Below are 143,007 nucleotides of genomic sequence, written 5' to 3' on the forward strand. Positions count from 1 at the left end.
TGATCACTTCCAACCACTAAAGTATCATCAACACTGTCAACATCCCTACTGTACCATGATTTGTGTTTTGTGATCTTTACATTCTTTCCTGGAACAGTCATTATAAAAAAAATAGCTTGTAAGTTATTAGCTGAGCCAGACATATCCTTATCCACAGTTATTTATTTTGCAGATGTTTCTACTATTTTGCTGATATGCTTTGACCATGAGTAATCAAAAATGTATAAACCTCTCAGGTAAACTTCTCTTTACATTGCATGCACCATATCTTCGACTTCTTAACAGGCCTAAACTCACATCAAACACTGACCCTCTTGTAAGTTACACTGCAAAGAAACATAATTGATGGATGTCTGAATATCAGTAATTCATTAGCACACTCTCCTGCAGCCACTACACAACTAATTTCAACTTCAAACTGATTTCAATCTGTTTATAATCTAACTTTGTTGGTTCCAGGGCTAGCCTTTAGCCTTTTCTGGGCCACATCTTTACCTTTACTGTGTGTGATGCCATCTAGATGACTTTTAAGCATCATCCAGATAGCATCACTTTATCAAATGGCATATGTTTATTAAATAGTAATAACATAAATGATTTTAAACTGAACATACATACTGTGCTGCCCTCATCTCCTGTTAATCTCTTAAAACGAGGTTTGCTATTAAGACAATGTTGCCTAATATTTTAACAGATTCAGATATCTTGCCTTAACTAGTAAACTTTGGCATATGACTCTTGCCTTCCAAAAGTCCCTATGTGGAGAATATTTGACATTTGAAATTATTTGTCCATGTAACTTGTAGTGTTGACATTGCCTTGTAATTTTGATTTGAATTGCTACAAGAGTGTAGTTTCTATTTGTATTTCTACTCCTATTCTATATATTTCTAATTATTTGTCTTTTACGTTTTCAGATTTATGTAGGCTAGTTATATTTGTCCTTGTGGTGCTGCTGCTGCTGCAACAACAACATACATCTTATCTTATTTTAATTAAATAATTCAGTAATGGTAGCACTGAAGGAAGAAAAAACAATACTATATTTACAAATCAAAATATCCAGTTATGTATATAAACACACATATATAAGACATGATATGTACAATAAAGCCCAAATAATATATACTATACAATATGTACAAAACCATGAATATTTTACACTTTTACAATTTGTACTTTTTAATATGAGGAATTATATATATATATATATATATATATATATATATATATATATATATATATATATATATACATATATATATATATATATTATGCCATTTAGGAAATTATTATATATGTAAAGTTTGAATATATTGAATGAAGGTCTGAATATATTGAATTGACCTTGAATATATTGAATGAAAGTCTGAATATTTTTAATGAACCTCTGAATATATTGAATGAAAGTCTGAATATATTGAATGAAAGTCTGAATATATTGAATGAAAGTCTGAATATATTGAATGAAAGTCTGAATATATTGAATGAAAGTCTGAATATATTGAATGAAAGTCTGAATATATTGAATGAAAGTCTGAATATATTGAATGAAAGTCCAAGTATATTGAATGAAAGTCTGAATATATTGAATGAAAGTCTGAATATATTGACTGAAAGTTGAAATGGAATCTGACATCATTGTCTGCCTAATAATAATTCTAACCGAAGTGAGCGAATCAGCAAGAAATCTAGTGTCTAGTGTCAGCTATTTTGAGCAATGAAGAGATTATTAACACACTGGCGAATGCATGTACGGGCCAAAACACGGTAACGGTAACCGTATCCAGTACCGTTCTCCCACTGAAGAAGTTTATTCACTTTTTCATCGTGGAAGACTGAATGAAAGGAACCTTTTTGTTCAGACAGCCAGGTCGCTTTCATCAGGCTAACGTCAACACGCCTTTCATTCAATATATTCTGACGTTCATTCAATATATCGCATATTCTACGAAAACATGCCATTTTATGTCCCTCAAACAATGTGTGTGTCTTGTAAAGCTGAATTAACAATATTTATTTCATAATTATTTTATAATTTAGTTGTCTAATGTGAAAAATAAATTATTTACTTTTTAAAAATTCATCCTTTGTTGTTTTTAAAGGATTTTAAGCAGTTTTCGTATTAGTTATATTGCAGAAGCGGGGAAGGGCTTGTCCCTCGGTATGATTTGTCTAGTATCACTGGCTTTTTATGATAAAAAAAGTCAAACTACCATAAAAATAAATACACTTCTAAAAAGCCTCAAGTGTTTGCTCATGAGTCTATAGACCGGACATCAACGTCTGGTGGTGACGTCACCGACAGGGCGGGGCCAACATTCCAACTGCTGTCTACTTTTGTCTCTACGTGGAAGAGGCAGGACTGCAAATTGGACGCTGTCTGGAATTTCAGGCGCACCGATAGTGAGTACCAATTTCCTGGCAACTTCTACACCAACAACTACTTACAGATATAATTTGTCTCAGTAGCGTTTACTAAAATAACAACCTTGTCTTAATCTTTCTTCTCTGTGTTAGCCGTTCCCTTCTGTGTAGAGGTGTGGATTTATAAGAGGAAACAGGGATAGTTGTCCTGCCCATATAACTTGCTGTCGCTAGCTTTAGCTACACCTTCACTGTAGCCTATTAATTCTCACGGCGCTGGATAGGTCTTTGATATGCTAAAATAAAGTAGCCTATGACTCCTTTAATTCGTAAACAGTAACTACTACTCAAACTTTACGTAACATAACTAAGATATAACTGTAACTAGTAAAGTTTATACACAGCGTTTATGTTTTCTTCGAGATTTTGGAACTATCAGTTCACATTTGTGAATGTGACAAATGTCAAACCAAGGAGCAAGTAAGTAAGACAACCAGGTTCGATTCATTAAGTACATCGCCGCTCACCGAAGGAAGCCACATAGGTGGTTGTGTATCGGCAATAAATATTGCCGATACAGAAGCGGACGTATAAATGGCCTTTACATAGCCTTTACACACTCGCACATACATTCTTTACAAAAGGTGAAACCAAGTGTAATATTTGCTATGCTAGGTGTGTGTAACCTCACTGCTCTTCTGATGACAAATCACTTTTTGTCTTATTGACATTTTATATGACACCAGCACAATGTATATGATATGCTATAGTATGTTGTGAAAGGTTGGTGGATGTTTTAACACTAAAATGAGACAGCCCAGTCAGTTACTCTGTGCTATTTGCTCTCATGTAAAACAGTGGTCTATGTAAACTATATTGCTCCGAGTGATTTACCAGATTTTTCCTGTCGAGTCGTCTGGGGCTGCAGCACGTGTACATCTGGGATTTCAATTGTGGATTACTGTAGGGACAACCTTGAACAACAAGACAAGACCCACATTTTAATGTGATAAATATTGTGACTTGAAATAAGAAGTGTGTTGTGAATACAGACACTATCAGTGGTCTTATTCCTTGCATCTAACATCAGTATTTCTTGTTGTCTATCCTCTATTAATGTCTTGTTTTACAAGGTGTGCAGCGGCATGCTTTGATAGAGATGTTGTAAAAGATGTTTAATTGTTAAAGACAAAAGCATTAAATCAATTATTGATATCAGGAGGACTCCGGAGACGACAAAAAAAAAAAAGTGTAAAAGTGCTGTTTGCACGCCTTTTGTGTGACGCCTTTTGTGTGACGTACAAATCATTTTAACTGCGCCTGTCATTAACCTGATTGACGTAGTTATGTACTGTGATTTTATATGAGTTGAAGTAAAATGTGAGTTCCCCTTATTCATGCTACAGAACCACGTGAGAGTTTGTAAAGACAAACCAGAAAGTTAAGGAGGAGGAGGGAGTGTGCTTATATTTTGTTGCCGCCTTACACACGCACGCTTGCACTTGTGCGAATGAACAGGTTGCCCCACTTTCTGCACTGTCAGGGGGATTTTAAACAGGTGCCTTCATTTGTTTTTTCTGTACAGTGAAAGTTATTGAGTTTTTTTTTTTATTGGCTGTACTTCTTTTTACTTTTTGTTGTTGTTTTTGTAAGTTTTATAGTTATTTTAACTTAAAAAAACAACAACATGTTGGCTGCATCTGTTTTTTTAAGCTATGCTAATTTTAATTTGAAAGCACTCTTCACCAAGGCTATACAATCCCCTAAATACCTTACTTTGTGAATAGAAAATGTTTAAAGGATATTCATCTTAATCTGCATACAAATACACATATATAAATCCTGTGAATATTGGGGCTCTCTGTACAAGGATAAATTGTCCGAAAGAAACATGAACTCCTTTACAAAAGTACTGCATAGAGGACTTGAGTGGGGAAGTGCCATGGATTACATTGACTGCTCCTTTTTTAAACTTCAATTACTACAACACAAAGGTGTAATGACCTCCACAGAGAAATTCTCTCCATGTATAGAGCATGTCCTCTGTTTGGGAGGTCAGGGGTCAGCTACATAACAACAGCCTTGGAGCAGGGAGGTGTACAGTGTCATGTGTCATGCTTGCGTGAGGAAAGGGTGGTATTTTACGGAGCTGTGCCTTGTAACATCTGATTATGCAGCAGAGGAAAATGCTTTACAGTGCTTTTGTTGAGTAATGGCAAACCCTTGTAGGTGTGGCTGATTACCTGTAGCAGTAACCGCCTAACTGAACTGATTCAGCAGTACCTCAGTAACCTGTCTAATGACATTCTTAAGTGATGGTTAGTAGGGATTCTTGTGTTTACACCTTTGCTAGCACAGGGCTCTTTTACCTGCTGCATCCTTTTACTACAGCTACATTCTTTCATTTGGGGAAAAGTAGTGTGTTATTAGAGCAAGTTGTAAAGATGAACTGCTCATGGTTAGGGAAGCGGTCAGGGGACCATTTCATTTGAATATTTCCATGATGATTTACCACTCCCAAGCTTTGTAAGCTTTTATAATAACCCTAAACCCAACCCAGAGTGATATACTTGCAGCTGCTTATGATGTCAGAGTTATGTAAACTCCACATACAATATTTGTTGTCGTCACCTCCTCCCTACCTGTCAGTATGGCTGTGCTTATCTTATGCACGCAGCCTGAATAGGAAATGAAAGGCTGGTGTCACAGACTGTTTGGTGTTTATGAGTCAGTTTGACTCGCTGCTTCGGGCCATTGTGACTAAGTAAAAATGTCCATGTTATTGCAGACTATGTTGGGTGTGTGCATATGCATTTGACCACACTTGGGAAGGGTGCCCAATCTATTTGTGTGCCTCACATTTCTCATGTTGCTGCGTGGATGAAACACTGACAGGATGGGGTGTGTCAGCTCTACACACATTTAACTCAGCCATCTGGGAACAGCCCTCCGCTTTAAATTGACTGTAACATCTATCAACGGCGATCGTAAACAGCGTCAATGTGCTGTTTTTGTCTCGACAATTAAATCTGGTGCTTGGAAAGAAATACTTGTTTGTGTGATATCTAGTTGTTAAACAAGAGCAAGAGAACTGAGTGAGCTTCTTGAATGAGTGGTGAAATGTCTTAGAGACCACAAAGCAAGTCCAGTTGCCCTTGTTTTGGTTCTGTTAGATATCGCGTGAGCTGGATGACTAAACCTACACAGAAGTGTGTCAAGGACTTGCATTTGTTGTCCCGATGGACCTTTTTCGGAGGTCATTTTGAATCTCTCATAATTTCAGTTTGCAATTTGGGAACTCTATTCTCAATATGTCTTGTCTTTGTATTAGCCAAACATATTCTGATGTACTTATTCTTGCACTACAGCTAAGCGCTGACATTTCAATAATGTCTTTTGAACTCTATCAGGAGTATTGATATGCTTTTAGACAAACATGAGCCACTCCATTTAGGAGCTTGCTCCTGCGCTGAAGGGCGCAGGAATTTTCTCTTCTCTCGAAGCACACAGTCCAGCTGTCAAAGACAGCAACTGTGTTTGGAGCCTGACGCTCAGAACTCACTTTCTTGTGTTTGTGACCGTGGTTACAAACCCTCTATTCTTCTGTACCACCAGTGATACGTCTCACATTTGTCCACTGCCATCTGTGCCCTTGCTCCATGTACTTAACCTCTCTACTGTTTTCACTCTCCCTCTGTCGAGGGTGTGACGAGGGCTGGCAAAGGAGGGAATGCTTGTCGGCCCTTATTGTAGCTGGGCTGACTTCAGCAGCCACATTTCACATCCTTTTAGAGAAAAGTTAAATATAGCAACACTGGCATCGTCATTTTCCTAATCGTTTAGTCAGGAGTTTGTGCTTGCCCTGAAAAACACCCTATTCTCTGTGATTCATGGAGTGGCATTTCAACCTAAAATCTCTGTCACTGTAAAGTGACAAATCTGGCCTTGTTATTGTTGCTACCTAGAAGCAATTTTATACTGTATTGGACTTTTTTTAATTTTTTAAATGAATTAAACATGATTTCATCCGAATGACTATTTCGGGTAACTCTTTTTTTTGATTTTGCAGGGAAAGGTGTTATTTCTCCACTTTGTTTTGTCTGTAAGAATAGCATTATGGGAACTGAGTCACATTTCAGAGACCACATGTCTACTGTTGAATCATCTTTCATGAATACTATTAATAGTTTCATTCATGAAAGAGGATGCATGGATACTGGACCTTTGTTCATTGTTTGTCTGCTTGAATGTGTGCCTGTGAGGCTGCTGTGGCCACAGAAAGACTAGATGGGCTGAAACCACTCAAAAAAATTGACCAATTTAGGCTTAAATTACCGTTATAATTATTGCTAATGATCAATTGGATTATAATCCATTTGACTAACTTGACATTCAGCTGTTCCCTAATATGGTTTTACACATGTAGCACTGTGGAAACCAGAAAAGGCTTTGCCCAGGAGTTCTGACTAATATGCTGTGAAAATCAACAATCTGTACTTTAAATCAGGAAATGGGAACACATTTCTGTCTGGAAAAATCGGTGAATCTTACTCTACCGCAGTATAAACCTCACTCTCTTGTGTTCGAGAGGAATGCCATCATACTAGTTTAGCCCATGCGAGCGAGGCAGCACAGCCTGCTCACCTCTGTAAGTGAAGCTTGATCTGCCCAGGCCTCGTGCATTCCTCTGCCGCAACAGAACGGGAAGGAGGTACTCAGAGGAATTCTTTATTTTCAGCGATTTTCAGATGGCTGCTTTGTCTCTGAGGAGTTCAGGAACACTGTGTTTTTAGTTAAGGAAAATAACTGAGATTGCAACTCGCTGGCTATAGTCTTGTTTTGTGACTTGAGTGTGTGAGGACACTTTTCTCTGCTAAAACATAAAAATATAACCCAAACAGTTCCATAAACCAGTATCAAGGTCTTAACATAATCCGGATGTTATGTTGTTACATATAAGTGGACGCAGTCTCCATCTGTTTTAACACTAAAATAAAAAAAACATATTTTGATTTGTAGAGCCTAATGAAAGGGCAAAAAAAGCACCAGTTATAGTAAAATTGTTGGTTTCAGGGGATTTGAAGGACAAGCTGTTGCAGTAAACGGCTTTGTCAAATAAGGGTTGTGTAAAATCAGTAGTCTTGCCTTCTCTGGCTATGGGCTCATTGCTATACAATGGAATAGTAAATCACTTTGATAATGGGAGAGAGCCATGCTTGGAAAAGGAAAAGAGCTAAAGAGAACAGTAGATATGATCAGCGGGGGTGGGGATCAGCAGGGCTCAGTGAGGAGACGGATATATGAAGTAGTAGCCTAATTTATAATTTTTTTTAGACCTGACAGAAGATGGCGAGCGACTATTGTTCTGCCCAGAGAGCTAAGGTCACTTCTCCGGTTGCATGGAGGCAAAACATCTCAACCGGTCTGTGATCTGAGTAGTAGAACAGCGAGCAGTCTGGATTAGTTTCAGGGGCTTTAAGGAGGTTTGTGGGAGGCTGGTGAAGCTGGGGTTCCTCTCAAGACCTTTTGTGCTGTCGTTGCAAGACCATGTTGGTGACTCTGTGCTCTTTTCTTCTCCACAGTCCCACCTTTCTCTGACTGACCACCTCAGGTCAATCACAGAAACATGACTGGAAAGATAACAAAAGAGGAAATGGAGGAGATGAGAGAGATCTTTGGAAAATGTGGTGAGTTAAAGCCATGTGTTACCATGAAAGTATATTATAGATATTATGAATATGTTTATGTTACAGTAGCTCCAGCCCTAGTTGTATTATACGTGCTGGGTCTAATGGTTCTTTTTGTGTTTCTGTAGATCTGAATGGCGATGGATTTATCTGTGATTATGAACTCCATGAGCTCCTTAAAGATGCCGGCCATGCCCTACCTGGATACATGGTCCGTGAGATCATCCAGAAACTGGATCGCAACAAGGATAATAAGATCAGCTTCGAAGAGTTTCTAGCGGTACGTTAAGCGGAGCTCAGAACTGTTCGTTCTGTCGAGCTTGACAAGTTTTCACCTTCCGTTCAGAGCTTTTCTTACTCTGAGCTGGTCTTTGTTTTCTGTTCTGCCTAAAAAGCACCTCGCCCTCCTGGGTGGGGCAGCAACTTTTAGCAGCTCCATGCACGACGGAGTTGAAAGGCCTCTACAAACCACATGCACACACACACACATACACACACACACACACACACACACACACACACACACAGACAGGGAATGTGGAAGTGAGGTCAGCAAAGTGGTGTGAGTTCCAGTGTTTTGTTTCAGCAGTGATGATGGAGCAGTCGTTAAGAGAGAGCAGTCATTCACAGAGGCAGCGTCTGGTACAGAAGCGCAGCATGATTCAAGATCTCAAGATCATGTGGATCAATCAAAATGTTCTGCAGCTGTGTTTTGTTTTTTCTATGGTAGTTCAAGTATCCTGTTTAAGGGTATGTGGCTGTTTAGTTGTCCATTAGTCAGTTTAACCCTGACTGTGATAATAACCGAGTAAATCAAATTGAATTGGATGACTTTAAAACTGTGTTGTGTCCGAATATCTGTGACTCCACCTAGAACGTCTTGAACTTAAACAATTTTTGGGCTCATTCATAATTACTTACTTACAATTTGAGGTACTCTTTATGGTTTCGTGATGACAACTGTTTTCCACAGTTCATCTGTGTACTTTTGTAAGTGTAGACAAAGTTATGTGTGAAATAATATTTATAATAAAATAAAATTATAGCTATTATCAGCGATTTTCAGTGACTTGAGTGTGTGAGGACACTTTTCTCTGCTAAAACATAAAACGGTTGTGCCATAAACCAGTATCGAGGTCTTAACATTTCAGAGAAGCAACCCTCACAAATAATCCGGATGTTATGTTGTTACATGTAATGGGACACAGTCTCCATATGTTTTAACACTAAAATAAAAAAATATTATATTTTGATTTGTAGAGCCTGATGAAAGGGCAAAAAAGCAAGAGTTATAGTAAAATTGTCAGTTTCAGGGGATTTAAAGGACAAGCTGTTGATGTAAACGGCTTTGTCAAAAAAAGGTTTGAAGTTTGAACCTTTCGAACTAAGAAACAAGGTCCTTTACATGGGAAAATAAGGATTAAAACACTTAAGGACAACCATTAAATAAAATCAGCCAATTAAAAGTACATAACAAATTAAACAGAATCAAATCCACCTAAATAAGATCTCATTTAAAAAGAAAAGAGTGAAATAAACAACACAAGACATTTCAGAACGGGAGGGTAAAAAGGATTGCTAGCATTTATAAAAGGCTCATTTTTAAAGATGTGAAGTGATTAAAATGATGTAACTGATTCTACAAGCCTTCATTTTTTTTTAAATAAGGGATTTTCTGAAATCAAGTGGCTTAATTGTGTCAACTAAGTTGGAGGGGGTTTTGTTTTCAATGTTGTCTGTCCTTTGGCAAAATATGTAAAAAGGTAACGACATTTTGAGATAATCACTATAGGTCCCAGGATCAGCAGATTGATCAGCTGATTTTGTGATTATGCAAAACTGGGATATGACTGTTGCAGTGTGTTATGCTGTGTTCATGTGCCTGCAGGAAGGGAGGACATCTGGGACTTTACAGTTAGCTGCCAAACAGCATTGGGCCTTTGTGTTAGAAAGGTGTGTGCTCCTCCACTAGGCTTTGATACATTCCATTACAAATATTTTCTTATGGATAATAACCACTCAGATTAAATGCATTTGGAATGAGTGTGAATATCCTCTTTACTGCCTATAGATGTGAACGTTAAAGGCAATTGGAACTACAGCTCCCGCGGCTGTAATTCCAATGAGACAACCTGTAGGGGGACTGAAGAGGGAAAAGTTACATAGTATGCCTTTTAAGCTAAGAAAAAATTGCTTTTTGCTAAGTTGCAGAAATAAATGGCGATCCTTATCATCTTTACAAGGCCATGATTGTTTTGCTGTGCTTACCTCTTTTACCTAGTGGCCAAAAAAATGCAAGCTGGCACCCTGTGACCTCCCGCACATTTGTGATGAAGTGTGCTGTGCTCACAGAGTCGGCCTGAATAGCTCATTGTGGTCACAGCAACGCTTGCGGGGCTGAGGTTCAGCAAGTATCGCTATTATTACCATAGATGACGTATTGTGTGAGTAGCTTTGTGATATGCTACATACAGTATGAACTCACACCACAGAGCAAAATATGGTCCCATTAGTTGTTGTTGAGACTGATTTAATGAGATAATTATTTAATGTTGGGACAAGCCTCAGGGTGGTGTTGGGAGTGTAGAGGATGATAACCGCTGTAGCGCTGGCGGTTTACTGTTACTACTGATAATGACATACTGGCACTCACACACTCAACACTGTAATACTTAGATTAGATGTGTAGTGAATGCACACGCTCACTTTGAATCCCTACAGTGTACTTAAATGCACAACACAACATCAGTTGCTTCTATGAACCCATTAACCAGATGGCTTCCTGGACCTTTCTTATTTATAAACACTGTTTTTCAGCCCATTTGTATTGTTCAAAAAGTCACTTACTAGGCTAGATGTTTCCCTCATCTTCTCAGCCCTTTAGCTGGCAGGTTAGCTTTATTCCATGCCAGCTGGCTGCCATGGAGGCTAACAGGAGCTCTACACCACAACAAGGGATGCAAACGACATTAAAAGGAGAGAAGATGATTGAGGCTTTTGCACATAAGTATGGCGAGAGTTTTTTCACCATTGATGAATCTATTGATCAAGTCAGAAGTTCCATGAAGTCTACTTTTATGATGTCTATAATGTCTTTTAATGTTGTGTTTTTTGTTGATCCTGTCATTGAGGTGTTATTTAAATTATATGTTTTAGCATTGAGGTCATAGTTAATGGTGGTGTTGGTCTGGACTGCTTTATATTGAGAGGTTTTTCTAATCTGTAGAAACACCTACATAACATTTTATTATAACATAACATTTCCGACATTGTACGCCAAACACTGAACATTATGTGCCTTGTAATGGTAAAATGTATGGCAAAACTTGTTTATTGAATTGCATTAGATTGGGCAGGTTTTCCCTAATAAAGTGTCCACTGAGTGTTTATGTCAGAAAATGATTCAGTTAGTGCTTTAAAATATTTGGTGGTAACTTCCTTTTTAAAACTGATGTGATGCTGACACTACAAACATGCTATAAGCATATGAACAGCAGAAGGCAGTTCTGTTAATTATTATTGGCCAAAGCAATGAATTGGTTAACCTCTACAACACAATCTCAAATCTACAAATCAAAATGTTCATAAATACATATTAAATATTTCACAAATTTCAGCTTAAAACAATAATGCAGTGTTTTCGAGGCATCGAATGTAGTTGGTCTCTGAGTATTCTTTGGTCTCGTTTTAGATCATCCAGGAGCTGAGGGGCAGTGAAATAGCAAAAACGTTCCGCAAGGTCATCAACAGAAAAGAAGGCATCCTGGCTATTGGAGGAACATCAGTGCTGTCAAGCGAAGGCACACAACACTCGTTCTCTGGTAGGACACGTGGACATCGTCCCCAACTTCTCTCCAGTCGCTTCTTATGTTTGTCATTAACTGTTGACTTTGTGCCCTCTGCACGTCAGCAACGGGTGCTCCATTAACCAATGAAGAAAAGAAACCCGTAATGGACAATGTGACCACCTGAAATGACTCATTACGAGCGATACTGTAACATTACTTTGTATCCTTACAGAGGAGGAGCGATATGCCTTTGTGAACTGGATCAACACTGCTCTGGAAAGAGACCCCGACTGCCAACACGTCCTGCCCATGGATCCCAACACAGACTCTCTCTTCACCTCTGTCGGAGACGGTATCGTACTCTGGTGAGGGTTCCTGTTTTCATCTCAAGCCATCAACACAACCCCCCTTCCCCCTCTTTCACCTAGCTACCGTTCTGACATTAAAATACATGTCAGGTACCTGCATCTCATTGCACTGACACTGTTGTGATCACATTCAGGCTGAAGAAAAGACAAATATGAGCCTGTATTGGGATATCAGTCAACCATAACAACATTCCACCTCACACTGCAGAGGAGATATTGATAGTAATACAATACTACTTACATTCATTACAAATATTTAGAAATGATTACATATTGTTTCAAAACTGAGTTGCTTTTTGTTAAATCACCAGTTCAAGGTACACAAATGTATATCGTTTGAGACAGAAAATAACTTTAACGCAAAAGTAACTAAATCAAAATTGCAAACACTGCTGTTATGGTAGGTCATAGTGGTCAGTTAGCATTTGACCGCTAAAAACTGGCACTTTGTCAGGTTAGTTTTTTGAGTAACATACTGGCATGTAAAACCATAAGTTGCTTAAAGCCACAAACATTCCTCTTTTCAAACAATGAACATTTTGGTTGCTATCTCTGCCTTGTTTTGCAACAAGGATATTGCATCAAATGTCTGATCAAATTTCATCTTTTGATTTTTCTACGTTTCCACAGCAAAATGATTAACCTGTCAGTGCCAGACACTATCGATGAGAGGACCATAAATAAGAAGAAGCTGACACCATTTACGATACAGGTCAGTTGAATTTACTGTATGTCAGGGCTGCTGTTTCTCTTACGACTTATTTGAATTTTCCAACATCTGATGCTTTGTACCTTGCAGGAGAATCTGAACCTGGCCCTGAACTCAGCTTCTGCTATTGGCTGCCATGTGGTGAACATTGGTGCTTTAGACCTGAAAGAGGGGAAGCCCCATCTGGTGCTGGGCCTGCTGTGGCAGATCATCAAGATCGGTCTGTTTGCTGACATCGAGCTAAGCAGAAATGAAGGTACAGAGCATAGTTGATACCGTTACATAACATCTATTTCAGCCTGTGTTTCCTGGTCTGTTGTCAAGTATCTTAACTAAATCTTTAACACCCCTCGACAGCGCTGGCAGCATTGCTGAGAGACGGGGAAACCCTGGAGGACCTGATGAAGCTGTCTCCAGAAGAACTGCTGTTGCGCTGGGCAAACTTTCACCTGGAAAATGCTGGCTGGCAGAAGATCAACAACTTCAGCTCTGACATCAAGGTGGGCGTACTCACTTACATTGAATCCAGTTGGTGTATCTAAACACTAGATGCAGGTAGAGAAACCACTCAAAAGATTTTAAGAGATAATACTTAAAGGATCATGTTTGGTTTTAAGGGTCTTTGGGAGAGTCTATAGGGTGTTTACCCATTTTTACTTAGATTACTTTAGTTTATTTCCACGCACTTCTCTAGTTACTAGATCCACCGACACAGGTGTCTATCAGCATACTGAAAAGGGCAGTGCATGTTTGTGTTTGCACAGACTAACTCAAATATCCGCCTCCACTGCTCTAAATATAGGACTGAATGGGTAGTGTCTCTTTATGGGAACCATTGGAAAACTGTCAAATGCATACGTAAGCATTGAATATATTATATGAACAATTTCTGGTTAACAGGGTACAAAGTGCTTTTGTTTCTTTGGCAATATGCCCATTACTAAGGAAGTTCAGATTAATTATAGCAATTACTATGTTGTTACAGATGTACAATACAGTGGTGTGAAAAAGTGTTTGCCCCCTTCCTCATTTCCTGTTCCTTTGCATGTTTGTCACACTTAAGTGTTTCGGAACATCAAACCAATTTAAACAAAAGTCAAGGACAACACAAGTAAACACAAAATGCAATTTGTAAATGAAGGTGTTTATTATTAAAGGAGAAAAAAAATCCAAACCATCATGGCCCTGTGTGAAAAAGTGATTGCCCCCCTTGTTAAAACATACTATAACTGTGGTTGTCCACACCTGAGTTCAATTTCTCTAGCCACACCCAGGCCTGATTATTGCCACACCTGTTCACAATCAAGGCATCACTTAAATAGGAGCTGCTTGACACAGTAAGGTCCACCAGAAGATCCTTAAAAGCTACACATCATGCCGAGACCCAAAGAAATTCAGGAACAATTGAGAAAGAAAGTAATTGAGATCTATCAGTCTGGAAAGGGTTATAAAGCCATTTCCAAAGCTTTGGGAATCCAGCGAACCACAGTGAGAGCCATTATCCACAAATGGCGAAGACATGGAACAGTGGTGAACCTTCCCAGGAGTGGCCGGCCGCCCAAAATTACCCCAAGAGCGCAGCGACGACTCATCAGAGGTCACAAAAGACCCCACAACAACGTCCAAGAACTGCAGGCCTCACTTGCCTCAGTTAAGGTCAGCGTTCATGCCTCCACCATCAGGAAAAGACTGGGCAAAAAATGGCCTGCATGGCAGAGTTCAAGGAGAAAACCACTGCTGAGCAAAAGAACATCAAAGCTTGTCTCAATTTCTCCAGAACACATCTTGATGATCCCCAAGACTTTTGGGACAACATTCTGTGGACCGATGAGACAAAAGATGGAACTCTTTGGAAGGTGTGTGTCCAAGTATATCTGGCGTAGAAGGAACACTGCATTTCATAAAAAGAACATTATACCAACTGTAAAATATGGTGGTGGTAGTGTGATGGTCTGGGGCTGTTTTGCTGCTTCAGGACCTGGAAGACTTGCCGTGATAAAAGGAACTATGAATTCTGCTGTCTACCAAGAGATCCTGAAGGAGAATGTCCGACCATCTGTTTGTGTACTCAAGCTGAAACGAACTTGGGTTCTGCAGCAGGACAATGATCCTAAACACACCAGCAAGTCCACCACCGAATGGCTGAAGAAAAAACTAAATGAAGACTTTGGAGTGGCCTAGCCAAAGTCCTGACCTGAATCCTATTGAGATGTTGTGGTATGACCTTAAAAAGGCCGTTCATGCTCGAAAACCCTCTAATGTAACTGAATTAGGACAATTCTGCAAAGATGAGTGGGCCAAAATTCCTCCAGGACGCTGTAAAAGCCTCATTGCACGTTATCGCAAACGCTTGGTTGCAGTTGTTGCTGCTAAGGGTGGCCCAACCAGTTATTAGGTTTAGGGGGCAATCACTTTTTCACACAGGGCCATGATGGTTTGGATTTTTTTTCACCTTTTAATAATTAACACCTTCATTTACAAATTGCATTTTGTGTTTGTGTTGTCCTTGACTATTGTTTAAATTGGTTTGATGTTCCGAAACACTTAAGTGTGACAAACATGCAAAGGAACAGGAAATGAGGAAGGGGGCAAACACTTTTTCACACCACTGTATTTGTTGGTTGGAAAATGTCATTACACTGTTGTGTGTTGCCAGGCCACTCCATAAATCAACCAGGCAGGTATACGAGAGGCTACTCCACATGTCTGATTACCTTTGTATTTTTTATGTCATCCTATCTCTTGCTCGACTATTTTGTAGACAGAAATCAGAAGTTTGTTGAGATACCTTTTGTTCGTTCTGTTCAAACTTTCTTAGTGTTCCTCAAAGCATTTTAACCCTCTAATTCTCTGGAATGTACTTTTAAAATGCAGTATTTACTGAATATATGCCAAATGAAGTGTTTATAAAGGAAAAACAATTGTAGAACAAATCTAAATATTTGAATAAAGCATGTGATAGAAAAAATACAAAACCTAGTGTGCACAGTTGCTCACAAGCAGCATCAGGTTTATCAATACTTTACCTAGAGTAGCCTTCAGATATCTTAATGAGACAAAATTTGCGATAATTTGTAATGGTGGAATTTCTTGTTTGTGAATTAGTACAAATCTAATTGTTTTGTTTGTATTATTTTCCAGGACTCGAGGGCCTATTTCCACCTCCTGAATCAAATCTCTCCAAAAGGCACCGAGGAAGATCAGCCACACATAGAAATTAACATGACAGGCTTCACCGTAAGCACTTTGACAGCAGTCAGCACCCCCAGTTGAGTATCTTCACCACATGGTAACAGCTGTACGGTGTTTCTGATCAGGAGCATGTGCTCTGTGTGTTGTTCAGGAGAAAGACGACGTGAAGAGGGCAGAGGCCATGCTGCAGCAGGCCGACAGGCTCGGCTGTCGACAGTTTGTCACCCCAACTGACGTCGTCAGCGGAAACCCCAAACTCAACCTTGCCTTTGTGGCCAATCTGTTCAACAAATATCCAGCGCTGACCAAACCTGAGAATGAGGACATTAACTGGGGACTGTTGGAAGGTGAGCGCACACATCTCCCAGTATTCATGTCTGCTGTCATCATAGAGGTCCACTGGAGAATTGGCTGTGAACAAATAAGATCTAAATACACAAATAGAGAGATTACTGCTGCAGCCTGAGAAGAACCAGCTTTGAACAAACAGCTGTTTTTTGTTGGCTAACTAGCTGTCCTGCAGGCTTATGTTAGCATAGAAACTCCTAACTTTGGCTCCTGCTGGAGCCAAAGCTGCAGTAGTTAGTGTGCAGAACAAGTCAGTGATAGTTGGCTAGTAGTCACCAGATCTTTTGTTTATGTAGCTAACAGTGGCACCAGGACTATTCAGTTCTGATTACACAAACAAGCTGCATGTTTAGAACTACACTGACTATTACTGAGACCTCCAGTATGGCTGCCAGCTATATAACCTAAAATCCAGCTAAATTCCATTATCCTTTGCTGTGTAGGTGAGACACGAGAAGAGAGGACATTCAGAAACTGGATGAACTCTCTGGGAGTGAACCCACATGTCAATCATCTGTATGGGTATGTACCACAAACAAGATACTAGGACACAGTTTAACTCACTCCTCCTGTTGACGCTGGCATCTGAAGAGAATCTCATCTCAAACTTATTTAATGGTAATGATTATCAAACACAATCTTGTCTCCTAGAGACCTACAGGATGCCATGGTCATCCTCCAACTCTATGAGAAGATTAAAGTGCCTGTTGACTGGAACAACAAGGTCAACAAGCCACCTTACCCCAAACTGGGAACAAACATGAAAAAGGTAAATCAGATTGCTTTTAATCCTTCCTAGCCAAAAGAACACACACTTTTTGGCTGTCTTTTGCAAAAAAAAAGATTTTTGTGCCCCTAGTTGGAGAATTGTAACTACGCAGTGGAACTGGGCAAAACAGCCAAGTTCTCCCTTGTTGGCATTGGTGGGCAGGACCTGAACGATGGCAACGCTACCCTGACTCTGGCACTGGTGTGGCAGCTGATGAGAAGGTGAGACACAACTGCATCAGGATCACTTGTGAAAATAGAAATACATCTCCGAAATGTAAAAACCGCATCCCATTGTGGGTCTACAAGAAAACGCATAAAACAGCCAAGCATGTGTGGGGGATTTTCATACCTGGATTCTCTGCTGTATCTCAGTGTGTCTCAGAGAGGTATTTCTATGTATTAAAATATATAAATAACTAAAGACAAATGAGGGCCCTAACAAGTATTTGGTCTGGGACCAGGACAGTAAAACGTAGGTTATTATCAAGGAATTGCAGAATCGGTATGTCTGTGTGGCATTTTGAAACACTACAATCACCATTGTCTTCACTGTCAGATTTGTTGTGTTAACTCTGTATATTTACTGTAAACAATTTATCGGAAGGGGGTAGTTGGTGACCTCCATTTCATGCCAGTGGTGGTGTTAATATGTGCGTGTTCCTCCAAATTGAGACCACATGTCTATAAACTCAGTTGCCAGGTTGCGTGTTGACATATTTAGCAGTTCCACATACTTTAAATCACAACCATACAGAAGAATCAGATGTTTTCTAAAACAACAACAACAACAAAAACAGTCCAGAAATAAAGTTTCCTCCCTGAGGTTTTATTTTTTTTCTAATGTTCCTAACTCTTTGGGCACCATTGAAATATAGTTAAACTGTTCAGTTCAAAACAAACATTCTGCTTCTCCACTCTTTCAGATATACGTTGAATGTACTGGAGGGACTGGGTGATGGACAGAAAGTAAATGATGACATCATCGTAAACTGGGTAAACAAAACGTTGGCGGAAGCTGGAAAGTCGACCAAGATTTCAAGCTTTAAGGTAAACATGTTTTTTCCTCTTTCTGATTACATGTTCTGTGAAAATAACTTTGTGTGGATTAGATTAAAATATTTCATTATGGAACTTTGAAATAAAAGATGTTCCTAAATCATCTAAGGCATTTATTTATTTATTTATTTTTTTTAAAGCTTGTTCTGAATTTTTAAAACATCTCACTGAATCAAAATGAGAAAAATAACCAGTTTTGACATATTCACTCAATATCAAAATGCTGTTATTTATAAACTAAGTCTGGTAGTAGGGCTGGGCGATAGAGAGAAAATGAAATATCACAATATTTTTGACTAAATACCGCAACGATATTGTAGTGTTGACTATTGTTGCTTTCACAAAATATTTACACAATGAGATTTTTGATAAATAATCATCAGTAATGTGGATATAATGATTAAGTGGGTAAAGGCAAATAATAGAACCGTTACAACAGTCTGGTAAGTTCAAAAAATGACACCACTTTACTGTAATGCAGCCTTTAAAACCAGGAAAAGACAACACTTATGCCATATTACGATATCCAAAATCTAAGACAATATCTAGACTCATATCACGATACCGATATAATATCCCATATGCCCAGCTCTATCTGGTAGTTTAATGTAATTTGGTCAGGGAAGCCTCTGTGTTAGATTATTAACCTGTGTGGTGATCAGGACAAGGAGATCAGCAGCAGTATGGCAGTAGTGGAACTGATAGACGCCATCCAGCCCGGCAGCATCAACTACGAGCTGATAAAAACCGGCAGCCTCTCTGAAGACGACAAGCTGGAGAACGCCAAGTAAGATTTACAATGCCGAAAAGAATGAGATGCAACCTGTCGCCGTTATTTTGGTAACTATGTGTGAACCGTTTCTACACGAATTAACCTCTGTGTCATCCCTAGATATGCCGTCTCCATGGCGAGGAAGATCGGAGCCCGTGTCTACGCTCTCCCAGAAGACCTTGTAGAGGTCAAGCCCAAAATGGTGATGACAGTCTTTGCCTGCTTGATGGGTCGGGGGATGAAGCGAGCCTAAGAGACTGGCTGGGATCATTGTGACACTTATTCATACCCACAAGCCATTAACGTTTTGAAGGGCTCAGCCAACTGAAGGAATGAAGAATTTTTTTTTTTTTTTTTTTAATGAGAATAACAAGCTGTCAAAATCATAAATTCGCATGCATCCCTGCCTCTTGAGTGGTTTACTGAAGAAAAATGTCCCTTTTTATTTAAAGTGAATCCGAAATACTAAAAATCCTAAACAGATGGGTTTCATGTTACAGAGGACAACTTGTTACTTTCAATATAACTCTTGATTAATGTATAAGAATGCTGTTTCTTAAAAGCTAGTATTCATATTTCCAGCTGCAAGGTTGTTTACATATTTTTACTCGGACCGATAAGGAAAAAATATCTTTTGAATAAGCAACACACATTCCTGAATACCATAATTATGAATAAATGCTTGACAAGGCAAAATGTTTAGGTGAAGCACAAGTGGGAAAACACCCAAACATTGCCTCTCACTTAATGAAGTACAAGCATGTCTTAATAAACAGCACCATGAACTTCTACATATCTGTATAGAAAAGCCATACGGTCAAGTAGTCGTTATGATTAGCCTGGCGTGCTGTATGTATTCTTTTACTCGTCATTTGTTTAAGATTATTACTTCAGAAAAAAAATGCAGTTTTTTGGGGATGTCTCGTCTGTGTTGTATTGGACTTGTGGTTTTTTTTTGGTCTGTTACGTTGGATGAGGAGCAGGCGGACTGGACTCTCCTGGCTTCTCCTTCTAGTCTCAAAGACGACTTGTACTCACGCTTTCAGGTTTCCCCCTTTTTTCTTTTGTATTCAACATTACCAAATATAAACAATAACTTCATTCCAGGTAGTTTCATGATATGACAATGGCCAAATTGTATTTGGTCTCATGTTCACGTCTACTCTTAAGTGCTTTAAATGGAACAATAAATATGAATTTGGAAACTGCTTGTGTTTTATCTTTATAGTTTCTGAAAAAGGCATCTACCATAGAAAGCTGTAGAGCAGTAATGGTGGTCTAAATAGGTTTGTTTTTAATCCACATAGTAGTAGATGTGATAATAATTGAGGGCTAATCTTTATTTTTTACAGTGGCCTATAAGTTCTCATCCCCTCCGGAAACTTTCGTGTTTTACAAAAATGAATCGGAGTGGATTTGATGTGGCTTTTTCACGCTGATCAACAGAAAAAGACCCTGTAGTGTCAAAGTAAAAAGGGACAACATGTAACACATCTAAATTAATCACAAACACAAAATACTTCTTGGCCCATCAATTACGTCAATATGTACTCATTAGTTCCCACAATTAGTTACAATATTTACAACACAAACTCAAAATCCCTGAAAGAAAGATTATCTGAATATAAGGGATGTAGCCAGTAAATCTAATGAATATAGTAGGCTACATCTTACTCAAAATTGTTAATAAGTTAACAATGAAACATTGAACAAGCGGTGGTAAACATGAGTAAGCCAACATATTAGATGAGTATTAATCAGAAGCTCAACTAAAAGAGAATAGCAAATTACAAAAACAGTCTAAAACAAAATCAGTCCAGGATGAATTTTTTTTTTTTTTTTTAAGATTTTTTGGGGGCTTTTCCCTTTATTACATAGAGACAGTGGATAGGCATGAAAGGGGGGGGAGAGAGAGAGATGGGGGATGACATGCAGCCAAGGGCAGCAGGTCAGATTCAAACTCGCAAAGCTGCAGAACTCAGCCAACGTGGGGTGAACGTTCTTACTGGGTGAGGTAGAGGCCACCCCAGCCCAGGATGAATTTTAAATCAAACATGGTCAAAATGAAATATTGTCAGAGCAACATCTGCTGAAATTTAACACACATTTGCCCCACACTGTTATCCCAAATTAGTTGACTTTACTAGACATTTGCGTGGAAATCCGTTGCCTTAAACCATCTAAGTTTTAACACAAGGTGAAACTTAACAGGTCAAGTTGTGTTAACACAGAGCGGTAAATTGATGCAGTAGACGAAGCAAGTTTACATTACTAATCATTACTACAAATCATTAGTAGACATAAATATTTTTTTTTTCTGGAGTCACATTGTCTAAAACAAGCATGTTAAATCAACACATTAGGCTACTTCCCACTACTAAGAAAGTAATTTGTTATCATGAACGTTCTTTTCTTTATGACAACCCAATTTTATAAACGAGGTTTACACACGTTTGCTCCAAAATAGACATGAAGGAAGACTAGAAACATCCAAAATGGATATTTTCCAATTCGCTGATACTTCCTCACTGCCCTGAAGCCATCAGTCCCCGCCCGGGTCTCAGTCATGGTGCAACAATAAATACAGCTAAACATGAACACTAAATCAACCATACACAACTAAAACCCATGCAGAAATGCACACCCTAAACATTAATAGAACATTATTAAAACACACTTTAACTAGGACAGAAACCGTTCAGAACATATTCTTTTCCCCATGAGCCTTTGCACCGCTTCAGCACAGAGCAGTAGGTTCAAACGACCCCGCCCCTCCCATACAGAAACTTAACATCCTTAGTTATCTCTGCTTAATATGATCGGTGCACAGCATACATAAGCTGATTATTACAAACAACTAATGTGATTTAGTAATGAATATGTTTTTTAACAAAACATGAAAGAATAAGTAGTGGCCACTAAAAAGTTTAATTACAATTAAATCTGGGTTTACAATGCAGACGCTGTTCTTAAATGATAAAGAATGTGTAGATTTATAGAGACTTCTTTTCTTGGATGTCAGTGTATATCTGAACATACATTTGTAGACACTGTTGAAACAAATGCCCTTTGGAAATAATTCCTCATACATCTCATGGGATAAAGTGCCCTTTCATATTTGCTCCACAACAGCAAGTTGGATAAAAGTAAATAACATAAAAACTGTGCAGTATGTATGTAGTGTCATTAGAGATGCTAGTAAAGTCATGTTAAACCCATAAACAACATATTTTGCACTATTGGTTTTAAGTAAAATTGTACTGAATTTGTTCCCTAAACAATCTTACTGAGGTTAGCTGTTCTGGAGCAACTGCTGTTTCTAATGCCAAGCATTACTTTTAATCTCAATGTTTAAGCCAACATGGCTGAGAAGTCCTTAAAGGGACGTTGGAAAGATGAATATATCTTTCTGTTACTACCCTCATGCTTTTATATTCTTTACTCTTTTTCATCGTAAAACACAGTACCTGTTTTAAATAGCACCTCATAAAAAATGTTTACATTTATCGTTTGTTTCCTCTCACCGCCTTTTTTTTTTTTTTGGGGGGGGGCATTTTAGAACAGCTAAAGACATGAAAGGGGGAATGACATGCAGCAAAGGGCCTGAGGGCGGAGTCAAACCTGCGGCCGCTGCGTCAAGGAGTAAACCTCTATATACGTGTGCCTGCTCTACCAGGTGAGCTACCCAGGAGCCCTCACTGCTGCTTTTTGATGCATGACTGAGGAAATGCACTATGATGCATAAGAGATTTCTGCTGACACATGTGATCTGTTTAATATTAGTTGGCTCTTGTTGGCAGGATTTTCTTTACAGTCCATCAACGATCTATCTTGCAGTACAACAGGGGATACTGGTGGCAGATTGTAGTTTACTGTTCACTGGCCTGAATCTCAGTTCGATGTAAAGTCCTCCGGGCTCCGCTCCCTGATGGGTTTCTCAGTAGGCTACGTCTCCAGTTTTCTAAGGATCTGATTAGAGCTGAGACGGTCAGGATCTGTCAGACAGCTGGGTGATGAGGAGGCTGTCTCCTGTGGCCTTCATCATCTGGATTTTCAAGCTCCATTTGCATCAGGGAGTGTGTCTGTGTGGTGTGGGAAAGAGAGTTTGGATTTTTTTAAATAGCTTAAAAACGTACAAACACCTGAGACCATTATAACGTCAAAAATGCATTTAAAAACCCAAACAATTTGTATCTATTATGTGTCTCTGTTTTTATTTCATCAACATGATTAGTTTGAATAAAGGAGAGAGGGAGAGGCAATGGTGGGAGAAGTAATCACATCCTTTACTTGTGTAAAAGTACCCACTCCACACTGTAAATCACACCAAGTATTATCAGCAAAATGTACTAAAAGTATCAAAAGAAAAAGTACTCATTCTGCTGAAAAAGTGTCCCTGTGACAGTTATGGACATGGACATTATTAGATCATTAATACAGAGATGAGCAGAGGAAAGGCACTGCCAAGAGGTTTTCCCAGAAGACTCCTCAGTCTATAGAGGACATTTGGGCTCTCAACCATTCTGCATCCCCCATCCTGCCAGTCTTCTGCATTTCCATCACATGTTTGTGATACTGAGGGGAAAGAGGGGAGGCACACAAAAAGTGTTGCAAGAACAGGACTTGGGATTGTCTTTTAAGAAGTGTTGGATGCAGTTTCACTTTTCCTCTCGTAACATCCACTGACTGAGGATGGATTGGCTGGGAGAGAGCTGCTCTGGGTGTGTCTGTGTGAAGTCACCATAAGAATGTTATTGGAGTAACTAAAGGAAACTAAAGGTAAGAATGAAGATGTGTGTGTGTGAACTGATTTATTTTCATGATTTTTGTTTTTGCAGTTACTTTGATGCTAATTATCCACGTGCTAACTTGTTAAGAATACAATTTAATGACAAATAATTACCCTACAAATATTAGTTTGAGTAAAAAAATCTATGTTTCACTGTGTTGCCAGTAAAACAAATAATCTATCTATCTATCTCATAATGTATTACATAAAAATATAAAATAAACAATATTCATATTCAATGGTATGGTTATTTATTTTATTAACACATTCCTTTTTTAAGTTTAATAATTTAAAACTTCTAGTCAATAACTATGTAATTTGCCACTACTTAAATGGAGAAAGCTCCATTTAAACCCAAGTAATTATTTATTCATAAATAATAATAATAATAATAATAATAATAATAATAATAATAATTGTTGGCAAATACTGTATATTCTCCATATATATTAAATTGTTTGCTAGTTGTTACATAAGCAATTAGTTGGAATTAATCCTATAATTAGTACCAATTTACAATGTTTTTTTCTGAGACACTTTCTATGAAATAATTGGAAAATTATTAAGAAACCATACAAAAATGCACTACCAAGAAAAATACAATAATACATGCAGTTTGCCTCTTTGCAGTTGAATTGCTACCTTTTGAACCCTGCAACCCTGTACACACTTTGCTTTCAGTTAGCACCCTGGTTTCCTAAGTGATGCTGCTCCTGAGGGAGAACAGCTGATTGGCTCGCTGAGCCTCAGAGCTTCATGCAGACTGTGTGTGTGTTTTTATTAATGATCCACCAATTAGTCACACAATGGTAACAGTCGCCTAATCACCTCGTCAGAGGTTGATAATTACTGGAATTGTTGGGTCTTTGTAAACTATAGAGGGTGGTCTAGACCTACTCTATCTGTACAGTATCTTGAGATAACTCCTGTTATGATTTGATACTATAAATACAATTTAATTGAATTGAATTGATAAGCTCTCACTGCCCTCATATTTTGGGATGGGGAGGAGGAGGGGGCACTACTGTTGTGGTTGGAAATGTATTTTAGGTGAACCTCCACCCTGACAAAACTGTATTTTAAACAATGCAGAATCAGTATCATACAGTTTCTCTTGTAGCTGCTTTTGTCACCACAGCAACCAGCTGCTGTGTTGCGGGCCAGGTGAGGGAGTGTGGCACACCAGTCCCAGTCGTCCCCCTGTCCCCTGACTATACACACGCACCATAAACACTCCCACAGACTCCTTGTAAACCATAAAAACTCTCTTCTGCTGCCACAGTGACAGAAAAAGTCAACTGAAACCATGCTCAACACTGCCTCACATTGAGTAGATAACTGCAAAGGAGGCTATAACATGAGTGTTTGTCCACACCTGCAGGTCTGAAGATGACGGGCCACACGGCTGAGAGAAATCGGTCGCCACACAACCTGTCAGTGAAGACCACCTTGGATGAGGAGATCGAGAGAGCCGAGAGTATTCTCAGCCGGTGAGGACAACTATAAAATCATCTATTATGTATTTGTCTTAGAGGTTTGTTTCAGAGAAGCAAAGCATGTAATGTGCAATATGTAAACGCTGACGTGTGTTTTTTGATGCGTTTTCACTCCCAGGGTGCCATCTGTGTGTGATGACACATCCTCAGAGCTACAAAAAATTGCTTCTCTTGACCCTAATGGACACAATTCTTTTCAAAGGGACGGAGCCATCTCAAGGTAAAGCTCCAACATCGTGGCACGTCACCCTTCTTCACAAAGCTTTTAGAAACTAATGAAACATTATTGTGCAGCTCTATTTATGTTATTTTATCTTATTTTGTCGCAAATGTTTAGATGTTTTTTTTTTTTTTTAAAACAGCCCACAAAAGTTTATAGAAAGAGATTTTAAAGTGTTTTTAAAGGTCCCATATTGTAAAAAGTGAGATTTCCATGGCTTTTGTGATTATGAAGCAGTTCAAGATACTACATAAATGCTGTAAAGGTATAAAAAAAAAAAACTCAATCCACAGAGAACTGCTCACAGCTGTATTCAGAAAAAGTGCCTTTAAACAAGCTGTCAGGACTTCCGTACGGTTGTGATGTCATAACTACACTAAGGAGAAAGTGCCGTTACAGTGCCGTAACTGTCATTCCCCGGCTGCAATGACGGTGCAGAAAGAGGACAGATGCGTAAGACCCGGTACTGCTTACAAGTCAGAGCACACTTTGAGGGCTGTTTTGTGGGAGGGGGGCCTTAAAGAGACAGGTGCTGAAATGGAGCTTTTCAGACAGAGGGTGAATACAGGTATATTCAGACAGACAGTATGAGAAATGAGTTTTTTTTTACATTAAAGCATGTAAACATGTTCTAGTAGAAACCCAAAATACAAATATGAACCTGAAAATGAGCATAATATGGGACCTTTAAGGTGACACGCTATTTAAATAACACTTAATGTATACTGGATTCTAGCACCCAAAGACCATGATGACCAAAATGTTGGTGAAGCATTTTGTGTACTAGGAGCATATAACCAGAGAAATGGTTTCACATCTTATTCTGTCATTGTGATAAACTAATTATTGATGTAGTTTTAGCTGTTCCTATCCCAGAGTCTAAAGAAAAAAATGCAGACATTTGTTAAAAGAAGATCAGACCCTGTTGGATTTTTTCAGTTGCTTACAGAAACACTTTAAGAACAACAACTTGTTAAAAAATGGATTTTTTTTACAGTAAAAGAAGTAAATGTATCCAAAAATATATGCTGGATAAGCCAATACAAACACAATCTACTTTGAGGAAGTTTTTCCAAAACAATTTAATATGTTTAAAGGTTACTTTTTACATTTTATTGTAAGTCGCTTTGGAAGAAAGCATCTAAATAAATGTAATTTTGTACATATATGTTTCAAATAAATTGTGATTCCTAGTAGAATCATCTGACCTATTGGTTCCCAAACTGGAGTTACACCAAGTAACGTAGGGAGGTACGTGACAGAAAAAAATCATATAAGAGTGCCAAAATGAGACCAAATGAGATTGTAGTCAAGCTAAACTGTATTGGTTTCTTAATATGTTTAAGTTGTTATGCAGCTCCTCGAGATGTGTACCTCGTGTCATAGTCATGCTGTTACTTTCATATATGCTGAGAAAGTTCTTCAAAACGTTATGAGAGCTTGTATATTTATTGTGTGTGTGTGTGTGTGTGTGTGTGTGTGTGTGTGTGTGTGTGTGTATGTATATCAGACTGGTGAGCCTGGTGGTGAGACTGAGGGAATGGGCACACAGAAGCCTGGTGGAGGAAGAGGAGCGGCCCGATTCCTTCCTGGAGCGTTTTCGTGGCCCTGAGCTGAGAACGGCCCCCAGCCGCATCAGCAACACGCAACCAGATGCCAATGGCAACAATGCCAAAGGGATCTTTAGGTATGCCTGCCATCTGTCACCCTGAACCATTACTATGCACTTTGATATACACTATAGGCACTGGGTGACCTGAAGAATAGAAACACGCAATCCAGTTCTAGTAAAACAAAATACCTTTGTAAAACATAATACTGATACTGTAATACTGACAAATCCTGTTGATACCAGAAACACAGACTTTTTAAAAGTCACCTCTTCTGCACACAGCATTACTGTTTAGGTTCAAATTTGCCCAGAGGTCACAACACAGTGACACTTGAGCAAATCAGAAGGCAAACATAAAGCCTCAATGTGTCCATTAGGTCATAGATATGTCCTGGTTTTAGCCAAAAGGACAGGTCAGCACTCAGAGGTGTTGATTCAACTCTGTGATAGTTTATGTTGCTGTATATGCGATTGCAATATACTGTACAGTGTTTTTAATATTTGCTTCACTAAATAAGGACACTTAATGTATAATGCACACACAACACGAATTCTCAGTTGCTAGAAATAATATTATGTATTTCAGAGCTATTGTGTTGCATTGCTCTTGCAGCTGTTTCTATTTTTCTCCATGTCTTTGCAGTAATATGTACTAACTACTCTAAAGAAATATAACTGTATTATTAAGACTGTATTATTTGCAATCTCTCCATGCTTTCAGGAAAAAGTGGGATTTGTTTGTGGTGTCCCCATCCGATAACGCCTACTACCACTGGTTATTTGTCATCGCCGTAGCGGTGCTCTACAATTGGTTCTTCGTTGTAGTGAGGTAATAACACCACAGTTGTTAACTGTTGGAGCCCTGCAGCCTCCAGAGATGGGTGATGGATGTAGTGAATGGGTGCACTACTTGTTAGGCTGGAGCAGTGAATCATTTTTCATTTTATATTCTCAGGGCATGCTTTGAACAGTTACAGGTGGACAATTACATCTGCTGGCTGGTGTTGGACTACCTCTCTGACTTTGTGTACATAATGGACACTTGCGTTCGTCTTCGCACAGGTAACCTATTTCAAAATACAGCTTGTGGCGTCACGACACAATGTATTACACCACAGAAGTGCAAAGCTTTAAATTGCCAATGTGTATATTTGTATGTTCATAGGTACACGTTTTTGTTTGTGGAAAAATATGACAATCCTGGTTGAAATTGGCATAGTTTTGGTCACTTTCAGTCCATTAACCAATGATTTGATGACCCAATTTAAATTAGCACTTCTAGAAACTTCTGGGGGGGGGAGCAAATCAAGTTGTAAACACAATACTGACATATTATCATCTTGGGTAAATGAGAACGTCAAACAGTAAAGTTGCAGGACAGAAAACCAAAACAATGAGCTGAAAACTACAGTGAACTGAGATCACTGCTCAGCTAAATGTGTGCTCTATTCTTCTTGTCTCAGGATTCCTGGAACAAGGTTTGCTGGTGAAGGACCATGCCAAGCTTAGAGACAGCTACGTCAGAACATTACAGTTCAAGCTGGATGTACTGTCAATCCTGCCCACTGATCTGGCATACATCGCCACCGGCATCCACACGCCACAGCTCAGGTTCAACCGTCTGCTGCGCTTCCCGCGCATGTTTGAATTCTTTGACCGCACTGAGACACGCACCAACTACCCCAACATCTTCCGTATCGGCAACTTAGTGCTTTACATCCTGATCATCATTCACTGGAACGCCTGCATCTTCTACGCTATATCCAATTCTTTGGGATTTGGCTCGGACACTTGGGTGTACCCAGACGACTCCAAACCTGAGTTTTCCTCCCTGACTCGGAGTTACGTCTACTGTCTGTACTGGTCAACTCTTACTCTTACCACTATTGGAGAGATGCCTCCACCTGTGCGGGATGAGGAGTACTTATTTGTGGTCTTTGACTTTCTTGTTGGGGTGCTGATCTTTGCTACAATTGTGGGAAACGTTGGCTCCATGATTTCCAACATGAATGCCACCCGTGCCGAGTTTCAAGCCCGGATCGATGCCATCAAACACTACATGCACTTCCGCAAAGTCAGCAAAGAACTGGAGACACGTGTCATTAAGTGGTTCGACTACCTCTGGACCAACAAGAAAGCAGTAGATGAGAAGGAGGTGCTTAAGAATTTGCCAAACAAACTGCGGGCTGAGATTGCTATTAATGTACACCTGGAGACCCTGAAGAAAGTACGCATTTTTCAAGACTGTGAGGCAGGCCTGCTTGTGGAGCTCGTGCTCAAACTACGCCCCCAGGTCTTCAGTCCAGGGGACTACATATGCAGAAAAGGGGACATAGGGAAGGAGATGTATATCATTAAAGAGGGGAAGCTGGGTGTGGTGGCCGATGACGGGGTGACACAATACGCTCTCCTCACCGCTGGCAGCTGCTTCGGGGAAATCAGCATCCTGAACATAAAAGGTAGTAAAATGGGAAATCGTCGGACAGCCAACATTCGCAGCTTGGGATACTCGGATCTCTTCTGCCTCTCTAAGGATGACTTGATGGAGGCGGTGGCCGAGTATCCAAATGCTAAGACTGTACTAGAGGAGAGGGGCCGGGAGATCTTGATGAAGGAGGGTCTGCTGGATGAGAACACAGAGAACGGCGGGCTGCAGAAAGAGGACACAGAGGAGAAGGTGGAGAGGCTGGAGTCCTCTCTGGACACCCTTCAGACTCGCTTTGCCCGTCTGCTCAGCGAATACAACAACACTCAGCAACGGCTGAAGCAGCGCATCACTCTGCTGGAGCGACAGCTGAACCAAACGGACTGTGGCGTAGATGCAAGTGATGGCATGGATGCAGATGCAGAGACGGTCAATGAAACAGACCCTGGGCCTGTTGCCCATACAGATGGGTCTCCACATCGGAGTAATGTCCAAATGGAGGACAAAAAGAGCCCAACAAAACACTAACTCGATTTAATTCCATTTTAATTATAGTGTCAAATCATAACAGACGTGATCTCAGGACACTAGATAGAGTAGGTCTAGACCACACTCTATAATTCACATAGACCCAACAATTCTTTCAAGAGCAATTGCACTTATTGCAGTGGCAGCGAGGAAAAAGTACTTTCAACAGGCAGAAACCTCAGACAGAACCTGGCTCTTGGTGGGCGGCAATCTGCCACAACCGGTTGGTCACACTAAGGAGATTTTATCTCCTGAAATACTTTACAGATTCATTAACAGTATAAAAAAAACCATGACCCTTTGTTACTTTCATTGTGAGAATGTTTTAGCTAAGTGTAAAGAGATGTCTGCATGTCAATAAACATGAAAAGAAAGTGGACAACACTGCTATGCCCATGCAGTCTTTTGAGTTCTCATCTATGCCAAAACTAGTGAGTTGAATGTATGTTTAATTGGTGGCTTTAAAGTGACTTCCCAGATCAAGCTAATTCAAGTTAGGGAGAAAACATTACTGATGAGAAAACATTCTAAACTAGAGTACATTAAAAACCTGCAAATGAAGTTTAAAATTCACTTTTTAGATTCCAGACTTAAAAGCACCGGAAATTACTTCTAGTTTTTGCGTCACTTGTAAACATCTTATGTTCGGTTGCATCAGCTGAGGGATTCAGTTCTCTCGACATCTACGTATTATGCTCTGGCCCTGTACACCTAATCTCTTGCTGCTCCTCCTGGGGGGAAAAAAGTCCAAGGAGAGACGGTAGAAGGTGATTTGCTGAGTTAATATACACAAACACAATTCTTTTCCAGTGTCTTTATGTTCCACATTAGATCTGAATCAGACATATGATGATTATCATAAACACCTTTTGACATTTTTTTTTATCTACTTTGTGGGACACTTTAGTGGAGTTCTTTGCATTGCAAATGATTTTAGCTCTGGTGAAGGGACTCACATGCAATGTGCAGCTTCTGTTTTTTTCAGTTGTTCAAAGGTTTATTTGCTATAAGATTAGTCTTAATCAGTCTTATATTAAAACGAGTAAGCCATTGTGTCTTTGCATTTAGTTGCTCCCATTTCTATTATGCAGACTCACTCTCTGCAGCAAGGGACTGGGGATTTTCCAGCCCTCTGCATTCCAGGATACAACTCAAGCACATGAGCAGTGTCGATACACGCAGCTGGAACAATGCCTCTGCAAGCAGAGCTGGCCACAATAAAGGACAGGAGGTAATGAGGGCATAGGTGTGGGATCAAGTACCATGGACAAATCTCCAGTTACCTGCCGTAGGCTGGGCAAACAGCATGAATGTATATGAAGTCTCTCTATTGTATCACATTAGAAAGACAGCTCTTGATAGGCAGTATATGAAGAGCTCAGTCTTGGCCTAAATATAACCCTAATATGAGATTAAATATTAGATGTGAAATTCACAGTAAATGTGTGATTAGCAAATCAAAAGATATCTATGCATGAGCTAAATTTCATTAAATATTTAATAATAAATAATTGTCATCAGTATTCCATGGCAATATTTCAATGCATGGGTTGAATAAACTGGACTATATCATTGAAATGTAGTCAAAATTATGCTTTTATGTAATCTAGCACCTCCAACTTTCACTTTACAACCCAATTTGTCCCAGTTTAAACCAATATGCCTAGATGTCTTTTAGCCTGCAAATCACCCAAACCATGCTAACCAAAATTTTGTCTGGCTCAAATAATGTAAAGCTGTGTGTGAAGCCCATGCATGCCATTAAAGCCGTATTAATTAGTATTAATCTCTCTCAACTTTAAAAACAAAAACAAAATACTTTTCACCAATCACAGCCGTTTATACCTTGATAATTTCTCATGTAGTCATGAATGTTTGTTCTAGAGAAAAATTATATTTTTGAAGCCACATTTTCAGAGGCTTTAAAGTGCTCATATTGTGCTTTTTGGCTTTTCCCCTTTCCTTTATTGCGTTATATATCTTTTTGTGCATGTTATAGGTTTACAAAGCGAAAAAGCCCAAAGTCCACCCCAAAGGGACTTACCATCTTCCAGAGAAAACACTGTTCACAAACTGCTCCAAACTGCTCTATTGTAGTCCAGCCTTTACTTCCGTGATGAACGTGCGTCACTTTGTAACACACGTTATAATGCTCACCTAGCTGCTAGCATGGCACTCCCTCATACTCTGCAACTGACAAGCCGGCAGTACTCACTGTGCATGTGTTACTCCCAACAAAGATGGTACAGAAGTGCGATGCCTCAGTCTGTAGCTAAAACAGAGAGCTCAACACACAGGGTGAAAAGAGGAGCTGCAGCAATGTGCAGTACAACAAATATATGGTGTTTTCTGAAAATTAAACCACATAAACCTATTCTGGTACAACCTCTAAATACAATTATGAACCTGAAAATGAGCATAATATGAGCACTTTAAGTGCTTATTAAGATACTAAGGATACCAAAAGTCATTCTGAGTTACAAGCACTTAGCTGTTTGTTACATTGTTAAATTCACTGATTGTGTTGTGCTTGTAACATTCTGCTCCATCTGAACACACACTGCTGTCGACTTAATAAAAATTGCTTAACAGGTGCACTGAACTGTCCTGTACACCCCCCTGTACACACACACACACACACACACACACACACACACACACACACACACACTTTGCCACCATATGTCGCGTACAGACAACTGGTGCGGAGTGTCAAAAGGACACTGACACTGCTGTGAATTAAAGAAACATGAACCCTCTCTGAGCAGGATGTTTTTTTACAGGAAGTTAATATGTACTGATTTGTATATGTTCATAACATATGTACCATAAATATGGCATTTTTTCCCCCAAATGTTGATCAAGTGGTGAGCAGTGTCAAAATGTTGAAGCAGAAAAAACACGTCACATTTATTTTTCTGAATATAACTATATTGTTCGTACTTTAAAAGTGTAACAGCTTACAAACTGCAAATCTGCTGCTTATCATTTGGAGACAACATCCCCAGACCACTGGGATTCACTGCATGTAGTGAACAAATCTACTGTATACGACAAAGTGTGACAGCAAAGGTGGCCCCCTTCATAGTAAACACAACTATTCATTTTACTTTATTACGTTGAGTTAGGGCAAATATTCCAACAGAATGTATCGCTGTTCAAGATACCTATGATCACTGTAGAAATTAGACTAAAAGAAAATATGATTTCTATAATAACTGTAAGAACTGTGATTGAATGTGAAAATATAGATGAAACAGTGCTGCTCATACGTTTCAGAGCTGGAAGACCGCAACATGCCAGCTGCGGTCTGTGGACTGATTGGCTGAGAGTATCCACTGGAACAAACAAACCGGCTAGCGCATTCGCATGTGCAGGCTGTGCTTGGGTCCATCCACCCGCTCCAACTTCTCAAAGTGTTTCCTAGCATTACGGATATTGATGAGAGTGGCTGCAGATGCTAGAAAAAAAGAGACACCGATTTTTATTATGCCGATTTGGTTTCCTAACTGCCCATTCTTTGCGGATAAATGTTCATCCTCACTACTTACGAATGGAGGGGTCCGACATGATGACCATGACATATGTGTTGGAGGTGAAGACGTCAATGAAGGCCGCAAAGTTGGAGTTCCTCACTTCCATGCTTTGGAAAGAGGCTGCAAGTTTACTAGAATAAAAATGTGATTTAAAAAAAAAAAAAAAAAATCAGAAACATCACAAACATTTAGTAGGTGATGTGTGGAGTGAAGTTGATGTTTTTGCAGACTGAACTTACCTACAGCTGAGTTTGAACTGTTTGATAATGTTACTGATCTTTTCAAACCGGTGAGCATCGCGCTGCTCTTTGCACTGATAGTGGGAGATCACCTGCATTTACAAAACACCATAAAAAAACAAGAAAAAAAACATTCATTACCAGATTCAGAGTTTCTGCCCAGACACAGTTGAGACAGAGGAAGCAATTGCTCTCACCAGGAAGGTGGCTCTCTCAAACAGAAGAACTTCATCTGCCTCTATGATCTGCGCAAAATTTCTCAGGTTCGTCTCCAGCTGCTGGACGTTTGGGATGAGCTGGTACACTATGCTAGACCAGGCCTGCGAAGACATTAAAACATGTTTCTTACAGTGTCAACTTCATTACCCGACATCTGAACATACAACCAGTTAAACGTCACAACCTTATACAGGGTTTCGTCCCAGATTGATGTCCTGAAGCACGTGCAAGCCAAAGGTCTGGACAGTCTCTTCAGATCTTCTTCACGCTCCTTAAAGATCTGTAAAAACACTGAAGATAGTCAGTCACATGGAATGTAGTGAAGCAGTTACAGTTTTAGTAAATTAACAACCATTATTATATTTAATAGGTATTCTTATTGAGCATGATTATTAATACTTTCAAAAGAAACAGTTTAAACATTTAATGTTATACCATCATTTCATTTATCTCCTCTTTTTTGTTAGAGGTACTTTTTCGTCCCTGGTATCACGAAAGAAATTCTTTAATAAAGTTCTACCACTAAGAGCACCAATTGTGCCAACAAAAAAAAAGACAGCAGCACCGGTGTTTCTGGTGACACTGTTAACATGGCTGTCAAACTGTCTGCATGTTATTGTGCACAACACATGTGCATATACTAATAATAAAATTAAAAAAGTTAAGCTTACCAAATCTCTCTGATCTTCCTGCACCAGATCCATTTTGTGAACGAGGCAGAACACTTTAGCGTCGGGGGAGTTCTGCAGGATGGCCTCCAGACAAGACTGGTAGTAGTGCATGTCTTTCTCCAGCTCACGGCTCTCAACATCAAATACATAAATAAGCACCTCTACATTTCTGAAAATGTTGTCCCTCTGGCTGGTGAAGTAGTTCTCCATAAACGTGTCCTGTCTGTTGGGTGAAGGGAGCACAGAGCACCGTTTCACAGAGGGTTTCAGATTAGTGGAAAGACTTTAGAATTGTCAAAGCTGGTCAAAAGATGGCAAATAATGAACAAGTGTGCTTTACCCTCCACAGTCCCACAGATTTAGAACCAGATTGCCAAGAAACCGTACATGGGAGTGCTCTACGTCAACTACATTAAACAAAGGATGAAACGATTGTTTTATAGATGAAATTAGAGAAACACCAAGCATCAAACATTTATCATTTAGCATCTTTCTTTTAAAGTACTCTTACTTGTAGCTCCAAGGCGGCGTGTGTCTCGAGCTATGTAATTGGCAAAGATGATTGATCTCATACTGGTCTTCCCAGACCCACTTTTCCCCATCAGTAACACCTGAGAGCAAGAATACAACAGATTAGACCATCAGTGAAGTTAAATCCTTGCATTCACTCAAAGTATCAAAAGCAAAAGTACTCATTATGCAGCAGAATGACCCCTGCTAGTGTTATTATATATTATGTGATTATTAGCGCATATAACTTTTTATTTTAATATTGTAGGTAGTCGAGAGAGTTGATTTTAATTGCTTTATATTCTGTTGGGTAGTTAAATCCGTAACAATGCAGCATATTCTATATATGTTTGTACATAACATCTTAGAAGTCTAAGAATTGTTTGACACCAAAAAGCCTGTAAATTAAATGATTTTTTTTAAAATACATTGTTTATTAATTTCATGTATATTTTCTGTAAATCTTATCTGCCTACATAATGGTCTGAAATGGTGCTTCATAGAATCTTCCAAACAGAAATACTAAAATCCCTTCATTTTTATCTTAATTCAATGTGGTTGATTTGCCAAAAAATATCTGTCACATGAAGCTACTGACATTAGAGAATTTAAGAATCGGCCTTCAAAAGACCACCATGTCTATAAGTCAGTGATTGTTAAACTTAAACTCCTCCTCGGGTTGTTGAAATCACCAAAGTCATTTAGAGAATGAAGGAAAGGATCATTTGTGCTGGACTTGCCGAATAGAAGAGGGAAGTCCTGGGTTTTCATTATCATGGCAGGTAGGACTAACATTACATCTTCCATGAGAATTTTAAGAAATTGGAAAACAGCTAAAGTTCCAAATTAAACAGACTGGGTAGATGCATGAAATGTAATTAGTACTCAAGTAAAGTACAACCACCTGAATATAAAGTAAGTTACCACTACTTGTGATGCGACAAAGTCAATGCTTCACCTTTTTCTTCATTGCTGTGCTTGACATCCCCCTCAGCAGACACGATGTAGAGTATTTCTCTGAGCTGCAAGTCAGGTGACTTTATTCAGTGTATGCAGCTGCAGAACAAACACAAATATGTTTCACCTAGCTGTCACTAGGCTCTCCTGAAGCAGAACAAACGTATCAAATGTACTACAAAAGACACGTTTAAACGCTTAAATGACAAGGCAAACATGTGTCACCAGGCATGAGCTTCCTAGACACAGAACATAATAATAGATAAACAGTTGACTAACTTTATTAAAACTCTGTTCGCTGTTCCGAATAAACACCTAAGCTAATGCTATGTTAGCTAGCACGACAAACAGTCAAGTAGCTTAGACGAGCTAAACGGCTAACGTTAGCTAGCCAAGTTAAACCTCAGTACTGTATAGTCTACTTACAGCGACAAGGTAGAACGGTTACTCAGATTCAAGCAATTTTCGCCTATAATTTGTATTTGTTTTTAAGAATACAGTTCTATAACGTTACATTACTGGTAGAAGCAGCAGTGAAGTCAAGATCAGCTGCTTCCTGTTTACGCCAAAGTCACATGAGAAGACGAAGGGGGTTTTCTCGCCAACAGAGTTTGCTTCGTTCTTAGGTCGTGTTCAGGACACGCGCAGATTCATGTCGAAAATAGTTTTAGTATTTACTACTAGTACATTTAAATTAAAAACTAAATGTAAAGTATACTGCATTTATTACTACTAACAGTATGGCATTTATTTACAAGAACCTATTGAAGGTATTTGAAAAGGTTGCGTTCACCATCCTTGTAAAACTGAAAAATATTAGCTTTACCCACTTGATTCTTTGTGTCATTTTCCGTTCACAGGCACATTAAAGTTATTTTCAGAAATAAAAAGAACAAATTAATGAGTATATGAATAATTAAATAGTTAAGTTAAATTCCTCTTCCTGTAGATTCTAATTTAGTGGTTTACAGGATACTTTAGGATAAAGTAGCCTACAAATAATTAATAACACATTTTGTGTCTCTAATAAAGTAATTATAGTAAGTCTTATGATGTGAAATTTAATTAATATCCTTTGGTAAAGCAGCGTGTATGAATGGGTAAATCTGACTGAGAAAAATCTGACTTTTCCTGCATGCATCATAATTAAAATCATAGATCATGTGAGAGACGAAATGATGGTGCCCTTTCTTGGGGATGCTTAATGCTGGGGCCTAAAGTTTTCTTTTTCACCTTATGTTTAATGACTTTCTAGCAAAGCTGCTTTCTTCAGTTCAATGAACCATCGTGTGCAATAATCCATAGTGTGCAATAAATACGTTTCTTCGTTCAAAGTTCAAGATAATGTTGTGTTTCTCGCACTGGGCACTACAGGGAAGTTAACGTCATGATTATGGAGGGGTTGGGTTTAAGCCATGGCTGTATAATAATAATGTTAAAGCACCCCCACTATGAATGTCGTTATTGGACTCAAAGATAGCCCCTACTCACTTGAATGGAATTTGCATAAGCCATGGCTGTATAAGGTATAAAAAATAAAAAAAAGTTTGCTTCCGAATTGTGCGGCCTCATGCACATTAGTAACATTGACCCCGTCCATACCCAGCTTTCTCAGTAAATCCATGAGTTACAGCTTTTGTAACTCAAACACAATCTTTTATTCAGCATTTCTTTGACTTTGCATTTATTTTAACAGACAGTGTAAACACACTGTTATGCATGTGTCTGGTAGTTAGGCACAGTGTGGCAGTGGCTTTATCTAAGGAGCAAAGTGTGCTGTGTGACTTTTAGTCTGTCAAAGGTAAGAAAGACCAGTGAAATAAATATTGCTAATATGTTTTCACTTACTTTATCTGTACAGTTTACTTGGGCTATCCTTAACTAAATAACTTCTTCACATGCATTAAATACGATGACCACGGTAAATTTGATATCTCTCTTACTGAACATGGCTCAGCTGAAGACAGTATAATGTTTTTCTTACACAGAACTGTTTTAGAGAAGTCAAAACTAATCCATCACTGTGGATTAGTTCTGACTTCATCTGCATGCAGTGGAGCACACAATTTAAAAAATGGTTTGTAAGGACTTCCTCTTGAAGGGAACTATGATTACCAAGTGGGACATAGTGACAACAAACAGAGGGCAAAGACAGAGAGCAGCTAATTTGGACCACTCGTCTCCTTTGGGTTGATGGGCAAATGAGAGAATTCGCTGGCGATGACATTGCCAGAAATAATACACTAAAGCAAGGAGAGCTCCTTAAGGCACACCTGAAAGACTAATTGTCATCTTTTATATGATTATATTACATTATATTAGGATCCTTTGTATTTCTGATAAAACGTCTTATGAATGCTTAGTACTCAATGCACTTTTAGTCTAAGACGTTTTTTCTTTTGGTTCTCTGAGGATATGCATTAGCTAAATTGCATATATTTTCTACAAATATCAGCACCTACACTTTGTTGATAAATGAGACCCTTTGTCTCTTGTTCACCCCGACAGCTGGAAGCACCAATAATAAAAACACACTGCCATTTCTACCAAGGACATAAAGTATGTGACTTTGTTTTGCAGTTCATTTTCAAAATGGACATTTTACTATAGATGAAATAGAAATTGATATGGAATGACTAAAAATGATTAAAACGTTTTTTTTTAAAGCAAAGAGATAAAAGTATTATAAAACTTTATTGTGTACTGTAAACAAAGTACTAAACAAAGTCATTTCAAAAGTAAGCGTGACTGTCTTTCACACTACGAAATGAAGAAGAGAGAAAACATATATGTTAACCCGTCCAAAACATCCTTGGCCTATAAATACAGGGTGATAACTGCCACGCTCAATATATATAATAAAGAAAAAAAATAAAAAAAATAAAAAATAAATGAATAAAGTTCTTAAGTATGCATATTAAATGATAAGGTTACATTAGATCTTCCTCATGGGTAAATATGTATATTCAAGAAATATATACATTTTTCATAACTAGCATCTCTGTAAGTTTACAGAATCCAAAGGTTATTATTAACACACAACCAACATTATCCCCAAGAAGATGATACAGTAGCTCCTCGACAGAGAACCAGGAGATGTAAAGAGAAGAAAAAGACATGTAAATGAAAAAGGTGTTTGGGAGTAATATTCAGGTAGTGTTCTGGGGCTCTGCATGACGGGACCAGTCCACTGCAGTTGTCCCTCACATTTGATCTCGAAGTTTGGCGAGCCTATTAGACAGTTCATCCTTTGGACAAAAGAGAGCAAACACAGGCATTAGTGAGGGAAGATGAGAGAAGAATCAGGGTTATTTGGACTATCAACTCTTGGTTTGACAAATACACAGTATCATTAGCAGATATGTGGGCACTAATGTGACGCCGTCTTAAATGTTTAAATTCAACAACAAACACTTCCTGTGTCTTTGTCACTCAATCTATGTGATAAACCCTTCATTTACATTGCTACAAGCAATCAGGTTTATTTGAACTTTTAAATGTACATTTCAGTTTATCTGTGCCAGATAAACGATTTAAACACCAAGTGTGCATATGTACCGTACCTGTTCTGCAGAGGCCACGCTGGTACCCACTGATCCTGTGGTTCCCTGAGGGAGCTCCATGTTCAGGTCCAACCTAAACATGATGCACACACCGACATTCAAACCTTATTTTTAGATTACAAACACAACGTCTTTGCTCACATTATACTAAATAATACTGTCTAAAATATTAATCATAATCAAAATGTTGATAACATTAATACCTATCAAATACTTTGAAATAACCGCAATGTACGCTTCAGCCTAGGCCTGTATTCTACGAATGCACACCATACAGCTGTATATATGATTTAACACAATTTCACAAAAAAATGTTGAGACAAGCAATGAAAGGTTACCCTGCTTCATCAGCAAGTTGATGCATCAATGATTCCACTTGATTCTGAAAAAACACATTACATTTACAGTGAATGCGTTTGTCTTTATAAAACACAACAAGAAAGAATATAAGTGTCCAGCAAAGAAATGTACCTGCGGTGTTGTGAGTGTTGTTGTGCTGCTCATGGTGTCCTCCATATGGGCTGTCTGAACATCCAGAGTTTCAAACTGGTGCTCAAATTTGTCCATGAGACCTGAAATCTAAAAAAACAAAAAAAAACAACAACAAAAAAAACATGTGTGTGAGACATTGTTTTATAACTCAGATGAGTTTGCTATCAACTTCTGTTATGGCAGTTACATTGTTTTTGCTAAAAAGAAAATTGGAAGACAATTTTATTTCATGTTTAAATGACACTCTACCTTTTCCAGATTCATACTCTTCAGAGTGGCATCCATGCCTTTCACCACTCCAGCCATAGATTTTGTGACCTGTGAAATAAAAACACCATCACTAAAATGACAACAAACAAGCTTTCTTAAGCCTGAATTGGCAATCTTCTGTAACTGATTTCCAAGGCCTATAACAGTATACAGTAGTCTCGCATTGCCAGACCCTCCTCCACACAGCATTCCAGGATGGGAGAAAATATAAGAGAAAAATAAGGGACATCAGGTGGAATTTCCGGTGGCACCTGAAAAATCCCGGAAGTGGGACGTAGTTGATATATAGACTAATATGCAGTGACCCAGTATTCAATGTACCTGGTTCATTGTAACTGCAGTTTGGACCCTCGCTGCCACTGCATCTATCCGAGCACTCATCCTCAGGAAATTCACAGACTGGTTCTTCTGTCTTATGGCATTCTCTGCATGGATCCTCGCCACTTCCATATTCCCCTTCTGGATGGCCTAGAGACGACACAAAATAAGGTGGTTCAGTAAAATCTTCTGCAGCCAACACCAGCCGGTGGGTTATCATAATGTGCCATCTTGATGACCAGCTTCAGAAGGGCAACTTACTTTCTTAACTTTAGTCTTCTCTGCTTTTTCCTCTTTGTCACATTTCTTGGAATTTCTTTGGAGTTCTTTGGCAGCAAACTTTAAATTGAAGAGCTGTTCTGTAATACAAGGTTAAAGAAGAACACAAAAACAACAAGCAACCTTTGATAACTGTTTAGTGTCAGTGTTGCAAGAGGAAATAGCAGTGGGAGGTCTTGACATATATGTATAATGTCTCTAAATCCCTGTTCCCATTTGTTATGTAATTAATTCAACTCAGATCCTGTTAATAATTGTTGGAATTGCATTTAATCAAGACCATACTAGGTTTTGTCCCTTTCTGGAAAAATGGTTTGCTCGATTAGTAATCCAACTGTGGCTCTATGTTCCTATTTTATTCCCATAGGTTTAACGTTTCTGACATTTAATCTAGTATTTAAAATTAACACATTTATCACAGCTGTATATTTGACGTAAACGTAACGTTATGTCCGTTCGGAGCTAACGTTATATACTCTAGTAACGTTACATTTTAAATGCAGGTTTCATTAGCAAGAAGCTTCCAAGGCCTTCTGTCCCATTTTACGACGGCTGGAATTGACTATGACATGTTCAGGTAATATAATAAGGCAGCACTTGTGCCTTAGTTGAATATCTGACCTACTTAATAATTGTTGAGCTGTCTGTCACACATATAACGTTAACTCTCGCCATGTTGTTATTTTCGGTCTTAACGTTACACCACAGTGTTACGTCCTTTTCTCGTCGCTGTTTTAAAAGGATACTTTCCATGTTCGGCATCTTGAGGCGACTCTTAGCGAATCCAACAATAACAATATCAAATCCTTACGGACAGTCCCAAAAGAGTAGTTCAATAAAGCAAAACTTGTCAGTGAAACTTCAGCCTTTCGGGTTTCGGTCGCCTTCTTCTGCACTTCCTGATGTCTTACCAAAATATGAATGACGTCAGCATCACGTGGTGGCGGTCACGAGGGAAGTGTCCCCCCCCCCACACACACACACACACACAAAAAACGAATGAAAAAGAAAAAAAACTAGCCGTTATTGACATTAAAGCAATAGCTAGCTATACTTTTAATGTTTGAATCCGGGTTTCCGCGCCTGTGTTGTTAAGTGTGTGAATACGGTCAGATAAAAGTGGATGTGGTGTTGTACCGATGGAGTAGTGGGCGGTGAAAACGGTTGATTGATGATTAGATTCACGGTGTGGATCACGGCGGGGAGAGAGGATGACTCACCCCGTCTGATGTGATGTTCACCCCGCAACAGCTCGGCCAGTGCGGTGGCACGCCGGTAGTTAAACCTGACACAACGGTGTGCTCCTCCAATAAAAGTCAAACTTTATCGAACTGTTCAGATTCGTTTGGGTGGCCCTAAGATATCTTGTTTGTTTCAAACTTGAGTGGTTGTCACTTGCTAGTTAGATAGAGAGACCGAGCGTCGTGATTTTCCGTAATATCGTGACGCCTGATTGCCATGGAAACAGTGCTCCTGCGCTGAGAGGAAACTGTCCGTGTTAACTTCAGCATCAACATCTCCAACGGGGTCGGGTGTTTGTTTGTTTTTTGTTGCTTTTTTTGTGTTGCTACTCTGGCTTTACTTTCCATTTTAAATTGGCCACACTACAGGTGAGTTTTTGAAATGCGGCTGTTGTCCTTTTATTGTGTCTCATTGGTAAAACGCAGTTAACGTTACTGGTATATATTCCTCCAGTAGCCTACATTGCCCCTAAATATATTAGCCTGTTCATTTGCAGACTGGCTGTCAACTTGTGACCTGCATCTATGTTTTGTAACGAGTATTTAAATGCCCCATAACATACTATAGGCTGCTCATAAAGATGCTGAGATCATTTTGAACTAGCTAGCTAAGTGGTGATTTATTGATACATGTGCAACATTATGAGTTTAAACATCAAAGAACAAAAGTGGCCTGTGCAAGATGTTGTTGGTCATTGGAGTATTTAAAAAAAAAAGTCCACCAATAGGCTACGTATGCCTCCAGATCACGACAATCTATAGGCTGAATAATATAGTCTCTTATATGCTATAATCCATTTACTAGGTTTATTAGGCTTACTGATTAAATATTTTATGAATTTCACAACCCAAAACACCACCTTAAATGTTGCATTTTGTGTCGTACAGGAGAATAATCTATGGGGAGCCACTGAGTGATGTTTCATTCAAGGGGCTGTATGACTCATATAGCCTAGTCTTATCTATAAAGAAGCCAAGTGGCAGAGGAGCAGTCCTGCTGCAGGACCTAGCTGATGTAACCCCTGAGAGTCACTAGAGGCTGCTGTGGGCCATGCTTCCCTGTGCCCCGAGTTACTGCCACTGACTGCATTTACACTGACGACCGCCAAATACTAACCAAGGCTGAGGATGCAGTGGGCTTTTCGCACACTGTGCAACAGATGATGAAGTGCTGTTTACAGCCCATCAAATGACCAAGACAGCTTGAAAACTAAATAAAATCAACATGTTTACCATTTTTTTCACTGATATAAAACACATTTTGAAAGTATTTACATTAAGCTCTGGCTATGAATTTAATTTATTAAGCACAACAGTTATGCTTTTCTCTGTCTTTATCCAAAGTATATCTAAAAAATGCAAAAAAACAATATCAGAATAATTACTAAAAACAACAACATAAGAACAACCTGGTATCAATTTCTGATTAAGTAATGACATTTAAACAGCATTTTTTAAGTGTAATATGTGTAAGTGTAATAACAATGTTAATAGAAACCATCTGAGATATCTTACACAGAGTAAGTATAATAATACTAATAATAATAATAATAATAATAATAATAATAATAATAATAATAATAATAATAATTTTAGGTGAAATTTAAAGCACCATAATCTGATGACCTGAAATTTGGTGCATCTTCAAATTTTCTGTCAGGCTTTAGGAAATTGTACTAATTCACCTAATTCAAACAATACATTTCATATACAACTGGCTTGATTTTGACTAGTCTCGATTTGCCAGATTTTGACTTAATTTGGAGAGAAAATGTATCTGCTAGAATTATTTTTGGTAAAGCAGCGGAAAAATAAATAAAAAATAGCAAAACCAGTGGCAAAAATGTAATAAGGTAAATTTCCTATCAGAAAAAAATCTAATAAGAAATGTTGAACTTTAACCTCCTTCTCCTTTTTAGAAATTTAAAAAGAAAACCTGAAAGTGGAAAATTAAAAGTTATTTATAACAAGTTCAGTATCTTTTATTGTATGTATTATAATGGATGGAAAACACCCTGGTGATCCTTAACTGATCCCTTAACCCTAATGTTGTCATAAAGGTTTATATGTATGAAAGTCCTTCACTAGCAATAGGCAAAAACTTTGCCTCAGTAATGGATTCAGTGTTCATTACTGATGACATGATTTTTTCCCTCCTACAAATATAATGTTGTCACACTATTCAAATGGCAGACAGGGGAGTCACCTGTAACCAGCGGACAGGCACATGATCATGGAGGCATTTCAACATGTCAACAATGTTGATCTAGTGAGACCAACAAGTAAAATCGCGTGAGAAACAGCTGATGACGCTGATAACAGGAATGTATTTGATCACTGTCAGAAAAAAAATCCCTTTCAAAACTCTCAACCAGTCACATCTTACAAATGTTTTCTCTGGATTAGATTGGTTGAAGCTGAATATCTGTTATCATGACAACATGTTGTAGATTTTTATTTGTCTGTAAGATCTGTTAGAGAAATAAATGTGAGAGCACATATTTTATTTGCATGTCACAGATAAACCTGTTGCTTGTTGAATTACCTTGTGCAAGTGCACAGAGAAGTTCAACATGGGAAAGTTCATTTAGTTACAGTGCAGCACTCAGCATTCAGTTGACTTTGCCACGTTACGATGCGGTTGTTGCTGCCGTTTATGCTAAACGTTGTAGAAAATCATAGCAGTGACTGTATTTAAAAATGTAACTACACGTGGCAGCAACGCACGTCGCTCAGCTGTGACTTGGTAGCGTTGCATTTCCCCTGACTCATTTCCTGGTTCTCCTTCTCCATAAACATGAAATCAAGGAGAGGGTTAACTTTTCCTGCTACAGATTTCCCATCGTGGTCAGAAAGCACAGGGGAGACACTTTGTTACTCTCACTATGACTCTAGAGTCGGTACTCGCTCCGAAGCTAAGCGCCGTCACTCTCTCACTTCTCCCTCGCTCTATCACTCCCCCCACACACACACACACACACACATGCCGGCTCGACACACACACCATCGCACAAGTATAAACATCAGGCCACTTACATAGGCTACGGCGAAAGCTCTGCGTGGAGCCTCCGCAGAACCATAAAATGGCCTTGAGAAAAAACTTCTTTTAGATAAAAAAACACGTTTTTTACTCTGTTGTACTGCTTCAGTCTTTCATTGGCCATTATTTCTCACATGAGCCACAATGTTATACATTTGTCAGACCTCTATTTCACAGGTCAGGATGATGGAGCTTCAAACAGAGAAGAGATTCCACAACTTGACCCTCGAGCAAATCCAGGCTCTGGACACGGTCTTGACTGAGGTGATCCCCATCCACGGGCGAGGAAATTTCCCCACACTGCAGGTGAGAGCTAAAGACATCATTCGTGTGGTGAAGGATCGGCTGGTCGAAAGAGACATCCAGGTGAAAGATATACGGCTGAATGGCGCAACTGCCAGCCACGTTCTGGTGAGGGATAACTGCCTGGGCTACAGAGACTTGGACATCATTTTTGGAGTGGAGCTGCCCAGGCAGGAGGACCTCCAGGTGATAAAGGAGGTGGTGCTGGGCAGCCTACGAGACCTCCTTCCTTGTGGAGTTAACAGACGGAAGATCACCTGCCTGACAATGAAGGAGGCCTACGTGCAAAAGATGGTGAAAGTTTTCAATGAGCACGACAGATGGAGCCTTATCTCGCTTTCTAACAACAGAGCTAAAACCGTGGGGCTCAGATTTGTCAGCTCCCTTCGAAGGCAGTTTGAGTTCAGTGTGGACTCCTTCCAGATAATATTAGACCGTATGCTGGAGTATTATTGGGAGACTGAAAGGAAACAAGGAGGAAAGCTGGCATTGAATGCTGGGAATTTGTCTAAAAGAGACAATGAGGATGAAAACAAAGAGCAAAATAAATCAAGCATTCCTCGGGATGTTGAAGCGGATATTGAAAAGGACTCCAGCGGAGAAAGTCCATGCCAGGATGAAGCTGTTTCTGTGCTTGATACAGAGCTTCCACTTGCAAAGGTTGAGCATGCGGATGGAAAGCACAAAGCACAGGAGGTGTTAAAACCTGAGAGCATTAACTTACAGCAGGTGGGAGTGGATGGCATAGGGGATGTTCATTCAGGGGAGGACATTGTGTTTGAGATGTGTGAAAAAAATGGAGAAGAAAAAGGACAGTTCCACAGTGATTATCCTCTAGTTTCATCCCCTAAAGCTTTATTAACAGATGTCAGGGATCCACTGATGACACATGCATGTTTAAAGCCACAGAGTAATGAAGAGCTGTCTGACTCACAAGCCTTCCAACCAGCAGCCAAGTCAGCTCAACAGGAAAAAGTCCATTGTGCCGAAATTCCTCAGTTCAAAGTTGACTCTGTAATCCGCAGGACTGAGAATACCTCAAGCCCACAAGATTCACATCTTGAATTTTCCTTTCCTCCTCCAGCTAAGAAAACGTGCAGCACATCACAGGACATTGTACCTGATTATTGCCCTTCACCAAAATTGCAAAGGAAAATGTCAAGAAAGATGATCAGTATGCCGGAGAAATGGTCTTTACTGACTGATTTGTCAGATCTTACAACACAGCTGTTCCCACCCATAGAAATACCCAAACCACTTCAGCCAAAGCCTCCTTTACTGGACAGCGATCAAGTTCATGGCTCAAATGTTCCAGCCTCCAAGCCAGAGACCTTAGACGCCCTTACAGCTCCCATGTGCATTCCAGACAGTACACTTCAGGATGGGACTGGCTCGAATGAAACTGTGGAACAAACTGTTAAGCCAAAACACTCGAAGAAGCCTCCTGATTCAGAGACTCAAAGCCACACACGTGCAGCACATGTTCAGCCTCAGATCAATGAGCAAACACCCGAGCTGGCCGACACTGTCCCAAACAGGTGCGGGGCAAGCTCATGGGCCGGGGCATCAGGGGAGCCCACAATCACTGTTGAAGCAGAGTGCATGTACGGAGACTTTGAACTGGCGATGGACCAACTCCGCCACCGCCTCATCGCCACCCACAACCCAGAGGAGATCCGAGGAGGGGGCCTGCTAAAATACAGCGACCTGCTGGTGAGGAACTTCCGACCAGCCAGTGAGACAGAGATCAAGTCCTTGGAGCGCTACATGTGCTCCCGCTTCTTCATCGACTTTCCTGACGTGAGCGAGCAGCAGCGTAAGATCGAGGCCTACTTGCAGTGCCATTTCATTGGCAATGAGGAGACGAGCAAGTACGACTACCTGATGACCCTGCGGCGTGTGATAGATGAGAGCACGGTGTGTTTGATGGGACACGAGAGGAGACAGACGCTCAACATGATCACAGTCCTGGCTCTGAGGGTGCTGGGCGAGCAGAACGCCATCCCCAACACGGCCAACGTCACCTGTTTCTATCAGCCGGCTCCATACATGACAGAGCCAATTTACAGCAGCTACTTCATCACCCAGGCCCAGCCCCCGCTTGTCTACCACCCCTACCCGCTGCATGTCCACATGCAGACTGGCCTGGTGTAGCTACAGTGACATGCCCACAGGGAGGCATGTAGGCTGCTTTCAGCATGGTGCTCTGCAAGCAGAGGCACAAATGGAAGTTTTGACAACAACAGGCAACCATGGGCGCAGTGTTGTTTGATGCTTTGAAACCCCTCCTGCTTATGACACGAACGATCATGAAAGGTCAGAACTGAAAGGGGTCTGGAGGCAAAGCATGTCACCCTTTCAAGATGAACACTTTTGCAAAGGAAAGAAACGCTAAGAGCTCGTAGAGAGGATTTAATTGACGTAGAGGGACTGTGTTTACGGCTGTTTCAGCTCAGCTTTGGCAGGGCTCTATACCGGTCACCATCCCATGTCGAGGAGAATTTAGTAAAGTGACAATTCTCCAACATATAAAAAACATACTACCTGTTGGCAGCATAAATCTTGATTTGGTTAACGTTTGAATAATTTAAATAATAACGTTTCTGAGGGGTTAAAAAACCCCATAAATCTGTTTTGTGAATCATCAGTCTCTGTGGAGTACATTTCAGTATGTGACTAATAGGCTACCTGCATTCCCTGTATAGACATAGGACACCGTTTAGTGAGGGCATACATTAGACTAAATTTGCTGTGGTATTTCCATGATATCGTAAGTTTTATATTTGTGAATGTGAACACCCCCCCCAATGTCAAAGATGGAAACAAGAGATCGTGGTTCGGTTCCATTAGGTCAGGTACGAAAATGATTGGGGTAGTGAGGGGGGCTGATCCTCATCTTGCCATCCTGAGGGTTGTTAAGAAATTTGTGATTCAATAAATTCTGACCAGAAATACAGAAATCACTGAAAAACTGCTTAAACTTGGGCAGAAAAATATGTTTTCTTGTTGGAATCCCTCTCTCATAATTAAGTAAAATGTTTTGGGAGCCTTACATGTTTTCTTTGAATATTAAAAGCTTATTTATGCAACTACACTGCAAAGAAAAGCTAAAAGATATACATTTTGGATGAGACAAAAGACCCTCCCCTGCTCTCCCTAAAACATCAGACCCCCCCCCCAACATCAGTCAAAATTAAAAAATCCTCTCCCCCTTTTATAATTTTCCCACAGCCCCTTGGAATATTAAACCAAACTGGTGTTAGTAAGTGTTCAGTTGTGCTTTTGCATTGTAATATTTTTTGCTTTTTAGTGCTAGAAGTATTAAACCAGTAGTTGTGGCCATATCTCTGAATCTGTATTCAAACTGCATTTTATCAAACCAATTCTCCTATTCCATGTCAGAGAAACATGACAAGGCTTTACCTCATGGTGATATTATGAAGAAAGCCTTGGCTGTCCTGTTCTTTCTGCTGAAAATGGAAAGAGCATGTTTAATTCTGTTTCCCCCACATTTCCAACGGGTTGAATAGACTTCCAGTGTGTAATACATGGTGACACTTGTTTGTTGTAATGGACATAGTGAATGTTCTGTCAGGGTTTTGCCTGCTATTGTGAACAAAAATGTTCCTGCACATTTCAATTATTCAAGCAGTCTACGATGCAGCCAGCAGTTATTGCACTCTGTCTCTGTGTGTTTGTTCATTGTGTATGCAGCTACAGTACATGTTCTCAGTATTAAAAAAAACAAAACAACTTAAGCACAGGCGAGGATATGTGGGCCGTTCACACTAAGTCTGAGACTGAAGCACAATGTAATGTGAGTAATGAGTAATGAAAGTGTCTCTGACATGCTCGTGAATCTCCAACTAAATATTGAAGACGTCTGAAATACTGTGTGCCGTAGTGCCCTATGTAGCTTGTGATGTATCTATCTCAAGACTTTTGGTAGTATATTGTGTATTGTTATGGAACTGTTTCACCAGTAGTGAAATTAAAATATTCCTGTTATGATATCTAGTTGCTTAGATTGTTGTGTTATTGTGCTAATAAATATAACACAACCACTCTTGGTTTGGAGTCTTCCATTCGTGGTCTGAGTTACACTGTCACAGTTTTATTTTCAATAAGATGTATGTATGTTTCTTGGTGCCAAGGGAACATTATTGGCATGCAGAGTACACAAAATGATTACAGGCACCTTTGCAATGGTCAAAGATGAATACTTTGGAAACTGGAAATTGATATGTACCTCGTTATGCACATGCGTGATAGGATGATACAGAAAGCACTGTTTAGATCATTTATTTGTTCATTTGAGTGGTTACATTTTAAGTCACTTGTTCCATTCGATTTTCTGTGAATGCATCACAAGTTAACTTTCAGTCAGGCCAGTTTGGTTTTGCTGTTGCTGTTTTCAGCCAATCCTGCACAGTTAAAACCTATGAACATTTTAATTATACTTTAAAGGGAATTGCATTCATTTACGAAACAAAGCAAGTTAGTAAGAATGACAGCCTGTTGTTTAAAGCACTATAATTTTAGTTGGGAGAAAAAAATAATGTTTGTACTTTAACAGTTTATTCATTGCACAGCCCGCATGCTTTTTCAGCTTTTATACAACCCCCTCTCCTGCTGGTCCTCGTGAACACTGACATACTATAAGACAACTCTGTTCTTAGAAATGCCAAGTACACGTGAAATAATGTATTAACTATAAAAATAAAAGTCCTGACGGCTTAACGCAGTATTTTAGCCTACGTCATAAGCCTGAGCTTCACCTCTTTGCTTGGGACTTTTGCACAAAAATGCTAAATTATTTCGAGAGCTTTCTATTTGGTGTCTCGTGAAGGTTGATGGGTATAGTTTAAAGTTCTTAAATGCTTTATATGAACTATACACACTATTATCTGATGAAAAAGACCAGCAGCACTTTACTACTTTACTATACTGGCTATATACTGTATATACAAACTGAGCATATGCACACTGCTATTCCCACCTTTGTGAACACTTTTTAATATGACATTTTAATCACTTAATATTATATGCACTGGAGAATTCCGATAAAGTAGGTTTGATTTATAGTAATCATTTAATACGTTTTATTTGTGTGATAGCACAACTCATTTACATACCTGATCTTTTCTTCTACATTTGTTCTCAATACCAGTATGTACACACATTACACACTTAGCCCCCTTTAGTGTATGACCTTTACCTCTATATGCATTGATCCATTTGAATTCCCATGATCCTCCAGCGTCTCTGCAGTTTCTAGGTGTGGCAGAGCACGGTGCGTCACAGCTCAACCTTGTTTGTTCCTCATCTGACTCATCCCAGCTTTCTGTGCATTAATGCAGTTGCAAATGGTACAGTCAGGTTTACGACGGTCTATCACAGTCACAAAACAGTCACAGTATTCTGTACCTTTTGAATCTTCGCCTTCAGGGCACGTTTATGACCCAACGACCATAAAGACTACAGATGACTCAGTTAAAGTGCTGGTGAACAGCTCTTAAAAGGTACTGCTGGATTAACACCGATAGAAATCATCAAAGAACAAGACCACAAACATGTAGACAACAGACCAAAACAACTTCATTTTAAATTCATTTTTTTTATTAAAAAAAAGAAGAAAAAAAACACATACAATCAAAACATTGTGTATAAAAAAGTCACGTAATCTTAATCCACCTACAGTAAAACGTTTTGTTATCAACTAATCTGATGCGTCGAGGCGAGACTAAAGCCATCTACTATATGAAAATAAGATTCCAAAATATCAATCGTAGTCTTCTCACACTCAACCAGAATAGTTTCAAGACGCCAGTTAATGCTGCCGCTAGGAGCACCCTAGATGCCCCCCCCCAAAAAAAGAGAGAAACAAAACAACCTCTCAGGCATGTCTCTTATGTCAGCGACCACACAGAGGCAGTGATGAGGAGGTGTGTTCGGATTAGAGCACCCAGTGTCAAAACGACAACTTGTGAGTTAGCTTGCCTGGTTTCTCCTGACTGGATGCTGTCTCAAATGATCTACCAACCAAAGATCACACAAGCTTTAAAGTAAACATTATTGGTGCAACAACAAGGGATGCATCAATTATATGAACCAATCGACAACTAGGGAATCACTCATAAAACTAGGCAGAAAAACTACACACAGTGATTCTGACACCACCAACACCTGATTGTAGTATATCCCGGAAAAAAAAAGCAGTAATATGTGCAGACGATCTACCCCAATCTAGAACACTCAGTCCATAGATGGTTAGAAACAAGGGGGGAATAAATGGCACAACATACTAACAAAGTATGCAAGTATCCATGGTTGCTACCTTTGCTTTGGGCCAAAAGAATGCATGATCAAGCTTGCCAATCAGATGAGAGCTTCAGCTTCATCATACACAGGTAGAAATAGGTTTAGTTATATCATGTTTTACTTGTCAAACTAAACTACAAACTACTGCTGGCACAGTTTAAACATTCTTACACAAAAATCATTCCTCTCTCTCGAATATCTTTATTACTCAGCTGCCACGTGGAGTAGATAAATGTGCAAATATTTCCTCTTCCTCATCACTATTAACGTACGAAATAGTTTAAGTAACCTTGGTATAATACAATGGAAAAATAAATATCTCTGTGGAAGAGAGTATGCCAGGGACCCCTTGCCTTTGCACATACTGGATAGAGAAGGTGTGATGGAAGCAACCATGAATGGATCCACCAGGGAGTACAACAGTACAAATACAAACAGGATGCAGTGGCTTTTTTACCCCAGAAATTTCCTTCTACCCTTGACAAAAAAAGAAAAGAAAAAAAAAGCACCCGATTCTAACAAACTAACAAAATCAAAGAGCCGAAAAACACCACTGAAAAGGAAGCAGGGAAAACATGAAACATTCACAGGCCAAGGACAGCAAGCTGTCTGACTAGGGTTGAAGGAGCTGGGATATTACTATGGTACTGTGTTCTGACCCAAGTCACTCTGTTCCCTAAGTATTGCTAGTGCCCAAACTACACTTGTCTTGACTCGAGTCACAGATAGAACTAAATCTGAATGATGCGAGGTCTATAAAAAACTAAGGCTTGTGGTTGTGAGGAAAGACCAAGTACCAAAAGAGCTGACATCAGTGACCTCCAGTGATACTGCACATGGTTCACGGTGGTCGTGACTGAACTAGTGACCACGAGCATGACGAGTTTTGTTAAATTACTTGCTGAGAAAAAAAAACTAATCAAAAACGGAGAAATAAAACATGAGCACCATTTTTTGGCATCTCCGCATCCTTCTTTGGTGAGCACAAGTTAGAAAAGTCATGGGAGGGACGAGAGGAGACCGAGGGGTATAGTGTTTAGTACTGGACGTGAAACGCACAGGAGGAGGAGGGGAGCAGTGCTGCGTCTTAAAGGCTCCTCCAGCGAGCAGTAAGGCCGAGGTGAGTCAGTCCAGTTGGAGAGGGCCCATGTTGAACAGTGGCTCTGTCAACCAGGGAAGGCAATTCCCTGGCAAAACATCATGAGCACCAGCTATTAGTTTGAGAGCCATAAGCAGTCTCAGATAAAAAGAAAAATCATATATATATATATATATATATATTATATATACACTTGTACAAAAAGAAAGAAAAAAAAAATCCCTGAAGTATTACTCATGTTAAACAGTTTTCTTTATTTGAGGTTTGAAAATGGCCGACGTGTCAGTGACCCCAGCCCATGAGGTGGCTGACGCGGGCTTTCTCAGTCATGCGGCGTACCCGTCCTGAGCGGGACATGCCCAGGTTGAGGGGGTCTTCCTTCGACCCATGGCCATCATCCTCTGACTCGTCCCCGTACAGAACTGTCCTGCGGCCCTGGTTGCGTGTGTTGACCCGTCGAGACTTGCACTGGCTGCCTCTCAGACTGCTAGCTGCTGCTGCTGCTGTCGCCGCTGCAGCCCCTGTCTCAGAGTTGTCTTCATCGTCCTCCTCCTCAGGTTCCTCCTCCTCCTCCTCCTCCTCCTCGGGCTCCTCCTCTTCATCCTCCTCCTCCTCCTGCTCCTGCTGCTCTCCCTCATCCTCTTCATGTCTTGCATCCATTGGTTGCTGCTCCTCCTCCTCCTCCTCCTCCTCCTCTTCTTCTTCTTCTTCATCCTCATCATCTTCCTCCTCCTCTACCGGCAGCTGCACTCGTGCTCTTTTAGCTGTCTGGGCCGCGTCCTCTCCTCCTTTGTGTCTCCTTTTCCCTGAGGCCGCCAACTTACCCTTAGCCGAGAGGCGTACGGACAGGCAGGGAGCTTTGCTGTAGTCGTGATCTCCCCCTTCCACGTACTTCTCCATCTCAGACTCGGAGCTGTTCTCGCTGTCCGACGATGACGAGGAAGAAGACGATGATGAGGTGGAGGATGACTCCGACGAGGACCTGTTGGACCCGGACTCCGCCTTCTCATCATCTTCAGACTGCGGCGATTCTCGCTCGTGGCGCTGTCTGGAGCCGTTACTTAGATGCAGGTTGCGCTGGTGCCCTGATGCAACACAAGAGGACGGTGGTTCATTTCTGCACCGTAACTTTAAAGTCACATTAAAATGAAAGACGTCGATACAATTCGGTTAGAATGTACTGCTTGTCATACCTGACTTCTTCACCGGAGTTGCTTGGCTGCGGGTCACACGATGTGGCCCCTGGTTTCTGCTCTCGCTGCTGCTCGACCCTGAACTTGGGGAAGAAGGCTGGATGTCCTCCTCCTCCTCTGCTACACTGCTGCTTTGCTGAGCTAAAGCAACAACACACGGCTAATTACTAATCAGGACTGTATTCATATTACTTTTCACAGTACATCGGTAGTATAATGCATTACATCCGATCTTCAGTAATAACAGAATTAGAGGCCTTACTCATTTACATACTGTTTTCTACAACATTATCTGTAGACAAATCAGCTGCCCCTATAAGGTAATGACTGAATTAATGCCGTAACAATTTTGGAAGAGTAATGATTGTTTTACTTCCCCAACACTGCTACCAACAACATACAATACTGCAGTCATACCCTGATGTGGTCTCTGAGAACGATTCTTCGTTGAGGTCTGGGATTTTTTTGGCTTTGACACCTTTCCTGACTTGTGCTTCCCTTTAGGGCTGGACATATGGAAACAGAGAAAAGAAGCAACATTTCAGAATAATTAACTACATTATATAATAGCAGGGTGCCTGCAACTTTCATCAGCTTTAATGCAAGGCTTTGAAATAGCTTTTTAGACCAGGAGGACTAGGACTTTCTATGTTAAGTGTAAAACAGGCCTCTGAGTTTAAAGCAGCACATTTAAGATAATTTCAGGAGCTGCAGGCACCCTGTGTACACTGGAATGAAAAAGATCATTTGATAATGAGCAGTGTTGAGTGGCAAGTTTGTGACTGAGGATCAGCACCTGGGGGATGGACTGATAGGCGGGGAGCTGCCTCCGTTGTGCATTCTGTTCCTGTAACTGAGTCTCTGACGAGCCCGCCGTTCATTCTGAATGGCAGACTTGTGGTCCGAGATGATGGAGATGATGTTTTTTTCAAAGAAGGCCGACAGGCTGAGGGTCATGGTGTAGATCTGGACATAAAACAAGTAAGTCAGAGTGAATCTATTACACTTGAGAGAGAGTGAGACGGAGTAGGGACCCCCTAATACTGTAAATATATTGTATAAAATTAAGTTGCATGTTAAACTGGGCCGGATGGATAAAAATGAATGGATATATATTATTTATATCATGTTTTAATGTTAAACATACATGTGGAAGGCACAGTGAATCCTTAAGCTTAACAGTATGGCTACCATATGGCTACCTTACCTATAGTAAGCTTATCTTCAATGTGTAAATTAAAAGGGGAACTATGCAGGTTTTTTTAGCTTAATTTACCTTAACTGAACAGCTTCGGAGTCATTGGAATGGTTATATGACTTTTTGCGGTTTAAATGGTGGTCGTCTCGCTCCCCCCTAGCGCCTGTGAGTAGAAAAACCACCCTTGCAACTTTCGGCCGGCGGCCTCAGCGTCAGGAAGTATCGCGTGATATCAGGTCTCACAATGCAACGAATTGCTTTAGGCGCTGCACACATACAGGAACTGGCTAGCTATAAGAACAAGGTAGCAATGGAGTTTTTCACACTATCATTATGGCTGAGCCAGCAAAAAAGAAGCAGAAAGCTAGGAAAGCATTGTCGGAGGAACAAAGAAAGAGGAAACAGCAGACTGACCGAGCAAGTTTTTACACCGTGTTGCCAAATATCTATTCTGAAGCTGTAGGGGAGCTCTATAGAGACACCTGCGAGCAAATGCGAGAAAACAGCGAAGAAATGGCCAAAACTGGGCACCCCGATAGCTCAGTTGGTAGAGCCGGTGCCCACATATAGAGGGTTTACTCCTTGACGCAGCGGCCCTGGGTTCGACTCCGACCTGCGGCCCTTTGCTGCATGTCATTCCCCCCCTCTCTCCTCTTTCATTTCTTCAGCTGTCCTGTTCATAAAGGCCTAGAAATGCCCCAAAAAAAATTTTCTTAAAAAAAGAAATGGCCAAAACTGCATAGCGCTTTAGTTTAAATAGTTTTTTTTTTTCACAAATATGCCAATTTATTTTTGCTATTAATAGGTTGTATTCATAATATTGTATATTTTCAGACATATTTAAATTTTTGAAAAAAGAAACATTTTTAAACATAATTTGGCGGTCCCCCCTGCACTTACTCTGAGGACCTCTTAGGGGTCACAGACCCCCTGTTGAATATCTCTGTATTAGACTACCGCTTTGTCAGACGTTGTGCAGAAATAGTTGCAGTACTTGTTCAATCCCAGTGATTGTACTTCACCTGTGATTTCTTGTTGGGCGTGTATGCTTTGGAGTTGCTGAAAATGAGGCGCACGTCTTTGGCAAACTCCATCGGGCTTTCATAATTCCCTGCAACCAGCGTCTCTGACACTGTAGCCAGATCCATTGGCATGTCAATGATGTTGCGATAGTCCTGAAGAAAACAAGGTAGAGAGTAGAAATGGTAATGTACACAGAGGTTCATTTTAAGTTCTGCTTTTACTCATACACCCTTGGCATGCATTTCTAATGGGATTTCAAATTGTGTGAAGCGTTTTCTGGTGTCAGTGGCTTTATAACTGCAAATCGTTTCAGATTGTTTTACCGGATACTCAAAGAGGTCCACTGGCCGCCTGAACGGCTCTGAATCTGGCGAGACGATCATACGACGCAGCAGCTCTTTGCATTGACCTCGCCAGAATTTCACATCCAAAACCACACCTCGCTTTTTGGAATTCAGGTCGGCTCCCTGGCGGAGAGAAGATAAAATGAACTAAGACTGGAGCTACTGCAGATGATTTTACATTTGTGAGGGTCTAAGATGGATTACTGTGGGACACTGGACTCTGGTCCCTCTTACCCGATGTCCTGTAGATGTGCCTGGAGTGTCAGAGTCCACATCCAACTCAGCCTGCAGAGAACACATAGAAACCCGAATGACTATTTACAGCAAAAACAGTAATCTTAAGAAAAAGCTGTTGCCATAATGTAAAAACAAAAACAAACACACTTAACACAAACCAACTCTCTCACCTCAGCTTCTTCTCCACTGCTGATCTCAGACTTCAGTTTGTGATACAGATCCAAGATGTCCGTGCAGCTCTGGTCCCTGAGGGAGACAGAGGGCTAAGGCATCAGACACGTGTGTAGAAATATTCCTCACCGTTTCCCCCGGTATCAATGAGGTTGCTATAACATGAACTGTGTGAAGTTTTACCCGATGTAGTGAAGGAGAACGTCAGTCACCACCTTGGCAGTTGCTACGATGGGGCTCTGGGGTTCGTTGAAAGTGCGGGCATTGTGCTCAATGTAGCGCACCTCCCACATTAACGCAGAGATCCGCCTGCAGCAGAGAAGAACATCCACACTTCAAGCTAAAATGTCAACCCTTTGTCATCATGTCTTTGGACTCATGGCGAGGATAAAAATGGTTAGAGGTTAAGTGTGTTGCTTCACCTGTAGAAGTGGTTCTCCACTCGTTTGCGGATAGTGCTGAGGTCAGTAGGGTAAGCCACCGCGGTGCAGTACAGAGGGTAGTCCCGCAGATTTACTGGTGACGCGAATGCCTTAGCTACATCTGTGGATAACCAGGAGTGAGATCAAACATGGCAGACGTGAACGAGCTCAGACTTTTTCCCCCCTGCCAAACAAACTGTCATTGGTGGCCTACCCAGTGTTAGAAGCTGATCGATGCCATGGAGGACTCTCTCACAGTCTTCATCTCGTGTGTGAGCCCCCCATTCTCCTTCCTGAGGCGTGTAAAGCAGAGCCTTTAGCTCCTCCTCGGCCACCTCCACGCCATCACCCACTTGTTCAGGCAACGCAGCTGATGGAGCCACAAAATGTGTCAGAAAATGAAAAAAGGTATTTAGGTTAATTGATCAGAACTACTATGAATTACAGATAATTACCAGCCACACAATTATGATACAATACTTCTAACATATTCTAGTTAGCAAGGGTATATTTTATTTTTCATAATAAAAACATCTTAGATTGATATCAAGCCTAGAATGTAACAAAAAAAGCATGACCATGTTTTAGAAACAAAATGGGTGTTCATTTCCACCATTCTGGTACTGAAATAAAATGGCAGATTAAATCTGCACTGATTTTATGGAATTGGCAGCCTGGTACATTTAAAATATAAATGGAAAACTTGTTTGTGTAATTATGTCAAAATCAAGTCTTTTGGGATAGTTTAGTTCCCAAATGTTAACTGTTCAAGACTATCCTAGTGGCCACCATAAAGAATAGGTTGAAGTCTCTAAAAGCAAAAATAATATGCCTTTTTGTCTGGAAAACAAATCATTATTCCATCTTTTTGGAAAGGAAAGGACACATCGTTTAGTTTTATATTTGCTTATATTTGTTTTGTTGGGAGTACAAAATTCGTACTGTATTTTGTGTCATGGATATTTAATTTGGTCTGTACGGATACAGTTTGCTTTTATATTTAGCAACATTTTAAAGATGTATGATCTATTCTTACATTATTTACTTAAAATTTCAACTTACTCTCTCAGCACAATGTCTTTTTTGAACACGTTCTCTGCTTTACCTCATGGTGATTTCTAATAAGGCCAAGGAAAGACTCTTTTCTTTGTTTGTTTTGGTACATTGCCCTGACTTCCTGACACTGTTGTTGGCCATAATGCTCCATTATTGAAAGATAAAGCTTTAAAACAGACCTCAACTTAATTCAGAATAAATGAGTGAGAGGAAATGTATCACAATGAAATCCATTTTTGGAGTAAAATCCCATGACATTAATATATTGTCCAATTTGAATGGAAATGGTATATTATGTAGTACGTATTCATCTGCAATTTTTTAAGTTTTTTTTTTTTGGGGCATTTCTGCCTTTAATGGACAGGACAGCTGAGACATGAAAAGGGAGAGACATGCAGGAAACCGTCACAGGTCGGACTCGAACCCTGGACCTTCTGCATCGAGGAACAACCCTCTACATATGTGCGCCCGCTCTACCAACTGAGCTAACCCGGCCACTTCATCTTTTTTATGGTGTACAATTGTGTTTTAAACTTTGTAAAATCTTTTGACATTTTGTCATTACATTAAAAAATGAACAGGTTTATAACCAGGTGGAATACTCATTAATAATATCACTGACCTTCCTCAGGTATAGGCTCCATGTCCCAGGGACTCATTTTCTCCCGCTCACCATTATCCCACCTGATGAAACAGTAATTAGTTAGTAACCCACACTGTGTGCGAGATTACAATCACTTATTTGATTGAACTTTAATGAAATGTGACATAGGGTCAGCGAAGAAGAACATGACATTAACAGAGAGCACTGTTGATACATTATGTTGGAGTAGACTACTCCTCCATCAGCTACAAACACTGCTACAGACGCACTTTACTGCATAGCACTGGAACAGGCTGTCTGGATACTCCGGCTGCAGAGGCTGCTGGTCCTCCACAGAGCCGAACCACCAGGCGTCATCAATGATGCTGCGGAACCTCATACCTGAAGAGAGCAAAGTGAAGACAGAATCAAACATAAGTGAAGGACAGCACACTCTCCACAACCATGAGCATGAATACTAAACGCATCACTTCAAAATACTCACCTGGCTGCCAGTTGTGCTCTTTAGCCTCGTTGTAAAACTGCTGCAGTACCAGAAAATCTATGACATCAGGCATGTCATGGTACCTGTAGAGTGTGGAAATAAAAGATGAAATGAAATGCTTCAACATTTTGTTATTTTGTACTGTATATGAATGCTTACTTCAAGGAGAAAGAGTCATTGGTCATCTTCCCTGAGACTGGGTCCAAGAAAGCAAGTTTTAGGCAGCAGAGGGTGGGAGGTCCCACTTCATATTTAATTCCAACCACCTTCACAGATTCCTGGTCCTGAAGGGGCAGAAGACAATCGACAAAAGGTAAGACTGATGAAGAGGATGACAAATAGAACTTCTCAAAAAAGAAAAAAAGGTTATGGCTACACTAAGAGGTACACCCTTGACACGCCTAATAGATTTTCTTTTTATACCTCACTGCAATGATTGTGCAAGGACATGCATTAACATGCCATGTTAAAACTAACTTAAATCAGCCCATTCCAATGGAAATTTTTTAACATGGCCAACTGCCATCAGATTGGCAGTTGGCCATCAGATTGCCAGAATCTGAAAGTTACAACAATTGGCTGCTGTGTTCAGACTCTCTGAGCATGTTAGGGCCTGCCCTGTACACAACACTGGCTTTTAAATAAAACTATGCCTCACCCTGAGGTCGAGTCTGTTCCACGGCTGTTTCTGAGGGTTGATGCTGTAGGCCTTGGCCCTGCGGACAGCCCGGACGTAGGCCTGATGGCCCTGTTTGAAGTAGATGAGCTGGAGGAGGACATGAGAACCATGGTCAAAATGCATGTAATATAATGGATTTTCTTTCTGTTTGATATGAGAGTGGCACTCCCTACCTCATCTCCCATCTGTGGAACAAAAGGAGAGCGGTGCGGGATGGTCTCCATTATCCATGATGGTGGCAGCCACTCCTCCGCATCAAGTCCAGCCAGAGAGGACGTGGGTTTCTAGGTATATATAATTAGAACAAAAAATTATCAAGTACAGAATTTCTCCTGTACTGTGTGGTAAAGAGACATGTTTTCACTGCGAGTACAGGAGCAGCGGATCATGTTAGCGTACCTGTTTGGTCTCCTTGGGCTTCTTCCTCTTCTCGTTGTCCCTCTTCTTGGCCTCCTTTGCCTTGCCATCGCCTTCTTCCTCCTCAGAGCTGCTGTAACCTTGGGGCTGGACGGGCCTTCTGGTTGGTCGCTTCGGCGGCTGGAGGTTGATCCCAGCGTCGGCTGTCCAATCAGAATATTCACTAGAGGAGTCACTGAGAATGAAATAGGGGTGATGTTAGTTGGGCGATTATAACTACATCCTGATAAACACTGCTGAGTCACAGATATTCACCTGGAGCTGCTCTCGCTCTGCCACTGAGCTTCACCATCGGAGGAGGCTTCGCTTTGCTCCGCCTCTGCTGCTGCCTGTCAACAAAAACACAATAAGCACCTTTACTATGATGAATGGTAGTTAACAGGCGGTGCTCCACAGCACCATGCCATGTTTGGATACGTAGAGTAGAAGGACGGAACGTACATTTCCATCACTGTCAGAGTCTATCTGGCTGTCAGAGTTACGTCGGTTAGTGGAATTTCGACTCCTGGTCCCAGGACGGCGGACTTGAGCTGAGCGGGTCTGATAGGCGTGGTGCTGCTGCTTTTTCTTGGTCGGCCGGGAGCGCAGGCGTGAAGTCAACAGATCGTTCTACAAAGTGTGGAAGGAGGGTGGAAAATAAGTAGAGCAGGAATGAATTGGCATGGATAGTATTTTCTTTTTTTTTTTTTACTCGTGACAACAACTGTGAAGTGAAGAGTAGCGTACCTTGGGTGTGCATGTTACTGGTTTTTTCCTCCTCTCTGCATTGTACAGAGAACATTCCATGTCACCTTTGGCTTTTCTGCACTCCTCCGAAACTCTAATAAAAAAATAGAATAATTTTCATCATGAAATGTACACAAAAAAAACATTCATATAAAAAGAAACGGAATCTGCTCTCTGTAGTGTCCTTACATCTTACGCAATTCTCTCTATTTGCCTCACCTGGATATCCCTTGTGGCACTTCATTGACCATCACTCTGCGGCTCCAGGCCAGCAGGTCCCTCTCGGTGGCCACCTGACTACGCAGGGCATTATGCTGCATCTGCCACACCCCGTCCACCTGCCTACTTCTGCGTGCCTCAGCAGCCGAGGAGGAGGCCTCCACCTCTCCTTCACCTCCCGCTATAAATAAGAAGAGATTTGTTCGTTAATACTATACGTTACCTTGGAAAATATGGCATTTTTGGCAAAAGAAGTTAACTATTAAAAGTCTAAATGTCCACACAATGCTCACAGCTTTACAATAGATCTCAGACTTTAACACAGAAACCAAGAACACAACATAAAACCCAAAATCAAATCAAATTTGCTGACAAATTGTAAAGTAAAACATACCCTCTGCCTCTTCAGCCGGCTCTTCTTCGTTCTGACGCTGGTCCTGCTCATTCTGCAACTGTCTGATGAGATTGTCCAATAGGCTTTCTGGCGTTTGCTGGCCAAGCACCTGCTCAACCAACTCCCCATCACCTAAGCAGCAAAATGGCAGCTCTTGAGTCAAACTGTCAGTTACACTTCCTGAGTTAAAATTTTGCAAGCATTCTGAATGGTATGAGTAATGAGGGAGCAGGTTTTACTGTTAGCCATGTATCCTAGCTGGGGTATTAGCTGATCCTCCTTGCAGCTCTCTCTTCCTGGCACCAGGCGCTGGTAGTGAGGAGGGTGAGGATTTCCATCAACATCCACCAGGAAGGGTGGAGGCATGAGGTGTGGGGCTTGCTGTGTCTGCTCGTCCAGCACGTAGTTATTAGAGTCACGAATGAGAGGTCGGTAGTCCGTGTGGAAGAACATCTGGTCAGGAATCTGGAGGGAATCAAGAGTATATTTGTGTTGATAATGAAAAAAAGAGTTACATTTGTTCCCCCCCTTTCCAAGGTACCAGAACTTACAGAGTAAGAGAGCTTCTGCATGATTATTAGCTGCCTTTCCTACAATATTTCAGAATTTCAAATCCTTGGTGATACTTTGGCTTAAGTTCCGGTGTTATGATTAAAGAACTGTATGTGTAACCACAAATCCAACATGCTGTCCAACTTTATTGATTCCTAATGTTGTTCCTTTAAAATATATAAAAATAGGAAATGATAGAGCGATAGTAAGGGGAAAGATGTTTTAACAACTATTCATGTGCCGTTACCTTCTCATATGGTCTACTGCAGCCGAAGCCAAAGATGAGCAAATGGCCGTGTGAGTCGGTGCAGGCAAAATGCTGTCCGTCAGCTGAGAACTTGCAGTCAAAAATAGCACCGTGGCCTTGCCCTTCAATCTGGAAGCAAATATTTTAATATGAACTCATTGATAGAAAAACACTACTGGTGGGTGATTGTCATTGTCGATCAATTACCATGTTGAAGTAGTTGCGGATCTTGGCTCCTTTGGCCAGGTCCCACATGTAAATGTTGCCATCATGGCCGGCAGAAAGCATGATGCGGGAGTCAAATGGGTGAGCCTCCAGCACAAACACCTCATCATCATGACCCTTGAACAGAGAGATCACAAACATTCAGGACAGTCAGTCGGTCAAAAGCAGCTGTTTTATTCATTGTTGCACAGTAGAAATGCCTGCTTCAGCCACTCACAGATAAAATATGCAGCAGCTGTCCAGTGGTTGTGCTCCACACTTTGAGCAGGTAGTTTGACACTGCTGTGATGACGGTGCTATCTGCACGGTCCCAAGCCACCATGGTAACCACCAGCTTGGTTTTATCATCCCCGTTGGCGACAGTATTCCTGGAGGAAAAAAAAATCAAAAGTGTAAAGGAAACAAAAAGGGTATCATGAAACCCTGTAAAACTGTTGTCTTTCTTACCCAGGCAGCCTGGCAGCAATGTCTAAAGTGACGCTCTTCCACTCTTGTTGCTGGTAATGCCAGATCCTGGCTGTGCCGTCGCGACTGCCACTCACAAACCTTAGGCTGGACACATATACACAGAGTCAGAGGCTCGACAACCACAAAAAAACAAAAACAAAAAAAAAACAGTTTGAAGTCCATGATCTCAACAACACACTCACCTGTCACTGTTGTTGCTAAACTGCACAACTACAACTTTATCCTGAAACAGGAAAAGAAGACATGTATTAAAGTTACAGAGACCTTGTTTAAATAAAGTTAAACAGAGTGGAACAGATATGATGCAGCTTCTGCGTTTTGTTTCTTACCGTGTGTGCATCCATCTCAGAGACCTTCACAGGAGTTTCAGCACCAAGGTAGTAGACTCTGATCAAATGATCAGTGCCACCGGTGGCCATGAACATACCACCTATTAACAGTAAACACAGAATGAAATTCAGTTTACAACAATATCCTTATATCCATATTTATATGTTTGACTTTTAAAACAAACAAAACATTTTCCACCCTGCAAACAGAGAATCTTGAGGGGGGGTTTTTTGTGTTTTTTTATTGCTCCCAATACAATAATTAATTTATAATATACTGTATACTGCCAAATGATAGCTTTTTTGTCAGCAGTTATTCTGTAACTCAAATTGCATTGTCACACAAAGAGTCTCTGCTCATTTGCTGCGATAAGCTAATGTTGATGCACAAAACGAACGTTGACATTACTTTATCACTGTCTGTGCTACAAAATAAATGGTTTAAAAGAAAAAAATCTGATTAAGTAAATTTTTTGCAACAACAAAAAAAAGTTGTCTGGGTTTGGTTTGCTGCTCACAGCAGCTTAGGACAATACATATAGAAAATGGAAATGTTAGCAGGCAGGGAAACACACTTACCACTGCTGAAAGAGGAAGTGGAGACCTGTACTCCTGGACGTGACCGCTCAACAAACTTGACTGGTTGATCACTGAGAAAAGAGGAGAATCACAATTATTTTCATGAAAAAGAGCAACTTTACTCAAGCTAATATTGTAGAGCCAAAACAGCTGATGTTTCAAACACTTACTGGAATTTCATGCTGTGCGAGTGCCACTTCCAGAAACACACCATGCCGTCTGCACCGGTGGAGGCCAGGTACCGCGTTGTCCCCTTGACAGCAGGACAAAACTGAGGGGATAGAAAGTCAGTGTTGGTTAGTCAACATTTACCACGATACTACAGCAGCAAAAGAGTTGACATGGTGCAGAAAATCTAGGCGATAAGGTTAGTCTTTGGGACCTAAAGTGAAAACTTGCATTAAATTTGGATATTCTCACATTTGTTTGAGTTATATTCCAAAATGCATCAGTCTCACCTGTATGGATGTGATGGAGGCACCGTGGGCCTGCAGGACAGTGATGGGTGCACAGGTTCGCAGGCACCACACTCTGATGGTTTTGTCGCAGCTTGCTGAGGCAATGAGGGTGTTCTCGTGGTTGACAGCCATGTCACAGATCTCCGCTGAGTGGCCGCGAAGTGTTGATAGGAGCCGGCCGTCATCCGTGGCCCAGATTTTTACCAGGCAGTCATCAGAACCCTAAAACAATATTGTAAGTTATTGTGAGCATCATTTGTGTCAACTTAACAATCAAAAGTGAAACTAGTTTATAACTGATAAAACATACACTGTATATTAAACCAATGGTATTTCTTTATTCTCTCCATAGTAGCTTGCTTCTCTAAATCACCTGTGGCGGACCTTATAAGGTAGCTTCATCATACATCCGATGCAATTCAGATGAACCTGTGCCTATTTTGACCGAGTTATCAGGTCCAAATTTCTACGCAAATATTACGCAGCCCCAGCAGGTTCTGGTTTAGCGGAACCTGTTCTTAACCGCAGTTAAGCCACTCAGATGCGTAATACATGCTGATGTGGTGACACAGCAACAGTCCCCAGGTGTCTTGCTTTAAAAGGTAAATCAGTAAAACAAGAAAAGATTTTGTGGTTGCAAACATCCCTCAGTTGGCTAATTTTGTCACCTGTCTAGCTATGCACAAATCTGGAATGTATTTCTAAAATAGATTCTAAAAATGAATATATCATATGAGATCAAATGTATTTTCCGATACAACCTATTACCTGGAATTTTTCTTATCGCATTTTATCTTTGCAACTTTTGCAAATACTTTGCTAGTGAGACACTACAGATGAAGCTGTGTTGCAATAATCATCTGAACCAGAAATCCTCACTCACCGTGAATATCCGACGGCCGGTGCGGTCAAATGCTACACAGTAGACTGAAGAAAGGTGGCCAAGGATACGTTTGTGTATCTTCATGTGTTGGTAGGAGGAAGACGGCAAGGTCTGGCTGAAACGAGCAGTGCCTGTGGCCTGGCGAGCACCCATGATGGACACTTGATATAAAGAAACACGACAACAATTATTGGAAGCAACGGACTGCTAAAGCAGACTTAACTTAATTGGTCTCGGGGCTTTGGGTCCTCTTAATGGGTATAAATAAATAAAACAGTTTCACACACCGACATTGGGCGGATGTCCATTGCTGACCGGAGGTTCTGGTGGACGCCCTCGGTGGAGTGCAGCGACAGCCGAGCCACTGCATACTTTGTGGCTACAACCTAAATTATACAGGTAGTGAATAAAAAAACAAATGTGAGAAATTATGAACATGATTATTGATTTGGAAACAGATCTATTGCCAACAAACCACGCAAAAAAATTACAAAAGTATTAATGTGTAAACTCTTCTTAAATACTGAAGAAATAAGCTCCTTGGCGAAGGTAAAAACATGGATGGGAGAGAAATGCTCACTTTTGGTGGACCGAAGCAATGACTGTCTTCCCAGCCCCAGAAGTGTTTGGACTCCAGGAACACTAGGTGGGATCTCCTTCTCTATAAGTGGGCCTATCCGCTGACAAACATGGAGCAGATAGTCTGCAGGAATGTGCTGATTCAAAATCACCTGCAGGAGTCACAGACAGCTATTACAAAGTAATACAACAAATATATAAGTAGCCTATATTAACAAAAAATTACCATCTCTGGTACATTCTCAAACAGTGCTAAAACAAAAAAAGTTTGAATTAATTAAATAAAATTCCAGCTTTGGTGAACAGATTAAAACAAGACAGCCCCACGATTATTTAAACTGACCGATATGAATATTTGAGACCATGATGTGTACCGATTGGACCATTTTAAATACAAACATGTTGTCACATTTTCACATACTATTAAGCCTCTGGTTGCTTCACATCTATATGTAGCCTCTTTTGGTGTAAATGTTACACAACATCCTAGTAGTCACGATTAAAAACTGGACACTACAATGAAAAAAAAACAAACACCAATCAATCTTTCTGTAATTAAAGTTAATCATTATACATTTTTATATTCACACAAACATACATTTTTGATAAAATGCAAACAGCTGTATAGTAACACATACACATCTAACTATCCAAAAAAAAATTCACTTCCTGTTTATACTTGTCATAATTTTCAGCATGGTTTTGTAATGCAGCTAGTTGAAAAACAATCAAGAGGGAGAGAGAAGGAAAGAAAGAGGAGGGGCAAAGAAGCTCACAGCCAATCAAAAGAGTCTATTACGATTATTCCGGTTCGCTAGAAAATACATTTGGGATTTCATTGGCTCCAACAGACGACTGACAGCACGGTGGATCTGGCTCAGCCTATCACTACCTGTCCTTGTCTCTATTCTCCTCCTACTAGCCCACACAATAGCAAAGCCTATATATAGTTATTTACCAACGGGCCTATATTAATACAAATGTTTAAATGTGTTCTAATAAACATAAACACATTACCACTGCATCTATTTTGGGTGGTTAATTTAATTAAAAATAAACACATCCGCTAACAGGCGATTGACGATTAAAATAGAAGATATACGCTTCATTTGATTAAAAAGTTAATGACAATTCCCACTCACCCAGTCTTGGAAGGTACGTTTGTATTTCTTCCCGTCCCAACTCCATCGTTGAGGGATCAACTAACGTTAAAAGACAAGCGGTTATAGATGGCACAAAACTGCCAGGATCGTCCCGGCTCGGCAACACGCTACTTTATCTAACACTAGCCCAAATTACTGAACATTTGCCCAAAAGCGGCCAGATAGGCAACAGTACGGAAGCCACACACGAGAATAAAAACAGAAAGGTCCAGCTGAACCTACCTCATACTCCTCCAGCTCCTCAACCAGAATCTAACAACAGACAGACACAGTTAGCGTTAGCTGCTAGCACCACATACTTTTAGACGTTTAACAACCGGTATGAGTTAATATCTTTTTTACCTGTGATGCTTTTTTACAAGGTCCAGACTGCAGAAATCTGGCAATGAGGTAATACAGTTCTGAAAAGAAAGACAGGTGAATTAGCTTGGTACTAACTAATGTTGCTATTGAGCCGAGCTAGCGTTAGCTATATAGCTTTGGGTTGCAGTCGGTTACTTAGCGCGCTAGCAGACACACAACTCTAAACTGTGTGCATGCAAAATATTTGTCGCGGATCAAACGGACGCTCAGCACTCACCAGCTTCGGTTTGTGAACACTGTTCTCTTGCCATCACTTGATAAGACAGGCGACATTAAAACAAACTGGTGTTTTAGCTTGCTCGTTAGCCGCCGGCTAGCTAACAGTAGCTAGGCGTGTGTAGCTAAAACAGGCTAGTGAATGGCCTCCTCCTTTCTCAAGTTGTTCCCCTGACCACCTGGTGCTTTGTGTTAGCGCCCTCCAGTGAAACGTTGCGATATTGGTTTGTTGAAAAGGAATACATTTTTTAAATGTACAACTTTCAGTCCAACAATTTCAGACAGAAATTAGTTAATATATTTCTGTATAACGGTCAGATAAATATTTTCATGTCACATCAAATTCAAAAGATGTAAAATATTTATATTTATAAGAAGCTTTTCATAGGTGCCCAGTGTCATCTTTACAACATGTTGCTGTCAAATACATAAATACACAGTACATTTATCAAGTTGAAATTATTGAAAGCTTAATCATCTTTACATATTTGGACACACACTGTGTTGTGGCCATTTTCTATTATACAAAGTCTGCATTCCTTTTTGATAATAGGGCAGAATTTGGATCCTGTAGCATCTGGGTTACATTTTGGAAGAGGCCTCCTTGACCTTACCAATTGGTGCATGTTATATTGTAAAGGGGAAAATAATAAATTTCCAAGCTTAACAACAGGAACCAAATCCCCCTTCAATAACTGCCTTTACTGTTGTAAATTATGAGGAATTGAACATTGTGGACCTTCTACATTTTAGATTAATTGTACATCAGGTATTGAACTCTGATGCTAAGCCATGCAATGTTTGTTTAGGCTGATGTAATTTAAACAAAGGTGAGGAGCAGACACGTCTTAACTTGAAACATTTATGCACAATTGGACTCATCATACAATAAAAATCAGAAGCCCTACAGCTAATTTGAAGCATTGACACACAACAAAACATTTCAAAACACATGCAGTTTACCACTAAAACCTGTCTACTAAATTATAGCATGTCAGAGTTGCTGTTTAGTCGCAACATTTGATCTTTCATTGACATTACATTACATGTCATTTAGCTGACGCTTTTATCCAAAGCGACTTACAGTTGCTACATATGTCAGAGGATGCATGCCTCTGGAGCAACTAGGGGTTAAGTGTCTTGCTCAGGGACACATTGGTTGATGTATCGCAGTGGGAATTGAACCCAGATCCAAAGGCATTTGTCATATCCACTGCGCCATCACCACCCACCCATTGAGTATGTGTAGTATGTCAACAATCAGAGCCCAACGTCGTTCACCCAGACTATTGTGGAAGACTTAAAGGCCATCTTGGCAGCAGCAATGAAGAAATCAAAGAAACAAGTCGGACATCACTCTTCCAGCTTAAGCCATGCTATAAAGGTGTATATTGAGGGTGGGTGGAACAATTGATTTGGACTGGTAACTGGTTGCTTGTTCTTTTCTAAATTATTTGCATGAAGTGGTCATCCTGAGAGATGTGGGCTTTTTCATTTGGTGGTTAAATAATTTGGCATTTGAGTGTGTTCTACTCTTTCAGGTCCGGCTCAAGATATGACTAAAGTTAATGGAATTAGGCAGCTCATTGCTGAATGCTGACTTTTTTTTTTTTTTTTTAAATCGCTCAAGTGATGGAAAGTAACCAAGTACGCCTACTTAATCATGCACTGCACTTTAGTACAGTTTTGAGGTACTTAGCTTGAATATTACTGTTATATGCTACTTTATAAGTTCTACCTTACATTTCAGACTATATGTTTGCCAAATTGTAAAATTTGTATCAACAAAACACATGAATTTATAACATATAAGGCAATATTATAGATTAAACTACCCAATATAAAAACTACCTCCACCTCGACCAGTTACAACACTACAATAGTTACATATAATATGTGATGTAATATGATAATATAACTTTCACGGGGGCATTTTTCTGCATGAGTAGGCATACTTTAAGTACATTGTGCTAATACAAGTTTTACTTAAGTAATGCAGGACGTTTTACGTGTAATGGAGCATGGTATAACAAGTTGAGTAAGGATCTGAAAACCTCAATCACTGAATTGCACTGATTGACAAAAGGGGGGCGCTACAGCATCTGTTGATTTGTCTTTACATTTTCAGAATTGATCTGATCAGCCCAAGCCCATGTAGACCAACATGTGATGATTAGCTAGGCCTATATAATAGCTTTTGAAAGTATGACTCAGAGAGCAAAAGGCATGACTCACACCAATCACAGCACATCAGTGTAGCCTACTGTAGCTACATATATGGAACACAGGTAGCCTATATTCAGTGTTTTTTAAAATCCATGCTTTGTTTTTTTAAACAGATCTTTGGAGTGCATTCAATCATCGTCATTTACTATCTATTCATTTAAAGGGTATCTTTAAAGCGCAACCACCACCGCTACACACATTAAACACACGCCTGTGAGCGCTCACTTGTTAGTCCAGGGGGCGGGACTCTTAAGTGTGGACTTCTTCTGGCTACAGAAAAACTCTTCATTCAGCCTTCATCTGTACCGACAGGACATGTTTTGATCAGCGCTCTGTTGAATGAGAATATTTGAAGTGTAAGGTGTGTGGGCTGGCTCAGGAGGCTCTCCCCCTGAACAGCAGGCTGTGTCCTCAATACACCGCCGCCTGGGCAACTTTTTGGAACGTCGGGGCTTTTGGTCTGTTAAAGCCCCTTTTCCCACATGCTTCCGTTTGGATTCGTCTGACCCTTGTTATCGCACAGAATAAGGTACATGACCAGCTTTGTGTTTGTAACGTTACGTTCTGACGGTTCTGTCCACATTGTCCGTTTCGTTACTTGTAACATTAACGGTTGGAAAATGAGAAAATCGGTGTATGAAAGGAAAGCAGGCTCATAGGTTTCTCTTTCCTCAAGTCTTTACTTAGCTTATTTGGCTTTACAATAAGTAAAACCTTCCGTCAGTGGATGACAATCTAAAAAGCTACACTAGCTAAAGTATGGAGGCAGTGAGGGCTTTTTCATGTTTTAGCCATTTACATGACTGTGGTACTAACATTGTGTGAAGGGATCCTATTAATGAAGTACTGTCCAACTAATTACGTTTTGTATGTGTTGACATAGCTAATGTTACCTGGACACCAGATGTTGGTTTTGGGCAAACAGACATTATTACATCTGAAGAATTATAACACCTTTGTATGAATTGAGGAGAATGAAATGTTACCCTAAATGACAATGACTTACATTTAAAAGGGTAGAGGTTGTATTTGTGTATTAAGAGACACATAGGCTACTTAGACTAGAATTAATGCTAGATTATGTGATTGGGAAATACGCCAAATTCACAGGAATTTGATAAGGCAAGGCTCATGTCTCGCTCGGCTGAATGATGCCAAGTCGATCAGTCACTTTTGAGGGACCTGATACAAAAAATGTCCTGGCTATGTTGTAAATGAAAGTAGCCATTGTGCAAATTATGTCAGGGTCCAAATGATTGTTCTGTGTCTTCATCCACGGATACTCCCATTGAGGCTTCCTGCGTCAGTGCTGAGCTTGGCCCAGCAGACATGAATAGTGATGAGTATGTGTGCTGACAGCTGAGTGGGACAGGACAGGGCTGTTCCAGGACTGAATGAACTAGGGTGTTCACTACACCATATGCTCCTTTTTTACATCATGCTGCTAAACATTTGGGCCAGCCTCATGACTCATGCTATCTTCCTTTCCCTTCAGCTAAGTTTTAGTTCCGTCACTGAATCCAACAACCTGAATTTACATTGTGGACTGGATAAATTGGTGTATTACATTTAGGCAAATCACCTTAAGGAAAACAGGAGGTCAGGAGTCAAGTCAGTACCTATCTTTTTGTACTATGGCTGCCTTCTGCTGACAGCTGTCTCACTCACTCACTCACTCACTCACTCACTCACTCACTCACTCACTTTGTGAAACTAATACACTTCTCATAATTATGGGGTACAAATTAAGGAACTGGAGACGTTATCAATCTTTTACCAATCCACATTTACTCATATTGCATTTTCAGATACATTGTCTTTATCCCATATAGGCCTAAACAAACGGAGACGATGCAACAACCAGTTTATTATAACCACAAATTCAGTCCAGTCCAGAATCTCTTAAGTGGTCATACTTTATCACCAGTGTCATCTGTTGTCACATCATAATTATTATATTTGTTAAGCAGAGTGATCACACATCAGCTGTGTCAGTGGCTCACTATCAGTATGTTAGCATGTGCAGTCACTGTGGGTGTTTGAGTTTTATGTTAACCTAGATACTCAGAAAAATAGTTTGAGGGTATCAGGTTGTAGGGTTATACAGTTTATAGTGCTGTTAACCTGACACATGGACTGTAATGTGATGGGATGTACACAGAGGAAGGGGGAACCCAAAGCACTGTCCTGGTGCCGCTCAGCAATCCTGACAGGTAGATATAAAGAGGTAATGTTTCATTGGCAAGATCTAAACATTGTTTGAATAAAATAGTTTGATGTTTTTGCAGCAGGCAATACTATTAATTATTATAATTACTGTGACTTAACATTTTCATCCTTTTCATAATTAGTTTGCCCCATACTCACTGTATAACAAACTCTGACAATTTTTATTGTCACAGTTTATGCTGTGGTGAAGGTTATTTAACTGATGACAAACAGCCTTGTCTCTGATCTTACAGAGCGTGTTGTGGGGAAAGTAGGTTACTGGGCCATGTACTGCAAGCTTAAACTAAACGCTAGTCGTAATATTGTTAGAGCCGCTTAGTGTGACTGGGCATGCACAAATGGTGTAGGTCCGTGCAACTGCAAAGAGATAATTCCTACCCTCTGTCTCTTTAAGAAAACAGAGCGGCGCGGGAATGTTGAATGTTAAACCCATGTTGATTCATCTAAAAACAGTGCAATCTGACAACAGACTGACTAATGTCACATGTTGCAAATTACAAAGCCCTGTTAACCTTAAACATCAGTGGTTTTATCCCTTTGTGTGTGAGCATTCTATTTTTAGTATTTGCACTGTATTTATGTATACATTTTACTGACTCATGCTGACACCATTGTTTTTCTCTTTTTAGAAATAAAAATGAAATGCTATTGCTGAAACTAAAGAGACATATGGATAAGTGCTAAATTGTCTGTAAGGAAGTCCGATAAATTAATCTTAGATTTTCTTCCTCTAAATATATTTCAAATCTTTTGGAATCATGGTGAAAAAGTTAGTTCAGTATTAAATGGAAACTCTCATGTTACTTGAAGGTGGATGCCTTTGTACTTGCTTCCTGTTTGGTACCTATAGCATATGTATATATAATATATATAGGTGTTATATATATATATATATATATATATATATATAGGTGTGTTGTTTTTTACACTTGGCTGTAACAATAGTTTCCCTTGGGGAAAAAACAAACTTGATTTCATCACAGTGTTTTGCTTTGTATTTTAAAATGTTCTTCCTTTTTTCTTCCATAAAGCTCAATGCGAAACCAATGTTAAGCTTTTATTTATCCAGGTCAGTTCCAAAGTCATTTCATATACATGAAATACCTGACCTAAACACCAGAGGCATCAGAGCAGCAGTGAAATAATTTCATCTATAAATCGAGATATCTCTGGGCGTGTGTCCCCACACAGGCGCAGTACAGCAGCGGGGGCGGGGACTTGCTGAATCCCTACAAGGCATTGATTGCAGATCACTGGCTACAGGTGTCTTGCCATAAACTGATCATCCGTCATCAAAAACTCATTGCTGTCTATCCTACACGCAAATGATGAAATAGGGAACATGCAGCCGAGCCGCAACTGATTGAGCCGCTGCAAAATGTGTAAACACGTGTTTACATGTTGGGGCTCTCCAGCACGTTTTTTTTGTTGCTCACATTTCTCTGGCTGCGAGGCCGGGTTCCCTACTTCTACCCAAGGGGGGTAAGTGTCTCCTCACAACCCGAACCTCATATGGCACAATTTTGATGCTAATAAGCACTCACCCCCCGTTAGCATTCCATTGACTGCCATTCATTTTGACGTCACTTTGACAGCGAATAACTTTACATCTGAAGCGTTTAAAGACTCTATTTGTCCATTGTTTATTTCTTAAGAAACACGACAATGTATAAAAGGCGCCATTACCTTGTATCTCATGTTATGGCTCCGTAGCAGACGTTTTTGTAAAAATAGGCTAACGATTGTGTCATAACCACGGGACTTACTGTCGCATAGTAGAGGAATTACCGTATAGTACAAGAGAAGCTTGCAGACAGTTTCGACTTACATTAGCTGTTTAAGTTTAATTACTAATGTTAACTAGCATTTTAGTTAACAATAATTAGCCTGTGTCTATGTTATCTCCTTACATATACCTACGCTCTCCGTCTCTGCAAGATTGGGAATGATTGAGATTTCTCTTGGCACAGCTACCAGAAGACTTACAACTTTCAGACAGGTTGTTCACGTCACATTTACGTCGTCTCTCTCAGTTGGAGGCTGCGCAGTAACGCTCAGCGCTCACCGGAAAAGTGCATCTAATATCCTTCACTGGTCTACGTCCAGAGCAACGGGATCTGTTGGTCCATTCTTATATACTGTCTATGCTTCTACCGCCCGGGCTGCAAATCTACGAATCCCACTATGGCCACGCCAAGACCCGCCCTACGAAGCGGCTCGATTGGTTGGGGTTAGGCATTTGACCTCGAGTTGTTAAGGTTAGGATAGCCGATTGGTCAGGGGATAGGACCTGTACAAATGGGGTTACGTTATCTTGCGTAAGCACGGACACCTGGCCAATATGATCTTTTATTATTGTTATTGTTGCTAAACTATGCAACTATTGAAAAATCCACAATTGATAAATAATCAAATATTTTTTTAATTTAAAAAATGTAACTGCTGGACACAAGATGTCTTCTACATTACTGAAAAGTACATTGTATGTGCACTCACTGAGGCTTCAAGTTTGAAGTTGAATACTGGACCATGATTGGCTTCCAATCCGTAAATGTCTTAAACTCAGAAAGTGATGAATATGAAAACAGCCTTCTAGTGTCAAACTGTGCACACATCATTCTGCACAGTGAAGATCAAACATCCAAATGAAGTAACAATAAGGTGGAGGGGGACTTTAAATAGTTTTTAGTACTAATCAGTTTGATTTTTGTAGATGATCTGGTTTACAAACAAAACCAAAAAATGTAAGGAAAAAAGGTTTCTGATGAAGTTTCTGTTAATATTTAGTTTTATATCCATCTGTATAGTTAAAACTCTGAAGCCAGCATTGCCTCCTGTTGTACATTTTTAGAAAAGTGAATGGGTTGGTGAATTCTCAATAAGGAGATTTTTTTAGGGAGCCTTGAACTAGAAGCTCTGAGAGAAGTGATGTGCCTAAAGAGACAGACATGCTGATTATTAACATCAAATATGGACATTCCTTTTGAACTCAGCCAGTAAAACTATGTTGCACATGACTCTTGAGACTATGACTGGTATTCATGCCACCCTCTTTAACCGTGTTACTATGACAGACAAAATGTTCAGCTCCAGTTATATAACTGCCACAGACGTCATCGTCCTTGCTGCTGTCGCTGATCTCTTGTTCCAAAGCACACAGTCATTGTCCTCAGTAGCTTCAGGCTCCAATCCACCGGGGCATGATTAAGACATTTAGCTGCTTTAAAAAATAAAAAAAAAGTTCCCTTCTTCGGGCTCTAAAACTTATCACATTATGTGAATTTGCTTCTCCTCTTTATATTCGTGGCATGAACCGAATGGGCAAGATAAACATCTGAACATTATGTGTGAAACCTTTTCAAAGACGCTGCAGTTGTACACTAAGATCTTTAGGCAAAATGTACACCGGTGACCTAAAATGAACTTCAAATGAGGTTTATTAATTTGAGTGCTACACTGTCTGCTGCACAGTCCTTTTTTTTTTGGAGACCCATGTCTATTTTATATAGCTGATTCACATGAGCTTTTATCTTTCTATTACAACAAAAGGTCACTTTTAAGAATTGGGTGTGGCTACACTTTGTATTTCAGATGAAGAAAAAAAGAAAAGAGAAGGGTTTCACAACATGGGGCCCGGCCCCTGCGTGTGTGACCTACATGTGATTCAGATCTTTAGCTCAGGGTGTTGGCTGCATGGGCATTACGGTAAAATGCAGTTTGTTTTTGTAGAGTAAAATACACAATACAGCAGAAGACGATAAACGAGCACTTGAGCTCTGATGCTGAATTGAAAAGAGCCCTCCCAGACTGGGTTGCTCCTTCCTTTGATGGTGGTCATCTCAATGTGATGGCAAGAGGCAAAACCTAATCATGGCTTGTGATACTGAACTGGAACGTGTCAGAGGTCACACAACCATTGTGATGCTTTTATTTTCAGGTTGGGTCCAGAAAACATCAATAGAATGAGTTACTTTTAGCTAAAACGCACTATACTACAACCTGGATGCTCTTGTCTCATCTACTGCAGTGCTATTATTTTGTTGATATAATCTGTATCTCATAAGAACACAAGAAAGTGTGATGCGCTTGGAAATCTGTAGGGAGATTCTGTTCATCCACAGAGGACAGGGTCTCTAACAGAGCTGGAAGTGATTTAAGGGTTTATTCAAGGACCCCCTAAGCAGGGAGAATGAATCCTGAGTCATTATCACAGTGAAAAAGGATTTCTACACTCAGTACACCAATCTGCTTCCCTGTTATGAGCAGTTATCCTGAATAATGTGTGCTCTCACAGAGATTGTCTTTTTAAGCATCCAAATAAGCTGTATTTCACCGTATTTTAATCAGGCATGAAGCATAAACCCAGTGTGTCAACACTCAGCCGATGTGTAAATTAGTTAATGTGATTTTTTTTTTTTTTTATCCAGACAACTAATGATCTGGCGTTTCATGATTAGAAATGTAGATATTATTAACCCACTTTCTTAGTCAGGCATCTATTCTGATTATACAGTATGTCAACTCATTTTTTCAGTTGACAGGCCCTCAGGTGAAAAAAGAGGCCATCTACAGCTGATATTGTATCTTGTAGTTCAACTAAAATGTTAATCACCTTATGGGAAATTAACGTGTAGCTGTCAATAATGTCTGTCGTTTCAACTTTGGGATTGAAACATATCTACAGTCCTGTACTTTTGGTTTCTGTGGATGAATTAAAAATTAGACAAAATGGATATTTGGTCAAAGTGCAATTCAATATTCTGTCATTTGTTTTTTTTTGCAAGCTGCTTTCCTCTTTAAAAAGAAACCTGAATGAGAGAGATTTGTGTGCTTTCAGGAGGAAGCTTTGGAAATTCGGACGGCAGCATTTCATAACAAGTAAAGGAAATAGCGATAGAAATGGAGACATAAGGTCATTTTTTCCATTGACTGCTTGAGAAAGGCTACTTGAGTTCACAGAAAAAGAGTCTGCATAAGAGAGTGGCTGGTTGTGGTTCTACAAACACTCACTTGTGAATTAATTACAATGATAATATTCTTGTTATCAGCTCAAAAAGGTTATTTGAGGGCATTGTAAAAGAATCTGCCCACTTCCACAGCCAGGAATTTAATCAAAGATGTAACCTATGATCTCAACTTCAGACAGCGTTACAAAGAAAGAGCTGCATTGCCCTTTCCACCCGTGTCCTAGAATTGTGACCCACATATTAGCTCACATACTGCCTCTGGTAATTGCATCTTTTTTCCTGAGCAGCAGCATACAATATCAGGCCTGGAATAATTAGGTGATTCTTTTCGAATTCTTGAAAGAATATAATTATAAGGACATTTTTGAGAGTAGATACCTGGTGAAAGGATGTTTGTTTTAAAGGTCCACTTTCTCATTGAAAGGATGCGGCCACCCACAGTGAGGCTGTGCTGTGTGAGGATGTGTAATTACAAGGCACTTTGGGTAAAGTATCACCAAAATCATTGACAAATGTTGAAAAGAAAACGCAGAATAAGTGAAAGAAACCTACATAAAATGTACAGTTAGACTGAACAGGATCACTGCACACTAAAAATGATTGGAATAACTAATGTGTTATTAGTTATTATTTACCAACGCAGTATACTAATTTAGTCTTAATGTTTAATGTAGACTAAATTATTAGTAAATTATTAATGCCATCACATTTTAATCAGAGCCCAGAAATGATGTCTTCAGATTACCAAAGTGAAATTGAAAAATACTGTATAGGCTAGTTATATCTAGCAAATGTTATGTCAGTTGTTTTTTTGCTTGCAAATGTACTTACATGATTAACAGAATATTCAAAAAGTCATTTTTGATAAACTAATTGATTACTTGACTTATAATTTCAGCACAAAAATAAATAAAAATACAAGCACATCATGATCGTTTACTTATGTGCAGTTTCAGCACGGGGAAAGGGCATGTGTTTTTTCCTTAGTGCACAGCAGGTGAGGAGGTGTACTGCACTGTGACAGGATTGTCCAGTGGGTAAAGCTCAGTGAGTGCTGAGGGTTCAGCTGCTGCCCAGGGGAGGATTAGTGTGAAGCTGCTGTGTGGTTGAGACATACAGCACTCATGGGAAAGCACTGCTGAGGAGGGGCAAGATGATTTGTATCTTTACCGGCTGGTGCCTTTTTCCATGTGATACTCAATGGAAGAAAATGCTGGTTTGGTCGAGAATGTTGCAAATAGGCCCTTTTGTGATCCCAATTTCCCTGCTCTGCTGTTGGATGACATCTGAAGTTGTCAGTGCTGCTCCATCGCCACTGAATGTCAAAAATGTCCTTGACCTGAACATTGCGTACCGTCAAACCAGCCAACATGGACATTGTGAGAATGGACTGAAGAATGGTTATTTAAAAATGAGACACCATTTCCAGTATAGGGGGATTTTCTTCAGTTGCTGCAAGAAAACATCATCTGCTGATGTGATGCTCTTATCTTTCTGACAAAGCTCATGAGTGTGAAGCATTCATTAGAAATGTCTTTCACAGTTTAAGTTTGTATCGTGTACGTATTGCCAGTTATGTAAAATAAGGCTTTAGTTATATCTTACCTCATCTAACCATGACATTTTATACTGTGAATTACAGTACTTATTCTTCTTTTAACGCTTCAGATTTTATTATTATTATTATATCTCTGTAGCCCATTTTTAGTCCAGTAATAAATCATGTATCACTGCAGTGCACAATGTCTTATAATGAGAAACAAAAGCTTACAGTGAGAAAGGTTGCCTGCCACTTTATTTATATTAATTAGATTAATAAATGGGCTTCTGAGGTGTGCATGAAAAATCTCCTGGACCTGAAGAAAACGGAAACCAGTGGCTTGATGGACATAACACATTGTTACCATGGGAACACAGAGCGAACAGCAGTGCCACAGTCTAATTAATGACAGTCAGTGCTTCAGCAGAGGGCCACGATGACATCATCAATACCAGTATTACAGATGCAGCTCGAGGCAATGTGGTTTAACGTCTAAGTAATTATTTAAATCACTGATGTAAAGGCAAGCAGTCTGGACAAAGGTGTAGGATGTAAAGCACCCAACGCTGAACATGTATTATGTAGTGAGGTCTGCTTATGAGCACTAAATGTCATCTCATCATCCAATAGCATGACCTACATAAAAGAGCAGAACTAATCTCTATGTAGGCAGATGGTGAATAATGCAGTAAGATGTGGGAGATCTTTATGAATCTTAGATGTCTCACACTTGTTGGTCACTGGCTAGTTTGAATGATTTTATATCATCACTCTAGCATTGTTTACTTATCTTATAGTTTTGTGCATACAGTGTGTAAGCTACCATATGACCGAGTAGATGACACAGATTTTTATATGTTTTTTTGAACATCATTTAATTAAAACAGCCTTGATTAGTTGTACAGGTAAAGTGGCAGCTGTTCCTGCATTAGTATGCCATTACACCTTTGGTACCACATATTCATTAGGTGAGATATTTATGTAACTAGACGAAGAGTCTACAGCCATGCATATGAGGCTGCACTTTGCTTTGAGCTAAATGTGACACGCTAACATGCTCACAATGACAATGCTAACATGCATGTGTTTAACAGGTGTAATGTTCACAATGGTTACTATCTTAGCTTAGTGTGTTAGTGTGCTAATTTTTGCTAAATAGCACTAAACACAAAGTACATCTGAGGCTGACAGGAATGTCATTTAATTTATATATCATGTAGTTCGTCATGATGAAACTATTTGACAAAATAGCTTAACAACTGAAAAGCTGATGATGGCACTAGACAAAGTCATTGTGGCACATTTCACAAAATATTTTTCCTTAAAGGGACATGAATGTCTGTACTCAATTTCATGGCAATCCATCCAGTATAGGCTAGTTTTTGTGACATTTCACTTTAAATTTGCCCAAATGAAATTGCCCAAAGGAAATTGTTTGTCAGGTGTAGACACTTCTTTATGGAGTCACTGTAGGAAGTCTTTGTACTGTAAAATGTCCATGTTAGGGCTTGAGATATAATTGAATAACACTTTTTTTCTTTATGGCAGGCCAAGTGTCATTGTTGGAGCTTGCAGGAAATTTTTTTTATTAAGAGACATTATGCACATGTGTTACAATTACTACTACTGTTGGGAAGGAAGCCTAAAATGAAGCATGTTGAGCATGTTTTGCCTTTTAGTATGGTTTGGTGTAAAGCAATCACAGACTAGCCAGGTTGGTAAATACAAGTGTGCTGTGTCCAGTTTATTGACATCATGTTGCATGATTTCTGGGTGTTGAAGGTCAGACTTTTTAGACAGTTAACCTCAAGCCACCATGTCTCTCTGTGGTCTAAAAGCTATCTGTTTTTTACATCACTTAGTCATCATCTGTCTTTTGTTTTTGATTATCATTTCTGTGAACAACATTGGATTGCGTCCATCTGTATCAAATTTTACTTTAATTAAGTGTACTATTACATTTCTAGCTTTTGTAAATGTCAGTACTTTCATGTCAGCTTTTGGTTTTCAAGATCTGACAGCAATATAAACCAAGTCAGATCTGTCTATCTGGCTTCTTACTTCATGCATCCTTACATTTGATGTTATGTATGTTATTATGGTAATATTATTTTAAGTTTACATGCTTTTGGAGTTTCAAGATATTTAAGTTTGTATTTATTAGATGAAACTATACACACTTTAAATCAGCATTTTATGTCAGAATAGAGTTAAAGGAGACATTAATGAGAGGGACTTCTTACTGATTTTGTTCTTGTTCTGCGCCTGTAAAACTTTGCTAAGTCACTGTACAATGAATTTTGCAGTGAGTTCTGGATTGCTCTGGTTATTTCTGTGTTTAGATAGGGGTTTATTGTTATCAAAAATGTACTGCAGTATAGTAGAATTTTCTTATAATAACTGAAGCCTTAAGAAACCATAAGGGTGCATTAAAATTCAAACATCATGTATTTAGATGTAATTAATTATTAATGAAACAATTAACTCTGCAACGATGGGTTTATGTTATGAAACAAAAACAAATTTGCTTGTAAGTTTCAGTGTATGTAAAGAAAAATCTTTATTACTTATAATCAGCATTTAACTCTGCAAGCATGGCATTCAAATTAGGCCACAACCAAGGACACAACTAAGTGTTGTTTTGCTGCAGCCCCTGGGTTGCTGCTGAGAGTAGAAAAAGTGTTAATAGTAACACATTTGATACTAGTTGCAGGCACCGTCACATGCATGGGGAGTAATTTCATACCTGTTGTGTATTCACTAGGACAGCAACACCACTGCCGATGATTGAATGAAAGGAAAAGAAAAGGAAATTGAAAAGAAAGGGCCTGTGTTGGGAATTGAATGTGGCCAATGTAGTGGGGGGGCCTCAGTGTTGCCTGGTGGCCTCGCTGCTGGCTAAACTGTAATATGCTAGGAAGTTTCAACACATACATCACAGTGGAATAATGATGTATCTATCCTATGGGATTTACTGTTATTTTGTTCATAAACTCCAATATAAATAATAGTCTACTTTCACTTCAATATGAGAAGCATATATTGGATGCTTGGTTAGAAGTTAAGCAGACACCCTACTTGACTTCCATATATACTAAGTGCATTACTAAGTGCACTTCACAAGTTTCATAGACATTGCAAGAAAGGCCTCAAACTCTGTAGACTGATTGTGACTGACCATCATGTGATGCTGATGCTAGACTGTGATTCTGTGGCTCAGTGTCTCACAAGCTGGTTAAAATGGCATCATACTGGTACCACATCAAGAGCCAGATCAGCTGCAGTCTGAATCAGCTGTGGGAAAGGGACCCACAGGGACCCAAAAATTTAGAACACAAATTAGAGCTTGCTGTGTCCCCTGTGCATCTCACATTAAACTGTGCACACAGTATTTAATATTACATCGTATGATTATTATTGATATTTGAGTGCGTGTGCTTGAAGGGGATACAGAATAATTCAATCTTTAAAATGATTTGATGAACATGTTCAAAGAGCCAGCTCGTACTCACAGGACCAACACTGAAGCTCCATTATCTGTACTCTTCACTCACGTTACGATTAGCCTTTATCACACTTTATCATTTTTTTACTGATGCTTCTTGCTATTGCACTATCCCCTTTGCTGCTGTAACACTGCGAATGTCTAATAAATGACCAATAAAGGATTATCTTATTATCTTATCTTAAGACCATCTACTATTAGGGAAACTTTTCTATGCAACCTAAACATCCAGATTCAAAAGTTATGGAAGATGTGAGATTATATCACAGATGGCCGCATCAAAGTAGAAGTTCAAAAATGTCTTGTAACATACAGCATTAAGGTTTTATCTAAATATCAAAGATCCTGACAGAAGTACACCTTTTCTTATCAGAAGATTGTCAGACATAACTAAGTCAATACAGGCCAGAGGGAAAAATCCTTTAGTGTGATTATCAAGATGTACAAACAGCTTAGCAGGTGGGGTCCTGGTGGAGTTATAGCATGAACAGTGATGTTCTCGGTTTGAATCAGACTCTGGACCCTTGTTGCATGTCACCCCCCACACTCAGAGTGCTTTTAGAGATGCTAGGGGTGTGGTTGAATGACAAAGCTGCTAGTACGGCTATAGACTCTTAGTATTGTTCTAATGTAAACCATTTTACTAAAAAAAGAAAATGGCGAAAGTAAGTAGGCCTACACAGCTTTAAAATGACCTACCAGTGTCAGCTAGTGAGAAAATGCTCTTCTGTTTTGCAAAGAAGCCCACTAGACCATTAGATAATTCAGACTGTGAAAAGACTTGGACTGTCCAAGATTGCAATTGCTTCTGTTCAGATTTTGTTCTTTTATCAGCAAAAACACCGGATCACATTCTGGTCTGTCATTAAAACAAAAATAACAAAATAGTCTAGTAATTAACGTCTTACATTTACCTATTGAAAATCAGTTATCGCAGCTAACTGAAGCATTACTCAAATGACAACTGGTGTTAATCCAATTCAGAATTTTTCTACAACCTACTCTGTAGACTCTGTGGAGACTGAACAATTAACTGCGGAATGACTAATTTATTGATTGATTATGACATTCAAATACGGATAGGGTTGTTTAGAGTCTAAAGTTGCACCACCTTCTTATTATATCAAAATAGTGTCTTGAAAAGTAAACAGGCTGTCTTAAATGCTCACCTAGTTTTTTTTCTTTTCCCAGATTGAAATAAATGGTTTATAAATGTACCCAGCCAGGCTAATCTGCTCTGTTTTGCAGGAAGGTAGGATACACCGTTCCACCTCTACATGTGATTGGCCTTCAAACTGTAGACTGACAGTATCTGACAGGTCAACTCATGTACATTCTCATCATGTCAGTCCCTTACTTTTACGAGTTTAGTTTACATCGGGCTGTTCGTGCTGAATACATGTGGGCCTAGCCTAATACATGTATGTAAAGGCTACTTGCTTCCATGGCTAAGGTATTAGGCTAGACACACACACACACACACACACACACACACACACACACACACACACACACACACACACACACACATTAGGCTACACATATGGATCATTCTCCCTTAGAGTACTCAAAATGACATTTAGTGGGATGCTGTTATGCATTTAGCACGTGTTAAAGATTACAAACAGCCCCCTCCTCCTGGCCAGTAGGTTTCTTTCAGTTGTGTTGCTTATGCCGCCGTCGTTAGCCGAGTATTGAGCTACCAGCTGACCTACTTTCTCTGGTCCTGTTTACAAGCCACTGCCAGCGGAGGATGTGGAGTACAGTGCCTGGAAAAGAGACGAGCACAGCCCGCAACTAGCAAACACCAGACATGGGAAATTTGCTCGTGTGTTGATATATTAGGACTGCCAAAGCAACAGACGGCGATTAATAACAGCACGTTATTAACTTAGGCGCTGTTATGCAATTTAACGCTTTCAGTGCTGTCTCCTGGTCAGTCAGGCGCTGGTCGTTGCGCTCAAGCTCGCTATGGTTTAGTTAAAAAAAAATGACGACATGGATTAAAGTTATGTGTGGATTTTTATATAGGCTGGAGACCCGTTTTCAAGGTACGTGAGATTTAATTAAAGCTTACAGTTTCGCGTCACGAGCGCAAAAATGTTTTCATATTGCTGCCAGCCAAGTACAATGTTTATAACATCAAAGTTCACGAGTGACCTCTTTCCAAATGAAAGGAGAGGTGGTCGGCAGCACGATTAGCCCCTTCAGCTGGTCAAGATGTTCAAGATGTTCTACGAGACCCAGACTGCTAAGGCCGAAGATATATTTGATCACATATTACATTAGTCTATATTAGCAACGTTATATACCCAGCGCACTTGAATGCTGCTTTCATGTTTACAGATCACAGCCATCTGCCCTGGTTACAAGGTTGGAATAACCTATTTTTTCCCCGTTGTTGTACTACTACTGCTGATGACATTCATGGTCAACACTAAAGGGATTTTAGTCATTGTCTGCTCTAAGACGTCAAATAGCAAAATGTTAAATGTCACAGGAAAATAAATCCTTAAATAATTTCTCAGCAGGCTTAGGTCAGGCTGATGTTACCCAACCTGGCAGCTTTAAGTCTACTGGAGTTCACATTTCTCTGACTAACCCAGTTTTCTTATTACTGTGGCATTTTGGGCTTTTCATTTGCAGTTGAAATGTTTGTTTGTTTTTAATAGAAAGAGATTTCTTCTGTTTGACCCTGGGATGAAGTGTGGCAGAATTACTTAGAGTTACTTATTTACCATGTACATACTGGAAGTATAGGGGTCATTGAGTCGACTCATTGGCCTTCACACTGTTTTTCATGTGTAGGTGTGTAACCAATAGAAGAATTTCCTGATTCCTTATAACATAACACCAGATATCCCAACAGAAAACATAGAAACTGATCAATATGTCCTTAAATGTTATTAGAACAAAAATAGATTTTAAACCTTTTTTATCTTCACACCACTGTATATGAAGATATTTATATAAGCTAATATGCTGACAAGCAAATGACCAGCCGATACATTTGTGATCACATAGATGTTTGACATTGGTGAGGTTATCAAGTTTGTACCTGTATTTTAATATTTAACCATAATAACCATATCATGGGGAAATTAAGCAAATTAGTTAAGGGTAATTTGTTATGAATATGATTTCAGATTATATGCAATGTGAGATAGTAACGCAGACCTAGATACATGTCAAACCTAACATTTTGAGTTTGACTGAAACTACACTTCCACGTCCAGGCCCAGTTAACGTTTACCTGACAGCTCAAAACCAGATGCTGGTTGAGGTGGTCAGGCAATGTAAACTTTGCTTGATGGTGTTCTTTCTGCCTTCAAGGCACCTAACCCTAACCTTAACCTTAACCCTAACCATAACCAGTGCCTAATCCTAGTGCCTCTCTGCCTGGAAGGCGCCGTTGGGGGCAAAAAACACAGATAAATATACTCGTAATACGTAAACTTTTACACAAGCAGACAGTAGCAGTCACTACCCCAGAGTCTGCGGGTGGATTAGCAATAGCTTAAAGTAATCTTTCAGCACAAGAGCAGCACAACTCTGTGAGGTCTCCAGCTGGAATACCACAGTATTTTTGAGCAATGTTGTTGGCTCTCAGAAAGCTGGCAGATAGCCTTTTCTCACGAGCAGTCTATTACCTGATTAATTTTCTTGTGTGTGTGTGTGTGTGTGTGTGTGTGTGTGTGTGTGTGTGTGTGTGTGTGAGCAGGTTAAACATTAGCATGATTTTTACCTTAGCCATCAGGACTCTAAACTCCTCCCTCTAGCCCCCTCCTCACATACCACTGGCATGCATTGCTCTCATTGTCTGATGTGTCCATTTATATATTTGTGCCGCAGAGAATAACATACTGTACCGCAAACACATTCCACCGGCATTGGCCGTGTGGCTAATGAACTATCTATCTATCTATCTATCTATCTATCTATCTATCTATCTATCTATCTATCTATCTAGATCATTTTTGCTATCACTTGATAATCAAAAGGGCCTGTGGCATTTCAAGTTTCACATGATCAAGAAATTGGAAATTGCTGCCAATGGATGAGATTGATATGGATTCTGTATTGATTGATATATATTATGATTTATTGTGATAAGGTTTCTGTTCTCAGCAGATTCAGCTGATTAAACACCAAACAAATCAAGTTGATTCATCTAATTGATTAAGAAATCCAGTCCTGCTCCTGGATTTGCTACATTGCCTATGATGTATATAATATAATTATGCAAGTCTTAATTCTAATTAGTGAGTTGTAGCATAACAGCATTACACCGTGCTTGTCCAGTATACAAATGGACAAAGTAGTTTTTTTTGGTCTTACATTAGATTAAAGATAAACTGCACTGTTGTATGAATTACCCAGTAAACATCATCTATCTCAGCTAGCATTATTAGGTAAAAAGTCTGGGTTTTGCTCTTATCTGCTTCAGTGCAATGGGCTAAGCTGTCTGTGTGATACAGTGTGTCAGATCTGAATATAATGCTCAGTATGGAGAGGCTGTGCATCAAATGAAAGTATGTGCATGCCATCACTATGGGAAAATCTATACTAAATCACATGTGGCAGAAAATCGTTTGCAGCTGCAATCCATACATGCTGAAGCTGACAGGCTTGCCAGCCACACCCCAATCACTCATGTCAAACAGGAATTTTATCTTTGACAGCTCTAGGGAAAAATCTGCTGGCAAGATCTTTCAGTGCTACGAGCCATTATTATTATTACCGATTAAAGTTGCAGATGGTATCAAAAAACAACCCATGTGCTCGAGGGGGGAATATTCTAACATTAATTAAGAGCCACACACAGGTGATGACAATCTTTACATGAGGATCTGAAAGATAACGTGACAGGATTTCATTTTCATGTTCAAAGACCAGCACCAGTATATGCATGAAATTAAAAGTAAAAGTGAAAAGATGTTCTTTTTCGCAGTAGAGGATTTAATCTTCAGCAGCGAGCTGAAGCTGTCTGGTGTCTGGAGGTGGCAACATTGAAAATAATAGAAGTAACATTGAAAATCTGCAGTATGCTAGTGCTGTTTGTCTCAGGAAACCTAGTGTGTACAGTTAAATTAAATAAACAAAGGGAGGACATTATATCCCACAACAAGCTTTAGGGTGAGGTGTGAGGTTCAGCTGTGTCAGCAGGGGCTTTTCCTGCATTCAACTTTAAAATGAAACCAATGAAACCTACACTCTCAAGACAAACACTGTTATTCTTACATTGTGTTTCCTCTTTGGTAGGTTATGTGCAATAATAAAGTATTTCTTGTCAGAGTAATAGTCTCCATCCCTTTTATAGCCTGTTTACTTACAGAGTTTATTCATGGTCTTGACTTTCAGTGTACAGACTTCTGTCATGAGTTCAGGTTGCTGGTTAAAGTCTTTAAATACCCCGGGGCACACGTGTAACAAGACTCTGTTGTTTTGTAGCTGTTTGTAACTTTGCAAGGTGTGGTTTAACCTCAATACATTAAGAGAATGCAGGTTGGTATGTCAGGTTTCGTTTTACACAGCTTTGCAGAGTGAAGACATAAACATTGAAGCTGTATACGGTGATTCTTGATGCACCCAAAATGGCATTTTTTTTTTTAAAGTTTATTTTCCAAATAGACCTTTTCACAGTAGTTTAAATTGAATTATCAGTATTGATTAATTTGTTTTATATTGCTTATATAGAATATTTGGCTTTTCTTGTTTAGTAAACATGCACCTCAGGCAACAGTTTTACATTTTGTTACTGTATCAACATTTGAGAAACTACTGGAGGTTTCAGTCTCGAGCTGTAACACTGTAATAATCTGTCTAAACAGTAATTTGGCAATAGATGAGGACAGCACTGCAGTAAATGCAGAAGTTATGTCTCTGATTAAGCATTAGTGTTTCCCCCAGCAATAGCAAAAGTTTTTTTCTTGCATCTTAAAAAGAATGTCATGATCAATTTGGGAAACATTAAAATCTTAATGGCCCAATTAAATAATAGCTTGAATTGTCTGTAACCATTTAGAATTTCAGTCACCGGTAGTCTAACATCCACGAGTGCAAAGTTTCTCCCTGCTGCTTTTCCTGCTTTCTTTTCTAATGGGTTTGTGTGCGTTTGTGTGTGTTTGTGTGAACATGGGAGGAAAGGAGGCGATGTTGGTTTGTTTACATTAATTAAGACTATATTGGAAAGGTGTGTTTCAATTGAATTGGTTGTTGCAATTGTGCAAGTCTGAATAGCTGTGAAAGACTGAAGGTGCGTGGACAGCAGGGATATGACAACTACAGAACATTTAAAGTATGGTTAAGGTTAGACAATATGAAACACTTGAACATGTTTAGGTAAAGACTGTGTCCATGGTTCAAGATTGCTGACTTGAAGTAGGAGACGGGATGGGAAACTGGGCCTCCTGTGTTTAAGTCAGACACTTTGTATGCCCAGCCACGTCACTTCCTGCATTGGAACTAAATGCTGTCAGTCAAAAGTAAATCCCATTTTGCTATTAGCTGTATATGAAGAGAATCTATTGAATCTATTTGTATGTGTTAAAAAACATACTTGGCAATAAAACCTATTCTGATTCTGAAATCCATGCTTGCTGCTTGCATGCTTAAAACCTCAGCAACGTCTACTTTTGATTTCTTTAGATTCGTAGCTGACCCATTTGATTCTGGTGTGTTCAGAGAAATGAAGCAACCAAAAAGAAATTGTAGCAAAAATAATTAAATGTGCCTGCTGAACAGGATCTTGGAAGGATTTTTATTGTGAAGCACTTACAGTACATTTAGTGTAGGAAGTAGAGGATTTGTGATGTGAAAAAGGGAAGCAACTCCGAATACAGTGATGCTACTATCTGTTGAATCAAAAGTACTACTGTCATACTGTATGAGCATAACAAAACTGTGAACAGCAGGACCAGGGTTTAAAAGTCCCATATTGTAAAACGCGAGATTTCCATGTCTTTTTTGATCAGCAGTTACAAAGGGAAAGAAATCCCTGTGCTGATTTAAATCACTTTACCAGTAGTAAACCGACCAATGAGGTTCTAAAATCAGCTGGCTGTTTGAGTCCTGCTTTTTCACATGAAATGTATCTTTTTCTTCAATACGTCTGCACATCCTTTCATCCATTAGCTATGTCTGCTTATCCATTTGAGGGTTGCGGAGACACAGACAGCCATTCCCGCTCACATTCACATATATACATGCTATGGGAGTAGAGAAGAATATTTAAATCTCAGATAATACCTCCATTTTAGTACTCTTTTTCCATTACAAAAGGGCGTAAGACTCTGCACTCTAAAGTGCACAGTTCATTTTTTCTTTGCACAAAGACGTGTTTTGTTTTGAGTAGTTAATTATTCATGGTTGCACCACATCAATCTTAACTAAGTGTTCCTTCTCTGACAATGGGTCTCATTTTGATTTGAAAGTATGGAAAATGCAATAATGGTAGTTTCCCCTGAGGCTTCTTGTGTACATCACTGAATTCCCATTACCCACCAACTGTAATAATAACCTGGCTATAATTGATATATAATGTTAAATATTTCGAGATACTTATGTCGTTTCATTGCAGCTGACCTAGGCTCTAGTGTGTGAGTTCTTAGTTTGGTTTATAATAGAGGTGTCTGCTCCATGTTATACAGAGGATGTGAAGGAGGTGGCTGTTACACTCTCTCTCTTTTTTTATGCTGGGTTATCAAAAAAGGTTTCTGCCTCAGACATTTTTCTAGGTCAAGGGAACTCCTACTGTGCAAAAACACTTTTTTTAGTGTACCCATGTAGTACTTGAAGATTGCTCATGCACTTTACATTGTATTATGAATGGTTATTCAGCAAAACACATTAAGTCCTCATAGTAAAAAAGGACAGATTTTTTTTTAAGGATGAATGGAAGATCTTTCTGTATTTTCCTTAATGCAGATCCCAAAGAAAATACTTTATTACATTACACACATTTCATTATCAACAAAATGGCCACTTACAGGATGCTGTAATCAGTTTTGTCTGTTTCCACAGGTGTTTCTTTGGTGGACTCGATGACGTGGTGGGTAACTGGTCCGCAGTAGTTTTCTTTCCAAAAGAGTTTTCAGACGAGGTCAGCACTGATGGGACTTCAGGAAAGGCCTGGTTGGGAAAAGGAGTGAGTATGGACAACCTTTCCGATTTTGGGGGCACCTGTCCATCCACCTGCAGGGAATGGGAGTGAGTATCAAAACTAGTCAACTCACTTTGTGATCTTCATTGTATTTTTGCTGCATATACAGCACATTATATACACATTCTATATTGTGCAAATAGTTCTCCAGTTCTCACAGTACAAATCCTTTATGAGCTTAGCATTGCCTGCCTGTTTCATGCTCTGCCCCCACCAACAGCCCACATCACTCATCAAATGAAATAAAGGATCATACCTCATTAAGGACGCATATTTTTTTCAATTCAATTGTATTCATATAGCCCAAAATCATAAATCATAAATTTGCCTCAGGAGGTTTAACAATCTGTACAGCATTCAATGCCCTCTCAATGCCCAACACCCGCCCAAACACCCGCCTAAAGAACCCTTTAATGGGGAAAAAAATGAACCAAACCTCAGTATAATTATAATTTATATTTTTTATTATTATTATTTTTTTATTATATTTTTTTATTTATGTTAGAACACACTACACACAGGCCTGAAATATACACACATGCACAAATGGAGAGATGTCAGAGTGAGGGGGCTGCGACTGCTGGACAGTAACTTAGCACCTAGTATCTCTAGCCACTACTATGTTAGTATTGTCTAATTGCAATTAATAAATAAAAACCTGCATCGTTGCAATCTGTAAATGCAGTATGTACAGAGTTCTATGGAGGAAACTGAAGCTAAAACCTGAACAAGAAGCTATACTTTGGCTCTCTTTTTTTTTTAAACCATTACTGATCGTTAGCAGGCCAGGCTAATGCTACACTCTTTCTATTGCATTCTTCTTGTTTACTTGCAACACATGGCATGCATTAATGCAGACAACTGGCACAATTAAGAGAGAAAAAGAGCGATTTCTTAATAGATAAAATTAGAAAATTACCAAACCCAACCCCAGCCTGAAGCTTTACATAACAAAACACACTCAAACCCAACGGAACAAAGTGTCAGGTTCAGGAAGCAGAAGTCTGATGGCACTCCTTGAAATTGCTTATCTGTGGCTGTAGTAACATGCACAGAGTAACTTGCTACTGTCAGTCAGGTTGAAGTCTTATTTGGATAAGGCTGTTTTTATATACCTCTATGATTATGTCTAATGCCCTTGATGAACTTGTTAAAGTATATTAAAGTCCACACATGCCAATCTGGCCTCAGATAGTAAATATCTGCTATGATAACACTGGCTGCTGGCTTAGCCCTGTCTCTGCTCTTTGACAGAGCAGAAGGCATCATACATAAAATGTGATTCCACATGTTAAACTTGGCACCATGTTTCTTGTTATTATTGAACTGTGTGAGCCTGAGTGTGCGCAGACAGCATGAACCAAAAATAGAGGAGGACGTTTACGTGCCACGGTGACCTGTTAAATGCAGGGGGAAAACAAGGCACTTCAGCTGGGTTACTGGGTTATCCGAACAGAATCATGGCGTTAACAGTAAAGTGAACATAGATGTAGCCACAGTGGATGTTAACCTCCTGAATTGGTCTGACTCGCAGAAGACATTTTGACACATTTCCGTTTCAGGGTCCTGGTATTATGCATGCTGACTCCCTGTTACACTGTCATGGCTTACTGGGACACTTGAACAGAACAAAGTCATCGCTAATGTTATTAGTAACATGTAGTTTTCCTACTATGACCAGTCAAAACGTCTGCTATTGTAAAAGGGTCAACAACGTATCATGACAAAATGTAACTATGCCATGGTAATGCCTGATGACTCTGTTAAATCATCACAGAAACTACATTTACCTTGTACCCCTGTTTTCCAGCACCAACAGCTGCGTGGACGATTTAATGGACGAAGATGAGAAAGACAGGGCAAAAAGGTACTCAGTCTTTTCGTATATGTTTATATGTCTTTCAGTTTGGACTTGTATCTGAACATATAGTATGTTATATGTATTACACCTGGAGCTTTTCCTTTGAGTAAGAATTTAACTCTTAAAATGTGTGAAACATTGGCAGTTAAAAAACAACTATATTTATAGGATGACAGCTGAAAAACATAAAAAAAATGTACAACTTATTTCTCAGTTTTCATATTTGCTGAAAGGAAGCAGGAGCAAGAGCAAGAGACAAAAAAGTAATCATCACTTGTGGATGCATTTTTTTCCTGATTATGTCTATCTTTTAATCTAAAGTTATGGCCAGATAGACTTTCATTTTCATGGAACAATAATGTGACACTGAAGCTTTAAGGTTCTTTGAAAATGAACTACCACCAAGGATGCATGTTTTGTTTCCCATCCCTATCACTGAGAGGGCAGAGAAAGAAAGTACAATATAATTTAGTATAGTTGTAACTTCCATGCTCTATACATACAGTTTACTTGTCATTGGTGTCTGACTATGGAAACGTTTTTTTTTTCATACATAAAAAATAAAAAATGCCATCTTTTGTATGATTGCTGACCTTAATGTTGGGTCAAATCTCTACATATTTCCTTGAATCCACTGAAAGCCTCGATATTAAAAGAGCCATCTCAAATCACAAATTTAATCCTTTCTTTTATTATGCTGCATTAATCTCTTTTGGGCACAGAGGAAATCCAAAGCAAGCTGACTGACACACAGCTTTAAGTTGTTAAGGCTAACGTGATAGCAAAGAGTTGCTTACCTACACATTTAACAGCTAAAGCTCGCTTACATTGTCTGTCTGCTGTTTGGTGTGCAGCAGGTAGTGCACAGTGGCTTTATCAGCATGTTTGCTGAAAACGGTATCAATGAGTGCCATCAGTAAATGTGTGGGTCGTGTATCCAAAGCAGTGAGCTTAAAGAAGCTAAACTGCTCTGTCAAACTGCAGAGTTGGTTAATAAATTCTCTGTGGGTTCATCACTACGAGCGATAGCTTTAACTACACTTGTTGTCCTGTGTTGACTGATGTAGGGCATCTCGTAACAAATCAGAAAAGAAAAGAAGAGACCAATTCAATGTGCTCATCAAGGAGCTGTGCACCATGCTGCAGAGTCAAGGCCATCCGCGCAAGATGGACAAGTCCACCATACTGCAGAGAACTATTGACTTCCTGCAGAAACAGAAAGGTAGGGAAATTGAACGTATTCTATATACAAGCATGTATTCTTCATATTGTTCATGATTCAGACTTGTATACATTCCCCATATATATATATATATATATATATATATATATATATATATATATATATATATATATATATATATATATATATAATGTCTTACTTAATACACTTCTTCTGAGAAGTTTATTACACTTAATCCTTGTCTTTTTCAGACATCACTGCACAGAACGAAACTTGTGATGTGAGGCAGGACTGGAAGCCTTCGTTCCTCAGTAATGAGGAGTTTACTCAGCTAATGCTGGAGGTAAAGCTCAGGAGGATGTGTTTGTGGAACGGCCCAAGTTGATTAAGCTCCGACATAAAAAAAAAAAAAAAAGAGAAGGAAACACTCCTTAAAATGCCCATGGAGAGCTCGACATGATGACATGATGAAAATTGAATTTCCAGCTGAATTATATTTTCACCGCTGTTAAAGTTTACACTTTCTCATAGTGGTTATCTAAAAGCAGTGATGGAAATGTAAGAAATCCCTAAGTGTAGGAGGAATAGAGGAGGCACTTAGAGGCAAATAGGGCACAACAAATGTTGTAATGCATGTAACTACCACGGATGATGACATGACAATGTACGGGTGCAATTTTGTCATTTACACCTTCACACCTTATAACCTCATTGTCAAAAGTGCCCAATTTCTCCCTTTTCTCACAGGCCCTAGATGGTTTCTTGGTTGCATTAACTACAGATGGCAACATCATATACGTATCTGACAGTGTGTCTTCACTCATTGGCCATTTACCGGTAAGTGAGGAAGCTGAAAATGTTTCTCTCGCTAACACTGCATTTTGTTGTTGTCTTTTTATAAAGTATAAATGGCTGCTGCTTGATTAGAAACAGACCAATTACATATTTACAGATATTAATTGGCCAATATTTGACTTGCATTGAGAAATTGATATCTGCAATTCACCTGATCTGGTTCGGACATTTAGACATTTATGTTTGCTTTGATATTTATTTCATTTTTGTTCCCAAAACACATTTTCAAGTGATAGTTTGAATACATAGCGATTTCCGTTTATGCCTCTTACTTCTTTTATGGTTATGAATGAAAACAAAAAAATGCTTAAAGGTCAGAAATCGAGATATCCTCCAGTGTGTCATGATTATGTCACCTGTAATGCTACATTGTTGCATATGACTGACCAGCACACATCTATCCTTTTGCACCAGTCAGATATGGTGGACCAAAATATCTTGAATTTCCTCCCGGAGCGGGAACATGGGGAGGTGTATAAGCTGCTATCATCTCACATGCTGATGACTGACCCCATTGCTGCTGACTTCCTTGACAGTGAGTATCCTACTTGGCAGCGTCTCTGCATGCGTCTGAGCTCCTGTCGCTTTCCAACACTGTTGCATCTGCTTGTCTCTCATGTCAGGAGGTCAAAGGTTTGGTAAGTGGGAGAAATACTGTGGACATTATAGTCAGTGCTGTCATTTTTCTGTATGTCATACAAAAAAATACCTCGACATCAGTCTTGCCGAGTTCTTTTTAAAACTCTTTAAATATAGAGCGAGTTGCTGAATTGGGGTCTAAAGTTTATTGGATTGCTGATTAGTGGATCTATGATTAGCCTTTTTCGCTAATAATAGGAGCTAGCTTAGTATCATAGTTAAGACTTTAAATCACTGTTATGTTAGCACAGTAATCCAAAGCAATGTAGTATCTGAGCCTCAAGACACTGACCTTAATCCTGTGTTACTATTGGGCTTTACTCAGAAAGGGAGATGGTGAGGAGCTAGTGTCTCGCTCTGTACTTAGAAGCCTAAATAGCCAACTGTCACAGAGCCATGTCTGGAGCCAGATAGATAAGCTAGACATTGTGGCTGGGTTAGCTCAGTTGGTAGCGCAGGCGCACATATATAGAGGTTTACTCCTTGACGCAGCGGATGCGGGTTCGGCTCCGACTCGTGGCCCTTTGCTGCATGTCATTCCCCCTCTCTCTCCCCTTTTATGTCTTCATCTGTCCTGTGGAAATAAAGGCCTGAAGCCCCAAAAATAATCTAAAAAAAACAAACAAGATACACCTTTATTGATCACCAGCGGGGAAATTTGGTTGTTGCAGCAGTACAACAGAAACAACATGAATAAATACAGTTAAGTATAGAAAGTAACAGAAATAAATAATGAGAGGTATATGAACTAAACTACAACAGAATAAACAAATAGAAACTATTTGGCATGTGAATCTTCACTGGTCTCACAATTTAATTACGATTATCCTGTCAACGATTCCAATCGATTTGATATCACGATGCATCACAATGCATCACCTCCCTAATATTATTATATATTACTACACATGGTTCATCAACAAATTCAAGCAGTCAGATATGTATGAACTCCCCTTTTTATTGTACCTGCTCTTAAAAAAAGAATCTTCCTAAATGGAGCGGAGTCTGAACACATTAGACAACAGACAAAAGTAGCGACCAGAATATCAACAAGCAACATCAGTAGGCTATAATCGATTATGGTTTGTCTCTGCATTGATGCAGAATCGTCCAGGTCTGCATTGTGATGCAATGATTAATTTCAACCCCCCTAGAAAATATACACAAGTATTTGGAGACAAAGTACATACTAATGTGACAGTGGTGCTGGTGGGATTAATAGCAGGAGTCAACAGGTCTATGCAAACAGTGTACACCAGACTAATATATGATATGGTTAAGTAATGGTACTATATAATAATCAGTCCAGCAGTCCAGCTGAGAGACAATAGAGAGGGAGAGTGGTTCGGATGGACCAGACACTGTTGAGAAATGGCTATGTGCCTTGTTATAGTCTGTGGTTCCCGCTGCTATTGTACAGTCAATCATCTCTTTGGCACATTTCAAAGGGTTAGACATCCATCTTTTGTCTTTCTTGCATGAGAAGGATTGTCTAGGCTTTCAAGCTAAATCATTGCTGATTCGCTGTGAAACGTATGCTGAATCATGGTACACAAGATGTGGATTTTTAAATGATTTTTTTTATCCATTGACTGAATTTACATTAAAGACATCTTCAAATGGTGCCCAAAACTACCTTGGCCTGTTTACTTAAAACTAGGGCTGTCAAACGATACATTTTTTCTTAATCGCGATTAATCGCTGAATTTCTATAGTTAATCACATGATTAAAATTCTGTTATTTTGCATTTCAGAACTGTTTCTAAGTACATATTAACAATGGAAAGCAATTCCTACCCATGTGTCTTGATTGGGAATCAAATTAATGCAAAGAAAGTTACTTTATGAACTTGACTTAAAGATTTGTATTTGTTTATTATTTCACCCATTTCGCAAGAGCTGTTGTCATTTTTTGGGATTTGGTTTCATCCACAAGTCGGCAACTAGCACTCTCCAAATAGTGCTTTGCCTGAGCCTGCTAGCATCAACCTGAGTCACGTTAACTGTGCTATTATGCTTAGCTTGTAGGTGGTAGCTCCAGCTTGACGTGCTTCGGTGATATTTTAATTCAGCTTTACACAACGTGCATATGGCTTTCGACTTGTCTACTGAGCCGTCCGGGAATTTTGGAAAATAAAAAGCGCCATTCAGATTGTGTTGCTGCTGTCTTTCTCCATCATGCCTGCAGCCTGCAGCAGCAGGATGTGTTACGAGGAAGTATGGCAGCTTGATGATAAGTAAAGGTGCGGCAAAGGGTCAAAATAGTAGCCAAGAGGCCGTAGATTCTAGTGATTTCAGAACAGCTAAGGGCCGTTGTTAGGCACGATGCGAAGCCGAGTGAAGTGTAAAATAAGTTAATAAATGGCGGCATGCGATTAATGCGATTAAAAAAGACACACACAGAATGTCGAGGATGTGTTGTTGTTGCCAGAGCCAGAAGACACATTTAGTTTCAAATGAAGCTGAAGGCAGCAAAAATAAACACAGCTGGCTGAACTATTTAAAAATGGCGGGTTTGTTCAGGACACCCCCCTCTGTCGCTTTCACGTCACCTTTTGGTATCGGCTCAGCTCGCTTGGAACCTCAACTGAGGTGGTACTAAAAAAAGTACCTGTTAGCAGGTACCAGGTACTTTTTTTCGTAATGGAAAACCAAAAAAGGTGAGTAGAGTCGAGGCGAGTCGAGCAGGTACCATGTGATGGAAAAACACCATTAGAAGCCTAAATAGCAAACTGTCACAGAGCCATGTCTGGAGCCATCGGAAGATATGATAAGATACACCTTTATTGATCCCCAGCGGGGAAATTCAGTTGTTGCAGCAGTACAACAGAAACAACATGAATAAATACAGTTAAGTAATAAATAATGAGAGGTATATGAATCGTACATTCGCAGGAAATTCAAATCCTTGTCGAGGTCAAAGTGTTCCATTAGTAAGTTTCTCCATTAGAGAGCGACCAAAGCTTAAAGTGCATTTGTTATGTATGCTGTCAAAGCATAAATCTGCTTTGTTGACTCTCCCAGTAGATGTACAAAATGTATTAATGACTAAAATATTACATAAGCATTATGCCATAGCCCTTTAGTTGATGTGAACCCTCTTTTAATAGCGAACATCATCTATTGTCAGATCTATTGAAGTATGATGAATACATTTTACTTTGTACTCTTTTCAGTAGCATAGAAATTACACGTTAGATCTTTCTTTCCACAATGCAGATCTTTAACTACTGTGCTATTCGTGTCATACAAAAAAACACAGACATGATCAAGAAGCACCTCATTAACAGACAATTTGTTATGAAGATGCTGTATTATGAATAGGTTGTTAACCTTGAAAATACTGTTTTTCAGGTGATGCACATATTGAATTTTTCTGTCATCTAGCCAGAGGTAACATTGACCCAAAGGAGCCGCCTGTATACGAGTACGTCAAGTTTGTCGGAGATTTCAAGTTTCATAACAGTGGTAAGGATTTTTATTTTCTCTTTGTTTTAAAGCTTTAGTGCGTAACAGTTTGATATTAATGAACGTCCGTTACATTCAAGCCATTGCCAAATGAGTTGCTACAAAGCTAATTAATTAAGACTATCAGCTCCACACAACTCTCTCTGTATTTCTCAGTATGGCTATGTCGTTCAGCGAAGATAATGACCTCTTCTGAAGATTCCATCATGTTTTTTTAATCCTCCGTGTCCTCCTTGGCTACTAGCAACTGCGTGGAGGAGGGGTGGGGGACAGTTTTGTTGTCATCAATTAGAATTCCTCATGGAGGAGACAGAAACTACGCACTATAGCTTTAAAGACTTAAGAATTAGTAATGTGTGTGTAACTTAAATGCAGTTAAGGTCCATAAATCCTCTTTATTTCGCATAAAGTTAACGAACTGAATGGGGAAAAATGTAATTGTCATGGAATAAAATTAAGATAGATGTCACTACCCACTGTATGCCCACCCCCAGGCATAGTGCCTACATCTTGTAACGGGCTGGATCTGACGTTACCAAGAAGCCTGCAGTCATCGCTGGAGGAGCAGGTCTGCCTCATTGCTACTGTACGATTAGTCACTCCACAGTTTCTAAAGGTAAGACCAGCCCGGATCTTAAATCTTTTGCCTTTCTTTCTCAGTTCGTGTTGCATGTGTGTGGCGTCATTACTCTCAAAAGTAATAAAACAGATGCTGCTGAAGCCAATCATAATCATAATGAGCTATGGTGTATGGCACCAGAGGGGGTGTTTGTTTGAGGGATCTCACATTTTAATCCAAACTCCCATCGTGTCACGGACTCTCTGGAGTTGTCTTTTTGCACAGTGTACCTTCCAACTGATTACATCATGCATCGGATCCCAAAGGTGCTCTCTGAGTTCAAATCTGGACACTTGGCAAGTTGTTGAAGTAAAGTCCTGTAACCTCTTTAGGATCTTGTAATGTTGAGATCAACTCAGATCACAGTAATAGTTTTATACTTACCTTTACCATTTCCAAACATAAAAGGAAAGTGAGATGAAGCTAAGGGTCCAAGAAATGGTCTTCTTTATTATTCCTTTTTTCTGCCTTTAAATGTGCTGGAGCTCAGAGAGCAAAAGTGCCAGAAGAACCAGATATATTGGACAGACATCAACTCTCCCCCCTCTCTCTCTCCCCCGTCTGATTTGCCAGATGGAATGACTGTAACACTAAAGTCTGGACCGTATGACACATGGAATATTTTTTCCCCTCAGATTCTCAGACAAGACAAATCCACTGAAAATAGTGGTTTTAATCAGTTTTTTTGGAACCCTGCACTTGACGTATGTCTCTTCAACTTCTCCCACAGACTTCTTTCAGTTTACAATATACTTGAATGTTTAATGACCCAGTTCAGTTCAGAACATGCAAACTGTTTAACCGTGATGCAAACAAATATGATTACATGTCAACTATATTGTCAGGCACTATTGGCAAATGCTTGACGTTAGAGTAGCAAAACATACTGTACATTTCTGAGATATCAGTTTGGCTGTTGTGTACGGACAAAGTTGGTGATTTTAAAAACAAAACCAAACGTGAGGCACAAGTTAACATTAGAGTAGCTGAATTTTGTGGATTACCTAGGCAAAAATAAAATATAAGAATTGTAATTCCCTACGTTGCTGTGAAATCCTAATAGTGACTTTCTCACTCTATTATTTTTGCTTAGGATCTGTGTAATGTGGAAGATCCTTGTGATGAATTCACATCCAGACACAGCCTTGAGTGGAAGTTCCTGTTTTTAGATCAAAGGTAAAAGTTTGAATGCTTCCTTCTCGTATCAATCAGCAGTGTAGCTTTTTTTTTTTTAATCAAGAATATGTCTTTCTTAGGTTTTAATAATCTTCTTTTTTGATTCCAGGGCTTCACCAATCATAGGATATTTACCCTTTGAGGTTCTTGGAACCTCTGGCTATGATTACTATCATGTGGATGACTTGGAGCTTATAGCTCAGTGTCATAAGCAGCGTAAGTAACTCTGTTGCTTCTCTCTTATCAGCCACCTTCCCCACCATCAGATCCAGGAAAAATAGGTTTACATTCTTTTTTCTCTCCTCAGTAATGCAGTTTGGAAAGGGTAAATCCTGCTACTATCGCTTCCTGACCAAAGGTCAGCAGTGGATTTGGTTGCAGACTCACTACTACATCACATACCACCAGTGGAACTCCAAACCGGAGTTCATTGTCTGTACTCACACTGTTGTCAGGTAAGCCTGATTGTTGCACCTTGGGGTACTCCTTGGGGATGTAAAATTAAATTAAAAAAAACATTGTGTTCAGATTAAGGTTAAATTAGATATACACTTGTCAAACATACTGTTTCTGTGTTGTTTTTCAGTTATGCTGAAGTGCGAGCTGAAAGGAGGAGAGCGTTTAGCTTTGAAGAACTGTCTCCACCTGAGATAGCTCCCTCCTCAGTGAAGGTAAGTGCCCTTTTACATACGGTATGTGGCGATTACAAGGGCAGTCTTTATTTCAGCCTGGATCTGATTCTCGGTGTTGAACATCACTCTGTGTTCCAGGCTCAGGAGCTGTACTTGGACATCTGCTCCACACTGGACCCTCCGCGGGACAGAGACAGCGGTGCACGTTCGGTATCCTCCCACAGCTCGCGCAAGTCCTCCCACACAGCGATGTCAGACTCTGCATGTGAGTCATCCTCTGCTCCCTGAAGTGCTAACTCACTCAACAGCAGTTTAAAGGAACACGCCGACTTATTGGGACTTTTTTAGCTTATTCACCGTATCCCCCAGAGTTAGATAAGTCCATGCATACCCTTCTAATCTCCGTGAGTGTTGTAACTCTGTCTGACGCACCCACCGCTAGCCAAGCTTTGCACAGATCCTGGAGGTAACCCGGCTCCAACTAGCCTACTGCTCCCAATAAGTGACAAAATAACGCCAACATGTTACAATTGACATGTTGTGATTTGTATAGTCACAGCGTGTAGGGTCACATGAGACACAGCCATCTTCTAACCGTATATAAACTGGGAACTATAGTCTCAGAAGACGAAGCACTGCTACTTCTGCTACTTGGGCGGAGTGATTTGCTCGCAGCACCTGAGAAGCCCCTTGGAGCAGAGAGTTTGCTCAGAGTTGGAGTAATAATCACTCCACCCAAGTAGCAGTGCGTCCTTTTAAAATGTTTTTTTGAATAAAATCATTAGAACAGATTCAAACCTGACAAATCCTACAGCTGATCTGTTAAGACTATGTGATCGGAGGTAAAAACTGCTGTAACTACGCAGACCAGAAGTCAATAAAACACCTACCTTAATATATGTGGGTGACAATGCATTTGTGATGAAATGTTTCCGAGGCTTACTTTAGCTTAGTTTGTTTGAGCCTCCGGTCTCTCTGACTTTAGCTGCTCTTCCACCCACCGTCTAAACTACTACAACACTTCACTTCCATCTGCATGTTTATGAACAATACACAGTGGCAGTGGCAGACTCAATTACAGTTGCTGCTCATAAACATAGCTGCTGCTGCTGCTGCTGCTGCTGTCTTCCCACATAAATTATACACTTTCACTATTTCCAACGACACATTCATAAAACTGTATCTGTCAGAAAAATAGCCAGTAGATGGTTTTTCTTTTCTTCTACGTCAAAAAGGCTTCTCCTGAATGCATCACTGTTTGTGGGTTTAAGTCAGAGGCTGAATGAGGTGGCAATCAATGGCTAGTGAATCAGCAGTTTTGTTATAAAACCAGAAAGGAAATGCATGACATAAGTTGTTGTTGGAAGAATTTACAATCCCCCTTTTAAAGAGGACATGTAATATGTGAAACAAAAACGCTCTTTTCATTGAGGTATTATTAATACACTAATGGCAATTATTGTAAAATCTCATTTGATTATTTGTTTTTTCGTCAATAGAGACCTCATCCGTTTTGATAAATAATGTATGTGTATCATCACGACAACGAGCACAAGGACAGTACAGTACTGTCCTTTATTACGTTATCTTTGAGATAATTGAATACAAACAAAATGTAGATCGAATGACAGCACAGCACTGATGGGGGAATGATTGACAGATTAAAGTATATTTAAAGAAATTGTATTCCACTCATAAAATGAGCAGAACATCAAGATTTTGAATGTATCACAACTTTGTTGCGGTTATCAGCTGTCATTTGACAGAAAAACCGTGATAATGACCTCACTGAACAATCTACTATTTATTGAAGTGTGTGTTTAGAAGTGACCTGTCTCTCTTGCAGCAGCTAACTCTTACACAGAGGCCTGCACACCATCATGGCAGTCTGCTTCCATTGGGACAGAGAAGACATCTGCCAGACTCCAACCTAGAAGTTCAAAGGTCAGTTTCCAACCTTACATGTAACATGGTCAGTGGGAAACAACTGCACAAAGTTGACACAATATCATGCCACAGATTGTGCCTAGTTGTAAAACTTTGTCATTTTCCCTGTAGAATTTGGCACAAAGACAAAATTCGCTTGACCTCGTTCCCCAACTGAGCCTCCCCCTTTCTCCTACCTGCAGCAAGCACTCCGCAGTGGTTAGTGTATAGACTTCTCCTCCTGCCTGTTGCCTTCCTCTCCTCTGTTTGTGTACAATATCTTATTGTTTTGACTGTTGCTGCTGTACAGTTTGTGTTTATATCATCTTGCGTTGTGTGTGCCTCCAGTGCTTCCAGGCCCAGTTATAAGATTGTGTTATAAAAAACCAATACAAGTGAGAAAGACAGTTACAAAAAGAAAGAAATAAGAATCAAGATTATATCTAAAATGTGTTTTTTTTATTGTAGCTTTCCACATATTGTTTTTTTTCTCAAAGAAATCACTCATCCATATCAATTTTCTGACATGTAAAATTTCACGGGGGGTGCCTGGGTAGCTCACCTGGTTAAGCGTGCGCCCCGTTGTACGACGGCTCAGTCCTTACTGCAGCGTATGTCTTTGCAGCAACAGCAAACACAGCAGCAGCAGCAGCCGTCGTCGCCCATGTATCCGCTGCAGCAGCCGCAGCTCTGTGTAATGAGCCAGCTGAAGGAACAGCTGGAGGAGAGGACGCGCATTCTGCAAGCTGACATTAAGACGCAGCAGCAGGAGCTGCACGACATCAAGGAGAAGCTTCAACTCGCTAATTTCCAGGTAACACTCCCACAAAGATTAAAGAAGCAGCAACAATAACAAAAACTACCCATGGCATGCAGCACCAAATTTGGCTAAAAAAAAAACAAAAAATAGATAGGCGCAGACTTCAATCCAGACATAAATTATTAAGCATTTACGTATCCGCTGTTAAGGACAGTCAACATCATATTGTAAGTTTACATTCCCTAACCCCTCACAGTAATGGTGGAAGGGCCCCACCAAGAGGCCAGCACAAACCAGTTCAGCCACAAGTACTTTATGACCTTCATGACCTCCAGAACACACATTTTCGTGCAACAGATTAACAGTTAAAGTAAACCGGAACTGACTGGCCGTCCCTCTTTGCCATTGTTACCTCACATACATATGAATACATCTAATGATTTACAGACATACTGCTGCGATTTAACAGAATAAACACTGAATAGAATAAATGAAGATATGCAGAATAGCATTTGAGCCATATATTTTGGCGGTATTGTCAAAGTTTTTTTGGTTACACTTTACTTGAAGGTATCTACGTAAGAGTGACATGACACTGTCATGGACGTGTCATAAACATTATAAACAAGTCATAAACATTTATGAAATAACGCTTCTGTCATTAAGTGTCATTTGTTTTTTGTCATGACAAGTTATGGTTAGGGTTAGAGTTAGGGTTAGGGTTCATGTGTCATGACAGTGTCATGTGTCATGACAGTGTCATGTGTTCATGACAGTGTCATGTGTTCATGACAGTGTCATGTTACTATTAAGTAGCTACCTTCAAGTAAAGTGTTACCGTTTTTTTCAAGTAAATGAAGGATAGTTAAATATTTCCTGTTTATGTGTGTGTAAGATGTTGTTACAGCAGCCTGTCCACAATGACTTTGGCCAGGCCCAGCAGCAGCAGCAGCAGCAGGGCTCAGGCAGGCCGGCCCCACAGAGCCAGTCAGGGGTGATCAGGCAGCTCTCAGGCCACCCTAAACCACCGTCCTGCAGGGCCCACAGTTCATCCCCTCACTCACTCCTGACAGAGAACAGCTCACCCTCGACACAGGTACAGAGCTGCACAAGTGGAAAATTCAAATCTGAAAAAACTGTCAGAAAACTGTCCAAACACAGCTGTTTGGAAACCTATCCTCTAATCATGTTAAGAGGATAATATTCAAATAGTCAAATTACCTCCAGTAACTAAGCAACTAACGACTCGTAGCGTACATCAGTGCTCACAACACTACAGGAGGCATGTTATGGATTCCGTCAATTATTGAAAGATATAAACATCACAACAACAGGTGGCAGGGTTCTATAGTTTTCACATGCTGTGTGTGTGTTTCCTTCGTTTCATCTTAGGTCCAGCAGAGAATTGCACGGAGCGGGCAGGCACAGTCGGTGAGCGTGCCTATGCAGACGAACACGAGTGTGACGATGCCCTTCTACAGCAACCCCATGATGTTCTCTCAGACCAACACGAGGTCTCTGCAGGATGCAAACCAAAGACAGACAGACAGCGAGTTCAACCAAGAGGGACAACTACGGTGAGAGACAAATATGTTTCACGTCATGAAATCGTGAAATTCAGCCACTCAAAAACACAGGCGACATTGGCAGTATGGCAGACACTATGGAAAGTTACTAATACGCAGTCAGTTTTATGAATAGCACACAGTCCTTTTTTCACAGTACAAATCATGGATGATTTAAAAAAACTGGATACAGCGTTCGAGGCAGAGCCCACGTTTGTACCGAAGCAAAATAAGTTAAACTTCTTCGTGTTAAATTACCCGGCTGATCGGCGCTGCTTCCGCACTATGGGGCCCATAGAGCAGACGCACTGGAGACCTCCCCTGGCCGAGCTGGCTACTTCCGGTTTAGCGCTCCGCTAATTTAAATGGAGATTCAAATATTTAATCGTGCGGCTCTTCTAGACTTTCGAAGCGTTATTGGACGGAATGGATCAAATTCTGATAGTGAAAGGAGTTGTTTCGCTGGGGTTTTGACGCTCGAAAAAAATATATCCACTGATTTACAGACGTCTCTTTCGCCACACAAGTCTATGAGAAAAAGTCTTGTTGGGCCAGACATGGAAGTTGTAATTTCACTGTTTGGCCGTTATGTCAAATTGGCTTCAAAGCCCGCCGCACTTCCTGGAGGCCTGGTACAAACTGAGCTCTTCCAGTAACAGATTCTATTTCCTGCAGCATGCTCCTCAACCAGCCAATGCAGACGCTGGTTCCCTCTAGCAGTGTCACCACGCAGCCTTCCCAGTGCAACATGGGCATCTCCCAAACCATGTGAGAACTGTTCAATTACACTTCACACACACACACACACACACACACACACACACACACACACACCCCCCTGTCTGTTTTCGGGTTGCCATTTCATATTGTGCCTAAGTTCTTTGTTGTGCCCTCCAAACAGATACACCTTGGAGCAGCAGATCATCGGCCCTTCATTCTCCATGCAACAGGTCAACTGCAATGCCGTCCTGGTGCCCTCCTTCACGTCTCCCATTGTGATCCCACACAACAGTTTCATCACCAACCAGTCCCAGTCAGCCTACCACACTCAGCCTCAGGCTTCTCAGCACTCTCTGCAGCTACAGCAGCCCCAGCAGTTCTTTCAGGTACCACGCCCATCTGCACGTGTCGAGATGCTTCAGTTTAAATCACTGTGTGTAAATTGGTTTCTGGACTACAAGTAATATGTCATGGCTTTTTGCATAATGCTGCTCAGTGTAATTACCCAAAGCTTTATATTTACTGATTTATGATAATTATAGGCATTACACTGCATCTGAATCCCTAGTTACCACAGCAACAAGCTACTGTGTAATTCTCACAGGCTGTTCGAGATCCGTGTTATTTGCAATCGTTCCAAAACCTCGGCGTTGTGGCAAAGCTGGGATGCAATCTAAAATTCATTAGGTCAGATAAAGTATTTCTGCAGACTTGTTTATCATCTTTGTCCAGAAGGGACAGCATAAGTCACTAGCCGTTAAAAAAAAAAACCTACAATACATAAATAATGTTAGTCTACTGGAAAAACACAGAGATCACAGATGCTTTAGTCTCTGACATGATCCCTTTTACTTTTATTAAATATTGTTTAAGTCATAGAGGCATAAGAGACTGTACAAAAAGTTGAGGTATGTTTTTGCCTGAAACCTTTAGGGTCTTGAGTTTCTCCATACCCCAGATTTGTATTTTATTTCATCATTTTCTTGTGAGATTTACTGTAAATCATAGATTGAATGGCAACATCAAAAACATTTCTTTTGTGTGCCGCCGACAACAATCACGTTTCTGTGTCAAGGCTTTATTTTCTAGGCAAGGCAGGTTTATTTATAGAGCACATTTCAGACACAAAGGCGATTCAGAGAGCTTTACATAAGCGTAAACATGAAAAAGAAATAAAAACCAGTAGAACAGTAGATGTGGATTTTTTTATTTGCATTATAAAAGAACTATGGTAAAGTTAGATGTCTTATTGAGTCAACCTATAATATAATGCATCTTTAGCATGACCCAGCCTGTTCTACTAATGGGTGAAATGAATGAATGAATGCGTGCGCGTCACGCAGGCAGTGTGTAAGGTCTAACCTGTCAACGTGGGAGCTGAAATATAAACGGGCACGCCACGCAGCTGACACGCTCACGCGACGCAGCCAGTGTGTAGCCGGCCTTAATGTTTTGTTAGAAACACGCTATGTTTAGTAATACTGAAGGGCAAACTTACTCACATGCTTACCTCCCTCTTTAGCTACTGCAGAGTACATCATACTATTCAGAGAAAGTGCCAGTCGTGTATACACTATTGGTTATGTATTTCAGTCTAGGATTAGATTGTTCAAGAAAGATTCATATTCTCGTGTCCACAGATGGCTCAAGGACTTGTGCACGGTGGATCTACTCCAGCATTCTTACACACCACTAATGTCCCACAGCAAAGCGCTGTGGGATACATCCAGCAGCAAACGCAGCAACTGCCGCAAGCGCAACAGCAACAGCAACAAAGGCAATACCAACATTCCCAAAACCAGACTGGCAGTGTTTCAGACTTTCAAAATATGCTGACTCGGTAGCGCTGTGGACTGTGTTAGAGCTCTGAGATCTCCCTCTGTGCTGTCGCTGTGTAGGCGGCGGCACGTTGTGGCATTTGGAAGTCAAACCTGACGTCGAGTTCTGCTGCGGAAATTCCTGAAAGTGAAAAATTGCTTCTAGTGACCTAACTCTTGATGTGAAGCAGCACGTTCAGAAGAAGCCGGCCTGTACATCACCGGAGTGAAAACCAAGAAGAGAGGCTGCACTGACCCGACGTCACCTGCAGGATCCGAGGAAGGTCGGAGGTGCTGGGCAGTGGGCCCTCATCGCCAGCACACGTCACACTCAGGCAAAACAGTCAAACTGCAACAAATGGATTATCAGAGCTATCAGGAAGACACCACATGTTTACATGTGGAAGTTTTTCATCTAAGAGAGTTTCCCTCTAAGTGTCTGTTTGCCCCCTACCCAAAAGTAAAATATTTATTTTTGCCTATAAATTAATATTCTGTTTTCCCTCCCCAGTGACAATCATCACACACAATCGGATTTTCAGCTCCAATAGTAATAGTTCATCTCATGAAGAGATTTTTGTACATGGGAAGTGTATTTCAGTTGGTAGACATCAGAAGTCGCTCCCATTTTGTCCCCAGAACGACGACTTACTTGTGAGATTATTCAAGGCAAGGCTTTACTGGGAAACATGCAGCGGTAGGGTAACCGTCATATCTAAAGTCAGGTTCGGTAACAATTTAGATGTAACACGCTACATCACACTGGGATGTTGGGGGCGAATATTCTCCAATTACTAGAAAGGTCTATCTAGATTTTTAAAGCCTCAATCTGGGACTGAAGAAGCTCTGAAGCCCTGATTTCGGGTGCTTCGGACGCGCTCTGCAGCATGAGTCCTTAAACAAGCTACCAGAGGGGGGGTGGGGGGAATGTGTGCCTTTAACCATGGTGCGTCGTCCATGGTGCGGTTTGATGGTTGTGTCTGATTACGGCTTTAAAAATCCAGCTCAGGTCCATTTGGATTACAAAGTGATATTTTCATAGGTCATAATTCATTTTTTTCAGCATCAGATTCAAACAAATGACGTCTAGATTTTTAAAGGGTGTTTTACAAAATGTATGATTGCTTTTGGCAAACTTTACATCAGCAAGTCCAACCTCCTTTTGAACACTTTCTATAATGATAGTAGCCAATAAGATTTAACTATTTACTAAAACCCTAAATCACTTCATGTTTATTTACTACGTATATATATTGGAAAAGAAGATATTGGATTAAGAAACTAGTTTTATACACAAAGGTTGTAACTGATTTTTGTTTTTGTTGTTGATATGTTCATTTAGACATTTAGTCTTAATGTCTTTCCCCACCTGGGTTAATGCAAGAGCAGTCCACTGACGTGGACAGTTTTCCATACCACAATACAACAAAGTGCTGCAGAGGTATAGGCTTGGTGATTTAAATAACTTGGGAAAAACTGAGAAATGATTTGGGTGCTTTTGACTGCTACCTGGATATTTGTGAACAATATTACCCTGTTTATTCTGGTCATTTGTTTCATTTGGTTACCCTGACCACCAGTCACCAAATGTACACTCTGACCAAATGAGCTCATTTATTGCTTCCTACTATGAATGTGATCTCATCCAAAGACAAAAAAATACTGCCAGCAGATATAATTTCCCCTGAAAATATAGAAACCTCCGATGCATTATTGTGTAGCATATCATACAACCGAAAACAAAAACGCCACATTTGACATTATTTCAACGTCGATTCTTCATACGTCTGAAAGTTGCTTGCAGAGTGAGTCCTGTCAGTATTTCAAGATTTTATACTGTTCTTTTTGTATAACAATCTCTTGAGTCCATTACACTTTGAGAGACTCTTTGGTAAAGGAAATCGTGCTGCGATATGCCTAACTGCACTTCTATCTCAGACAGTCATTTTGAATATAAAAGGTAAGCAGATGTTAACGTATTTATTGGCTCAAGTTGTAATGCTTTATTCTGCGGTCTTCAAAAACAGTGTTGTCAGATTGTAGCGCTGCGATTATGGTTAGATAACAGTTGTAACAAAAAGATTTGCAGTCGAACAACGTCCAGGAAGAAACCGCACTAAAGAACATGAATGCATCTTTCTTTGGTTAATGACAATAAGAGAGCTTGTCACAGTATACGGAACAGAAACTGACTTTATCATTTAATGTGTTCCTGGATTACATATTTGTTTTCAGCTCAGCAGGAGAAATAAGTTTCTAGTGACTCAGTGTTTCCTGAAAGTCTCACCCTGGAACCTGTGCTACACTTTATAATAAGCAGTCTTTTATGCTCAATATGACAGTTGAGTCTCAGCTCACAATGAAGTTAGCTGTGTCATAGTCCCTTTCAAGACTGGTGCTGTTCATAGTGGACGATAAGACTCAACTGTCAGATCACTCTTAACATGTACATTCAGTGCCGATTTACACTTTCCTATGTGCAATGTCAATTTAAAAAAAGAAGAATGTTAATTGATACTGTTTTAAATGTTTCACAACAGATGTGCAATGTATATAGAGGTGTATAATAAGCCATTGTACCATGTAAATTGTATGGAAGTATTTTTTTAAAGAAAATGTCCAAACATTCCTCCAACCGTTGATATCAGCAGTATCTTTTTTTTTTTTTTTTTTTAAGTTTTAGATGTGTCCAGTGGGAATGTGGTGCAGAGTGGTAGTTTTCCCAAACATGATAACAAAACACAGAAACTGTGGAGGAAAGGGTCACATGTTCACCGTGATCATTAAAAAAAATATTAAATGAAGAATTGGAATCCTTATGTTCTCATCAAGCAGAATGTCAGACACTTTAAGAGTTCACATCAGGGTGCAGGAACAGCTGTCCAGCTGTGTGGTCTTTAAAGCATAGTTCAGCCAAAAATGACTGAAGTTAACCTACGAAAAGTCATTTTCCTTTTTTTCCAGTTCAATACGTTTCAGTTTAGCTTTTAAAAGTGCAATTGTATATCATCCAAATCTGTGTTTCAGACAGCTGAGGGAAATCTCAGTCTCCCTTTATGTATTTCTATACATCTACATGTGGTACAGCAGCAGTAAAGTGACAGCCCATATAAGGTCAGCTCAGCCAGGAACTCAGAGCCGCCATAGATGACCAGATTTTTTTTTTTTTACTTTCCTTTATTCCTCAATTTTATTTCGATTACAGAAAGAAATCTAAAAGAATTTTTTTGAAAACTCATAATTATGAACCCTTCAGTCAATCCCAGTGAAATTTCCCCTTGAGGTTGTTTTTCATCATTCAGAGAAGATTTCGCTCCGTTTTTGTCTACGACTCTTAACCAATCATGTTGATATAGATAATGCATTGTGCTCCAGATATGGCTTAAAGCCCTAAATTATTTTGCTTTGTACAAATCACCCTGTCTCCACCACATGTTTGGATGCAAGATGATTTTTATTTATTTTTTTAGGTGTGTATTGCTTCACAGACGTTATTCTAAATAATCCATCTGGAGTTGGTACTGTTTTTTTCTTCGTATTCTCCCCGCACTTTTTATTCTTTAACGCAGAGTGCTTTTCTTCTTCATGGGGTTTTTCATTGAGTGTCATTGTTTTTGATGGCATGTGATTTTAAATCACATTTAACTTTCTGATTTGTAAAATAGTGACTGACACTTTAAATGTAAACATGGGCAGTCAGATCAATGCTTTCTGTATACGATTTGCCTGGACATGAACAAAACAAACCTGGTGCACAGCCATTTCTGCAGTTCAGTGCAGAAACAAATATTGAATATATTGTATAATAGAATGTAAAAAAAGTTTAGACTATATAAATATAAATATATATATATATATATATAGTTGTTTATTTTATATGTCTAATAGATTACATATGTATGTTACATGATTTTAAAAATTAAAGTTATTTTGTAACATAATGAAGTGTCTTATTAGAGGAGGTAAGGCTTTTGTTTGCATTTTAATTTGGTGTTGCACAGTCACTTGTATGGCTTGTTTTCTTTCTGTATTTACCATCAAAATAAGCTTTAAAAACTATCATTGATATTGTTTTAAAAGAAATTAACAAATTAAGTTTACATGCTAAAATATCTTGATATTAATTATGTTATATTGAATTATTTATAAATCAACCTGGATATTGTGAAATATTTGAAAATAAATATTTTTAAACATATGTATTGTTATTCTGAACAAACTGTTCTGAGCAAAGATGATTTATGTACGAGACTGTGTGTTCTTAATGCAAAAAGCTGATTTTCACAATCGAAAGCCAGGCAGAGGGAAGCCCAGATGTGCCGCTGTCACACCTCCCTGGGATATGATTTTCACAGTGAGTCATTTGATGGCAGCCATCCAAAATACCAATTTGTTTCTCAAAATTCTACAGTGATGATTTCCTGGTTAGGAGTTCAAACTTGCAGTGTGTAGTAAGCAGACATCTTATTTGCAGCCAAAGCAGCAGCATCAGTCAGTCACAGTAAATACACAGTTGAATTCTGATGGTGATACAAATTTGCAATCTTCTGTATTTCAGTATTTTAATCGATGGTATTAACATTTTCCTCTCTTTGAAAGCATTATTTAAAGAACTATGTGACATTTACTGTACATGTGTAGCAGGTTATCAGAGAAAGTATCAAATTGAGCTTAGGTCTAAAACCTTCGCTCTTATTATCCAAAATAACTCTGGAATGACATGATTAATGTATGCTGATAATAATTACAGGATATTCTCACAGAGCTGAACACTTGCTCTTCTGTACCTCCTAGCCGAGAGAAACCTCTGTCACTCTGTACACCTTGCTGATCACGACTTCCATCTCGTCTCCACCCAGATGGCAAAGGTCCAAGATGCACACGACATGTGTGTCCTCCAGCTCACTGGCAGTCACCAAGACCTCCTCTGCAAGACAAACATTTCCGCTGTCACAGTGATTTTTTTTTTATTTGATGCTATGGATTAGTGATAAAAGACCTCCCAAAGCATGTGTCAAGGCCAAACTGAATGGGGTCCTCCCCTCCACCAGTGTGGTGGCTACCTGGCTCGGGAAGTGTTGATTCGCTGTGGCTGGCGGTGTCACTGAGCGGACAGAGGAAGCCTGACGAAAGGCAGGACAGCATCGTGTTGCCATGGGGATCCTGAGGAAGGCCCACAGCCCGGGGCTCGTCTGAGCTCACGACAGGCAAATATGCAGCATCGACGGCTATCTGCTTGTTTATGCCTGTCAGAAAGACAAAACAAAGAAGATTGGCAAACAGATTTTGACAGTCGTCATCGTCATCAATCTTTGTAGCATAAAAACATAAGTCATATTTAAAAGAGTTAGGTCATTTTGGTCATCTTTTAGGATGTTGGTTTTCAGCCCTAACTGCAGGCAGTTAGTTAGTTAGTTAGTCTGGAGGCAGACCACAGGAATGTAGTGCTATATTCAGAAGGTAACAGACAAAAGTGTTACGTTTGTAAATGCTGCTGTTCGAAGACAACGCCATGTTTAACTACACAACTTGGTGAAAACTGAATAGAAGACAGAAAAAAAGTTTAATGAAGTAGATCCACCTTAATAATACATAGTTCTATGAATTTTGGTGTTTTCTAAATGTGACTCAGACCTCTGAGTGTGCAACTTCCACTGAAATCAGGTCTCAACCTCAAAAGGGACTCATTGATGACGTAAACAGTAAAAACATAAAGGTCAGTTAGCCAGGTCTACACCTATTCAGGACCAACCGAATTAGACAGCATTGTTTGTCCATTTGAGAGAGCTATTCATAAAGAAAGAGGAAACCAAGGCCTACATCCCCTGAATAAGTCAGACAGATTATTATTTAAGGAACAAGAGGATGTTCACACTGCCCACAGGATGGACAACAGAGGCTGAAATGCTGAAATTAACTTGTGCATCACAGATCAGAGTAATTCTTACAATACAACTTTACCTAATATTGTTACTTGGTAGTATCCTGGACAAACCACAGGAGGGATGGTGTCGGCGCTTTGCTCTGGTGTCCATCGCGTTGGCTGAAGGTTACTCTGCTGCAAGAGGACGTTCTTTTCGTCAAAAGTGAACCTCCGAGACACGCTGTCCGGGTACAGACCGCCTTGACACAGATGTTCAGACACTTCTTGCTGTTGGTTCAGCCAACTGCTGCTTTCCCAAGATATTACATCAGAGTCTGGTGGAAACAAACACATTAGTGGGATAAGGGGCACCAGAGTGAAGCTGTAGCTCAAGTAACGCACCTTGATTTAGATTTTGCAGTTGTCGGAGGCATTCCGCATCCTGAGCCTCCTCAGATCCAGAGTCACTCTCTTCTTCCTGCTCTTGTCCTTCCTCTGCATCGTTATGTCTCCTGTAGGAGCAGAAACAAATGAGCTCAGAATGATCGAAGTGGAAGTACTGATGAATACTACCAACTCGATCTTCAGTACCTTTTTGCTGACACGCTACCAAGATTCAAGGAGGACTCCATGGCTATTCTGGAAAACGTAGATATTTTTCATTTCATTACTGGATTAAAACTCTCCTGTATATGTGCTCCTTCCTAGCTAAAAAACGTACAATGTTATTGATTCACTACAAAGCTCACAAATCGGTACCTCGATTGAATTCTTCTTTTCCTTCCGCTTGCTGGGATTTTCTCAGCAGAAGCAGATGTTAAACTGGCCGCCAAAGTCTGCTCAGCTGTTGACGGATGATTGTGTGCGCTTGGTACAGCTTGTTTACACGCATCAGTAGAAACATCTGGAAGCTGCAGGAAAATCAGTTGACTTATTTTATGTTTTAATGGTCACTACTCTTGGGAAGATGCTTTGAAATAAGGTATATTACCTCTTTCTCTTGTGTTCTTCGAGACTCTGTGGTCTTTGGCTCTTTCATGTACCGCACTGCCGTGATCTGTCCTTGAATTGCAACTTTTTTGTGTTCCCTATATTGCAGGGTCTCAAACTCCTTCTTCAAGTCAGCCGCAGCAACCAGAGGAGCTTGAACTAAAGATTGGATAGAAAAGGTTTTAAAATAACAATAGTTCGTGGGATGCAAGATTTTAGATGAAGGGTATACTGTACTCTTCTTCTTATACTGATATGTAAATTGCCTTCTTGTGGGCAGCTTGAAAAAAAATAGCTTTTGAAAATTCAAATAACATGTATAAAGATTAACTCCCTGCAACCTAGCATTAGGACACAGATAGAGCAGGTGTACAGTGAAAATGATTTATCTGGACCGTACCCTGCGCTCTCTTGTGGCAGAACTGCAGGAAAATGCTGACCCAGATTTTATTTGATTCCTGCCACCCACAAGAGGATCAAGTTCAGTACTGAAGTTCATAATTTCCAGCCCTGAAATGATTCAAATTAAACTGGACTTTTATTCGGAGGCTAATCAATGCATTCTGAAATAAAACACTGGTAGGCCAAAAAACCCAAAGCATGTTCTAAATACTAGAACTTTAAAAAATAAATAAAACCATTTTGTGTTTTTCCCTTCACCTGAGGCATCTGCCATTGACTGGGTAAATGTCTGTGGGGGAGGAGGGTAGCAATAATAACCACCAACAGCTGTCTTTTGGAGGACAACGTTGTCCTTCAGAGTTTTGGTCCACTGGATGAAGCTCTTCACTCTGGGGTCACTCACATATGGCTGACCTTTGTGGTAGCCTAATGTGGACACAAGATAATACAGTGACCAATACCGTCACCACATGCACTGCATGTACTTCATCAGGTACTCTATTGTTACAGCTGTGCTGACCTGTGATGAACGTCTCTGTCTCGCAGCTGCTTGTGAGGTAGGGCAACGAGCCTTCCACTTGACAAACTCTCATCTGAGTGCACACCAGGTAGGTCACTGTGGAAGAGAGGATGAGGAACAAAACTAAGTGACTGACAAACTGAGTGAAAAATGCTTACAAATGTGGCAGGGGAGCCATCAGATAGGACAGTTGACTTACTTGGGCATATACGACTGAAGACTTCTGGTTGGGAAGAGGAAAAAACCTCCAGGATAAAAGGACGGTCAGATGTTCCATCCACCGCGTGGATCCAGCGATACGTCCAGTATTTTTCTGGACCTAAAAGGCGAACATATCACAAATAACTGAATTCAATTTTACAAGGAAATTCAGCAGCTTTACTTTAGTTAAAAACAATTTTACTCCAGTTTATGGAATAGGAACATTTCTTACCCATGTTCCCTTTACTCTTGACTCTTTCAATACGACCAACAAATGTCACCAAACCAATGACATCACATGCAGAGTTGTTGGATACATTTTCCAACTCTGAGCTGTTAGATACACACATAACAAAGCAGTTTCTTTTAACAAAACTGAAATCAGTTAGAATGTGTTTTGTATTTGTAGAAACCAAAGCAGTAACTAATAGCATAGCGCGCTCACCTCAAGAACTAGATGAAGATAGGCAAATGTGAAACTTTGGATGCCAATTCATTACCTGGTGGTGAACTGGTAGGAAACCTCAGGCAATCCCCACTGAGGCAGTACACTCTTTGGTGAAACCACAGTGATGACTGAAGTAGGGTTGCGAGGGTTCAGGCAGATTTCTTTGAAAAATACATAATGAAGATATTACATTTAAGCTAAGGGTATACTGTGGTTCCCCAGCGCTTTCAGGCAACCCAAATATAAGTCTTTACATACCTACAGAGTTAAAGGTCTTCATTCTGTGATGGTCCATTTGCGGGTGTGAGCGGTTTGAATAACTCTGCTTCAAGGTGTAATTTTGGATGTACAACACAGTGCCTACGTTCAGTCTCTGGTAAAACTCTGGACAAAGTTCGTTCCAAAGCACAAGGGACATTGTCCCACTCTGGTCAGCAACTTCAAAGTATGCCTGAAATATGGCAAAAACATGAGGTGAAAAACAAGAAGACTACACTCTGTCACAACACATGAATGTGAGATCTTGTTACCGAGTCTCCAAATTCTTGGGACGTTCAAACTCACCTGGTAGGGGTAATCAATCTTAAGCCCAAACTTCCCATAATACCGTAATCTGGATTTGTGTAGTATCCTCACTAGGAGAGGGAGAGGTGTCCATGTCTTTCTAAAGCATGACTCCAGACTACAAAGAAGAGTAATCTTGGACACTGTTGGAAAAAAAAAAAAGACATTGCAGACAACACATCTTTAGGATTTTCTCTGCAATTTAGTGGCCAAAGGTCATGCAACTGGATAGCACATATATTAAAGTCAACAACTGTGTTCATGTACAGTTTAGACTGTTATGCACATGCAAATAGTCCATGTGGAAGATAAATATGTATATTAATATTACCATATGGGTTTTCTGATGCAAGACATGTCTAGAAAATACAGCTTAAAACTTAATAGCTATATTAGTTCACATTATTTTCTAAACATATTCGATGGTTATAGCTGAGTGAAGTGAACAATAATGTCTCTGGCTTGCTTGGTCATCAGAATTGTGCTGAAATGATTAGTCAAGTGGTCCATCGACAGAAAATGACAACAGGCAACAATGAAGTCACTTATCCAGCAAAAAAAACAAGTTTTACATCATTCTATAAATGTATTGAGTTTTTGTGACTGTTGATCGGACAAAGCAAGCAGTTTGAAGACATCACCCGGAGTGTGTTCTGAGAAACTGTGATGGGTATTTTTCACTATTTTGTGAGGCTAAGTTTTGTTGCGAGGGGAAATAAGTGGAAAAAAATTATCAAGAAATGTATGAAAATAATTGTTAGTTGCAGCTATGCATTATATCCACCTTATTAAATTCACTAAATCGTCTTGTGGGTACACTGGACTAATATTCTGATTGTCCCAATTGCCACAATATTATAGGTAGCCTATTGGGTCAGTATTGTGCTATTTGGCGTGATCGGTTTCATCCAGCCACGCAGCTGAAGAGCCAAGTAAGTAAACTTTACTTATCAAGCACCTTTCAAACCTATGGTAACAAGGTGCTGGCTGTGCAGTCAGCCAAGTAGTAAAGTCCACCTGTGGTGGAAATGTAAGCCATGGAATAAGTTGCCTCTACATATTAGGCTGGCCCCAACACTGCCTGTTTTAAAAACGTTTTTTATTCGGAGGCTTTTAACACACTAGAATAGATGCCTTTCTATATTATTGTAATTTTGTTTTAAAACTGTTGTCTTTTTTTCTGATTGTACAGCACTTTGGTCAACTGTTGTCGTTTTTAAATGTACTTTATAAATACATTTGGATTGGATGTAAATAGATCAGTGCGTGACAGGGGGATCATCAGAGTATCTCACCGTCCAGTACTGTGTCAGACGAGGGAAACCCCGAGGTCCAGATGTCTCCCTCTGGGTCTTCGTTGTTCCACAGAGACAGGTAATGTTTGCGGCTCACCTGAAGGGGAACATCACTTTGAAGCACCACACTCCTCTCCATGCCATGCTTGACCAGCATGGGCAGTGAACTGACATCCTTTATACGGGGCAGGAAAGCAGACCTCTCTACACCACATCTGAGCTTTTCAATGCAAATGTAACCGTGTCCCAGTCTCCTCTCGTTGTAAACAAAAGAGCACTGCGTGATGGTGATGTCAGTCCCAGTCCTCAGGGTGTTTGTGTGCACCAAGTGATTTAAACTAGGGTGAACAAAGCATTTGGCTCGCCAGACTCCGTCAGTGACGGTAACGTCGTAGCTATAGCTGTAGAGCTGCTGCCCCTCGGTTTGCTCAGATAAGTACCGCTGAAGTGCAATTACAGCAACAGGAGCCGCCGCCTCCTCCTCCTCCTCAGTGTTTACTTTCAGACACTGTATGGAGGATAACCGTTCCAACGTCCTCTGGAGGAAAGACGCTTGAGAAAGACCAGTGACCACCGAAGAACAGGACGAGTTATCCTCCATTATGGACAGGTAACCTTACGTCAACTAGTTAGTTAACTGTTAACCTGTCAGATAGCCGGTAACGTTAACGGTATGTCGCTGCTGTCATCAACTGATCTCATGTTAGCTTATTGGCTAACTTCTTCCTGCCAGTATTAGCAGCAATGTCATAACGTTACACGCGTTTAGGTTTAAACGTAACGCTGCGCAGATAAACTAGCGGTATGTGAATGAGTAGACTTATCTTAATACAGCTGGTTTAATATAGCTACAAGACTTACTAACATTTCTCGGTGAGGGACACCTCGCCAACGACTTTAACGTTATCACTGGTTGACGTTACAAACAACAACGCGGGTGCTGCTTGATTGCGTCACTATACACCAAAAAGTGCGCAAGTTAACATACGGTACTTGATTCATACGCCTAGAGTTACCTTGCCTTATACTTTAGTCTGACTTAAAAACTATCCGGTTAATGCATAAACGGTACGTCTATGGGATAATGTAAACAGGAAACTCCTATTTTGAAATGTCGCGCTGAGCTGGAGCTGACGTCATTAACGCGACGAATGGGCGAGTGGATTGTAAATTTAAATTAAAAAAAAGATTGTCTGATCGATATATAATAATCCGGTACAATCAGAGACGGTTTAGTTATAGAGAATCTTTGGTATAATCATATATTCATAATAAGACACACTGTCATAAAATGTCAACTTTTCAAACAGGATATCACAAAATGGAATTAGTACATTTTTAGGATAGGCTATGTGTTAAAAGCATTCATGCTTCCTCCCCAAACGAAGATTCCTCTTGATTGTGGTGTCCCTATTACATTTCTTCTCACTAAATGTGATGGGTGAATTACCAAGTAATTTGCTGAGCATATCATACTTCCCAGGGAATACATTGTGTGATTGTTACCTTTCCTTTAGCGCCACCTTCAGGCCAACATAGAAACCCCATTCTCCCACATTTCCCTAACATGCATTTCTCTCTCCTCTTCATCCAGGACATCGTCCAGAGGCGATGTGCATGCAGAGGCTCTTCGTACTTCCATCCTGAATGACTCCTCCCACAGACTGTTTGCCCCTCTGCAATTAAGCAGATGATTTCACATCATCAGGATCAGCTTTGCGAGGTTCTGCAACAGCTTCATTCCCCAAGCTGTCAGACTCCTTGGCACTCTGCTGCCACCCACCACGTAAACACCTCACCCCCACACTGAAAAGATACATTCTTCACGACTACTTTTACTTTTCACAATGACCTACATTTTACTTTAATACTGCTGCACTTTTACAGATGAAACATTTGAAATGCAGGACTACTTTTAATGGATGATATTTTTTTTTACATTATGGAGTTAATACTTTTATGTTCTTCAACATCTAGTATTCTGTAATTTAACTATTATATGCAAATGTTTAGTAAATGCAAACTATTTACATGCAAAACTCAAATGTTTGTGTTTTTGTTTATTAATACAATATACCTTTCAAAATATTACAGCAGGTGTTCTTGATGACAGCTGGAGGAGCAGTAACATCAAATAGACATAGACAGTAGAATAAAGTGAATTTAATTGCTACAATAAATCTATATTCAGTGTTAAATAACAACAAAGTAGCGCTGGTAAAGCCATGTTTAAGTGTTATTCAGTGTATACAGTATTCAATGTTAGTCAGTGTATATTCATACCTTTTTATTGTCACTCGTATACATTACAAAATACACAAAAATGCATTGCACAAATTATATTTAAAAAAACTACTTAAATTACTTATTGTTTATTACTGTTTAACAGTTTATTACTGTTTAAGTTTAATGTTAACTAGCATTTTAGTTAGCAATAATTAGCCTGTGCCCATGTTATCGCCTTGCATATACCTACGCTCTCCATCTCTGCAAGATTGGGAATGATTGAGATTTCTCTTGGCACAGCTACCAGAAGACTTACAACTTTCAGACAGGTTGCTCACGTCACATTTACGTCGTCTCTCTCAGTTGGAGGCTGCGCAGTAACGCTCATCGCTCACCGGAAAAGTGCATCTAATGGCCTTGAACTGGTCTACGTCCAGAGCAACGGGATCTGTTGGTCTATTCTATATACAGTCTATGCTTAATACATCTATGGTTGTGAGGAGAAGCTTACCCCCTTGGAAAAAATGAGACAGAAGCGTTTGATGAGGTCGCTCTCTGCAGCATGACTAGGAGCCAGCAGTCCGTGGGTAAAGGCTTACTGCTCCCTACTGGTCAGGACAGGATCCAACACTGATCCACTTCAAACAGACAAAGATAATACTACTCCCAAAAACAAAATTAATTTGACAATTAAAAAATATAAACAACAATGTGACTCGCCTACATTCTGTGTAGTTCTTCCAAGGACAAAATATACTCTCCCCTAAATATTAGTTTACAGCAACACATGTATTACACAGCAGCCCAGTTATGTTTTCCAAGGCAGATCTGAGTTTCTGTTTCAGGAGACAGAGATTCCTGTCAGTGCATGCAGTGTGCACATTTTGGAGTGGACAATTATGTCTGTGGGCTACATGTTGTACAAACATGAGTCTTTTTTATTTTTTTAATATCTACTGTAAATACAGTGTGTAGTTTGGCTGCTTATCCTATATGATGCATAAAGTGCATGGACTGCTCGTAATAATCCTGCTGACATCACAGAATTAATTTGATTTTTTTTTTCTGAAGTCATGAGATGTTTGATAGAGTTCAGGAAACATCTCGAGGACGGTCCCTTTACTCCAAATAATCGGACTCTATCAATCTATCAACTCACCTATGTGTAGAAAATGCACAGAGGGTCAAAATACCGTTAAATCCTGCAGTCTTTTAAATCTGTTATCAGTCAAGCATGAAAATAGGCAAAATTAGAGATGCATTTCACTTACACTGTTTTATAACATACGTGTTTAATCAATAAATAAAGGACTTTATACATTCTAACAACACTTTGGGATGTCGGTAATGGTAAGAATCAACCTTCAATTTAAATGTGGCAGTTGTGTCACTTTTGACACAGTGAACCTCATGGCTGACAAATGAAAGGTTTTTGTTGAATAATAAGACTGCCATTCTGTCAGATAGTATGCAATCATCTCAGTTCAAACAATGTTCATACTGCTAATGCCTTAACGCATACTAAAAGGTTGTAGACTCAACAGATCTGAAACCTGCACAAATTAATTCTTTGGCCACTTGGGGGCAGCTCAAATCAGAGTGTATCACTAACACATACAGTTCATATGGTATATTGATATATAACAGTATCTGTTAGAGGGACACGAGAAAGGACCAAATGTGTTTTAAATTAAAAACACTTTTCCAGCTTTTAATGCAATTCATTTGAATTACTTTTTACAGTTTGATCTCACTCTGCTCTAACTATGTTGACTGCTGATTCATAGTAAACAGTCATCAGTGTAGTTGAATTTTTAATACTTTGAGTATAACCTTTTCCCCCCTAAGGTTTTAGGTTTGTAATGGGTAAATAGATGAATACTGTTAAACAAATATAATGGCTACTGAGTTGCATTAATATTAAGTTTGTACTGTATTTCTACAACAGTGTATATATGCAGTGGCACTCACCCATGCTAAAGACTAAAAAGAGGAATAAAAAAATCATCTTTTGGAAATTGATCTTAAAAAAAATGAGGTATAATCCAACCCCTATGTTAAATTCCCATAGAGGCAGGCAGAGTTTTATTTTTAAAGGCCAGTTATTTCATGGATCCAGGATACTATGCATCCTGATAAAGTTCCCTTGACCTTTGGAATTAAAATAGCCTCACATCATCACATACCCTTCACCATACCTAGAGACTGGCATGGTTTTATTTCAGTTAGCCTAATAGCTGGTTTGATTTGCATTGAGAGATGATTTATGATATTGTTTATGCCTCTTTTTAGTCAACTTTAGCATGGGTTCATAAACTTATGAGTGCCACTGTGTGTGTGAATATGTATGTATATATATATATATATATATATATATATATTTCTACATCACAGTAATCTGATCAACGACTGACTGTGACTGTAAATTCAATTGAATTTACTATCAAAATCTGACAGTAACTTGCTGTGAAAGTAATGCAACGAAATATTTTACAGTAAAACAGCACAAAACACAACAATGATAAAACAAAATTACTATAAAACTCGATGACAAGCATCATCATTATTGACTACGTGACTGATTCCTCTTTAAAAGCTGTTTCAACATGAGGATACAATTATGATCCATAATGAATTCCACATATTGATCAGAGGCAGAGGTGGAGGATTTAGGAAAGGCCACCTTACAGCTCCACATAGATGCACCCTGAAGTTACTGAGTCAGAAACTCTGAGAGGTACCAACATGTTAGCACCTTAGAAGCCTGTTTATTTATAGGCATTAATGGATATGTTTATTATAATAAATATAATTTTTTCACAAATATGGCAGTGCTGCAATCTTATCGGCTTCCTATGCAAATTTTAATTGCATGGTAGTTTATGATCTTAAAAGGCTCGATTGTTGTAGAAGCTGCTTGTGACTAAGAAGTTACAAAATAGCTTAAATGTGAAAAGATCATGGAATGCATAAAACTATTTGCAGCATAAAATGGTAAACAGCCTCCAAAGAGTATAAATTATGTAAGTTTGCTTTTGCAACTTTTGTTACCATGTTTGTCAAAAAGTAAAGTGGGAATCTAACATAAGATCACATACTTTCTAAACTGGTTAATCCTTAAATTCACCTTATTAACTTTTGACAAAGACTGAGCACTGGAAGAAGAGCAAACTGATAGTGCCACTACTACTATTAATATTATATCTGCACCGAGACCTTTCTGAAAGCTCAAGCTGAAATTAGCCCTCATTAGTTTATCTAATCTATTAGATAATCTATTAGATCTATCTATTTAGCATCAAAGAGGTGCAGGAGGTCGATGTTTGAATCAGTTACCCACTGTTAAAACTGCTTTCTGAAGAGCTCAGAAACCACATTAGACAAACAAACAATAATACATAAATATAACAACATAAATAATAAACAAAATAATAACAGCAATGTGGAATCAACATGCTTTTTGAAAACGTTGAACCTTAAGATAAGATCTTTTAAAAGCATGTGACTCAGCTCCTGCACGTTCAGGAATCAATACAACTTAATCCTCAAACCTGTCAAACCTCATTATGTGTAGTATTTAACCATACAGTTCAATCCACTTGCCCCGAGCACATGAAAAATAAACACATAATGCTCTCCCTCTCCCCTGCCCTCACTCTCTCTCTCTCTCTCTCTCTGTCAGTGTGATCAATTTTTCGACTTCCTCCTTTTGGAGTGGCTAGGCTGAATACCAGAACACAGGATATGCTTCGCAGTGCTCTCAGTTTTTACAGCAGCAGCAGCAGCAGCAGCAGCAGCAGCAGCAACAACCGTGAGGACGACTCGCTCTGCAGTCAAGATGAGTGCTGGGGATGTGGTCTGCACCGGTTGGCTCATTAAATCCCCCCCTGAGAAGAAATTGAAGAGATTTGTGAGTAGTAGTACACACCGGACACTTGTATACAGTATGTCCTCTGCCAGTAGGACTGCCAGGTTGTGCTGCTGAGCCTGTGTGTGTGTGTGTGTGTGTGTGTGTGTGTGTGTGTGTGTGTGTGTGTGTGTGTGTTACGTTGTGGAATGATGATTTAGAAACACTGTGGGTTTGTATGCTTCTGTTAAACTGAGATGAAATTGTTTCTTCTTCTTTTCTTTCTTTTGTTTTGGCTTGTGGATGCAATATAATTATACCAACAATGAATCATGACAATAACAATATGTTACAAACTGCAGATGCACTTGACAGCCATGGACAGCACTGTTTTGTGGTTGTTAGGGTCATGTGATAATGCTCTGTGTATATGTGTTTATGTGATGAGCGTGTGCATTGTGAAACATGGGAAGTAATGCCAGACAGACTTAAGTGACAAGCAGAAATAGTCCAGCTTTAATGACGGCTGTTTGCACTTCCTCTGTACGAATGCAAGAGGAGGAGGGCCATTTGTCAACACCAGTGCAGGGAAAGGGTGGGTGGAGGTGTGCATTGATGGGGTTCGAGAGGGAAATAGAAACTTATTTTGGCACACTATGCAAATCCTGTTGATACCAGAGAACAAAGTAAATATATGTTTTTCAGACTGTTAGGGCAGGCACACTATCTGACTCAGTATTCAAATGTCAAGCACATGCCGTTCAAATTTATCTTGCACGATGGTGTTCTCAAATAAAATAAAAAAATGAAAGCATGCTTTAAGAAAACGTCAATGTAGAGTGCTGTGTGGTGTTTGTTTAGTTGCAGCTTCTTGATTTTACTTTGTCACCTTGTACAGAAACAGAAGTATCAACACTCAGCAAACAGCATTTAACTGTTGTTGGCTGTGTCCAGTTCACCACAGTGTGGCCCTTACTCACAAGAGCTTGTATTGCTTGTATCGAGACATATACATTATTGTAATATCCCTTGATTACTACCTTTGACGACATATATTGTATTATAAAAGCCCTTTGTAATTGTTTCTCTTAACTAGAATGACATAAAATGACTAATTTACACTCCTCGAGATCATGAAAAGGAAAATATTGAAAGAGAAGCTATTGCAAATGTCATTAATAAGATACTGTATATAAACATCTAATATCCCATGCTATGCATTATCAATACTAGAATTTTAAGATTTTTTAGAATGGATATTGGCAACACTTTAACCTGCATGAGCCTTTTCATTCAACACATTTTGACATGTCACAGTAGGAAAGGCACAGGTGTAAATAATAAAATCAATGATGGCTAAATTCCATTTAGCTGCTTCAGTTTCAGGGTCCTAGTATTGTTCATTCTGGCTTACTGTCACACTGTCTTACTGGAACATTTGAATAGAACACAGCTGGGGCGGCCTCTAACTCACCCAGTAAGAGTACTCGCCCCATGTTGGCTGAGTCCTGCAGCAGCGCGGGTTCGAATCTGACCTGCTTCCCTTTGCTGCGTGTCATCCCCCATCTTTCTCCCACTTTTATGTCTATCCACTGTCACAATAAAGGGAAAAGCCCCCAAAAAAATGTTAATGTTAAAAATCTTAATGTTATGAGTAGCGTCTGTTTTTCCTACTATGACGAGACAAAAATGTTTTAGAGTTTTTCAACCTTAGCTTGAGCGTTCATTTTTGCCCTTTGACATTTTTCCCACAAAACAGCAAATGTCAAAGTCCAATTACCAGCATTTTCCAGAGCTTTCAAGCACATCACACAGTCTTCCTCAGTGGATTATGTTTACTCAGTTGCCACCATCACTGAACACCTGTGTTCCATACTTTGGTCACATAACAACCAAGCAAACTCCATCTGCTGAGGAAGACCATGGGATCTGGTTAAAAACTGAACAGTAAAATCTCATGAAGTGCTCTGTCTTCACTTAAAAATATCTAAAACAACTTAAGTTCCGAGTTCAAACTTTCCATATTTAACACATCTATAGGACCAAGCCATCTGTCTAGTTACGGTTTCCTCTCAATTTGGCAGTGGTATCGGCATCAGTGTAGCGTGTCTAACCATTTCCTGGTACAAACACATTACCAACTGACTTGTGCAGGAGCTGATTACCCACATGCAGAACAAAAGGTTTTCACACCACAACAATATCGGACGAGGCTCCATTCCTATAAGGCACACAAAGCCACAAAACCAAGTATGAAAGAGATTTCCTATACATCTAGCATTACTATTCTTATCATTTCTTTTAATCTGCTATTTCTAAATATAAAATATGACACCCCCACATGGCTGGGATGACAACTGGCACCCTGTATGCAGCGAGGGCTCAGGCGTTACATATTACAAGTAGATCTATGGAGCTATAAATACCTGTTTCAGTATTATATTATTTCAGTAAGTCCTCAGTAGACCAAGTACTGTATAAATACCTCTTTCGTTATGTTTGACATTTCCTGCTAAATACAGTGAACTTCCTCTTCTCTGTACTTCTGGGAAATTTGAGTTAAGGTTCCGCTTACTGACCATATCAAAAGCACACACACAAAAAAAGAGTTTAAAGTTGCTAAGTTAGCTGTTGTGAGCAGGACCTGTGATCTAATACCCATGACTGGTCATGACTGGTCATAACTAGTCATGACTGGTCATAACTAGTCATGACTAATAAAATGGTGGTGGTGGTGGGGGAAAGGGAGATGTTACTCTTAGAATTATGCAGTACTGTGAATACCATTATGCAGTAAGGATAAAGTTAAAACTTAAAAAAGTAACTCCATGATGAACTTTTTGCTCCCTTTCTCCTGCAGGCGTGGAGGAAACGCTGGTTTGTGCTTCGAAGAGGTCGCATGAGCGGCAATCCTGATGTGCTGGAATACTATCAAAGTAAGAACTCCAAAAAGCCAATCCGCACCATCGACTTGAAAGAGTGTGAGGTCGAAATGCTGAATGGGCAGCTCAGGATAAAGCGAGACTTCCATGGAAAGCACCTGTTTGTAGTAAAGACCTCATCTCGTGTTTTCTACCTGGTGGCCAAAACTGAGGAAGAGATGAACAGCTGGATCAGTAGCATCAGTCAAATCTGCCAGTTTGGGAGCCTGGAGGATGCAGGTAAATACACACTATGTGGTCGTGTTAAAGCTGCACTTTAAAATGTGCCTGTCTCACTGAAAGTCACATAGTAATGGTGTAAAACAGAAGATCATCCCATTCACTAGATGTAGTACATTCACCCTGCTGGTCCAGAAGAAATTGGTGTAACTTGACCCCACACAGGAAGTGGTGAACTGAAAATAAAACTTTAGAATAAGGTCAAACTGTTTATTTGGGGCTGTGTAGTTCACAGACCAGTGATTGTTCAAATATAAGGGTGCAGTTTATGACTTCAGCATTAAAACTCAAATTTAAATTTGTTATGTCTTGCTGCAAAACGTCCAAAGTGCAGGTTTAACTGAGAATGTGTTAACCTGCCGTGCTTACGGGTGTGTTAATTACTTAAAACTCATGTTGTGCACACTTTGTCAAATCTAAAGTACTTCATTTTTAATTCTAATGGAATTCACAAAGATTCAAGTGTCAGGCAACATTTAAAAAAAAAATGATGCAAAAAAACATCTGGAATATTTCCATGGTGTCCTAGTATTTTGCATTATTTTCACAAAGCGGTATAGTGTTTTTATCTACATTTAAGTCAAGGGAAAAATAAAGATTTGAAGAGGTAATTTCCCATCCATTGGAGTGGCAGACTTGAAAAACATTCAATCAGCTGAAAAATCTAAAACTTTGTCTGCTTGATGCAGAGCTGTGGTCTTTTCAGATACATTTCTCAATAAATGCAGCTCCTAAACCCACGCACAGTATCACATCATCACATCATCACATTGTGGTTAAAACCCTTTGATTAAAATCATATCTGGTCTTCTTTCTACATCAGTAGCAGCAACAACAAGTAAATGTTACATTATTGTTAGAAATATAGAAAAAAAAATGTAAACAATTTTTCCACACAACTCTTTCTGGAATGGAAATTAATTCAGATGAGTGCTCAAGTCAAGCAAAGTACATGGTTTAATGACTTGAAGATAACACGTGGCCGCATATTTTGTCATACATCTGACAGTTGTCTGTGTGCAGAAGATGTTTCCAACAGTTCAAAATGTTGTAGTTGCTACTTGCTTGTCACACAGCCTAATGTTGCAACTGTATTAGAGGAGATTACAGCAGATAAACAGGGAGCTGAGGTCCCATTCAAACTAACAGATAAATAATGAGATTTTCCCATCACTTCTGTGAACGTGCTTCGGAGCTGCACAGAATGAAATCTCATCTTTTGTGGGGTGATTTTTTTTTGTATGCATCACTAAGTGCTGCTTTCATTGCCTTTAATTGACCTGTGACCACTGTATTCTTATGGCGTTGACTTTTATTTCTATATTTACACTTCTGCTAACATATGATCACTCTCTACAACGTATTGCGAGAGTGAGGCTGTTTTGACCCTTGCTTTACTGTTGCTTCCAATATTTTGTGAGGAGATGTGGAGACGTCTGTTAGAACACTGCCATCTGTGTGAAGAAGATAGAGCAATGTTGCTGATATGCCGCCCTGCATATTACCGTAAATCTCATATGCTCTTAGAAAACACACACACACACACACACACACACACACACACACACACACACACACACACACACACACACACACACTTACACAGTCAATTATAATGCAAACTTATATCCCACACTAAACACTGTGATACAGATTGTTGCTGTAGTTTTTGTAGAATTTTAGAATGTTATGTTGCTTAAATTACGTTTTTTTTTAGAAAATAGGACTGCCTGGATCTCAAAAGACTTCTGTGCGATGGCACCTCATAAGTTTTGCAAAGGAATTTAAAAGGTTGTTCGGCACCCTCAAGAGAATGCAAACGTCTATTAAGGGTAGCAAATGTTTCATGAGAACATGCAAAGACTTTTGGATGTTTTCGCCCACATGGTTCTGCAGGGAGAGCCTTGACTTAGCGGCCTTGAGTGAAATGGAATGAAACAAATTTCTGAACGAGAGCCAATCTGACTAAAAGATTGGAGGATATATAAACAAAAGAGGGAACAGGGCTCACATGTGCCTACTTTTAAGGTGCCTGCAGAAAATTGATTTTTCTTTTCAAATTCACCTGCTCCATTTACAGTATATTGTTCATTTGAATACAGGCTGCATGGGAGAAACCTGCATGTGTGTGTGTTTGTGTATGGTTTGCGATGGCAGTTTCCTTGTCACTTCTTAGTGGTTGTAACGTTTCGGAAACTACATGCTCTCTGTATCTGCTTGTTCTCAACAGAGAGTTCAGAAGAAGGCTTTCCTCACACCCCCACCTCCCTTCATCCGTCCCCTGACAGCTCTGACCGAGTGTCTGTATCAAGCCAACCAGATTCCAGTCACCCCCTGGACTACCTGTTTCTCTCACAGTGTGAGACAGGGAGTGTAAGCACTAGTAGGTATGTACAATCTGCAATCCTTTAACACAAGACAAAATGATGGCAGTAGTTCATGTTTAACAAATACAATGCTTCCCCCCATATATGTAGAAATGACAGCTTTTCAAACTCTGAGATCTCTCTGGAGCAGAAGTCATCAGACGATGCTGTCAGGGACATTGTCCCCTCACCTCTTTACACCGATTCCTCTTCCTCCTCCTTCTTTCATGCCAGCCCCAGTCCATCTTTTTTCCTCCATGGGAGGTTGACTAACCCTCCTTTCAGCGCTCCATGCACCTCCATGGTGCTACCGTCGTCCTCTTCCTCTCCACAACGCCACTGTGCCACAAATGTCTTCCAGTTTGACAAACCTTATTCGTCTGCATCGTTTGAGGCAACGAGTGACAGACAAACACCTCCTCCGCTGCCACCCAAGTCTAATCTCCTGTCAGAGCAGCTGAGTGATGATTTAGCTCGCAGGCCAAGGGCAAACCACGCTGCATTATGTCTCCGGAGGACCTCTTTGTCAAGCCTTGACCATTTCAGAACAGGTATGTCCTCATTAGGAAGGAGTCTCACAGTATGCAGAATGCAAAAACTGAGCAAGCTGGGCGCAACAAAATGATTCATAATCCTGGCGTGGCAGCATACAGATTCATGTCGACAATATCTGATTGTAAAGGATGAGATCGTAAACTAATTTTACCTCTTTTTTTAGGAGATGCTCATAGCAGATTGATGAGGAACAGGAGGCAGAGTCTTAATCTGGTAAGAGAATCATTAACAGCAGAAAAACATTTCTCATGAGATCTTGCTGAAAAAACCCTGCATGCTTAACAAAATAGCTTGACATTTTAGGAAATATGCTTTACGCAAGTTAGATGAAAGGATATAGCACTCTCATGTCCGTTAAATATGACGCTACTGCCAGGAGACAGTTAGCTTAGCGTAGCACAAAGACTGGGAACAGTATATATCTCATTTGTTTAATCTGTAACATTAACTGCCTGGAGTTTCTCCCGCAGCTAACGCTACAGCTGGGATATGGTTAGCTTAGCCTACCATAACTGGGGTCTTCGCTGATTGCCAAGGCAACCTCACAGTGACTCCAGGAATTTTTTTAAGCTTTGGTTTTTGTATGGATTAAACAAACAATATTTAACATGTTAATTAGTGAGCTTTATAGGTTCTGGTAGATGGATTTTGTTACCGTTAGACAGAGCCTGGCTAGCTGTTTCCCCCTGTTTCCAGTCTTTGTGCTAAGCTGAGCTAACAGGCTGCATCATATTCATATTCATACCTACGGTGGCTGACAGGGGTAAACGCACTGCAACTAAAAAAAAACACACATGCAAATAGACAAAACACAAGCAAATTAAGAAAACATCTTTATTAATTTGACAACACATGTGCAGCATTTAGCAAACACGCTTTAAATACAAACAACACAACCAAATACAGAAATGCGCTGCAAAGAAATTATGTAAAAAGAAAAGCACACAAACCCCTAAAACCAATGCAACAGAAAAACACTGCATCCAGTTTACATAACAAAAGTTCTCCAGGCCTCTAGGGGAAGCAGTAAGTGGAACAGCTTGAGTTTCAACCCCACGGAGAGAGAGAGAGAGAACGAGAGCGAGAGAGCAGATGAGAGGTTTGTTTTGGAAACAGGAAGAAAAGTGTAGTAAAGAGGTGACATAAAAAGGTGCATATTCATTTTAACGTTTGGCCCTAGTCTTTTAGAGTATTATAAAACAGGTTTACGCAGCTACCGTGTTAGAGACTGACTTCTACAAGAGCTTGCAAGCTAACACTAGTTAAAAGCCCATATATGTTACTGAAAAGTAGAACACTTATTAAAAATCGAATTAAAAAAATTAGGAAAACAAAATACCCACTCTCTCTGACATAACCTCACCTTCTGTTGTGTAAACTGGATGCAGCGTTTTTCTGTTGCATTTGTTTTCGGGGTTTGTGTGCTTCTCATTTTGCATCGTTTATGTATTTGCAGCATGTTGAATTATTGAAGATGTTTTCTTAATTTGCTTGTGTTTGTCTATTTGCATGTGTTTTCTTAAGTTGCAGTGCGTTTGCCCATGTCGGCCACCGTACATACCAGACATGAGAGCAGTATCAATCTTCTCATCTTACTCATAAAAATGCCAAACTATTCTTTAAAAAAACCAAATAACTGTAGGATTGGAAAATGTACAACTTTAGCATCCGAGGGGTATTATCATTTATCTAGGAAATAAAAACACATGCCGTCAGAATAATTTAAAAGATGCAATAAGCACATAAAGATGCAGTGTCTTTAACAAATGTGTACCAAAATGACAATAAAGTGCACTTGTCTGACCTCCTGATGCTTTGTCGTTCAGCAGCCTTGTTTAAATACCACACAAGTTCAAAGCTCCCAGGATGAGTCATATGTCCCCATGGCTTCGCCGTCTCCCTCTGTTACCACCATTGAATGTGATGGCTACATCCCCATGAGCCCCGGGACATTCAGTTTCCACAATACAAACTGCAACTTTGAGTCCTCCACGACTCTCAGCACACCAATGCGTCAACCTGGAGATGTTGCGCCGCCTCCAATCCACCGGCATCTCAAGCCTCGCCTGAGGAGAGGTGAGAGTCATAACAGTCTGGATTGGTTCATGTGACATTTTTTGACATTGTGTAGACAACTGAGCTTGTATTTCTACTCAGCTAATCAACTCCGTGGCTGGGGGTCTTCATGATGTTTTTGAGTATGTAGTCTTTGTTATACTTTAAACAGGGTTTACAAATGTAACGTAAATGACAGGATTCATGCAGATATCAGATACACAGATTTTTCCACACAATGAGTTTTACTACTTGTCACCGTTTGAAAGCTGGCCCTTCTGTGGCACATTAGAGAATTACAATCAGTCCAATAACTTTGCCCTTTCTGGGTTCACAGCTCGACCTCCACCTCTTGACTTGAGAGGCCTCTCTACAATCACAGAATGTCCCACTCATCTTCCTTTGAGCAGAGCAATGACTGAATCATGGTGAGGGAAAAAGTCTTTATCCACAAAGTGTAATAGGAGGTTCCAGTCATGTGTTTTGGTTATGGGACTGCCATTTTGTTTACAACTAGATCTCATTATATCTTTAAATTTCGACAGATTAAATTTCATTTTTACCTTGGTTCTAAATAGGCTCACCCAGTTTAAGGCTAATGTCCTGCTTCTCCGTTGGTTGCTAATCTGATATAATTCTTCCTATTTTTTTGTTTTTATTGTGTAATTGCAGCTTTGCAGTGAACTGTTTACCTCTTGATAGAAGACTTGAAAACGTGGACAATCCAAGAGATGAAGACGCACACTGCACTGCAATGGTAACTACTTACAGTCGTGAAAACACATTTTAAACAATACATATGTAGTTTATAGACTGACTCGATGCAACTAATGCTATCACCATATCAGAGACTCGAAGAGAGACTTTGACTGTGCATTTCTATTTGCACCAATAAGATACTGACTAATGTGACCCGATTTGGCTTTCCTGGCTAGAAAATGGATTAAATTTCCCTTAGTTAAACGGCCTAACATTATTGGAACAGTGATGATTCAGCAAGGTCTCCATTTCTTTCTCTCTCTGACAGGAGTCAAGGCAACATTTCTGTCTCAACTTTGATGGAGCGGTTCAACCCTGGGCGAGAAGATCAAACCTTGACTATTTGTCACTGGATTTCAATTCTGCATCCCCCTCTCCTGTGCAGAAGGTATGTTATGATCAGATAAATGCGATAGATCAGATACATCTCTAAGTACAGACTCAGTCTTTTGCACCATTGTGCAACTGTAGCCTCTGTAGACAGAAACAGACATGGACTGGCCAAGACTCTGACAGGGATGATGTTACTTTGCTATTGCTATTACTTTTTCTGTCACCCTTCCTACCTTCACTACCTATATGCTACAAGCTTTGGGTGTTGGTGAGGCATTCTGGGAAACAAATGAAGTTAATGAAGTGGAGAGAGAACAGCTAACACCACACATGAATGATTTTTTACATTGTAAAATTGATTTTCTTAAACTTGAAACACACACTCAGCATTATTATTATTATTATGACACGTGTTACTATTTAAATGACCAATCAGTGCTCACTGCACAGGTAAAAAAACACCAACAACTTGTCTGTAAGCAGTGACAAAAGAAACCTGCGTCTTTGAAGACTTGTTACGTGTGATATGTTGAAACAGTCGACGCAAGACTGCTACTATTATAGTACTCATGAATTTGATGTTGTACACATGCAATGAGAAATGCATGATCCAAGAGATTTCTACTTTAAGAGTTCAGCACACTCAGGAACATCACTAGTTCAAATACAATACGTGCAACATGATTGTTTGTTACAAGTAAAGCAGAACCATGTTCATTTTGGAAATATATCACTCACTGTCTCCTCATCTCTCCCGCTCTATGTCCAGCAGAAGTCCTTTCTGTCTGATGATCACAGAGTGGATTATGTGCAGGTGGATGAAAAGAAGACTCAGGCGCTGCAAAACACCAAAATGGAGTGGACAGATGTCAGGCAGTCAAAAACATAAATGGAACATACCTGCTGAAAAAAAAATCACTTGGTTTCAAGAAATAATACCAGCGAGGAGGACAGAAGAGGACCAAAAACAATTTAAAAGCACTTTGAAAAAAACAGTATTAAAATAAAAGTACAAGAGTAAATAAGCATTTGGATGGTTGTTTGCCTAGTGGAAACACAAAACTGCACTGTAAAACTTTCACTCTCAGTAGATCAATTTTGTAAATAATACCAGATCGTGCACTGTATCACAACGATCTTTACCGTAGCATAATGTTTTACCAAATTTTGAAAAGGGCATAATATTGTTTCATTGTAAAAACCGCATGAGATTTGCTGTAAATGTATGTAGTAATTGTGATTGTAAATAAGACAACTATTTTAATGATAATAATTGTTAAACATATTAAACATTAAACATTATAATGTTTTTATATATTTCTTTCCCTAATTATGTATCAAAGACCAAAATGATCCATCCTGATTATTCTCCTGCTCCTTCTGTGACCTTCATATTGAAGATGTTTTCACTTGTTTTGGTACTGTGATTACTCTAAGAGATTCTACAAACATGTCATAGAAATTGTTTCCTGTACATCCACATAACCCCCCTTGAGGTTTGAAAATGTTATCTTCTGGTTTTAAGAGAGAGGACTCAGATTATTATATATATATTATTATATGTGTGACAAACCTGATCTTGCTTCTAGCTAAATATCACATCCAGGACTAAAAATTCAATAGAAGCTAAATCTTTTTTTTTATTAACATCTTTTTTTTATTTTTATTTATTGTGTTTTGTTTATTTATTTAATTATATTATGTATTTTGTCTCATGCACCTGTCTTCCCCCACCAGCATTTTCTAATGTTTATGCTCCGATAAATATGTAACTATAAATAAAGTTTATATATTTTTTTAAACTTTCTAAAGGTGATTTCTTTAATTCACAAATGACACACCAGCATTTTTTCATTAAACCTGTCCTAAGCAAATGAAAAATATCCCACCTCATCAAGGTTCCCTTAACTACACAGAAACATGTGTACCATGGACCAAACAATTGATATAGATAGAATGATAGCAGAGCATATATACAGGTATGGATATTTTGGAAATATGCAATTATACGTTTGTCCAGATTAAATACTTTATTATTAGTTTTAGTATAATTATTATTATATCGTTTTTTGTTTTTGTTTTTTAACTTAATTTAAAGAACACACGTACATCAACAGTATGTAGCTACGTACACAAAAACTGCCCATACCAGAGGGGCATAGGCCTATACAAAGAAAATATAATATATAAAATAATAACAAGAATAATAGAAAACGTAATACAAATTTATAATAGCCTAATGTATTATCAGTCCATGCGAAATTTATCAAACACAAAATAAGTCTTTATGGACTTCTACTTTTTAAGGTCTCTTACTGTTGCAATATTGATGAAGTTCGTGATAAGTATATTCTGTGTGAATGTGGAATTTTCCTAACAATAAAATAACACCTACACAAAAGCCTATCTACCCGTATTAGAAATGATTTGCCTACACACATGTTGCGTCACTAGCATGCGCCCAGGAGGGTCACGAAAGGAGTTTTGGGTAAATTACCTGAGAAGTCGGTCATCATCAACCAGCATTTAAACGCTGATCATCTCAAGTAAAATCGGCGTCCCGTGCGTGGCTAAGCTAGACACATTAATCCAATACCTGTGTAGTTGGTCTGCGTATTTATACCACACTGTTTTGCTGCGATGTGGTTTAACATTACCCACTGTCGGACTCACATTACAGCCACAAACTGCAGGACACACTGGTGAGTGGGATTAACGCTGTTAGCAAGCACCCCTGTGCTAGCGTTAGCTAACGGTGGCTGCAAACCAATGAAACCGTATCTGGTGAAAGCGACCCTCGGGCCCAAGTCGACTGCATTGAGGTGTAACTTCGTCTCCTGGCCGAGAAACCAACACCAGCTCCATGCTGCTGCAAGATTTTGGCTTTACGTTAGCTAGTTGGTAAGTTTGTTTACCTTGCGACTCAGTTAGCTCTATCGCTTGAATGTGCTAATATGTCATTTAGTTTGGTTTTACATGAAAACATGAACAATTGTCATAACTAGGTCTGTTAGTTGGACTGAATTCAACGATAGCTACACGTCTATTATCTTTGCAACGGCTCTCATTTAAAGTACATTTTGGAGATTCTTTGACCCACCTTTCACCGCTGGTCTTCATAAATAGTAGAGTGACTGTACAGCTGCAGCATAGTTACATCTGGAGCCTGCTGCTTTATCACCTAGGCTTTTAGTTCCAAATTGAAGTCGCCAGCTTACATTTTTTATTTTATCTTATTATATTAACCTTCAGTCAGTTATAGCTAATTGTGTAACTAAATATAAATGCACTCAATAGTTTAATCTTGGTCAGTCTTTCTCTGGCATGCACGCACGTTTATATGTATACGGTTGTATTTATTAGTTTAGTTGTATTCTCCCACAAAACAATATACATAACATACTTGCAGAAATATATACTAAAACAAAACAGAAATATTCAATACAAAGACAATAGATTCAGTGTGAGTATAGGGTATGTATATGCATATGTAATTAATGCACTAAGTTCCTTAGGCCTGGAAGCCTTACATTGATGATGTAAAGGAGTTTAAGCTTATTTCACTGGTCTAGTTTTGCAGTTGGGGCAGTTTCTATTTTTGTTTTTCCCATTAACCAAAGTCCTAGCCAAAGTGGCCCCACAGTACTATTGCAGACACATTCTTACGTTTATTTATGTGGCTTTCTTGACAAAAGATTGGCTCAAATTACTTAATGGAGAGTGGGCCCCTCTCGATCTAAGTCAGCAACAAACAATGTAAAAAAAGCAAAGAAAAAAAAGCTGCAAAATAACACAGGACATATGAGACACAAAATAGGCCATAGCAGACAGACCCCTGGACCAGGGAATACACTAGATCAGGTGTACATGCAGAAGGTGCCAAGACAAAGCATTACAACTTTTAGAAAAAAAGCAAAACAACAAGAAACCACAGAGGCATTAAAATGGAAATGCAGGCAGGAAAGTCAGGGTTTGCGTTCACTTCAGGTGAAATGATTACAAGTCACCAGAAGGGAAGACAGGCACACATGACCATACAAAGCCAAAACCCACACACTGGAACGAGCCATACAGACGTCGAGTTCACATAGAAAGAATACAGGGGCAAAGACTCTGGCTCAAGCAAATCCACACTAAATCTGAGAACATGTTAAAAAATATAAAGTAAAGATTTTATTTTTTTTGTAAATAGGGTTGAGTCATTTTAACTGACAAACAAGTGACTCATCCCCGGTAGGCTAAACCAATTGCACACACCTCAGGCAAAGACTTGTCTTCTCACATCTTGGTATGTCATAATACACTAGTAGATGGCAAAAGTAAAAAAAGGCTGATGGCCACAGGGAAATAGAGGACACTTGTGAGTATTAGAAATTCTAACCGTCTAATGGAGGTGATGTTCAAAATCTGCAATGTGAATGCTTCATATCAGTGTGGCAGAAATTTGAATTGAACATTGATTTTGGTCTCAACTATCTCAATACAGGGCTCATACCAGATGAAGGACACATTCACTGCAGTGATCCTATCGGCTGATTTAGAAAATTCAGCTGCTATGCCTTCCGTTGGAGTGCTTTTGTAAACGTGGTCGCCATGGCATCTCGTAAGGTAGACGAGCTACCAAGTGACACCGAGGATTTGGCTTCAGTCTCAGCGCAGACTTCCCGGCGCGGCCACGACGACATCACGGAGGAGCCTCAGCCAGATGCCATGAATGCTACGGTGAAATCCCAGAAATCTGGAAAATTTAGGAGGACTGCCCTGACATTTTTTGGAGTTCGGAAAGGTATCTGTATTTTACCTAGCTTCTTTGGAGGAAGGAGTAAAAATCCGAGCAAGTGGTCTTCTAAGAAAGGAATCCACAAAAGCAGAACACATGATGGGCTAAGTAAGGTTAGTCATGATGACAATCTGAGAAGTGGGTACACCTCAGCAGGAGATTTTGAGTACCACGGCCAGAGGGACTCTGCTGGAGAGCTCCACAGCAGCTGTCACAATGAATGTAGTCACCACACCGCTGACCAGAAATCACTGACTCTTACCCGGCAGAAAAGGGGTTTTAGGAGTCTTTTTCAAAGTTTTAAGTATCACAGAAACCATAGAAATGTTGGGTTGGATAAAACTGAAATGACTGCAATGTCCTCTCCTCGCTGCAAGGAAGAGGTGCCTGTTGTCCAGGACAACACCATTCAGTATGTCACAGAGTGCCTGGGATCTGAACCTGATGTGCCTGATTTTGCAGATGTTATATGTGATATTTCCATTGGTCCTGAATGTATTGATGCTGATGACGTGCCATCCGAGAAGAGTGTGGAGCAAGACAGCCCAAAGTCTGAGCTCAATGATGAGACGTGTGATGAAGAAATGGAGGAAATGAAATTGATGGCCGTAGTTTCCAGTGAATTGAAGGAGAGCTCTAGAGGACGGAGCGAGCCTTGTCTGAAACTCGAGATGATGCCTGAGCCCATATTGAAGTCCGAAACACCTGCTGGCTCATCGGATCAGCTAAACCTGATTTATGGAGACGTTGCATCATTAAAGAGCTTTGATTCACTCACTGGCTGTGGGGACATCATTGCAGATCAAGAAGACGAAAGCATCACAGAGCGCACAGTGTCTGGAGAAAGGAGCAGAAATGGAGGAAAGAGGGCCTCTTGTTATCTTACTTATCAGGGTGGCGGTGAAGAAATGGCCTCACCTGAAGATTTGGATGAGGAGTGTCTACATGACTTTTGGGGAAATAATGCGTCAGAGGAAATTTGCTGTACTTGCAGCCAAGATCACACTGATTTGACCGCTGACCTGACAAGTTCTCACAATATGGACTTACTGAACAGCAACAGTGCACAGCAAGCCAGTGGCATGGACGTTTCTTCAATTGCTGATGTGTTAACTCCTCAAAGTGAGCATCAAGAATCCGTTCCAAATAGTGACGAGGGCTACTATGATTCAACTACCCCGGGGCCAGATGATGGACAAGAAAAAACTGACCGACTAAGGACAGAGAGATTACCTAGGGACAGTTACAGCGGTGATGCCCTCTATGAGCTTTTTGCACCTGATGAGAGTCTCATCAGTCCACATTATGAAAACAAATCAAAACTGCCCAGTTCAAAACAGTGCGAGTATTTAAGCGAGCCAGTTGATGTGACAGATTCCGCCTTTGTTCCAGACATGAATCGGTTAAAACTAAGTGCTGAACTGTATAAAGTTCACGATGGCCGAGAGATGCCGAGCACATGCAGCAGTAAGTCCTCGGAGTTGGTACAAAACGTGGTTGGTCGTCAGGAAATCGGTATGAATAAGAACCGTAACTTGAATTCAAAAGCCCAAGCATCAGTCAACAAGAATGATATAGAAGCAGATGTATTTGACAAAAAGGGAATTGCGCCTGCTTCAACTGAAAAAAGAACAAAATCCCTGAATGCTGACTCTGAGAAAAGGCACAGCAGCGTGTCATTCGGAAGCACATCTGACCCAGATTTTGAAACATTTTGTGAACCCAAAGAGCAACATCTCGAGGAAAACAAGCCCGTAGCTTTACCATACAAAAATATCAATTCTCAGTCTCCAGACGATAACAATGACTCGGATGATGGGCAAACTGTGTGTTTCTCTCAAGCACTTGTGGACTACACAAAACACTCTCAGATGCTGAGTAACCTGCACAACAATGTGGATGATTTGGAGACAAACTCTGCCTTCACTCCAAATATGCAGGCCTTACCTACCATAGTCACATTTGATGTAGTGGATATGCATAATGAGGGTGAATACGATGAGCAGATTCACATGGAACTGGAGGAGGACATCTCATCGCCCTATCAGGAATTTGAAGAAAGCTACCTACAAAAAGATGCATTTGCTGAATGTGACTATCAAATGTTAGACCTCTATGAACAGAACCTGATCAGTAACACATGGGCAATTGCTAGTCTCCCGCGGCACCTAGGCCTTACAAGAGTCAGTCAGTCCATGCCTAATCCGTTGTCTCTAGACAGGAGAAGTAGGTCTCTGGACACAAAAAGCCTTGAGTTGAAGATGCCTGACGCATACAGAGAGAACAGAGCTGCTATCGTTTCTTGTCCTCAAACTGAAAAGGACTCTGAAAGAGATTCCTCACCGTATTACAAAAAGAATGTACTCGTGTCTGTGTCGGAGGTTAGAGACAGTAGCAGCATTATGGCCTTATCGTGGCAAACAAGGTCTGAAATGGCTTTAAGCCTTCCTCTGACAGATGGGCAATTCACTGAGAAAGTACAGAGTCTCAGTCAAACTCAAGTAAAACGCAAAATATTTTCTAGTTCATCCAGCAGTGATTGTCCTAACGGCACACTACAACTTTGCTCTGAGGTGTCCGACAGAGTGTCCTGTGATTTAATTTCACAGGACACAGAGCTGTACAACAGGCAGTATTGCCTTCCTTCGCAGTCTGATTCTTGTTTACCTCATAGCACCTTTGTTTATTCTGGAATGATGGATGATGAATCGAATGATGTTGATGAGGATGTTTTTTGTAAAGCTGCCACTAATTTGCAGTCCTATAATCAGTGTGGTAAAAGCAGACCAGTGGGAGGTAGAGAAGGAATATCTCATACTGGGAGTCCCCTGAATGCAGGTGTGTCTAAAGATAAAATGGCCGTCCTCCGTGAAACAACAACACCCAGGGATGTGGCCTGCAACACACTCCCCGATGCAACCTTTAATTGAAACGCTCTTGGCATTGAGATCACATGTATATGTGCTAAAGAGTGCTTTTATGTTACATCCAAAGGAGTAATTGTTGCTTAATTTTTTACTTGCACAACATATTGATCTGAAAACATGATGTACACTGTGAGAGACAGGACATGAATTGAAATTTAAAATTCTGAAATGTGGAGTCTGTGCCATCATGCTGCGTCAAGTACATGGCTGTCTCATTGGGAAGTAAAAAGGGATTTTTCTGCATTTGCACAGTAACAGCTGTTTGTTTCACACAGGCCACACATGTCAGTCTATTCAAGGTGTTTGAGCAAGTTATAGTTCAATTTGCATTGCAAATGCTGACAGATTCATCTCATTAAGCTATTGCATTTCACTAGAATGAGTATACCCATATGTAGCCTCAGTGTCCAGGGCTCCGTAGTAATGCCACACTGTTTAATGGGTATATATTAGCCTGGTCTCCATAGCACAGCCAAGCAGGGCTAAACAAGTCTTGCTTACCTTGCCAATTGCCCTGAAACATTTGTAGGCTTATGCTTTAACTGCCTGCTTATGTTTGTGTTTGATGCTTTTTCATAGCCTCTCTTTACTCCAGTAAGCTTTATGTTGGCCTGTCATGATGCTCAAATTGACTGTTTTTAGGGTTTACCTCATTTCAGGACAGATTGGGTTTAGGAAACAAACAGAATATCTCAATTCGCAGAGAGGAATAGCTCAATCCACAATATAAAACATGTCTCTTGTTATGCTGTTGTATTTGGCTTTATCTCAAAACCTCAGCTAGTTCTTCCCCTCAACCCAGCAACAGGATAAACATGTATAGGAAATGTCTGATGGAGTGATAGTTTTTGCAACTTTACTTCAGCTGCCACTTCATTTACATACCGTAGATAGCTATGCAAGGCCTATCTACTTGTTCTTAACTATAGCACATTTTACGTGCAGTTACCCTGTGTGAAAGTGCTTTAGATAAGACGTTGAAGAAACCGCCAGAGTAAAATATATATAAAATGGTGGAGAAAAACAAATCGAAGAAAAAAAACTAGTAGTACCTACTGGTCTCAAATTTACTGTTTGGTTTTGGCCTGAGAAGATTTGGCCTTACTGTGGCTGTTTTTTTGTTGTTCCCATTTTCTAACAGCTTGACCACCTGTGAAGTTTAAAAAATCTTACTGAAATGATGCACTCCATTTTTGCATTACAGTAAGCTTGTGGAATGAAAATTTAGTTTGGATTTTAAAATATGTCAAAAGATAAACCTTTTTTACTTTGTATCATTTTCTTGTGCATTTTGTGTTTGATAGGTCAGGCTAAACTGTCAGATGATGTAGTTTTTTTTTTTATAGTGTAATATTGAACAAATGTCAAATTTGTATTTATATTCTCAACTATTTGTACACTGTAACATTGTATTCAAAATGGTTATTACAAATTGGCACTATTCTTTTTGT

The 143,007-nt window shown here is 39.7% G+C and overlaps 10 protein-coding genes across 15 annotated transcripts; 6 read left to right on the forward strand and 4 right to left on the reverse strand.

The window, feature by feature from the left end:
• The first annotated feature begins 2,314 nt into the window (after nt 1-2,314).
• Nucleotides 2,315-20,266, forward strand: LOC144528315 (plastin-3). The gene is made up of 16 exons (XM_078266851.1): nt 2,315-2,406; nt 7,950-8,054; nt 8,183-8,334; nt 11,746-11,875; nt 12,075-12,207; nt 12,841-12,922; nt 13,010-13,175; nt 13,277-13,419; nt 16,061-16,156; nt 16,263-16,458; nt 16,903-16,981; nt 17,111-17,228; nt 17,319-17,449; nt 18,154-18,277; nt 18,949-19,073; nt 19,179-20,266. The coding sequence occupies exons 2-16, from the start codon at nt 7,994-7,996 to the stop codon at nt 19,309-19,311; spliced, it is 1,869 nt and encodes a 622-aa protein (XP_078122977.1). The 5' UTR covers nt 2,315-2,406; nt 7,950-7,993; the 3' UTR covers nt 19,312-20,266.
• Nucleotides 20,267-23,749: 3,483 nt separating this feature from the next.
• On the forward strand, nt 23,750-30,948 carry cnga2b (cyclic nucleotide gated channel subunit alpha 2b). The gene is made up of 7 exons (XM_078265876.1): nt 23,750-23,837; nt 25,229-25,337; nt 25,462-25,563; nt 27,074-27,250; nt 27,897-28,004; nt 28,131-28,237; nt 28,639-30,948. The coding sequence occupies exons 2-7, from the start codon at nt 25,237-25,239 to the stop codon at nt 30,126-30,128; spliced, it is 2,085 nt and encodes a 694-aa protein (XP_078122002.1). The 5' UTR covers nt 23,750-23,837; nt 25,229-25,236; the 3' UTR covers nt 30,129-30,948.
• Nucleotides 30,949-33,013: 2,065 nt separating this feature from the next.
• On the reverse strand, nt 33,014-36,841 carry rraga (Ras-related GTP binding A). 2 transcript variants are annotated; one of them, XM_078265879.1, is made up of 10 exons: nt 36,687-36,841; nt 36,262-36,359; nt 35,305-35,404; nt 35,134-35,200; nt 34,794-35,016; nt 34,307-34,402; nt 34,101-34,223; nt 33,904-33,995; nt 33,680-33,771; nt 33,014-33,588 (listed from the first exon to the last, which is right to left on the reverse strand). In XM_078265879.1, exons 2-10 carry the CDS (start codon nt 36,286-36,288, stop codon nt 33,485-33,487), a joined length of 924 nt encoding a protein of 307 aa, XP_078122005.1. In that variant the 5' UTR covers nt 36,289-36,359; nt 36,687-36,841; the 3' UTR covers nt 33,014-33,484. The 2 variants fall into 2 exon arrangements, with proteins under 2 accessions (XP_078122005.1, XP_078122004.1); XM_078265878.1 differs by having other exon boundaries at nt 33,680-33,795; nt 36,687-36,840.
• Nucleotides 36,842-38,935: 2,094 nt separating this feature from the next.
• LOC144527734 (charged multivesicular body protein 1b) lies at nt 38,936-42,082 on the reverse strand. Its single transcript, XM_078265964.1, has 8 exons — nt 41,929-42,082; nt 41,165-41,262; nt 40,907-41,053; nt 40,565-40,633; nt 40,295-40,402; nt 40,162-40,205; nt 39,824-39,896; nt 38,936-39,508 (listed from the first exon to the last, which is right to left on the reverse strand). The coding sequence occupies exons 1-8, from the start codon at nt 41,942-41,944 to the stop codon at nt 39,464-39,466; spliced, it is 600 nt and encodes a 199-aa protein (XP_078122090.1). The 5' UTR covers nt 41,945-42,082; the 3' UTR covers nt 38,936-39,463.
• Nucleotides 42,083-42,165: 83 nt separating this feature from the next.
• On the forward strand, nt 42,166-49,820 carry LOC144527733 (terminal nucleotidyltransferase 5D-like). Its single transcript, XM_078265962.1, has 2 exons — nt 42,166-42,792; nt 45,626-49,820. The coding sequence occupies exon 2, from the start codon at nt 45,647-45,649 to the stop codon at nt 47,918-47,920; it is 2,274 nt and encodes a 757-aa protein (XP_078122088.1). The 5' UTR covers nt 42,166-42,792; nt 45,626-45,646; the 3' UTR covers nt 47,921-49,820.
• A 1,547-nt stretch (nt 49,821-51,367) lies between these two features.
• On the reverse strand, nt 51,368-68,583 carry brwd3 (bromodomain and WD repeat domain containing 3). The gene is made up of 40 exons (XM_078265514.1): nt 68,417-68,583; nt 68,179-68,237; nt 68,059-68,088; nt 67,816-67,875; nt 66,675-66,825; nt 66,382-66,480; nt 66,095-66,255; nt 65,212-65,433; nt 64,924-65,024; nt 64,754-64,824; nt 64,175-64,275; nt 64,028-64,068; nt 63,825-63,929; nt 63,595-63,745; nt 63,360-63,494; nt 63,153-63,281; nt 62,593-62,818; nt 62,354-62,485; nt 61,960-62,140; nt 61,741-61,834; nt 61,456-61,623; nt 61,270-61,343; nt 60,997-61,189; nt 60,771-60,881; nt 60,577-60,684; nt 60,078-60,202; nt 59,919-60,001; nt 59,704-59,815; nt 59,453-59,514; nt 57,989-58,144; nt 57,775-57,895; nt 57,536-57,661; nt 57,352-57,427; nt 57,179-57,229; nt 56,924-57,067; nt 56,600-56,752; nt 55,176-55,345; nt 54,797-54,885; nt 54,380-54,520; nt 51,368-54,271 (listed from the first exon to the last, which is right to left on the reverse strand). Exons 1-40 carry the CDS (start codon nt 68,448-68,450, stop codon nt 53,469-53,471), a joined length of 5,349 nt encoding a protein of 1,782 aa, XP_078121640.1. The 5' UTR covers nt 68,451-68,583; the 3' UTR covers nt 51,368-53,468.
• A 22,326-nt stretch (nt 68,584-90,909) lies between these two features.
• Nucleotides 90,910-109,170, forward strand: npas2 (neuronal PAS domain protein 2). The gene is made up of 21 exons (XM_078265708.1): nt 90,910-91,090; nt 92,854-92,910; nt 93,972-94,126; nt 94,339-94,430; nt 94,835-94,924; nt 95,357-95,477; nt 98,936-99,049; nt 99,544-99,665; nt 100,762-100,844; nt 100,954-101,060; nt 101,152-101,299; nt 101,431-101,515; nt 101,615-101,741; nt 103,323-103,420; nt 103,535-103,621; nt 104,028-104,216; nt 105,058-105,258; nt 105,555-105,739; nt 106,403-106,495; nt 106,629-106,833; nt 108,088-109,170. The coding sequence occupies exons 1-21, from the start codon at nt 91,035-91,037 to the stop codon at nt 108,289-108,291; spliced, it is 2,619 nt and encodes an 872-aa protein (XP_078121834.1). The 5' UTR covers nt 90,910-91,034; the 3' UTR covers nt 108,292-109,170.
• Nucleotides 109,171-111,814: 2,644 nt separating this feature from the next.
• On the reverse strand, nt 111,815-119,658 carry radx (RPA1 related single stranded DNA binding protein). Its single transcript, XM_078265709.1, has 15 exons — nt 118,548-119,658; nt 117,253-117,395; nt 116,947-117,139; nt 116,741-116,849; nt 116,473-116,573; nt 116,239-116,358; nt 116,040-116,135; nt 115,778-115,945; nt 115,119-115,276; nt 114,887-115,038; nt 114,719-114,766; nt 114,530-114,639; nt 114,226-114,462; nt 113,328-113,510; nt 111,815-113,191 (listed from the first exon to the last, which is right to left on the reverse strand). Exons 1-15 carry the CDS (start codon nt 119,146-119,148, stop codon nt 113,055-113,057), a joined length of 2,556 nt encoding a protein of 851 aa, XP_078121835.1. The 5' UTR covers nt 119,149-119,658; the 3' UTR covers nt 111,815-113,054.
• Nucleotides 119,659-124,507: 4,849 nt separating this feature from the next.
• On the forward strand, nt 124,508-135,651 carry gab3 (GRB2 associated binding protein 3). Of its 5 annotated transcripts, none has more exons than XM_078266037.1 (10): nt 124,508-124,683; nt 127,481-127,781; nt 130,012-130,168; nt 130,259-130,698; nt 130,866-130,915; nt 132,529-132,778; nt 133,095-133,185; nt 133,430-133,514; nt 133,785-133,904; nt 134,619-135,651. In XM_078266037.1, the coding sequence occupies exons 1-10, from the start codon at nt 124,612-124,614 to the stop codon at nt 134,736-134,738; spliced, it is 1,686 nt and encodes a 561-aa protein (XP_078122163.1). In that variant the 5' UTR covers nt 124,508-124,611; the 3' UTR covers nt 134,739-135,651. The 5 variants fall into 5 exon arrangements, with proteins under 5 accessions (XP_078122163.1, XP_078122164.1, XP_078122165.1 ...); XM_078266038.1 differs by having other exon boundaries at nt 134,622-135,651; XM_078266039.1 differs by having other exon boundaries at nt 132,532-132,778.
• A 666-nt stretch (nt 135,652-136,317) lies between these two features.
• Nucleotides 136,318-142,999, forward strand: LOC144527644 (APC membrane recruitment protein 1-like). The gene is made up of 2 exons (XM_078265843.1): nt 136,318-136,750; nt 138,336-142,999. The coding sequence occupies exon 2, from the start codon at nt 138,443-138,445 to the stop codon at nt 141,557-141,559; it is 3,117 nt and encodes a 1,038-aa protein (XP_078121969.1). The 5' UTR covers nt 136,318-136,750; nt 138,336-138,442; the 3' UTR covers nt 141,560-142,999.
• Nucleotides 143,000-143,007: the final 8 nt, after the last annotated feature.

The sequence above is a fragment of the Sander vitreus genome, chromosome 13 (assembly GCF_031162955.1).
Source record: "Sander vitreus isolate 19-12246 chromosome 13, sanVit1, whole genome shotgun sequence".
Taxonomy (NCBI): domain Eukaryota; kingdom Metazoa; phylum Chordata; class Actinopteri; order Perciformes; family Percidae; genus Sander; species Sander vitreus.

Coding starts and splice junctions, on each gene's coding strand:
- LOC144527644 (XM_078265843.1), top strand. CDS start 138,443: ATGGCATCTCGTAAGGTAGACGAGCTACCAAGTGACACCGAGGATTTG.
- npas2 (XM_078265708.1), top strand. CDS start 91,035: ATGGACAACCTTTCCGATTTTGGGGGCACCTGTCCATCCACCTGCAGG. Junction 100,845..100,953: donor TTCCTGTTTTTAGATCAAAG/GTAAAAGTTTGA, acceptor TTTTGATTCCAG/GGCTTCACCAATCATAGGAT. Junction 101,061..101,151: donor AGCTCAGTGTCATAAGCAGC/GTAAGTAACTCT, acceptor TTCTCTCCTCAG/TAATGCAGTTTGGAAAGGGT.
- LOC144528315 (XM_078266851.1), top strand. CDS start 7,994: ATGACTGGAAAGATAACAAAAGAGGAAATGGAGGAGATGAGAGAGATC. Junction 8,055..8,182: donor AGAGATCTTTGGAAAATGTG/GTGAGTTAAAGC, acceptor GTGTTTCTGTAG/ATCTGAATGGCGATGGATTT. Junction 13,176..13,276: donor CGAGCTAAGCAGAAATGAAG/GTACAGAGCATA, acceptor ACCCCTCGACAG/CGCTGGCAGCATTGCTGAGA.
- gab3 (XM_078266037.1), top strand. CDS start 124,612: ATGAGTGCTGGGGATGTGGTCTGCACCGGTTGGCTCATTAAATCCCCC. Junction 130,916..132,528: donor GGAGGCAGAGTCTTAATCTG/GTAAGAGAATCA, acceptor TTTGTCGTTCAG/CAGCCTTGTTTAAATACCAC. Junction 133,515..133,784: donor ACGCACACTGCACTGCAATG/GTAACTACTTAC, acceptor TCTCTCTGACAG/GAGTCAAGGCAACATTTCTG.
- radx (XM_078265709.1), bottom strand. CDS start 119,148: ATGGAGGATAACTCGTCCTGTTCTTCGGTGGTCACTGGTCTTTCTCAA. Junction 114,640..114,718: donor GGTAGCGTGTCAGCAAAAAG/GTACTGAAGATC, acceptor CTGCTCCTACAG/GAGACATAACGATGCAGAGG. Junction 114,463..114,529: donor ACTGCAAAATCTAAATCAAG/GTGCGTTACTTG, acceptor TGTTTCCACCAG/ACTCTGATGTAATATCTTGG.
- LOC144527733 (XM_078265962.1), top strand. CDS start 45,647: ATGATGGAGCTTCAAACAGAGAAGAGATTCCACAACTTGACCCTCGAG.
- rraga (XM_078265878.1), bottom strand. CDS start 36,288: ATGTCAAGCACAGCAATGAAGAAAAAG. Junction 35,405..36,261: donor GCACAGCAATGAAGAAAAAG/GTGAAGCATTGA, acceptor TCTTGCTCTCAG/GTGTTACTGATGGGGAAAAG. Junction 33,796..33,903: donor CAGTTCAAACTCAGCTGTAG/GTAAGTTCAGTC, acceptor TTTTTATTCTAG/TAAACTTGCAGCCTCTTTCC.
- brwd3 (XM_078265514.1), bottom strand. CDS start 68,450: ATGGCAAGAGAACAGTGTTCACAAACCGAAGCTG. Junction 66,256..66,381: donor TGGACATCCGCCCAATGTCG/GTGTGTGAAACT, acceptor CTTTATATCAAG/TGTCCATCATGGGTGCTCGC. Junction 57,896..57,988: donor CGATCAGCTTCTAACACTGG/GTAGGCCACCAA, acceptor GGTTATCCACAG/ATGTAGCTAAGGCATTCGCG.
- LOC144527734 (XM_078265964.1), bottom strand. Junction 41,054..41,164: donor AGAAGACTAAAGTTAAGAAA/GTAAGTTGCCCT, acceptor TGTCGTCTCTAG/GCCATCCAGAAGGGGAATAT. Junction 40,403..40,564: donor AGAGTATGAATCTGGAAAAG/GTAGAGTGTCAT, acceptor TTGTTTTTTTAG/ATTTCAGGTCTCATGGACAA.
- cnga2b (XM_078265876.1), top strand. CDS start 25,237: ATGACGGGCCACACGGCTGAGAGAAATCGGTCGCCACACAACCTGTCA. Junction 25,338..25,461: donor GCCGAGAGTATTCTCAGCCG/GTGAGGACAACT, acceptor TTTCACTCCCAG/GGTGCCATCTGTGTGTGATG. Junction 28,238..28,638: donor TTGCGTTCGTCTTCGCACAG/GTAACCTATTTC, acceptor TTCTTGTCTCAG/GATTCCTGGAACAAGGTTTG.